Below are 106,537 nucleotides of genomic sequence, written 5' to 3'. Positions count from 1 at the left end.
TCAGACTAGAGCGGGTTGTCAACGCATGCAGTTCATCAAATGTAATCATGCTCTCCTCCACTGTGTTTGATGTTCAGGTTGGTGGTTCTGTCAGTCTGATGTGATATTATGGGACACATATGAATGCCTAGGACAGGTTGAGGGCTTTAGTGAGACAGGGGTTAGATGCAGCTGGAGGGTGTTTAAAGGTTTGGCAGCTGGCACTACTGAATTCCTTCATTACGTTAAGCTTCCAGCCATGTAGAAAGAAGTGGGAAGCGTGATGACAAAGAGAGAGCATGAGACTGATGTCAAAAGTGAGAGCCTAAAAGGCCAAAAGTGATTCTATTAAAAAAAACTATGGAAAAACTGACAGTGAAAGACGACATGATGGTGGTATTTTTCCTAACTTTTCTTGTTCCACCGCCATTTATTATTCATGTTACACATATATACTATAATTCAGTCATTTTGGAGTCAATAAGATTTTTTAATTTTGAAAGCCAAGCAAAAAAAAAAGTATTTAGCAAAGAATCATTATTTTTAGCAAAAGTGACTGGAATAAATTAAATATCAAAATATATTAAAATAGAAAACAGTTATGTTTAACATAATAATATACCAATATGTTAATTGATTGTTTTCTTTTATTTCAAATAATTGCAGCCTTTATAAAAAAAAAAAAAAAAAAAAAAAAAACTCTCCAATATCTCCAAAATAGAAAGATGGGGAATATAAGACCATGCCATGAAAAAGTCAACACAAAGGCACAAAAAATAAATGTTCCACTACAGAAAGGTACAATACGTAATTCCCCACCAGTGGACGGTGAATAGAGAAATCTCCCATTAAATGAACATACACCTGTAGTCCTGCAGACTGTTTAATGATCCATTTTTTGCATTCCAGTTTAAATCTAGCAATGTGTTTTCACTCGTTATTAATGAACTTGCGTCTCAGACAGCCTCCTCCAACCATAAATGGCAGTACAGAGCAAGGACAATCTATGGTTCATCACTCACACACACATTCCTCTAATAATATACAGTGCATACACATCGTCTCTCATTAATCTGCAATTCAGCCTCTTTTTAAGTCATCATTTCTATTTATATATTTATAATTGGTTATTTTTGTGTTATATTTTATATATTTGTCACATCATATTTTTTAGGGTTTAGCGCTGATTTTTAGGCTTTAGCTACTAAATGATAAGCACACTACTATATGATCTTTTGAAAATATATTTATAAATGTTATGGTCTTTATGTATTTAAAAAAAAAAAAACACCGTGTAAAAAAACACAACACCAAGAATAACTAAATACACACATTGACGGCAAGTTAAATCTTACTGACAGAGATAAATGGACATTTCTCAGAATAGAAACTAACTGTATTATTATTGATCAAACTACTAGAACAACATGAGATGTGGAAACATGGTATTTATGGCAGGCCTGTGCTTTGGAAACCACTTATATCCACGGCCAATGCACAGAAAATCATTACCTTGTGTTAAGAACATAAAACCCAGGCCTGTGAGCAACAAATGACAATAATGCAGTCTAATAAGCTATTTTATGCCTTTTCCTATATCCAAACAGGTTTGCATTTGAAGAAAGTTGACATCTTCCCTAAGAGCAGGGAGTAGATTTCTTTTCTTCACCTTGCCGACAACTAGAGGCTTTTCATCTTGATAAAATGGTACAATATCCAGTAAAACAGTCCAGGACTAACACGACAGTATGACCAACACATTCTCAGTTCTTTTAGATAAATACACATAAGAAAGACTAAAAACAAAATTTTTAACAAAATCAGGGTATACATTAGGATTCAAGGACAAGAACGAGATTTGGCATCGGCTAAGCCATCAAAAATGAAGCATTTAGCCATCGAGTCCACCAAACGTCCAGATGTATTATGCCACATCATAGATCTGACAATCTCCAGACAACAGACTGCTATAATTTAATAATTCACTGCAGAGTCTTGAGAAATTCTGGTCCTTCCCACTGTGGTTTCATAGTCCTACATAAGAATCGCAGTGCCCTGTGCAGATAAATAAAATCTGTGAAATAGACATTTAACCACAGACGTGGCATTATTAAAGAGAAGCCAACAATGACTTTAAGTTTTCTCACGGTTCAGACAGGACCCCTCCTCAGGCGTGTGGGACTAAGAGGGTTAATCTCTTGAGTCTAAGAGACAATAAGTCAATGCACGCCTGCATTCATCAATGTGGCTAGTGTTCCGATGTGAGCTAGACACCAGAAAAGAAACCTAATGGGGTTCCAAGCAGCCTGCCGGAAATCCTATACGAGACACCTCTGCTGAACTACAGGGGTAAAGTGTTTAGCATTTCTGATTCATGAAGGAAAAAGAGCCGATGCTCTGAACAAGAGGTCCAAGCAAGAGAAGGCTGAATAGATTAAATAGTGCCTGTGGCATGCGTTAAATTGTTAGCATGTGAAAAGACACTAGATTGTGGCACATGAAGGGCCAAGTTGATTGGTTATCCATGGCTTTGCTGATTCAATCCAAAGAATGGAATGGAGTTAATTAAGTCCAGAGAGGGTTCAGTGGACAGTGTTTAATGAGTTGTTTAATGAACATTGATAAATTATTAAGAAATGTTTCTTGAGCACTAAATCCGCATACTTCTGAAGAATTGTGTGACATTGTAAACTAAATGTTTATTTGCCATCACAGGAATAAATTACAATATATAAAAGTGTAATTAATATATAATGCTTAAAGACTATAATTTTAATGGCTTTGCAATGTCAAAACAAAGTACGTTGAATTCTTTAATAAGGTATCACATATGCATGTTTATATATTATACAGTACATGGTTCTGATCCATCAGGTCCTTGGCCAAAAGAAGACCACTTCTGTTTTTTTTTTTTTTTTTTTATCTCCTTCAAGTATGCACATAAAAAAGCTTTTTTGAAAGTACAGAGAACATGGAAAGTTATCCAATTCATCTTGAAGAAATTCATTAAACCAGCTGACAACAGCTGTCGGGCTTGAGCTCATGTCCTGTTGCCCATTTCTCAACGCACAGCAGAACACCTTTAATCAGTTTCCTTGTGAAGGCCCTATGGAGATATGCCATAGAAAACTGGCTGTTGGACGACCTCCCATAACCCACGGCCTGAGGTTGAATCTAGCAAGATTTCCATGCTGTCACTGGCAGCAACTACTGCTCGCGGAAGAGTTATGACTACTGTGGGGCGCAGGAGGACACGGCTAAAGACAGCAAACCGAAGCAGACGCAGCAAAGTCAGAGCACAGCTCCGCAGGACCTAGAAAACATCTTGTTTAGGAGTAGGACACGATCAAGACATCTCCTTCAAAAGTACAACTTGTCTCTCAGAGGATGCTCATAGCTCATACATAATTTATCTAGTGAACTATGTTCTCACGGCGTTGAAAGTGCTGTATGACAAGGTATAGCAGCTGTTATGACACGTGCACAGTGTGGCTGTGAGACTCCTTGCCAAAAACCACAGGTGAAGATTTTCATAATATGATGCTGAGTTTGAAGCAGTCTCTCTCTCTCTCTCTCTCTCTCTCTCTCTCTCTCGGTGAGATTATGGGCTAGTTGCAGTTGATTGCGCCCCTGGAGACAGGCAGAGCATTAGGGATATTCTGAGAGATGCTCAGCTCAGTATAAGTACAGGCAGGGGGATTTAGTGGTCCTGTGGGACGCCCCACAGCTGCAAACCTCCACATTTAACCATTAAGATAAGGGAACCATTGTGACCGGAGAATTAAAAACTAGCAATCATTCCAGCTGTTCTCGATGGCCACAACCTTTAACCTAATGGTTGACCACAATGCATTTATCCTTCTCCGTCCTTTATTAAAATCTAAAGCAACTGCTTCAAATTCAAAGCATATAATTTCACACAATCCTGCAGTGACAAAGCCCTCACTAATGCCGGAACTCAAAAGGCAGAACGAGAGAGGGAATCTCACTGAAGACTGAGAAAGACTAAAGAAAAGTGGGGTATCCTATTACACAGCTTTCTGGGTTTTTTTTTTTCTAGATAACTAGAACAAAGAAACTTTAAAAATGTTGTGTGAAATGATTCAAAATGACATGATGTGTTACAAGATCTTTATAGCATCCTGTGAGCAACCAAATTGGTTCCTTGCTAAGAATCTAAATCATTTTGGCCATTTTTGAATGAACTGTGTACAGTTTACTATTCATCAGATGACATAAAAAAGTTAGCTGTGGTATTAAAGATGCAAATATGCACCTCATACACTCGATCTTTATAATTAATGGCTAGTACTGCTTCACAACAAGTCGAAGCAGTATTATGCAGCCATAATCAGTGTTTGTCAGTCCTACAGGCATATGTTCAAGATGTTTTGAAGAAATTGGACCTCTTTGTAGTTACAGTACTATGAAAGTCACTGACACACTTCTTCAAAATATATTATTTTGATATCTGCAGAAGAAAGACAAACCGGTTTGGATCATGAGGGTGAGTACATTTTGACAGAAATGTCATTTTTGGGTGAACTATCTCTTCATATGATCTATGAAGATATCACAGCTGAAGACATGCAGTGCAGCTGCACAGGGAAACAGAATGTGCTACCATGGGAGAACTGACTGACCCTAATATGTTTTCAGAGCTCCAGAACTAAAATTCTTAGTGTATTATTTCAAGAATATGTTTAGAAAGATCCATTCAGTATGGTGTGCGTTCATTACATTCATACATACAAAAAAAAAAAAAAACCTTTCATGAAAAATTCTTTATCTGTCCAACATCAAAAATCAAGCTCTCGTTGCAGAAATACAAAAGAGTTATACACAAAGGAATTCTTGTGCTGGCTAACGGAAAATAAATGAACTATTGACACAGACCATGACAGAAGATGCATTTATCTTAGTTTATAAAAGTGATTTGGATTAACTGTGGAAAAATGGAACTCAACAACATGCTTTGCCATACACACTGCATTGACGTTTTGATTTATATAGATTTCTTTGACGGAAAACAGAGTGTGATAAACGATGGCCAAGAAAAATGAAAGGCCATGATGAAGGATTTCCATTTATGGCATGAAGATGACAGTCTTTGAAGTGCCTTCAGTCCAAAGCACATAAGAAAATGATGCAAGACAAAGCAATCCAGCATGAAGAAAACCTCCAGTCATTTCAATGGAATGAAGATACATACGGACTCACCAAACAAATACACTAATGGTTTTGTAGATGGTGGAGTTTCGCAAAGAGATGAATGCAGAAAGGCTCTGTGGTTAATGAAAGGCAGATCTTAACGGCTCATCCTAATAAGCACTGAAAACAAAAGGATGACACACCCATTCTTAATGAAATAACAAATATAGAGAGCATGTGAATAAGTCTGTGTTGATGGTGTTCACACTGACAGTGACTGCACCCACAAAGCAATTGAAGAAATTCACTTCAATTCAGTTGGTGGGTGGACCACAAGTCATAAATAAATTATATAGCAGTATTCATATGCATGCAAATGAGTATTAACGTGGTGCGGTGACTACCAATGGGAGTGCAAAATTCTGATTCACGACTATTCAATTATGAACTATAAATAAATAATAATAAATAAATAAAAACATTACTTGTGTGTCATACAAAAGTCATACAAAAAAGTGAAGCCAAAACATTTTGATAATAAGGTAGCTATGACATCTACATTGTAGAGACCAGCGGGATTTAAAACAAACAAACAAAAATTATTGAAAATTATTGAAAATAATTAAACTGTCAGTAATAAAAAGCAAAGGAAACATACAATACAATAAAAAGATACAAATCAAACAGTGCTTTAATGTTTATTGTATGCAAGTCTCAAGCAGTTTACAGCCTACTACAAAAATTAATAATCAAATGTAAAATAAAACAAAACAATAAAAAATAAATAATAAAGAATTAAACATTTTTTGGTTTCTTAAAGCTACAAAAGTTCTTCAATCAAAGAGCAGTGTGTGATTATAGATTTGTCTTTTGTTGTTTGATTAATAAACACACAGTCACAGAAGGAAAATAGCCCGCTGTTACTTTAAGAGCCGCATGGATCCAAATTACCGTAACACACGTATTTTCATTCTTAATGCTTTACGTTCATTTATTACATGACCGACGAAGGTATACATGAATAATCACTAAGCACAACATTTTGACACATTTTTGCATGTATTTGAGCATTTAGGTGCGCACCTTGAGCTAAATGATGACTTTACATATCTGTGTTCTGTTCCGTCTCTTCTTGAGGAGCAGTGAAAGTACTCTTTCAAATGAATAAATATACTTTTATAAGTGAAGCATGTCCCATTATGCAAATGTCATGTAACATGACTTTACTGATTTGCACGGGATATTGGGCTTTTATAGATAGAATTAAGGGATTTAAAATATGGTCATGCAGACTAAGGGGTTAGTATGTGCTTTATAAGAATTCAATTCAATTCAATTCAAGTTTATTTGTATAGCGCTTTTTACAAAACAAATCGTTACAAAGCAACTTTACAGAAAATTATGTTTCTACAATATTTAGTAGTAGCTAGTGGTTTGTGCACATTTGACAGGATTTTAGAAAAAATAAAAATAATAATAATAATACAAGACGTAGTCAGCTAGACGATGAACTATCAATATTATTAATTAAGTTATTATATGATTCAGTCACACATTTAGCAATAATTGTTAGTTCTGTTTGTTGATTCAGGGTGAGCATCATCTGAGGTCCTCTGAGGGTCAGCATCATCTCTTAGGTGTTCTGGATCCAGACTGGAGCTTGTGTAAATCCTAGTTACCACGGGATATAAGAACTAATAAACAGCCAATATGCTAGTAATACGCAAGCTAATAAGTAACCGTAGTTAATAGTAAGAATTGGTCCTTAAAATAAAGTTTTACCAGCATAGCGGACTGTGTGGTTTTAAATCATGAGAAGCTTGCAGTTTGTTTCAAATCAGTTTCACCAACAGTTAAATTGATTGTCTAAGTGTGTACAAGCTGTAACTGTAACCTTGTGCTCTGGGAGCATTGGAAGCCGAAGGGTGCGGTGACAGATCATTCCACTTAGAGGTAAAGTGATTTCTGTTCTACAGTAGCTCTATTCACTGTTTATTTCACATGGGTCAATAAGGAGATCACTCTGATTTCATTAAAGGGTACATAACATACACAGTTTCACCTAATCTCATGTTAAATCTTGAGTACCTATAGAGTAGTACTGCATCCTTCATATATCCAAAAAGTCTTTAGTTTTATCATATTTATAAAAGAAAAATACAGCTTTCCGATTCTTTCAGGAAAAAGCCGAGCTCCTGGAGGCGTGCGTGAGCGGAGCTATAATACTGATGTTTCGTGTTGTTTCCATTAATATATATTCACTTATGTGCTGATTTCCAACAAAATACAGAAATATGATGCAATTGTACTTACATGAATGGGGTCTTTTATCACAGGGACGGATCCATGTTTTAATAGCAAACCATGTGCAAATCCAGCGTCGACTTGGGCCTTGTTTATAAAACATTCGTCACTAAAATGAGCAGAACACACAAATGCACTTGATACACTCCGTTGCTGCTCCGGAAAAACGATCTGCATCTACTGTTCATGTAACGCTGGGTTCTTGGGGAAGCTGAACACTGTAAACATTCCCTCACATCCAAAAATGCACTTATTTGGAGGCATTCTCGAATAAATCCTATGCAGCTCTGCTGATGATTTTGAAGCGCATTGATGTGCGCGGTCTCACTCTCCTCTGATCCATGTGTGTGCACGGGCGTGCTCTTCTGGGAGAAATGCTCATATAAGGACTTCCGTTCTCGTTTACGTCATTAGCTCCACGATCAAAAAAAAACAGCCGAAACTTGGACCAACCCGCAAGTAAGATTTTCGGCACAGAAATTCTCTGTCAATCTTCTAAAAAATTTTTTTTAAAGTTTTAGCATAAGAATCCATCTCTTTAACACTGTGAACAACTCTGAATACACGAAACACCATTGTACCCCCCCCCCACCCTTTTAAACTATGAGTCTATGAGAAAAACATTTTGAGTAAAAAACATATGATCCCCATTATCAATCACAACACAGTCTGATATCTGAGTATGAGGAGCTGCTGGGGTTTACCTGCTAGTGAGAGGTGGTCTAACATTCTGGGAGCTGCAATTATTACAACAATGTAAGCCTTTGCAGCGGGTCAAACAAGCCATAAAGTGTGATCGATTGGATAAAAAGCAGGAGACCAATTTCTTAGCCAACACATTATCATTGAACTGAACGAAAATGATTTATCTGAGTTAACAGATTTTGGGGCGAAAAATGCATTCCCTGCTGTGCTCGGTGCAGCTTGTATCTGACAAGATGGAGGTTCTAGGACCCAGAATATCTCATTTTGTGGGAACATAAAAATATTTATTTTATAAAAGTGAAGCAAAAAAAGGCCATGGCTTTTATCTGGCCCTCTGAATAAGGGTCACAATGGTTGAATAGTTTATCTAGATTTATTTTCTTGCTCTAACACGACAATTGTGTCTTGATAGAAAATAAATGTGAAATGGTTTCATCTAATAAAAATAAAAACTGACTATTTTAGCCATTGTGTGTGTGTGTGTGTGTGTGTGTTTTAATGCTCAGAGTATCACATTGTTAGCTTAGCAGCATTCTCAAATGTCAAATGCTGCATTAACAAATGACTAAATGACAACCAAGGTATTCTATTCAGAGCTATTTATGTCCTTGGAATAATGGATTTCTATGGCAACAGTAACTTCAAAATAGATATGTAATCTGAGTAATCAATATACAAAATCATAAGGTAGATAAATATCTCATTTTGCAAATGCCTTATTAATATGCTTACTAAATTATTTATTTGCCTTTCAGGTGGAAGAGAGCACTAGTCATTTACTCCCCCACCTACAATCCCTGCCGGTACCAAGACTTGAACCCATGACATTTGGGTTACCAAAGGACTGCCCTCTTTTTAATTTTAATTAAAAAGTTTACAAAAAGTCATTCCTACATAATGTGAAGTGAACACAGCTAAACTTCCAGGTGCTTTTGATAAAAATGTATACTTGAAGAAACACATGCAATCAAGGTCAGGTGACTATTCAACTAGTCATTCATGCAACCCACAGGCTAATCTATTTTGAACATACACCGCGTTCACATCCCTAACCTATATGAAGTATTGTGGAGAAAAATAAGTCTAAGAGCCACAGGAATGAGTACAGGTAGAAAAATGAAAATCCCCAAAAATCTACAGTTTTCCCAGCAAATAATGCCTGCTTTCAAGTGGACTCTTTCATGTCAGAGAGAATAGTTGTTACGGGATGATGAAATGAAAGGACAAAGGCAAATACAAGAGCAAAAGACAGCAGGAGAGAGTTAGAAGAAAAAGCACAGCACATTTTCCATTTTCCTCTGTAAGTAAAAAAAAAACACATAAATTATGGATGCAAGCAAGCCAACAGTGCGAGAATTTGATCCCTGACCAGACAGCTCTTGGCTCCCCCGTTGAGCAGCCCATCACCATCCCCCCCACCAGGTTTTTCAACATTGCATCCATTCCGAACTTCTTTCTCAGAGAGAGAGAGAGCGGCAACTCTCGGCTTGCGAGACTTGGAGACTACTTCCTGGGGACAGGACGCACTAGTTTAGGAGAATTGAAGACACGACACTACCTTTGCCTTTCTTCATGCATTCTTCATGCATTCTATTGTTAGCAAATTGATACTAGTTTTAACTGAGCAGACATCTTCACCTTTTGGTTTAAATGTGAATGTTCCCACATAGATGATCATGATGACTCCACCATGAGTGGTTTTGCAGCTCTGATAAGAAAACAAAAGGATTTTTTACAACCAGAAGTACCCTCAGCCATTTACAAAAAAAAATTCACTTTGCACATAACCAAGAGATCCAACTTTAATTTAAATCCTCCACAGTTAAAAAATACAAAACTAAAATACAGATTTGACCTTCTGGGTGATTTTCCCCATTGTCATTTTACTAAACACATCATGCTGAAACACAAAATATCAGGGTGTTTATTCATATTTTTAGAGGCTTATAGCCCTAAGATATAGACAGAGGCTTTTTCCAGTTAATGAGCTGCCTTGCTGTCTACTGCCTCCTAGGGCATCAGTTATCACCAGTAAAATATAGAGTGCCACAAGGATCTGTCCTTGGCCCTCTGCTAATTTCAATATACATGTTGCCCCTTAGTAATATTATTAGAAAATACAGGATTAGTTTCCACTGTATTCCACTGATGATACTCAACTATATATCTCTACAAGACTAGATGAAACGTCTAAATTATCGAAGCTAACAGAGTGTTAAAAAGAGTGTTCTCCTATTAAATTCAGATAAGACAGAGAAATTACTCATTGGTCCAAAAAAACTGTACACAGAATCTTGTGGATTACAATTTGCAACTAGACGGATGTACTGTTACTTCCTCAGTCAAAAATCTTATATTAAAAAGCAACTTTTATTTTGAAAATCATATTTCTTATGTTACAAAAACAGCATTTTGCCATCTTCTAAACATTGCCAAGCTATGAAACATGTTACCTGTTTCTGATGCAAAAAAAAATAGTTCATGCATTCATGACCTCTAGACTGGACTATTGTAATGCACTTCTAGGTGGTTGTCCTGCATCTTCAATAAACAAGCTACAGGTAGTCCAAAACACAGCAGCTAGGGTTCTTACCAGGTCAAGAAAATTACTCCAATTTCACAGTCTCTGCACTGGCTACCTATTAAATTCCGTATCAGTTACAAAATACTATTACTTACCTAGAAGGCCTTCTACAATCCATCATGCTCCCTAAGGTCACGAAACTCTGGACTTTTGGTAGTACCTAGGATAGCAAAGTCCACTAAAGGAGGAAGAGCTTTTTTGAATTTGGCTTTTTTTATTTTTAAAAATAGATTTTTCCATACATTTCTGCCATACATAAACTGAGTCACCACTGATAAGCTACTACTGAATATTATAGAAACAATTGTCTGTAAAGTTGCTTTGCAATGATTTGTATCGTAAAAAGCGCTATACAAATAAAACTGAATTGGATTGAAAAAAAATAAAAATAAATGTATATATAACGTCTATATATTAAATAATATTATCTAACTTAAATCAGATGCTGCCTTCAAGCTCATGTGGGAAGCATGTTCCTCTAAGTCGCAAATTCGTTACTAAGAGTTAAAAACATAACTATAACATAAATAGTTTAAACTAAATTATATTTTGAACAGAAAAAGACATCTGAATTCAAAATGAGAATTCTGAATTCAATTTCACTTATGTCACTTAGGACTGTCACGATATTAGATTTTTCATATCTCGGTTATTGTGGTCATAAGAATTCACGATGTCGATATATCGTGATATCTATAGAAACCTTGGGGTGGGGAAGATATCAGTCAAATTATTTTTTACTTTGTTTATTGAGTTTTTCTTTTTCACCCAACATAATTCATAATTCATTTCACCCAATTCATAATATTGATACTGATAAACGCAGGGCACAAGACTCTGGCTTTCTCCGTCTTCTTTGATGCTCTTATGAAATAACAAGAGACAAAATACTGTCAAGTTCATCAGTATGATGAAAAAATATTAATGGTAACACTTTACAATAAGATGCCATTTCATTTATTAACATTAATGTATTAACGAACATGAATAAACAATATATTTATTACACAATTTATTAATCTTTGTTAATGTTAATAAAAATTGAGTTATTCAATGTTCATAGTACATTAATGTTTACAAACACAACTTGTGATTTTAACAATGCATTAGTAAATGCTGAAATTAACATGAACTAAGATTAATAAATGCTGTGGAAATATTGTTCATTATTATTTATGTTATTTATATATGTTAACTAATGTAATTAACTAATGTTAACTAATGAACCTTATTGAAGAATGACCACAGATGAGGCATTAAGTGCATGGCACTGTGACCAACATTTTACAGAGTTTAATGTAGCAATGTGGTCGCTCAGTTTTTCAAGATCCGTTTTAATCGTGTAACTGTTCATAGATTTGAACAAAGAAAGAAATAAAGTGTTACTATGCACAGGCCGTATTGATTGCAAATACAAAAATAAGACGAGTAAAGAAAACGCGGTACTTATTAAAATAATCAACCTTTACTTAAGTATATGAACACAGAAAACCGCTGTTAAAGGTGCTGTAGGGAACTTTTGTAAAAAAAAATATTTTTTACATATTTATTAAACCTGTCATTATGTCCTGACAGTAGAATATGAGACAGATAATCTGTGAAAAAATCAAGCTCCTCTGGCTCCTCCCAGTGGTCCTATTGCCATTTGCAGTTACAGACCGCTCCCGGTAAGAAATCAACCAATCAGAGCTGCGGTCCGTAACTTTGTTTGTGTTCAAAATGTAGAAAAATTTATATAATAAGCGAGTACACCATGAATCCATTTTCCAAACCGTGTTTTTGGCTTGTCCTGAATCACTAGGGTGCACCTATAATAAGGGTTTATATGCTGACTATTTTAGATTGCTTTGGGGATACCACGGCGGAGTAACACAGTACTTTTGTGATTCTTCATAGACATAAACAGAGAGAAGTAGTTCCGGATATGATGTTCTTCCGCAAGACGCAAGCAGTTCTGTTTTATTAACCGCTAGAGCGTCAAAAGTTCCCTACCGCAGCTTTAATAGGTTATATAATATTTCCCAGTCTATGACTAGTAAAATAATAACAACTTACTCTGATGAACACAGCTCTCCTCAGAGTAGCTGGGAGTGCTGCGTCTTCTTCTTGTGTGACAGGTGTCAGAGTTAAGGCACGATACTGCCCCCTGGGCACTCAACCAGGTACTGTTACCAAGTATTTACATGTGGTGTCATCATCATACACTAAATTAACACGATATCGATAATTGTGTATTTGAATATCACGGTTATCGTCAATACCGGTATATCGCGACAGCCCTAATGTCACTGTATCAAAACTAAATGCGTTACATAAAGCAAACTGTGAAAGCTGCATAATTAACTTACACCATTCACTACAGACTTGTATTTTGCTAACTTTTGTATCAAAAATTACATATACAACTATACTTATGATAAACATTTGTCTTGCTTTGTCTGCAATCACTGATTTGTATGCTGAGCATGTGCATTGTGGGATAGCCTTATATGTGCATATGATGCTAATTTAGTGAATTCAACTGCTTTTTAGGCCTTTAAGAACAGAGAGACAGAATCCAACATAACATCTTATAGTTAATAAATTCAAATGAAATCAGTACTCTGAGAATTCAGTGACTCAGAGCAACTCAGTCTTTGGGAACTGAAGAAGGAATGTTTTATAGATATTGGTTAAGACTGCAACCAGGCATTGCAGCATTCAACACCACAAACACCACCACGCAAGCCCCCTTATAAAACAAACTCTGGAGCAATAATGAAAAAGCATTACATAAAGTCTAAACTATGGAAGAGCCAAATGTCAATGACAATAGCTAATACTAAAATTATTAGCAGACAATGGGTGACCTGTAGGATTTACACTACTGAATATGAATTAATCAAACAAGAACTCACTTGATGTCAACTGGACACAAGTAAGCTGATGACCAGCACTCAGTATTATATAGGTGCATGAAAGTGCTTTAAAAATAAGGTAGTCTAATTAATTCTAATTTATAAGAGAGTGTATGTGCATGTGAGACTGTGTTTAATGTGCATCCAGGGTATATGACAGATTAAAGGAGGTGGTTGTAGTGAGAAGATACGGTAGGTCTATTTACACAGTAAGCACGTAAACAGGTTTGGCTCCACTTTTATCGAGTGCTGATTAAGCTCTTCATGAAGCAAATTACAGCCTAGAGAATGAAGCCTTCGAGCAACAATGTTTAATTATATCTGACTCATCAAAGGACATCAATGAGGCACTCAATGACTAGTATTCATCTTCAGCTCTCTGACCAGCACTCATCGGGTTCCTCGGTCGAATGAGAGGCATTAATAGGTTCATTTCAAAGGAGGCGGAAGCATTTTTATTATACTTTTCTCCTACTTCAGTAGTTTCCAAATGTAATTACTTTTGAGTTGAAGATAAAAGGTCTAAAAAAACGACTTCCATAATTTCATTTCAAATGTGCCATCACTCCACCAGCAACAGTGGTCATTGCTTTCAAATCTTCAATCCAGCCTTCTGTGTCTCTCCACTCCAAGTTCACCCATGTCTAATTTTATATAGAACCACAAACATCTTATCAACAGCACATTAAATGAGACTTAATTTTTATTTGACTTCTAATTCATAGTGTAAACTGAACAGAAACAGAAACTGATGTGCTTGGATGCAGAGCCAATGAAACGATCTTGCGGTGATGCTTCACAGGGAAGAAAACAGATGCTTTCCTAATCTTATAGTCCAGCAATTCCCTGAAAACATAGAACTTTAACAAGCATCTTAAAAGCAAACAGGCCCTTGTGCTTTGAAATATGTCACTTAACTGACATGCTTATGTCAGAATGACAGCAAATGATATCAACTTCAATTGTACGCCTTCCTCCTGGCTTTTCTCTCTAAAACATTTTTGATGAGCATGACACAATCAAAATAAACACATCAAGAGAAAGCTTCCCACACACACCTAGGGAGAATATCACAGAATGCATGCTGACAATACCACAAATACCCATAGCAAAACACATATAGGCTGTAAGTCATGTTTTATCAAAAAGATACATCAACAGGTTTATTTGACATTTGAATTAAATAACTGCGACAAAATGTCCTTTGTAATAGACAGATCGATAATTGGTTTAAATTACATTTTGTACCCAATATTCACATTTACAAACTTAATTGGTTATCGGTTCTTTACGTTGGGCTACTGATAAATGGCACTATTTGGTCAATATCTAAAAAACAGCACAGAAAATGGCATTTGCAGGTAAAAAAACATAACGTAATGTAGCCTATATTATTGTGGGAAAAATTAAGCAATTTTAACAGACATTCATTCTCATGTAATTTGTAGCTTATTAAGTAGCAAAATTAGTACAAACAATAATCAATTTTAGTGAACATTTGGAGATTAGATCACAAAACTATAATAATTATTAGGGTATTATTATTTATCAAACATTCATAATAAATATATCCATGTTTTGTGTTTATTAAAAATCAGTTATATATAAAATTAATCTAACACTTAAATATAAAAAAAAAAATATCTGTCAAATAAAAGCAACATCTGTCAGTCTCTGCTACGAATAAATAAATAATCCAATTCCACCACAAAAATGTGCAACAGTCCCTTGAGTTATAAAACCCGAACAAAAAAAATAATAACAAAAAAATCGTTATTCATCAAGAATAAAGAAAATTAAGAAGCCTTTAAACATTTCGACAGGTCTCTACCCTGCTATTGTATTTTACTGAGCTGACTGTAGAGAATTTGAGGTTCTCAAGGAAACTGTAAACATTACAACTTTGCAAACAATAGCACTGATTTGTCTTCAATCTAAAAGCAATCTCCTAGTGCATACCTAGTTCTTCAAACATGTCACGCAGCACCCCAGTCCTCATGCATTACATTGCCTTGCTTAAGGCTGAAGGCGAGATGTTCCTGCATTTGTCGGACTGCCACATTGCAACTGAAGTCAACGTCAAACCAGTGCGCTCGTGTGTTTCCAGAGAAGGCAAACACTCCGCGCATGTAACACAGCACTCATCACGCATACACTCATGCCCTTACCGTTTGACATGTCCACTTTCAGAGCGGTCGCGAAAATCCGAATCAACTGAACGCCACAGAAAGAACTTTGATGTTTTGTGAGCGCATCCTCCGCCGCTCGCGCTGCTCCGCCATCTTCAGCGCGCGAGATCGAATGAGCGAGAGCAGCTGACGGGCGCGCGGCGCGGCGCGGCCGGGGAGGGATCTTAACCAACAGCCCGAAGTTCTGAGCTCCTGCATCCATGCACTACAACCCTGTCGTGGTCTGCTACCTTCCCTTTGTTTTTGAAGACTGATAAGGTGATTTTTTTTAAATATATTATATATATATATTATATTATATAAATATTTAGTTAATAAATTATGCACTCTTAATAAAAAATATATAGCCTATGTTGAATCAGATGCTGACAATGAGCAATACCACCAGAGTACAAAATCATGGTTCATAGTTGTGATAACTAAATCAAAATGTGCAAAATAAATACATGTTAAAAAGTAGGTTTTTTTCTTTTTTTAAAATGTATAGAAAAATAACTATATTAACCTGGCATCAGCTATTCACTGTTGACGCCATTTTAAGTAACTGTTTTTACGAAAGACATAGGTACAGTTTATAAATAAAACATATTATTATTAATAAATATATACACCAAAGTTTTTATGTGTAACAAACAAAAAAGAGAGTAAAAATTAGGGCTATATAACCCTTACAATGGTAGTTTTCTGCCTAACTATTTGCAGTCATTTAAATTTTGGTGAAATTTTCTACTGTAGAAACCTAGCAAAAGTTAAAACTCATATCGATTTAAGATTATTACATCATTTATTTTAACAACAAATTTCTTACCATGTTTTTTTTTTTTTTGCATTACAGAACAGTTCAGTGGTTGAATATCTTATTATAATTAAATTCTAACTATAATCCATTTCAAATTTAGGCTATCAAATAATTTTCAAAAAGGATTTCTAATAAATATAAATAATAAAACCATGTGAATGCCACAAGAAGAGGTCACTTTATTTTGGCACTTGTCACACATTGAAATATTCAAAGCAGATTTTTTTTTACAGAAAATCAAAGACTTGGTAATGACTGAGAACATCAACATACAAACAGATGCTTGCATGACATGCAACAGACATCAGCCTTCTCCAGTGTGTCGGGGGGAGATGAGCTCTTTATCACGGCCCTTGATGAAGAGTCCCAAAGCTCTGATGCAGTGATTGGCCGCTTTAAACAGTCTTCTGTGTAGTTTACTTTTAGAATGGCTTTTGAAGATCTAAGCAGGCACCATCCAATACACAGAAAGACGTCAGTCTTTAGAGAGGGGGAGCATTCAGTTCAGTCCGGTTTGCATTTAATGCATTTCCAAAATAAACCTACAAGTAAAATAAATAAATAAACAAATAAATTGTGAATTGAGATCCAAACCAAACCGCTCTTTTTTTCTTTTCTTTTGCGAATCCATGATGAATGTGTAGGCCTAATGGTTTTAATAGCAATATAATGCTGTAGAAATATGAAGGCCCATCGGAAGGTATAGCTACATTTACATGAAGAATACATTAATAATATATGCCTGTTAACTAATTTAACAGGCAATACCAGATTATTAGAGTAATCTGTAAGACAATATGCACTGATTGTAAAGCAGGCTGAATATATGTTAAGAACAATGTTATAAATATGTTAAGAACTAGCTTTCATTTCAGATCTTGCAAGCAAATTGAGTCAGTTTTTAGGGAGTGATCCGTATTTGTTGCACCCATAAAAATGGACATCCATGCCCATACGAAAATATCAGCCAATGAGATATAACTGACAAGATAAGCATTTAGACTTTTAAAATGGCATATTACTTTCGCCCCAGCCATTTATATTTTACACAATTCGTTCAAGTTCAAATGTGCAATCAATAAAATTGGCCTTACAAATTTAAGTGTATTTGATACTTTTGGCTCTTACATTATCAGCCATGCATCATCATCTTAGATGCCTATTGCCTTTTTTAATTACCAATTTAAAAGAGCCCTTGATTTTTAAAGTTTTTCTTTCTTATACAAAAATCTAACTTTTTTTATGAATATCACTGAAATTCTGTTCTGCAATGAAGAAACAGTCAAAAGGGGTTTAACATATGAAAATTAGATGGCACTGTATCGCCACCCACTGGCTGGATGAAAATATAAAGTTCATAGAACAAATAGGAAAAGTCTTAACCAAACTGACTGTTAACCAAAATATTCTCACACTTCCAAACGTGTTCTTTCACTACATCAGAAGTGATGTAGTCAAATGTAGTTGCACGGATAAAATCCATTATCAATTGCCATACTGCATTTACAGAATAACACACATTGTATTCTAAATCACCATGACAAATAAGAGAAAAGTCACATTAGGTGTTTCACAATTAGGAATTTTAAATGCCATTTATGTAATAAAACGTCTACTATGACTGAGACAAAACAAAACATACTGAGTCATTTATCTTTAAGAGCTGTATGTTAATGCATCAAAAGTGATTCAGAGCATACTTGGTAAATCAATGTGTTAAATACCATGATTTACTGTACATGATTAAAATCAAAACGTCTAGCTGCATTAGATGTATGATACATCTAGAAGACACATGGCTTTAAAGATCACTTCGACTGCCGCTATCTAAAACAAGCCTACGTGATTCATTTTACTTGTCTAATCCACAACACTGAAAATGTTTCCTTGAAGATTAGAGGAGCAGTTCAAGCCTTCTGTTAAACAAGGACAGTAGAGGAATCCATTCAGTTTTCTTCCAACCTGCAGAAGGAGAAATAAACCTGCTTTTGCAGAGTTTATGCTATCATTCTCTACCATGGAGAAGGCCTGGGTAGCTGCATCGAATGGCTTTTAAATACAATACATACATTGACATGCACTGCAGCCTCTGGACGGCACTACAAACATTTGAAATGCACGGTAGAATCACGCTCTTTAAAGGGCCAGTTCACCCAAAAATGTCAATTCTGTCATCGTTTATATGGGTTTGGAACTAGTGTGTGGGTAAATGATGACAGAACTTTAATTTTGAGGTAAACTGTCCATTTACCATCACACTGGGCATTCTACAGTGTCAACCTTCACAGACTCTGCGAGTAAGGAAAGATCCTAATCTCTAAATGCTAAAGACATAAAACTGAACTGTACAGAATACAGAGAAATTAAGATCCAGGGTGTTCAAAGCTTATAGCAGGTGTCAAACACTCTCAGGATCTTGTTTTTCCTTTCACAGAGTCCTGGTTCTCTGAAGTGTGACGGGCCGGTGGTTTTCGGAAAGAGTTGTGCTTCAGTGCTGGAGAGGGGCGGTGCTGTGCGTCACCTGTTCGATCCAGGGCAGATAACGGCTGACCCGTGAATACACACCTGGGTACGAGGGGTCACCACAGCCGTGACCCCAGGAAATGACCCCTGTCAGTACCCAGCGCCCTGCCTCTCCCTGACACACTAACGGACCCCCGCTGTCGCCCTGGCAGCTGTCAGCGTGCTTTTTGAGGTCAGACGTCATACTGCCAGCACACAGCATGTCGTGGCTAGTGAAACGCTCGCCGTAACGCTTTTTACATTGCCACGAGGGCAGAAGAGGTACCCAGGTCTGAAGAAGAGTGCTGGGATGCTCAGTGTCTGAAAAATAAGGGGAAAACATAAGGTTGCAATCCATTTAAAGAGACAGCTGCTCAAAAATGGCTTTATGTCCCAATATTTTTTCAAAGCAATATGACTTTATTTTGTTGAACACATATGTACATATTTAGAAAAAATGTTTTTGTCCATACAGTGAAAGTTAATTTTCATTTTTTGGAAGAACTATCTCTTTAACGTAATAACTGATAAAAGATTAAAAACTCATAAGTCCAGTAAAAACTGTTATATCATGAAATACTATTACAAATATTATATTATTTGTAATTTTATTTAGCATTTTTTCAAGTTGTCAATAAAGATAAAGATTACCAAATTCAAAATGTTATTATATATACTTACTTACTTAGCATTAACCTTCAAACAGTACTTTAGCACAGTTTCTACAAAAATATAATGCAGCATCAACTGTTTTAAAAATGTACAATAATAAGAAATGTTTCTTGAGATCCAAATCAGTATATTAGAATGATTTCTGAAGGATCATGTGACACTGAAGAATGAAGTAATGGCTGCTGAAAATTCAGCTTTGCATCACAGGAACAAAAATAATACATTAAAAAATATATTTAAATATAAAATATTGCTGTTTTTATAGTATTTTTAACTCCATCAAATAAAATACAGCCTTGGTGAGCATGCAAGTTTCTTTCAAAAACCGTAGAAAAAAAAAATCTTAAAGATTCCAAATCTTTCTACGGATTTTTTATATAAAATAATACATATATGTGTGTGACCCTGGACCACAGAACCACTCTTAAGTGTCAATTTTTCGAAATCTATATTATACCTATACCTATATTTATATACATCTGAAAACTGAATAAATAAGCTTTCCATTGATGTATGGTTTATTAGGTTCAGACAATATTTGGCCGAGATACAACTATTTGAAAATCTGGAATCTGAGTGTCCAAAAATATCTAAACACTGAGAAAATGCCTTTGAAGTTGTCCTAAGGAATTCTTAGCAATGCATATTACTATTCAACAATTAAGTCTTGATATATTTACAGTAGGAAATTTACAAAATATCTTCATGGAACATGATCTTTACTTAATATCCTAATGATTTTTGGCTTAAAAGAAAAATCTATAATTTTGACCCATGCAATGTTTTTTTTTTTTTTTTTTTTGGCTATTGCTAGAAATATACTCCAGTGACTTAAGACTTATAAATATATATATATATATATATATATATATATATATATATAATATATATATATATACACACACACACACACACACACACACACACACACACACACACACACACACATACATTTCATATTGTGTCCTTGTAAGAAAAGAACAGCCAAATATTACCTGTCATTCCCCAGCTAGTGATGACACATGTTGCAGGTCTCTTGCCCCACATGCTGCCAGGTGCAGGCAGGCAGGCGGCGTTAGTATGAGGGTTAAAGGACACGCACTTCCCCTCAGCGCCCTTCAGCCGGATCAAAGCCATGTCATGCTCCCAGCTCTCTGTTCGGTACTTCTTGTGCACTTCTATGCGCTCTGGAGAGAGGACACGTTCAAAATCATCCTGCTCCTGTGTGTTATAATCCCCCAGCTTCACCATGTACCGTGAAGCATCACTTCCAAACCTGTAGAATCAAGACATTCATTCATATTACAGATGATAAACTACCATTTCAATGATTCCACTGCTAATCTCATTTTAATTCAGTGTTACTTTAGTGCTGATTTACAGGAGCTGTCTTATGTTTATCATTCTGAAACCAAGCCCGACTTCTGCTTCATTACAGAACAATGATTTGTACACATTAATATGTGCATTAATGTTCAATGATAAGATTTTTATAATGTTTCCTTATGATGGCAAAGCTGCATTTTCTCCAGTCATTTATTACTCCAGTCTTCCGTGTCACTTGATTTTTCATAAATCACTCTAATATGCTCTAATATTCTAATTTGGTGCCCAACAAACATTTATTATTATTAATGCTGAAACCAGTTGTGCTGCTTAATATGTTAACCCATGACATCTGGAAGATATGTTCACAGTTCACAATGCTTCTAAACTGGCCACTTATTGTTGTGCTCTCAGTGATTTCATTTCAATCAAAATCAGTTAAAATGATTATGGAATTGGCATAGCAATGAGCCTAGGCATCGCAGCTAATAGCACTGATGTCCAGCAGGTGTCTCTCTTACCGTGTGAAGCAGTGAGCTGCAGTGAGCAGCCAGCAGGAGTTGATGAGAGTGGCTCCGCACAGAGGCCGATTCCCTTTAGATTGGGATCTGAGCCACAGGGACGCCTGCCAGGGCCAGTCACCCCTGTGGGGTATACATATGTGCACAAACACCCACACAAACAAACAAACACATACAGACACAAAAAGTGTCAGCACTGAATTTTAACAATCAAAGCACTTCTAAACACAATTCATGTTTAAAGCACATACATTTTTAGCTTTTAAAATTTATTATATATTGTTTATATATATTTATTTATATATTTAGTTTTTATATATGTATATGTATATTTCTATTTAGTTTTATTTTGATTACAGATTATTTTGATTTTCTTTTTCATTTGATTTGACCTCAGATTTTTCTTTTTCTTTTAATATTTATATTTCATTTTATTTAAACTTTACTACAATTACCAAAAACAATTTTTATAGTTTTAGATTTGGTTAACAATAACAACACTGCAATGGCATGACTTTGAGGTAAAATCTGTTTAATTGCATATGCACTGCAGTATATATATATATATATATATATATATATATATATATATATATATATATATATATATATATATATATACACATACATACATACACACACACACACACACACTTTTTATTTATTTATTTTTAAATAAATAATTATTTATTTTTATTTAGCATTTTTTTACGTTTTTTAAAGATTACTGGAGCATGTTTAACAAGAGAATACTATTTGAGTTTTTCTACTTCACAAAGTTGTGTTACTTTCTGTTTCATTGTAATTATTTGGGAAATTTACTAGCAATTTCTGTGTGAAAAAAGTACTTTTTGACAAGTGTGGGAGTATCTGGAAAGTTGTTAGAAACTATTTTAGTTATAATTTCAAACATTTTAATGCATTCATTTTCTGACAATAGTATACATCTTCAATTAAGCATGATCTTTATATGTAGTAAAAGGTCCAATCCAATCTGAACAAATGTCCACAACATGTGTTCTAGAACTGATTCAACAGCAGTAAAATTTTGATGACTGCTTACTTGAGAGATTTATATCCTCCAGCAATCCTCTTGCTGCGTCTCTCAGCACCGGCCCTCAAACCGCAGGTGTGTGTGCCCACCACTGCTATGTCAGCCTCCGGCTCAGGAAAATAATCACACACCACACCTGCATCCTGTCCATGCTTACAAGCGTGGCTGTCTTGTCCTTTAGAAGGGCACTCTCCAAGGAGCGACTCCTTCCCAGTGCACCTCACGTTGGTCAGATGCATAGTCCCCTTCCCTGCTCCGAAATAACCCATCGGTCGTGCTTTTGACACCCCACTGCCATAGAGAGCAAAAAAAAACAAAAAAACATTACAAGACTTTACTTCTACTCAGCTATCTCTGCATTCATTGTCCCTGAGAAATAATAAATCATATTCCATTTTACTGATTATGAGATGCTTTTGAGCTATTTTGTGTGCAAATGATGCAAATGTATCTGTACATGAATCCGAGCTGTCTGCAGACGATGGCAGCATTGACATCATTCCAGCCATGATCACAGACGCTGCCCCACTCCCCATTAAGAAACACCTCCACTCTTCCCTCTTTTCTCTCGTCGCCACCTGCCAATCGTACCAGAGGTCCTGAAACCATACAAAAGCAAGCAAAATAGAGAACAGAGCTTAGATATTGTCACTTTAGAGTACTGTGCATGTTCAGAAAGTAGTTTTTCAGTAGTAGTTTTCTGTTAAAGCTTATTATAATACAGGCAGTTACACGGAATGAACCGAAAGACATTATTTTGTTTCTAAAAAAAAAAAAGAAGAAGCACATCCACCTCAGTCTTGTGTAATGTATTACGTCTGTTTCACACGCACACTCTGTCTGCAGTGTGTATGCGTTGTGTTTTTTTTTTTTTTACACACTCATGTTGATGGATTAAAGCGTTCTGCACGCAGTATGTTCCAGGAAAAGTGCACTTTTAGATAAACAATGCAACATAATAGATGCACTTGTGGTGGTAGAAAAACAAAGTTCTTTAAGACCCAAAGGACTGCTAGCAATAAAGATTTAAATGCAAAAGAAAAGGCACTAAAGTCGACTGTTTCTGTCAATGGTGAGTTTTAATTTAAAATGTTTGTGATAGCCTACTTGTAACGTAAGAAAAGTTTAAATGTGTTTCCACTTGCTGGAGCAACTTAATATACAAACCTAGAAGTCAAATGCATCAATAATACAATGTTTATATGGTAACAATACCTCCCCTTTTCCCCTTACAAGTCCTATTTTTGGACCTAAAAATGAAAAGAGATTCAGCTGTTTTCTTAATCCCGCAAAATTTCTCACCATTGCTTCCATGTGTTTCGCTCCCGCAATTTTTGTGTCCCTCTTTGAAACATTCAAATATTGTGAATAATTTTGGCACATCAGGGAGGCGCTCTTGAGCGTTGCGCTGTACACTCTCACTTTCGATTTCATGAACTCTTTTTGTAAAGGAAGCACATCTTGCATCTCGGGAATTCTTTTTTTTTTTTTTTTTTTTTTACACAATTGGGCTACTTTTAAACTGTTGCCAGGGTTGATTTTCCCAAGTGGGTTAAAGGTTTGCAATTTTCCATAAATTACATTTGACTGAAATGCTTTTACTGAAAGTTTTGCATTCAACCTATAAAACTTTAATGGACTTTTCATTAACTGTTCCCTCCTGATGGAATGACCTCAATCCAAGTAGCTGAGTCCTTAATCATTTTCAAGAAACACCTGAAAATACAGCTCTTTCATCTTCATTTGACCCTCTAACTCTAGCACTCTCTATTCTATTTCTATTCTAACTGATTATTTATTTAAAAAGAAAAGAGCCTTAAACACTAATATTCTCTATTCTATCTACTTATTTTCTTTGTATTTATTATAAGTAATGACCTTTTAACACAAGCATTATCTATTCTTTTTCTATTCTATTTACTTGTTTTATTTTTATTTACAAATGAGCCTCTAACACTAACATTCCCTATTCTTTTCTATTCTATCTACATGTTTTCATTTGATTAATTCTAAAAACAAAACAAGCAAAAAAAAAAAAAAAAAAAAAAAAAAACCTTGCTAGGTACACGTTATGTATGCTATGTTAGGTGAAACCCTGCCTTCTGCCCACACCCTGCCCCTCACTGTCCTCTTTTTGGAAAACTAAAATATGGTCACCCTAGTTTACATTTATTGAGTTTAAAATAATATAAAATTGTTAATGCACTGTGATAAAAGAAGACCATGATGCTGAAAAAGACTTTTCAGTAACAACTTTGGATTTAAAATCAAAACAATGTATAAATGTAGTGTTTGTGGTATACAGCCATGGATCGGACTGCAAACGCATCCTGTGTGTAAGCACAATGAGTCTTTGCTTCTTTTGCACCGCAAACGCACTGCTGACAGAGTATGTCTGAAACAGGCAGGGTAAGTGAAACAGAGGCTCTGTAACTGAAAGCGTAGCCCAAACCACAACATGACACGTATCACATCAATTTAACCCTCAGTGAAAAGGAAGATACATATACATACACTTTCAAAGCTTCAGTACAGATTTAATTTTGTGTAACTTGTTCAGCGGGAGTATTTTAACCTTTTAACCATATTACAGTGACAATATATGAATCAATAGTAACCTGAAAGCTTGGTTGAGATGAAAAAGTCAAAGATGCTGAAAGGTAAAGATGCTGAAAGTCAAATGAACAAAATACATCATTCAACAGGCAGAACTGCCGTATAAATAACATATTGTAGTTGTGTAAGCCTTCATGCTGACAACCACACTAACCAGAGATTGACCACTTGTTCAAAATACCGCTTTTGTGACAGATGGCTCTGTAAAACTTCTGCTCTCCTAAAAAAGGCAATGAATTCATCATTATTATTCATTTAAACATTCTATTTATTATTGTTAAGTGTATGTATGTGTCTATATTAGGTATGTATATCGTTTTAAACGTTTCTTCTTTCTGTTTAACATGGTGTTACTGGGTTAGACGCGACAACAAACCACACAACACAACAAGGAAGAAGCACAATTCATAACCGATCCGTACAGGTGAGTAAAACACTACAAAATGACTAAAACAGGAAATTGTGGAAATCTAAAATGATACAACATACTGTATTTTCACAGACTTCCATTACTAAAATGACGAATAGTTCCTGCAAAAATGTCTACGCAGTGCTAAACAGCACAGAGAAGGTGGCCATCGGCACCATCTGTGTGTTGATCGCACTTCTCAGCCTCCTGGTCAATGTGTTCATTCTGGCTGTCATAGGCTGCTCTAGGAACCTACGAAAACATCCGTCATACCTGTTTATGGGCAACTTGGCATTGGCAGACACTATTGCATGCAGCTGTTTCACCATCAACTTCCTGGAATTCCACCTTTCTAAACCGGGCAACTCGTTTGAGAAAACACAGTATCTGCTTAAGCTGGGTGCCGTGACCATGGCGTTTACAGGATCAGTTGGAAGTCTGCTTGTGATGGCAGCTGACCGCTATCATGCCATCTACAAGGTTTCAACCTACAAGGTGCTGGTGACACGTAAAAGAGCCTTGATGGCTATTGTGACTTTATGGGTTACGGCTGCCCTCATTTCCTTCCTTCCTCTGATGGGCTGGAATTGTCCAACTTGTCAGTCATGCTCCGATCTCTTTCCATATGTGAATCATAACTACCTGGCATTCTTTGCCAGTCTCGTGTTGGTGGTGATCGTCCTCATACTGGTGGCCTATGCTCTGATAGTGTGGATGGCCCACAAACATGAAGCCAATCTGTCCGCTGAACATCCAGAACTAGCACGCATGCGTGTGGACATCCATTTGGCAAAGACTTTTAGCTGTGTTCTGCTAATTCTGTTAGTGTGTTGGCTGCCGGTCCTTTTCTTCATGATGACAGATGTAGTTACGAAAGGTCTTTCAAGAGCACAACAAAAGGCATTTGCCTTCTGCAGTACACTATGCCTGCTGAACTCAGGCATCAACCCATTGCTATACACCCTGCGCTGTCGTGAACTACGTGCAGCGCTTAAATCATTAGTAGCTGGTTTAAGAAGATGCAATGGTTGTAGTTCACAGCTAGTGACTAATACCAGTGTATGAGACATTTAACAGCATCTGGCTACTGAACAGAAGTGTTTGCTCCCCCTAGTGTTGGTTCCTAAACAACAGCAGCTTTACTTCTGTTTTCAGTTATCATTTCTTAAATTTGGATTAAATATTGCATAAAATGAAATATAATGTCTACTATGTATTGAGTTTTATTTACATTTAATTTCTATCTGTAAAAAGAAAAAAGAAGGTAGAAAGGAAAAGATATAAGAATACACAATCTGCTTTTATAATAGTAATTTTCACAGTTTTTTGTTTGTTGTGAGACTTTACAGGTGATTACTGTGAGATATATAATCATATTTTTTTCTTTTTCTTTTTTTAATTACTCTTTTAAAATATTTTCATTTATTCCTGTGATAAAAAAAAGGTAATTATTAAGCAGGCATTGTGTCACAAGATCCTCAGAAATCATTCTAATATGCTGATTTGATGCTCAAGAAATATTTCTTATTTTTATCAGTGTTGAAAAAACATCATAAATACCTTTAATATAATTGTTGATCAATTTATTGTATCCTTGTTGAATAAAAGGGTATGTTTCATTTGACAGTAATTATACTAGTGTAAAAAGTTGCAATTATACTCTTATACTAATTGTGATATATAAAGTCTGTTAGAATAAAGTCACAATTGTTTTCATTTTTTTTATTTTAATTTTTTTCTTGTAACATGGAAACTTTGATTCGTACTGAACGTGCAAAATCCAATGCTACATCAAAGGCTATAATGTTCTTTACCATACAAAGAAACATTTAAAAAGGGCTAACTTTTTTAGATCAATAAAATCATGAATTTCGACTTACTTTGTAATCTTTCATCTCTTAAATAACAATGCTAGCAGAACATTATAAGCAACACACAGCCACAATATTTTGATGAATCTTCCCGTTCAAACCTAAGATTTCAAACATACCTATTCAAACCTACTCAAAATGTCACTGACTGGGAGCAGAAAGACTATTGGTGTTATATGATAATAGAGTATAGATTGAAATTTTGTTTGTTTGGGGAAAATAAATCATGTTTCTCTAATGTTACACTGTCAAATGTCAAAGGTAGCATTGTGGATGCCAAGGGCTACACAATACTTTATTGAAATTCAAATGGAAGTTTTTTTATCAATAAAAGCAAGCACTTGGGAAACTAGAATGGCTGTGTTTATTCCTGGCCTCTGTCAACAAGTGACATTTAGATCCCCTCTGAATTTCAGAAAGGGTCAAAGCGGTGCACATACAGAGAAGTCTATCAGCAAAATGTATCTGCACCTCACACAAAGCCTTACTCACACACTGAAGCTTATGTTGGTGTGTGTTCAAGATAACTTACCGGTACTTTCTGGAGCCAGTGGTACCTCGTTGTTTTCTAGCCTGTGGCAGCGTATTCCAACATCTTCGCTATGAGAGCAATCGTGTCGACCCCACACACTATGTTTACACTCCAGCAAAGAGCTCTCACTGCCCTCACACTCCACATCGTCAAGCAGAATCAGCCCTGCTCCTTCTCCGAAAGCGCCAGCAGGAGCCACCTCTGCACCACCCCTACATGGACACACACACTCATGATAAATTCCCAATAACATAAAGCCACTTTAAATTCTCCACCCAAAATACTTCATTTATACATATAGATCCTGTAGAGACATCCATACACCCACATTGGGCACTTACTACTATTGTGTAGGACACTTCTAAGTGGATTTAATCACTAAATCCCTGCAGCCAGTTGCAAAACAAACCCTTATTGATAATATTCCCAACTTAAGGCATTTGATACTGGGCACGAACTGACTGAAGATTTACTGGAAAAAGTTGATGAGTTGATCTACAATATTAATTTTTTATATATATTTCTCTATACCTATATATTTAAATTAATGCTATGATATGAAATTATTTATTGTGAGCTTTTGGCAATTGTTTTATTCAAAATTACCATTCAAAAATTTGGGGTCAGTAAGATTCTTTTTTTTTTACTAAATTTTATCCAGTAAGGATGCATTCAATTGATCAAAAGTGTTAAAAAAAATATTTCTGAAGGTTCATGTGACATTGAAGACTGGAGTAATGGGTGCTGAAAATCCTGCTATGCAATCAAAAGAATAAATTACATTTTAAAATATTACAATTATTCTAATTTATTTTAAATTCAAATAATATTTCACAATAATGTGGTTTTTACTGTATTTTTGATCAAATAAATGCAACAGAGACTTCTTTCAAAAACACCCAAAAAAATTTAATTACCCAAATATTTTAACATTAGTGTAGATTAAAAATAAATTACCAAATGTCTTTTATATAAAATCTAAATTAATCAAGGCCCAACTGTTTGAATTATTCTGACAGTACATCATTCCTCAGTTTTAAGTAATACAGCTACTGTATACACACAGCTAGTGGCAGAATTAAAGAATAGCACCTGAATCCCAGCTGTCTGCAGACCACCTGTGCATGCTGCTCCGTCCAGCTGTCATCACACACCGTGCCCCAGTCCCCAGAGTGATATACTTCCAGACGACCTTCCCATGGGTTATCACCGTCTACCAGTCTCACTACGCCATCTGAATGAATATGCAAACACATACTATATACACACATTGCCTCTCTGGACAGTTTCTGTATTGCCAATGGATGTGATAATGTACAGTCAACTAACTAAGTCTTATGTCATTTTAACTAGTTTATTTTAACCTGATAATTAGGATAACTGCACAGGATTGTGAATGACCAATCAGAATCAGATATTCCAGAGAGCCAAGGCTATAAGTGTTTGTATGTGTGTGTCTATGTGTAGGATAATACCTGTATAGGGATTGCATGACACCCCAGCATCTTCCATATGGTCACAGTTGTGTTGTTCCCATCCACTGTGACGGCACTCGTCCAGAGAGAGCTCATTGCCTGTGCACTGTACTGCATCCAATTGGATCGGCCCACGGCCCTGCCCGAAATGAGCCCATGACCAGGCTTTAGGGATCCCCCTAGACACACACAAAGATACATATATATATGTAGTCAAAGAAGATCTTTGATCAAAGTGCCATAAAAAGGACTTTTGTCATCTTTAGAAAGACTCAAATCCAAAGAGAGCAAACATGTTCTGTTCGAAGGGAATAGTGAATAGAGAATAAGGGAACATTGATAATTCACAAGAAATGGAAAGGGAAACTTGCCCACCAGTAACTGTGCATCACTGTGCAGGTTTAACTAAAATGAAATGAGATTCCAGGATTTATATTGATTGAGTCCAATTTAATGAGTTTAATTATTTATTTATATGAAGTGAATTTCAACAGCTATCCTGTGCACAAGGGAGTAGGGAACAGTGTGCCATGACCATGCCCCTCAGAACCCAGCTTTATTGTTTGAGTCTGGCTTGTAACATTTCCTGATCCTATTCTAAACCATTTATCTGCTGTCTGTATTGTGAGATTACTTTTTAAGTAACACTTTACCTTAAGGTCCCATTAATTCATGTTATTTAATGTATAAACTATTATTAGCTAGCAATTACAGTTGTTACTGTATTTATGTTAAGAAATACAACTGTTCATTGTTAGTTCATGTTAGCTCCAGTCAATGTATTAGTAAATGTTAAAATGCTTTAGGAGTGTTCATGTTAACTTACAGTATGTAGCTAACTAATGTTAACAAAGGGAACCTAATTGTAACGTGTTTTTTATTTTCGTAATTTTATATTAAATTTCAGTTTGATGTTGACAATTTAAATCTCACTTTGATGTTTTCATAATTGCTTCAATTAGATTTTAAATACATTAGAATATTAAATGTAATTTGTTACAACTGCTGTATATACGAAAATGAAAATTATTTGTTAATGTTTTTACTTTATTTCTGCTCATTTTGTAATAATACAGTACATATATAAATTAATAGAATAATCTAAAGTACTAAAATTATTTGGTTGGGCCTATAGTATTTAATGGCAATCAAAAGCTTGAATTTACTTTGAAGAAGAAAATTGGATTATCTTTTATTATTATTATTATTCAGCTTCCCTCAATCAATCAATCAATCAATCAGTCAATCAATCAATCAGTCAAAAATATACTTTATGGGGTTGTATTTTAGGAGGCCATGATGGAAAAATGGCCAAGATTCCAGTATTACATCCCTGCTCTTTTTTCAAGAAACGCCACTGGGATTTTTAAAGACCCTAGATAGTCAGGACCTCAATTTAACATCTTATCTGAAAAACAGTGCCTTTTTGCTGAACACTGTCCCCATCAATGTTCTGGGAGCTCAGGGCTAGCTGCCTCTACCTGGCCTCACTAACACTTCTTCAACAGCAGCCTTAATCTTAAACGTCCCAGGTGGTCTCCCATCTAGGTGCTGACCAGCTTCAACCCTGCTTAGTTTCAGTGGGAATCCAAGAGGCCCTGTGAAGCACTGAGTACAGTATCACACAAAAAGGTACACACAGACTGTTAAAATGCTTCTTACTACAGATTCGGATTGAACGCTAACATGTTCTAACTATAACCAACAAACACTGCATTCAGTATCTTTAATGCTGCAATAATTGAAGTCATGCATATCATCACTGCAGCGGCGGTGTGAGTCTGCGCTCATGTGACATCTCACAGTCTTTATTCTCTACAACTTTTACAGCAACATGATGGAGATGGTGTATGAGAGCAAAAAATACAACAGCGCAAAATAAATAATTCAATCTTCCTCTCAGCGAGATAAGAGCACTCAAGGATGACAATACCTCACAAGAGACAACATGTGCTACTGCTTCTTTAAAACCTTGCCAAGATGTTTGCAAAAGGCAATTTAGAAAAGGTAGGAGTTAAACGTATGATGTATTACTCTGAAACCATCCACTGTATATTATGACATGGTGTGAAAGATTAGTATTTGATGTATTAGTTCTACACTTGACTCACCCCAATCCAAGCTGCCTGCAGACCACCTCAGCATCCATGTCATCCCACTGATCATCGCAAATGGTCCCCCAGTGCCCATCATGGAAGACCTCAACTCGTCCCTCAAAGTCCTCCTCCCCGCCAACCAACCGCAGTGGCGGTCCATTACCTGAGCAGTCAAGCAGTCAGTAAGATTTTCCTATTTAAAGAAATTAACACTAAGCACAGACACATTAAATTAATCAAAGGTGACATTAAAGACATTTATAAAATTAGCAAAGATTTCTATCACAAATAAATGTTGTTCTTTTGAATTTCCGGTAGCACTTTATTTTACAGTCCTGTTCCTCATGTACATACTATGTACTTATTATAGTAATTACAATAACTATGTAATAACTAGTACTAAACCTAAACCTAACCCTACCCCATGTAGTTACCTTGTATTACCAGAACTTTCTTAGATAAATACATTGTAAGTACATGTAAGTACACTTACTATAAAATAAAGTGCAACCGAATTTCCTATCCATCAAACACACACACACACACACACACACACATACATATATATATATATATACATTCAAAGCAGCAAAATAATTTTTAACATTGATAATTAGTTTTTTAAAGTTTCTTAAAGCAGCAAATCCATATTTTAGAATGATTTCTGAAAGATCATTTGACACTAAAGACTGGAGTAATGGCTGCTGAAAATGTACTGTAGCTTTGCTATCACAGGAATAAATTGGCATTTTAAAGTATATTCATATAGAAAGCGGTCATTTTAAAGTGTAAAAATATTTTTTTTTAAGTATATTCATATAGAAAGCGGTCATTTTAAAGTGTAAAAATATTTTTTTTTTGTGTCACCTGTCCTGACATGTAAACATATTTGGAATGTGGTGTCCCATACTCAGAATCTGTGCTCTGCATTTAACCCATCCAAGTGCACACACACACACACACACACACAGAGCAATGGTGCAGCCATTTTTGTTCCATGCTGGTACTGAGACTCAACCCCGCAACCTTTGGGTTGCAAGTCCGACCCTCTAACCATTAGGCCACAACTCCCCCCTATATTTCACAGTATTACTGTTTTTCCTGTATTTTTAATCAAATATATTAAGCCTTGATGTGTATAGGTACTTTTTTTGAATAACATTTTAAAATCTTACCGACCCCCAAAAATGTTATTTTGTATAAATATATTGTATTTATAAATGTTACAAAGTATATTCGCATATTGTTGGGTTCTGTGCAATTTTATAATTTTAGCATAGTAATTATGTACAATAGACAATTGGTAATGTGTTGGGTCATCAATTAATGTCTCCTATAAAAACAAGGTCCTGAAGCAAAACCAAATAATAGAAAACACACTGTTATTCTCTCTTTATACAAAAAAGATAAAAATAACGTTTCGGGCAAAGACCTTCATTAGGCAAACACATACATGCAAGTAAAACCAACCATTACGATCATATATATGCACAGTTGCTGGTAATATTTAATATTTAATAATAATTATTCATATCAGGAACACATTATATGTAAAATTTTCAATTCAAGGGCTAAAATACATAATTTACTGTCCTGGTAACGCAGCACAGTGCACATCTGTCCGTATGTCCTCAAATTGTGTCTTCAATAAAGCTCTCAGTAGGCAATCATGAGTTCAGACGCCAATGATTTGCTTTCCAACCTCTTTTCTCGTTTCTTCCCCCTTTGTACCTTTCTACAAAAGAAAGTATGGCTCTTTTGATTCCACCAAAGAAAGTATAAGCCCCCACTGAAATGTTTCATTAAAATTTCTAATCTCAGTAAGCGCCAATTTAATAAGTCAATATGAATGGACAAAGAAGCAGCAATAATGGCAATTCAAAGATAACATAATCATCCTCGTGATGTTCCATCATACACCCCGCGGTTTTCTGTCTTAGTATTCAGGTAGATCAGACATACTCAAAAGGCATCACTCGAGGGCCACTTTTAGAAAATGCAGGGTGTACAGGGAAGATATAACAAGAGTAAAATGTGCAGAAACTGACAATTACAGCAATGTCTAATTAGATTTTTCATATTTACATCACAACATTCAAGAAAAATCATATTGTCACAAGTTATTATCCAGACACTGTTATTATCCAGATCTTCAATGCAGTTTTTAAGGGCAAAATCTGAGGTTTTGATTTCAAATTTAACAGAGCTGAGAATACTCCCCTCTTATTGATAACTGAAAGCATAATAAAGGATAAAAGTGGATTTGTTTATAGAGTTTTATCAATCGACGATGAGATTATTTTGATATTGTAATGATTTACATCAAGATTATAAAAACAAGAGTAAATTAACACCTTAACACTGCAACTGAATGCAATTTAATTAGCAGGTTTTACAGCCGGTCTGCACTGCAAGCAATGAGGTGCAGCATGACAAAAAAACAAGACGCTCACATTATAAGCACTTGTAGACAAATAACCCCAACGATCGTTGTATCCAATTTAAAAGCCCTTTTACTGTTTTATGGCAGCTTTGTGGTTTTGCGAGGGCATCTAGATGCAGGAGTGTTTATTTCACTTAAAAGGTCATTAGCTTCACTGTCACAGAAAGCACACTGACCTTCAGGTGGTGCGCACACCACTCCCGCCTCGTTTCCATGGTTACAGTCACTCGTAACAAACTTCCTGCTTCTGCAATCCAGCAGGGATTTCTCATCACCGCGGCAGCCAAGACGGGCGTAGTGAAAAAGCCCGGAGCCGGGGCCAAAATATGAGTGTTGGAGAGCCGTGCCAATCTCACTGCAACACACAGAAAGAAATATGAAGAAGCTATCTCCTCCACTGTTCAGCGACGTGAGGCTTTCCACCCACTTTTAGATGATTTAACAAAGGCTAAATCAAAAATAGACATAGTAAAAAAATAAAGACACTGTGAATTTTTATTAATAATTGTAAATATACAAATGAGTACTGAGAGGCTCAGAGCCATAAATATGTGAAAAAATCAGATCTGTTGCTCAAAGATAAAATAAAGGAGTACTGAATTTTTTTAAATTTAATTACATTAGTAATTTTTCAAATGAATTGCAAATAATCACGTTTGTCGAGAAAAAAAAACAATTAGTATAAATCACACACATAACATTACTGTTTCAATCGAAGCATCATTTTTCACATCATATTTAATTAATTGTTCTAAATGAATCTGTTAATTTGATAGCCCTGATTAGAAATAAGCATAAAATTCCCATACCCTATTCCAAGCTGTCGGCAAACCACACTAGCGTCACGGTCTGTCCAGTGTGTGTCACAAACCGACCCCCACTGGCCATTCAGATAGACCTCCAGTCGGCCACTCTTTGGGGAAGAACCTCCTGCTAACCTGACTGCTCCTGAACAAATGATGATGATATATATAAAGAGTAATGTGTGATTGGATGATAACAGGAACATAATGTTGGTCCAGGAGAATGGCCTCCTTAGCAAAGTCACAGTGACCCTTTGTCTCAACTGCACACAGAATGCAAAGGTGCTTTTTACACAAGCTTCTTCTTTGTTTAAGAATAACCCTTTTTTTAATTTTCCTGAGATATATACAGAATATTCTTCCCTTTTATGGCAACCGTTGATTTCTAAATATGAAGTTGATGAAGTTGTCTTCAAAGAGACTGAGGAAAAGGAAAGTAAGGCAACAGTACACATAGAGAAACCAAAATGCTTATTTATCATCTGAAGAATGTTAAAATATTCTAACATCTAAGGCGTCCCACTAGCTGATTTTCAGTCAGAAGCGCCTGTGTTTCTCTCTGTGTGAAGCGTTAACAGCCCCAGAGACTCAACTCCCTGATGAGTTAATGGATGTGACCCAAACTTTTTCTCAGCAGAGGCAAAGCCACATATTGCAGACTGATTGTGTTTTTCTGTATTTCTCAGACACTAAAATGTATAAAATAAAACGGCAAGGGTTGTTTATAGAAAGCATATCTTTTTCTCATTGAAACTGTGCATGAATATCAGTGGCAAAATCTGAAGGGATTCATGGACGTGACGTAGACGTGAAATGCTCTTTTTTCTGTTGTTATTTTGGTGAGTTTCAAATTGATTTGCAAAAATGAAGTATTGCAGTCTATGACAGGAAACTGTAGATTGCGCTTTACATCAGATTTCAACATGACAGATCTGTTTTGACTAGTGGGACACTGCCTTGAGGAATATTATTTTTAAAAAATCATATTACAAAAGATCTTTAATACTTTTTGAATTCACCTTTAATGAAACGCTGTGGTACTCACCTTGATGACAGTCGCAGTAGGCCCAACCAATGGCCCCCGTGCTCTGCCTGAAAAAACACCATGGGTTGGACTCACGGTCAGGATTTCGACAAAAATTGTGCTCTCCAAGTCCCCTGCCCGGATACTGCTGCACGTAATCTGGGAATTCGGCCCACTTTAGACAGGGTGAACCCGAGTCGGTCTGAGAAACTGTGCCATTGTAATAGCCCAGCTCAGTGAAGCCCTCAGAGCAGGACAGAGGAACTGAGGGGAAAAGAGAAAAAGGTTTTTATGCTGTGTAATCCCATCTTCAAGGGGTGACCGTTCACACTGACATTTTGCAAGTGATGTTCAAACAGAAGTCAATATTGAGTCTGTCTACATGTTTAACACCCGAAAGTAGCTGTCAGTATCTATCTATCTATCTATCTAGCTATCTATCTTGAAACATTTAAAGAAGCAACTGTTATTCTACATGCACAAAAAAAAAGTTCCAAGAGCACTCATTATCTACCAAAATCCTCCCTAAATTCCCTTCTAGAGTCCAAAATAATAATCCCTGCTGTATAAATTGGCAATCTGTATGGCTGCAGAGGCAGATTTTCAATAAGGCTTTTTAGCCAGCATCTTGTACCCTTTTGTTTATCTCTCCGGAACACCCAACTTGGCCTCCACATCTCCTCCAAGCCATGAGCACTGATTCCTCAAGCCCTGGGCAGGAGAGTTAAAAGAGAGAGAACGTGGACATCTGGATCCCTCTTTCAGCCTCCTTTTCCAGCATAAAGGATGAGGGATTAGACAAGGCTGCGCTCTAAGCAGGTGAGATGAGCAGCCAATAAAGCGGCAGGGAGCCGAAATCTCACTGACCTGCCCTACTTGAGACTCACCCACAAGAGATACAGGATTTAAAAGCACAATTATTTCAAATTTGCACCTTTTATTAAGGAAAAGTTATGGTTTCTACACAGATATGAGGGAATTTTCTCAAAACTTCGTATAATGTTCTGTTAAGATTCTCTCAAAGTAAAAGTTCTTCCAGTCGCATTAATAGTAAAGTTGTCTGGTAACTGTCACGCCGTCCCGAATACAGGACACCTACATTTACTTCACTATATTACAATCAAATCTAATCTAATCTTGACAAACTATTTATCATTGGAAAGGTCTAAGACTCCCAAATATATTTTTTACCAATGTTTTTTGTTAAAAAAATTATGTAGGAAAAGTAATAGATCAAATTATGACAAGAGTGCACCCTAAATAAATCTAAATTATAACAGGAGTTTTGACCTTTGTTTTAAATAAAGACTTCTTCGTTGCCTTTTTCTCTATCACATTTTAGAAATCATCCGAAATTAAATATCAACTGAAAAGTTAAAATCTCAAAATGTGTCCTTTCAAATTCAGACATTGCATTACCATGTAAATGGTACATCAATATCATGTTACAAAATGTTTTCAGTCATGAATTATAAAAATTTAGGTTTGTATCATGCACATTCAAGTCTATCTTCAAAAAACATGAGTGACAGTTAAGGGGTTAATATTGTTTGCAAAACAACAGCACAAAAACGTTTATACATTGCTCATGTAACCTTTTGTTTTAAAGCAGCATTTGATTGACAAGTAGGCAGTAGGCAGTTCTTTTATGTCACAAGGGATGCATCAGAATTAAATTGCATTTACACTATGACACATGCATTTTCAACAAACTCTGGACGTGTAGTGATTCTTCACACTATATGCCTTAAATGTGATATTTCTGGCTTAAATTCAAGCTACAAGACCCATTTGCAATGCAGAAGTCAATAAAACTAAAATTATCACAAGGCTTTATTCATGGATAGACATCTGCTCTGACTAGCAATTATACTGTCACTTACAACGAGTCCCAGCAGGTATGAACTGACAAGCTTCCAGTGAGAAAAGAAATCTGCATGACGTGGCACAATCACAGCTAAATTGAGTATGTTAGATTTTGTATATAGACCAGGCTTTTAAACCAATGAGATTTCACTGTGGGCAGGGCTACTCAACAAAACAAACTTAAATTAAATGAAATACAATTCATTTCATACAGCTATTATATATGCATATTGTTCCAAGGCAGCATTAAAAAGAAGAGTAACAGTGAGCAGGTAAACATGACAGTGAAAAAGAAAAATCACTAAGATGACGTTTAAGCAAAAAAGAAGAAGAAATAAAAAAAGAAGAAATGATTAGGAAAATGACTGAAGGAAACAGAAGTCCTCAAACGATTATGCCTTCTTCCAGAACTCAAATTCGATTATATTAACATCATTTTGGAGTTGTAGGGCTGTGAAAACCAGGATCAAATTGCATTTCTCATGTAACATCATACACACTTTGAATGGCTAGATAAAGTGTCGGAAAGACATTGGAGTAGCTGTTCTAAACTTCTGAACAGTTTGAACACAACTTTACTTTGCTAAGGGGGGTTGAGTGTTTGAGTTTAGTACTGTGCTGATGCATCTCTTGCCGGATGACTGAACACATGGAGAGAACAGAACTATGGGAAGCACTCATGGAGAGTTTAGATGGTGAGGTCCATATGGAGTGTGAAATGCTGCAGACATGGCACAAAAAAGCCACCGAGAGATGCCAGCTAATTTTCCACGTCTGTCTGCAATTTTTGAGGAACTTTGTTGTAAGTTGTCCCACAATCCAGCACTACGTGCCATTCCCAGCCTGTCACCAAAAAGTTCTGTAGATATGAAGGGTCCTTCACCTTCCATTTGCCTTCCACTTCCACTTCTACTTGCCACATCACAGACAGTAGAAAGAACAGGCTGTTAATCACAGTCACGACTAGCACATCTGCAGTCTTCATTGTCTGCATTTTCATACGACTGCATTTATTTTGAGCCAGACTGTCTGCGTTCGAGTGATATCAGAAAAACATTTATTACCAAGGAACAGTGTGTGTGCGTGTGTGAGTGTGTGTAAGAGCAGCAGTAGATTAATGTCTCCATCTGCAAGCTCAGACAGACTCAGTGCAATCAGGGCAGAGCTGAATTAGACATACTAAAACAGGATGACGGAGAGCACTTTCAGAAAGAGTTGTGCCAACCTCGGGGAAATCGTTCTCTGCGTTTCTGCTTAATTGGATGCATAAAGATGTGTGGGCAGGAAACGGCATAATGCTGTCGATAAAGTGTCTGGAACAAACGAAAAAATATTTCATCCGTAGAGGGTGACAGAGAATAAAAAGCATTTGATTTCATTTTAATTAGTATCTTGTCTTGTTTTACAGTAAAGTATCTAAACGTTCTTTTAAACCAGATCAATTTACTTGAAAAGCAAAATTGTGTTAAGATAATTGTTTTTTTTAAGTAAGGCTTCTTTTCTTACCCCACTAGCAATCTTGTTTTAAGAATAATTCTTATAAAGAGTAAAAAAAAACACTTAAAATATTTTTTTAAAGATTGGGGTTGGTACAATTCTTTAAGTTATTTGAAAGTAGTCTCTTATTCTATACTTATGTACATTAAAAATACACTAAAATAGTAATATGTGAATCTATTTTAAATTTATTATTTAAATGAATTCCCGTGATGGCAAAGCTGAACATTTAGCAGCCATTACACCAGTCTTCAGTGTCACATGATTCTTCAGAAATCATTGCAATATGCTGAAATGGTGTTCAAGAAACAATTCTAATTATTATAAATGCTGAAAACAATATTTGCTGCTTAATATTTTTGTAGAAATTGTAAGAAACTTTTCCAAGATGTTTTGATGAATAGAAAGTTCAAAGGAACAGCATTTATTTGAAACTGAAATCTTCATTAAAGTAATAAAAGTCTTTACTGTAACTTTCGATCAAAGTAATGCACCCTTGCTGAATAAAATATTAATTTCTTCTGCAAAAAAATAACATAAATAAATACTGTATCAACATGTTTGAATGGTGTAGAATATCATAGAATCTTGGTGTGGATTGTTTGACTTGGCCCACTAAGTAACAACTTTACAACAGAACACATTAAGCAACAGCCAAACAACCACCACCAACAAAATAGCAACACCCTAGGAACACAAAAACAAACTTTTGCACATGATGTCATGACATTAAGAAACATTCGGTAATCACTGACATCTGACCTTATTGACATCCAACCTGCACAATAAGTGCCACATTTGATACTGTTGTTAGAATTTATGGTGCATTTATATGCCTTTTTGTTCTATCTAGAATTTTACAGCCCCTGGGCATGATAAACAGTTGTGCCACACAGAGAAAAAAAAACAACAACATTATGGGTTTGGAATGTTATAAGGATGAGTAAATAATGATAGAATTAACTCTCCATCTAGGACTGACAGATTCAGCTTATATTTGAATCCTTAAAAGAGAACAGAGATAGACATCTTCTGCATGATGGAATAGTACATTCGGTGATAAAAAAGAAGCAGAGAGAATTTTAACAAGAATGACGGGGAAGTTCAAGTAGTAAAAGAGTGTAAAACAGAGCAGTCAGAGCATCAGGTCCAGTACCGGGGGGCAACAATGATAACTCAGCAAAGGCTCAGATATTTCGATCACATTCCATTACGATGCAAAAAAAAATGGCTGATCCCCAGGTGTTAATGACTTCTACGACACAGAAAAGGTTGGGGGAAGAGACACAATGCGGAATCAGAGAGAGATGTAGGATCCATGCTCTTCCATGGATTTGATAATGCAACGCATCCAACTCATTAAAAAAAAAAAGCTATCCTTTGCAAGATCATCTTATATTGACATTCTTTTCCATTCTAAACCAAACACACAGATCTGATGAATAAAGCCGGGGATGAAACATCAAAGCTTTTTGAGAAAGCAAAGACTGGCACAGATGCACGGAAGAAGTAGACAGGCTGAGAGAGTCTTTTCTGTGATGTTTTGATGTGGTACTCCAAAAAGAATTATTAAAAATGACCTTATGAGTCAACTATCAAAACTGAAGGACATAAGTGATTCACTCAAAGCTTGGGCAACACAAAGAGAGCCATCCAACGTGTCCTCCATCTGTGGAGAATTTTTACATTGTGTTGCACAAAAAACTATTTTAAAAGCAAATCAAAGGCAACTAAGGCTACAGGCAATCAAATCTGAACAATCAGATAAAATAGCTTAGATAAATCATATAACTTCTATACGATATGCAGCTAATAGTGGGGACAAAAATAAGCACCAAAAAAGTCATAAACAAATAAGAAGAAAAATAAATAATGCAGTATATGGTATTAGAGCTCTTTGGCTGGGATTCATTCCCCTTCAGCCACTGACACCCTCTGTGCCGCTCTGAGCTAATGGAAGCACACTGGCAGAACGAATGGCAGCAGAAATCAAGTCATTTACGCAAAGCATCCGTATGGCGTACTTGGACACACACACTCTCAGCTCTGCACCATAGGAGAGCTCATTCTTCCTCCCCATATAATCCATTTCTTCACCACAATGAATATTTGATACGGTTCACATAACATGCTTTGGCGTGTTTAGCGAATGTGAGAGCAGATGCATGGTGGGGCACCAATGGGTGCCAGGAAGCTACATGAGTGCATTAATGTATTCACATTAGCATTGGCTAAAATAAAGAGAAATTAGGTCTCTTATTGCAAATGTTTCATGTACAAAGCTCAGGCATTCTGTGCGGCACAACAAAGACTTTGCATCCAACAGTTGCACATTGTGTCGAAGGATACAACTCATATCAAAATAATTTTTTATTATTATTTGGTCCAAGCATCTCCATCCACCACTTAGGCATGTTTCATATTAGATCTAGGTAGAAATCTAACCACGCAACTTTCAAGGGAACTATAAAATCATAAGCTGACCTATTTCTTTTGATGTATGAGGGATGCTTCTGGCACCGTTTATGTTTTCATTGAGAAACGAAAACCAAATCGCTCAATCTAAGCCCTTTCCGTTCCCGGCATCATAAAGCCGTCTGATTGGTTGGTCTGGGCCAGGCTGTTTATCTGTCTTGATGCAGTGACATCAAAGCGCTGACAGTCATTAGCACTCTGGGATTGGTACTGGGGAATTTCACGCTGTCGAAGTATATGAGAATGAGATGAGGGAGAAAATCTAACAGAGTTCAGAATGATGGGAGACCAACATAGTGCCAATGCCCTTATTAACCAGCCACACTGGCGATATCCAGCGACCAGCACACATTGATGTGGTGTAAATGTCATATTTTGGAGCTCAAGGAGAATTTATGAATTATTTATGTAAGACAACACATCGCAAATCCATCTTCATCAGCTCATTACAAACACAGGCAGAATTTAATGTAACTCTAAACAAGCATTTGTATTTATTCTTTCATGCATCTCTGTAAATGCATGACAGATGAAAGTCTATGTCATCTATATAGAGCATGAAATTAACATTTTGTTGCTTTTAGTACTTTGAAACCATCTACAGTATTTGCTAGTGTAGGCCTACCCTTAAAAAATGATAAAAGTGACCTTCAGTAGATATACTTACTTTTAAAATGGATGTCGTTTTTATACAATTATTCGTTTTTAAGTCAGAAACACATTTTAAAACGTATTTTAGCACAGTGATTGACAGATGAGAATCCAGTTCTTTAATGTTTAAGAGTCATCAGGACTGAGTTCTTGAGTTCAGAAAGATGGGAGACCAACATCGGGCGAATGCCCTTATTAACTAGCCAGACCTGCGATATCCAGCGATCCAGGGTCTAAAACAGAGAAGACTCGTATCGACTCACCTGTATTCTGCACTGCATTCAGGTAGCTGTCATCACCATACACCTGCAGAGAGGGAAAAGGGAAATGAGTTCAAATGCAGAAAGCTGACAGAATTATGAAATGATCTGTTCAGAACGCTAAAGTGTCTGTTTTTCCCGGAATAGTGATGTTTTATCTTCTAAGACGTGACACACATTTGAACAGCGGTACGTTCCGTTTCTGCCTACCCTTCTGCGTGCCTCAGGGGAAGCTGTGAGAGTCACTTCTGACAGGGAACCAAGATAATATCTGTTAATATTTTACCTGACATTTTATTTCTGTGTTTCCTTGTTCTGCGCTGCGACTGAAGTGCAATTAGCAGATGAGTTAATATTGTAATATTTAAAAGTAACTACCGTCTTACGAAATAACATGTGACTGGGATGCGAATAATATGAAATGAATGGGGATTTAAGTTCAATCACATATTTAAACACACACACACACACACACACACACACACACACACACACACACATAAATATTATTTTAAAAACAGAGGAAGCATTAGTCATTTTCTTTAGGAGACCTAATCACTTAGACAGGTTTCCATAGGAGACATAATAAATTGCTCAAATAAAATGCAGATTATAATCTTCACATTGTACATTTAATATCACACATTTAGCACTTATTAATATATGGCGACTGTTCAATAATCGCTTTCCCCTGTATACCACAAACAGTTCCACTAACACTTTCAGTGCAAACAATGCTAAAAAAAAATGCTTTAATTGCAGAGGTTCTCATTTCTGATTCTAAAATTTTAATATTTAGCTGAAAAATCTATATACTAATACACATCAATAAAATCTAGCACTGGGTTTTCAAACCATTCAGCTAAAATTCGGGCAGCTGTCAAGGCTGAGTACCCCCTAGAAATCTGAGGATTGCTGATAGAGCGTCATTATGGCAGAAGTAAGGAACTAAAGCTGGATATGTGACTTGAAATGCAATGAGCGATTGCAGGCAGGAAAATGGCTGTAAAGGGTTTGCAGTCCAAATTTTCCAGAACCGATTGGACTCTGTACTCACAACTGATTTTTCGCTGAGCATAAGCTTTTGGATTATAGTTTTGTTTTTATCAGATGTCTGGACTATCATTCTGACGGCACCCATTCACTGCACAGGATCCACTAGTGAGCAAATGATGCAAATGTCTGCAAATGTCTCTGTTTTGATAAAGAAACTAACAGATCAACATGTTGGATGGCCTGAAGGTGAGAAACTTTACAGCAAATGTACATTTTTAAATGAACTATTCTATCAAAACCCCTTTGTTTCTATTCTGCACTACACAGTAATTGTTCATACACCTCTTTAGATGAAAACATGCTATTGACTTACTTCCTTAATTTATTATCAATAAACTGAACTAGGGATTTAGCATCTCCAGCAAGGCTAATTGCATTATAGATAACAAGCTCCAGTTATGCGCCCTGATATTTGTCCTCATATCAACACACTCAGGTCAGTTACAGCCATAATTGCATCTGTCATTCTCATTCCACAGCAGCAACTGGGGACAGTCATTGATTATCCTTTGCCCAAAATAGCAAAATAAACATTAAACAAAACCCTTGATTTAAAGAGCATTTTTGTTTTTGACTCCCATTTGGCTGTCCATTTCAAATGACACCTTGTACAAGAAACAGCTTGTGGTAATGGAATATATAGCACAGATGAGTGAACATATGACCAGGTGTGTCTTACTGATAGCTGCAAACACAAGAAAGTACACATCAACCTTGATGTCTAACCTATAGCACACATCCAGTGTGCTGCTGAGTTTTTGTTTTGTTTTTTGCATCCCAGGAGTCTAATTGTTAATGCACATTCCGGTGCATCAATGCATCAATCCAGTGAATGACACCATGTCTGGAACATAGCCCTTCAACAGATTTGTTGGTGCTGTAAAATTTACATAATCAAGAGGAGCATAAAGTCTCTAATGGGGCACGGCAGGCATATTACTCATTAATTCCTTCCCATAGTGCTGTTGTTTCACCACCCAAACAGATGTTAAGATACTCCAGCTCTGTAGTGGATGTGAACTGAGATGAAGATAATATAGTCTGCTAAATTACACTGCCATTCTCTGTACATTTCTTTATGATATGCTAAATAAAGTAGGTAGTACCACAGGTTTAGTAGGTAGTACCACAATAAAACTGAAAATCTTGTTCAAAGCATTTCAGTTGAATTTTTCACAACTGGGTGTTTCTTTGTCTTCTGTGCTGAACTGAATTTGGAGACTCCTGAGTGTATGTGAGATATGCTCAGCCATTCTTTTCAAACTATTGTAATACAGAATTCTTCTCCACGTCCCCTGAAATACCATTATGTGTGTGGGTCAATCATTTTATTCTTGCACGCTAATCAAACTCATTAGCCTTACAGCAGAATATAGGTCAGTGTGTTGTATTTTTGAATCCTTGTGGTTTGCAAGCTCTGAGCTTTGTGCATTCATGGTAGAAAAGAAAAAAATTAAGGATATTAAATGATAACTGAATTTAAACATCTAATAATACTACCCGTACAAATCCCATGTTTAACGCGACATTTCCTCCCTACAGCATGTCAGATCCTCTGTTAGAGGGAGGTGGCTTTGCTTGAATCTATTAAACAACATGTCAGAGTTTTATTGCACAATTACAGATATAAGATGCTGAATTAGATTTGAAATCTAGTAAATTGACTTTGAAATCATGCTGCATTAATGTCAGTGGCTCAAAGAAATTCAAATAATAGCACGCAAAAGCACACATTGTGTTAGCAAATGTAATAAAGCCATTTAGGTGTATTTATTCCGCGCTATTACAGAACAGCCCTAAAGGCGTATCTTACCTCCAGCAGGACTGCAATCACACCGAGCAGGGCGAGCATCCTCCACACTCTTGGATCCATCCCTATCTCCGGCTATGGGTCACTGTCATTGTCCGGTATTAGAAGCCACCTCTGGAGCAGGGTGTATTCGCGAGTGAGCGCTGTTCAAACGGACTGAATGAAAGATTTACGTGGATGCCGTTTAAGAGCTTTGGTTTTCAGGGTGAGTGATGCGTTGCTCCGTGACCCGCCGTAGGTTGATATATGATGTCTAATCGCTGTTGTGGAGTAGTGTCACGGACGCACACGCCTCTCGTAGCGACCCACGCGCAGCGCTACGTCTCCAAGCGCTCACGCACCCAGCGCGCGCCGCACTGATGAACCAGCAGCCAACAAACTGGGCGTCACTGCTGCCTCAGTGCAGTCTTGCCAATAAAAATAATAACATGTAAGATTTTTTTTTTTATATGTGTCTAAATGAACAATTAAAGTACTGTTCTATATTTTTGGTATTATTATTATTATTATTATTACTAAGTGCAATAATAAGCTAAATATTATTATTTATGCCCAACGATACTAGCCTATAAATTTTCCCCCCGAATATAGACCTATATAAATCATTAAACACTGTAATATATATTTATGTATGTGTGTATAATGTAAGATGGTCCCTTACAATGTCCAAGGCATGGTTACGGGCTTGCCTTCCAACAATGGAGTCATATATTAGTGTTCTGACTCTGAGTAACTAAAATAAGTAATTATTCACTGATTATTCAGTGTTGAGTAAGTGAGTTGACTTTTATAACCGAATAAGTCTGAGTGAATCATTCCGATCACTTTTGTGAATCGGATATTCTGATTCATTGAAAAGATCCAACTCAGTGTTACTTCTCTAAACTAGGCTACTCTAATAAATGTTCCGTGGAGAGCAAACCTAGATGCAAAGATTAAAAAACAACTTAGAATACAACATTTATGTCATTTAAAATGACATTTTTTTTTTGTTGTTATTCACAGATAAGGATGTCACAGAGACAGGGGTGATATCTCAGAACACATATTTTAGTGACATATAGGGCCTATCAGGTAGGGTAATTTTATACTTACATTTAACACTTCGGGTAAGCATGATGAAATTTAGATCTTTCAGGGTTTTAAGCATGGAATTTTCACATTAGGGATTCAGTCCTAAAACTTCTCTTACCACTTTGAGACGATCTCTATTGTTAAAAAAAACTCTATAATTTATAATCTGCTTTGGTATTTAAAAGATTATTTCAAAAGCCCCTTTCACAATTTTTCTTTAATTATAGCACATTTAACCTCTAAATGTGCATAAATATAAGAAAAGGATTTTTCTCAACAAATGTTTGTTTTACATGCAACAGTAGAGAGGTGAATCCAATGTTTGAATCATCACAAAAGAAAAACACCTGGAGGGATTTTGAAAAAAAAAAAAAAAACAGCAGAGGGAACATTTGAAACAGCAGAAGAGACCTAGAGGGGAAAAAATAAGAAAATGAACTCTTTGTGTGGGTGTTAGACAGGAAGAACAGAATATTTTCCTCCCAAATTATCATGATTAACACACCCAGTAGTCAAAAAAGTACACCTAAAAATATTTTTTAAATGGATATTTCCAGAGAACGTGGCAATTTAAAAAGTTACATCTGATTAAGGTTATATATATATATATATATATATATATATATATATATATATATATATATATATATTATACCATATATCCATCCGTTCTATAGCCACAGCTATTCATTCTAAAGCATTTATGGGATGCATGAGTTCAATTACTTTCAATAAAAACAAATAGAGCAGAGCATAATAAGTTTTGTAGCTTCATATTTGCTCATAATAATAATAAAGCTACAGCTGGGACGCCCAGTATGAGTGACCTTGTGCTGGTGGCATACAAAGTCACCCGCAGAGTCTTCGCACCCACACAAGCATGCATACATTACCCTCTAAATCCTCCCTATCTTCCAGTACACTCATGACCTGATCATTGGCACTGACCTGCTTTACAGTCGTGTTATATCTCTGTGCCACAGAAGACACCTGCTCCATGATGATCTGTGGTTGTAATAGGAGAAACAAGAATTTTACTGGTGCACCACTTTGATGGATGCAGTGTTGTCATGGCAACACAATAGTTAAACTGCCAGCAGTACCTCCAACTCTAACAGCACACTTAAAGATTTTTAAGAGACAATTGTCTTTGTGCTCTCTGTAAAATTGGGTCATGAAAGGGGTGGGGGGGTGTAAAAAGAGAGTGTAAGAACCTGAAAGTGGTATTGACTAGAAATTACATTAAAAAGGACGATTTTAAAAGAGATACATGTTTTATCTTGGCAACAAATACATCGGTGAGTCATAGTGCTTCGCAAAGTCTTTCTTTTTTATTCAGAAATGTAAAAATCCACACACACACACACACACACACACACACACCGATTTAGGGGTTCTGTTTGACTATCATAACTGTCTTTACAGCTCTCGGTTCTATTAACCCCCTCTCAAACAGCCAATCCCAACCCAGTTGGTATGGAAACAGATAAGTAAGAAAGTAACCAGACTTTCTTTTTCTTCTCCACATACTTTTAACAGATATTATAGTAATAGTTCTCAAAAATATTAACATTTCTTGTTTTATTCTATTTAAATGTTCCTAACAATGAAAGTGAATGTTGACTAGTAACTGTCATGCTCCAAAACATTTCCAGGTCATACACATATGTTCCACAGTAAAAAAAAAAAAAAAAAAAGGTTTGGAACAAGGTTGAATGGTAACACTTTATGGTTGTTGACAATGAACAATGATAAACTGTAATTTTATTACATAATGTTATCAAAGATTAAATACTGTAATTGCTCATCGTCAGTTAAGGTTAAATAAATTTGCTTTTATTTTCTTGATGAAGTATTCCTAGACTTGCAGTCACAGGAAATAAATAAAAGTGACAAATTACAGACAGAGGACAGCATGAAGGTGAGATAGTAGTGTTAGATATTTACAGTATATCAAATATCAGGCTTATTCAGACAGGTCTGAACTAATGCACCAGTCCTACTGCATCATGTTTTGGAGATTTTGGGTTTGTTTTTTTTGTACTTAATTAAACCCTGTTATGTTTATTGTCGCATTTAGCATTCAGGATATACATAAAAAAGAATGCAAACCTAGTGTGTTCTACATTTATACATTTAATTTCAAATTTCCAGCATGATACAGGCTTCCTTACTGGTTTAAATATTTAGAGCTATACTCAGACTTCCTCGCTTCCTCTATCCCTGCCCAGAGTTTGGCAGTAGGACAACAGCAGAACGCTAAGTGCTGGCTGCCGCAGGCACTCTGGATGCTGTTGTGAGTTAGTGTTTGAAGTGGTGCATGCTGTCGAAGATGCAAGCAGCCTTTTTGAGGCTTCTATTAATGGAGGATCTCAGCAACGTTGCTAATGTACCAAACATCAATCTCGCTTCACATTAAATAAGTTTAGAATGAGAAGTAAACTGATTTGCTCCATTAAATCTTTGAAATAACCAGGTAAATATGGTTGAGATATATAGATAAGACACATACACAAATAGATGGATGGATGGATGGATGGACTAACAGAGAGCCTTTGTCTGACTCTGCAGATCAAAGAAAAATAATAAACAAACCTCACCTTTAAAATTAGCCAAAACATCAGTATTAAAAAAAAAATGCATACTATGTCTTTAATTTGATGCATGTAAAAGATTTTTAGCTTGGGCTGTATCATATATATAAGTAAAAAAAAGTAATGAGTCCTGGCAGACCTTTGATTTATATGTCATTCTGGCGTGACACTGCTGAAGAAGGAGATATTTTTGCTTTTCCTACACACATCCTATCCCTCTCTCAATCTCTGGTCCCCTTATGCCTTCTGTGCTGACACTTGTGACCAGTAGATAATGTGCAGATATATGAATTATTTGTGTCAAGAGACAACAACGTAAAATGGTGAGACACCACCTCTCTTACCATGGAAACATCTCTAAACAATTGCTCTCATAAACAGCTCCCTGGTCTCCTATTTCTGCCTGCCACTAGCAAGATTATCAAGATTATCAAGATAATAGGTTTGGCTTTAATAATAAGCAGCACTTAAGACTAATTGTCCAAGTAGCTGAATACGCAAATAAACATTACAGCTTTGTGATGGGCAGCATCTAATGAGATCATTAGTGTGGGTGAAAGAAAGCCATTTAAGAAGAAATACCGACATCTAGTGCAGAAAATAAGTAGTGAACTGTAAAAATAACACCATGTGTCCAAGAATGGAGATTTTTTATAAAGTTTTCATAACTGACAGGTAAACAATAAGTTGTTATCAGTATGGAGTAGTGCAAAGAGGTTACCTAATATCTGAACATGAAAACGTATTTATTTTCATGGCAAATTTGACAAGGAAACAAATTATAAATCCACAGTGTGTTTGACTTGAAAACTTCAATATAATAAATCCAAACCAAGTAGATTCCATTGCTTGTTTTTGTCAGTATCATTACGTAACAAACAGAAAGACATCTGGAAGCTTTGTTCACGTCCTACCATTTTAAGCATTAAGTATTAAAGCCGGATATTCCGCCTTTTTACTCTGACGTAACCTAACTGACACAGTCCTCCCCGAATAAGCGCTTCCATTGAACATGATTGACAGCGATATTGGCCAATGAGCGTTCGAGCTCCGGCAGCTATGGCGTCTGTGCCCCGTCTGCTGATTTGCAACCCGCCGAAACAGGATCGGTGAAGAAGGAGACCTTCGATCGGTTCGCCATGGACTGTTCTAGGATCAGTACGGTTTAAATACGACTCTAACCATAGAGCGGTAAGTAGGAATATGGTCAGTAACTTGTGTCTGATTCAAGGTTAGCGTTCGTAACCAGAACAGTCCAAATGAAACGGATGCTTGGATGCTTTTAAGCACATAATCATGGTGGAATATCACGTTTCAAAAATAATGGTGGCTTTGGCATGTCCTACTATTCATCAAAACAAGTAGATTATCTTTCCTCTAAAAGTCGGCTCAGACTTTGTACTCGGCTCTTTGTGATTATACATTCTCTGTATATGAAATAAACGAAACGTTACATCACATACACTTTTTTTTTATCAAACGCAGGTGCTGCAACCCAATTTTATTTACTGGATGGTTTAACGCACAGAGTGTGTAAGATACACACAGTCGCGCGCTCACATGCACGCGCTCCAAACTTCAGCCGTCTCGCGCAGCGGTGACGCTGTCAAAAACGTCGTATCGGCTCTGGCTCGCGTTCACACCTGTATCTTTGAACAAATGTGTGTTAATAGCAAAAAGGTTACGAAATGCTGTTTGTTCTGTCTCCTTTCCTACAGCAAAATGTTGTGCTCTTCTTTATTTGGAATAAATTATGGAAATGCAAAACAAATTTTACATAAACAACAAAATTAAAGAAGCATCCTATGAAAAACTACATAGGATTTATTAAGTTTAGCATGTTTGGAAACATAAAAAAGCATTTCATAGATATATACCAGATCTTGTCTGGAAAAGAAACAATTCTGCATGTTTTATCATTGTGTATACTCAAAATTGTTTCATAAAGATAAAGATAAAAAAACAAAAATTATAGAAATGTGTCTTTTAAAGTGCTGTTTTATTTTCAGAAACAAAAGTAACATTAGCATATCAATATGTTAAATAAATTGTTTTTTAATAAATAAAATCATAAATATGTATGTATATAAATATATATATATATATATATATATATATATATATATATATATATATATATATATATATATATATTTGTGTGTGTGTGTGTTTATATAACTATACTTTTTTTTTTTTAGATACAAATTTGCATTAAAAAAGCTGTTCGTCATTGTGCTTGTGAGAAAAAGATGGATCCATCTGCTGGTATGCACATGTCTGCTGTTCCCCAGAACACTGATATCGTCCACGTCTCTGTCGGGAACCCCATTATAACCATGTATCAGCCACAACCGCAGCCTCCAAACATCGCACAAATCATCGCACAGCACGTGGTACCTCAAGAAGTCTCCTGTCACGCTGTACCGCACACGATCCCATCGCACGTCCAGATGCAAACTCACATCCAGACTCAGTCACACATCCAGCCAGCTCCACATCTGCAGACTCCACTGCAAGGCCACGTGGAAGCACAGGTGCATATTCAGACCCAAGACCACTTATCAACACAAGGTCCATCAGAAGGCCAGAGTGCCGCGCCGTCTCAAGATGGTGCAGTGAACTCACTGCAGGTTCCTTTTGCAGAGGTAGCCTCCCTCCTGGACCCTAACATGAAGAGCTCAAAAGCCCGCAAGTATCAGATCCATTACGAAGAGGTGAAGAGGAGACTGGAGTCGCCTGAGAAGATGTCTCTCCGATCTCTAGCTGCTTATACAAGAGTGAGTCGAGGTCCAGCTAGTAAGAAAACACTCTTAGAGTCCCTAAATGTCTTTGGACTGTCACCAAGCACCAATACAGCAGTGTCCAGTTCCTTTTCTAAACTAACTGAAGGTACGTCTGGACAATATAATTAATGGGCAAAATCAGTTGAAATATACTTTAACAGATCTTGTTTTGTAGAAGAAATGAAGTCTTGAGAGTTAGTAAATGATGACAGAGTTGTAACTCTTCTTTGAAGCAAATTAATTCTACATGGATTTGTATTATTTTCAGGGGACACAGCTGCCCTGTGCAAAGACATGAAGGATTTTGCAATGCAATATGTTGATTATGAGAATATGGCGAAACAATTGCTACCAGAAACAAACCAAGTACAGCACTGGTCAAAAATCATTGAAACGAGGTAAAGTATTATTAGTCCTGTAAAAAGAATGATAAATGGTGTGATTCAACTGGTGATTTTGGTTGTTTCTTGTTGTTAAACAGGAACTATCTAGGGGAGATGCGGAAGACTTTTAATGACCCTGTGAATACACGTTTGTTCTCCAATGTTACACATGGTCTTGGTAACGGCATGATGGACGTGGCTCTCGATATCATAGATAACGTCATCGACCGACAAATCCGAATCCTCTCAGGAAACACTGACCCCAAACCCGAACCTCCAGTGAGAAGAATAAGGAAACGTAACCGCAAACCCAAAGCCACCACGGAAGATGGCAAACCTAAAGAAAAGGGCAAAAGGGGACAGAAGAAAGGCAAACAGATGCGGCTGGATTCTGTTGTTCCTGAAGTTCAGCAGTCCTCAGAGATGGAGAGCAGCGTGTTAACACTAGTCTCTGTAGGATACGAAACCATTTCCAGTGGACTCACCACCACCAATCCAGGTCTTGTGTAACATCACGTGCCTGAAAGGTGCTGAGAGACACTGAATTCAGAGTGCAGACATTTTTCATAGAAAGTTTTAGTTTTATAAACATTAGACTTCTCCTTCTCTCTGAATATATTTTGGGGGTTTTTTCTCACAAACTGGTTGATCAAGAAAATAATGTGGGTCTGAGAAGATGTTTTGATTTATACTTTACCAATCGTGTGTCGCTCTCAATCTTTTGCTTTGTCATTTGTGATAAAGAAAAATGTACACAGACAGTGTATTGTTTTTTTTAAAGCACTATGTTATATCATATATACCAATTATACCAATATCAGTTTCTCTTAGTCTCATTTTAGGATTTAATCTCTGAAGTGTTATTTGATTCTGTTTTACTTAATCCTACAAACCCCAAGCAATTTAGTTTGAGTAAGAACATATCTTCTCTTAATTTTTCAGACTATTTATTTCCTTTTTTCTGTTTGTGTCTGATATGTGGTGTCTGTGAATGACTGTAGCCTGTACTCTGTAAGTTTTGAAGATTGTTCGTCATGTGCTTGAATTAAAAGCATTACCTTTTTTTAAACAGTTTGTATACTTATTATTTTTTTTATTGCTTGCAGAGCGTGAAAGGATCCAATCGAATAAAAGCCTGAAATGTATTAAATGGATTTAATGCAATTGCTATTGTACATATTTATGGTTAGGGATTTAAATAAGCCCTTAACCCTAAGTATCAACATTTTATAAGTGTTAAAATTTGTTGCACCTTGCTTATTTTCACATTATTTGAGACATTTTTTATATGATCCAGTAAGTAACATGTAACAATATGTTTACAACTATTCATAACAGCTTTGCAACCACATAGCATCATACTAGCATTGTGGTGGCACAATTATTTCAGAACATGTTAAATTGTTTCATTTAATAACATGTAGTTATTGTAGTAATTTTTCTGACTTATGCGTTAGATAACAATAATTGCTAATTGGTTTGTTTTCAATTATGTTCACTTTGTAATCTTTTGTATTTTCACAAAAGATTTCCCCACAAATCCGCTTTTCTGAATCCCTCGCGAAAAAGCAGAGAAAATCCTCACCATGGAGTCAGATTTGTAGCCAATGATATTGTTTGTCTGTTTGTTGTTCCTCTCTCTCTTCTGGCCTCTAGGAGATATTTGAGGTGAGCCTTCTGCAGTTCAAAGTGTTTCCTACAGGTATCCTGTCCACCGTGAGGCTTTTCATCAGACTGAGGATTGGGAGTGCATTAGTGAAGGTCTGAATCAGAGCAGGTGGTGGAGAGACAGGGATTGAGGGGAAGAAAATAAATGTGATGAGTGTGGGAGCGAGGAGTTTGTTTCGCAAACATACACAGCCTGGATAAGAGTGGAAAGAATCTATTGCACAGATGTTGTATTATACAGATACAAAGCAAGAGATGGAGCAGTGTGAGATTTTAGGTCAGAAACACAGTTTAGACTGCAGTGGTGATCTGGGACACAGGCAGTGCTGAGAACTAACCAGGTCGTCACAATCTCACATAGACATATGGACAAGATGGGAGCCAGTCGTCCACTACCCAATGCGCCCAAAGGTAAGTAACAACAGGCACAATGTGAATACTGTCTGAAGGATGTGCATTTTTATGTATGTTATCTTTTCTCAGATTCACTAAGTACTGCAATAGAGGCCATCAGTGTGAGCACAGAACTCATAGAGGAGGAACTAAAGCCATATTTAGACACAGTATTGAATGTTGCCATAGAAAGAAGTGAGTATTTAAAATGTAAATGATTTGTTTAAGACAGGATAAGCAAGATAAAGAATGTACATGTAGTTGTATTGGTGTGTCAAAGTGTAAATGTCTAAATGAACTTGAGAAAGAAGCGAGTCAATACAGACATGCATAGTACTAGTTGAGCACTTATGTAACAAAAATCATGCCTTTTGATCATTATAATACTACAATGTTATGTTATAATAATTGTTTTAATATTGTTATGACAATATTATGTTTTAATATTTATAATATTTTGTGACCGTTCATTATAAATTATGCCTTTTTAAAGTAAATTGTAAGTGTTGTCAAATGGTATGAGCTAGTTAAATGCATGAGTGAGTTCTAAAAGCTGCTTAGTGTGTATTGCATTTACACTTTGGCTAGACATGACTGAGGCTGCTATCTTAAGTTATGTATCTCTCTGGAAAATGTGATTTTGCTTGGTCAATCGCATTACTCTTAGTTTAAAAATGTATGCATAATGACTTCCAAACAGTTCTTTCATAGCTATGCTAGTTTTATGTCTTTGGGACCACTTTGCATTAACTTTATTCTCACATAGTTAAATAAAACAGACTTAAGTCAATGTTTGATGTATAAAAAGCAGGAAAATGTACTGTCAGGTTCATTTTGTGATAATGACCTTACATATCAAAAGGTCAATCAAAAAAAAAAAAGAAAAAAAAAAAAGTTTGTGCCATTACAGAAATTATTTGCATTTTAAAATATATTCAAATAGAGAACTGTTATTAATTGTAATCATATTTCACAATATTACTGTTTTATTGTATTTTTGAACATAAAATGCAGACATTAGACACTTCTTTCATAAAAATGAATACATATTCCTGAACCCAAACTTTGTGTAATGTGTTTTTCCTGACCTAGAGAAAGGCGCATCAGAGCAGGTGGTGGAAAGCGGCATTCTGCCTGTTCTGGCTCAGATTTTAAGAAGAAAGAGCACGCTCACTGCTCACTACTCACACAGCCAAACTGGTAGCTGAACTGGCCAGAGACGGTAAGAACAAATTGTGCAATGTTTTATGCACAAATATAATGCATGTGTTTGTTGGTGTAGCCTTGTGGTTAAAATATGGGCTGAGCTGTAACCGAAAAGGTTGAACAAGACCTTAGCTACAACAACATCAAGTTGCTGGTGGGATTGTCCCTTTAATAAGCTGTATAAACTGCAAATAATGCAAGCTTGACATCTAACTTAACGCTCATAATCAAAGAGTACTGGCTGACTACTAATTATTTTATAAATCCATCTTTCTTTAGCACCTGTGAGAGAGCAATGCTTTGAGACAGGCTTTGTGTCTGCCCTTGTGACCTTACTGCTAAGCCAAGACCAGGACCTTCTCCTTCACGTTAGCGAGGCCATCGCAAGAATTTGCTCTGAAAGTAGTGAGTGAACCTGAACTTTTGCCCTGTTCTTCTAACCACAGGTCTTAAAGGGATACTCCACCCCAAAATGAAAATTTTGTAATTAATCACTTACCCCCATGTCAATTCCAAATCCATAAAAGCATTTGTCTTCAGAACAAATATTTTGGATGAAAACTGGGAGGCTTGTGACTGTCCCATAGACTACAAAGAAAGTTACAGTGTCAAAGTCCAGAAATGTATGAAAAGCATCGTCAGAATAGTCCATCTGCCATCAGTGGTTCAACCATAACGTTATGAAGCGACGACAATACTTTTTGTGCACGAAGAAATCCAAAATAATGACTTCATTCAACAATTCCTCTCCTCTGTCTCTCCCCAAATCGCCGTAGTGCCATTTTGGAGACTCTGAGCAGTACGCTTTATGCTGCACTGATGCACTGTTTTCTTTCAAACCAAAGTGTAAATATACATAGAAAACGTATCCTTGTGACACGGCTGACACAGTATAGTGTAGGCGGCCTGCGTACTACTCAGATTCTCCAGAATGTTGCTACTGTGATGTGAGGAGAGACAGAGTTGAACGGTTGAACCACTGATGGCAGATGGACCATTCTGACAATGCTTTTCATACTTTTCTGGACCTTGACAGTGTATTTTACTTGGCAGTCAATGGGACAGTCACAAGCCTCCCGGTTTTCATCCAAAATATTTTAAATTGTGTTTCAAAAATGAACAAAGCTTTTACAGGTTTGGAATGATATGGGGGTAAGTAATTAATGACAAAATTTTCATTTTGGGATGGAGTATCCCTTTAAAAGCATTACTGATGTGAGATGCATTAGTCATACTTTAGAATGCCATTATGTGAGACAGATTTTAGCAACATTTGTAGCACCCTATTTGCCATAATAAAGGTTGGTCTGAATTTATTTGTATCAGAGGTTATTTGGGGATTTTAGCTACAACGATATATGTAATGAAAAAAGTTTGAAAATGCACCAGTTTGTCATTGGAAACAATAGTGTATTTGAATGCCTTTTATATTGTGATTTCATTGGAACAGGTGACATTCACATGAGAGATAGAAAAGTAGAGAGCGCAAGAGCTGTGTGTGAATAATGCCAGATATAGGCAAGGCAAGGCAAGTCTATTTATATAGCACATGTCGTACACAATGGTAATCCAAAGTGCTTAACATAAAAGAAAGTAAAATAGTCATGAAGAAAAATATAATTTAACTGTAAAACATTAATGGTAGGTTTGGAATCAGATAACCTCAAATAGCTCAGAAGCGTCAAGAGAGATAACATAAACATATATTTTTAAAGTCACACTTTACCCTAAACTGAAAATTATGTCATCAGTTACACACTTTCATGTCATATATTTTTTATTCTGTTGAGCACAAAATAACACATTTTAAGAATTACTTCTATTGTGTTTTGCAGAAAAACTAAATGAATCCAGGTTTGAAACCATATGAGGGATGATGACATTTAAATTTTTTGGTGGAGTGTCCCTCTGTTAACTTACTGCAGATTTTCAGGGAAAACAGGGACCTAGGTAGAGTCTAGCAATCTGTATCTTGATGCTGACTCTTGAGTTTGGGATGTAAGCTTGTGTGGCAATGGAAAACTTCGGCCACCGTACCTTTTAGTTTACTTTCGTTTTCATCCCGTTTGGGATGTTATTTTCTTGCCAGCCTTGCAGCAAGAGCGATTCCTGAGTCTTGGAGCTGTCCCACGACTGGTGTCGGTTCTCCTTCGGTACAGTGAAAACGAGGCACTGCTGAGCTCTTGCCTTCTGGCTGTCTGTCACCTGGCCGACATGGGTGAAGAAGACGGCTCCATGCTCTCCTGGGAAGAAGGGGCATATTTCGGCGAGGCGGAGCGGGTTTTCTGTGGCACTTCACGGTACTCTTTCGACTTCTCTACGGCTGTGACAGTGGTCAGGCTCAAACAATGGACTAACGGCCAGTACTCTGTGGCAGTAGATGTGCTTCAAAGGTGCTCCACATTGCTGTGGGGCGCAAAAAGCTGCCACCAGACTGGACACCGCTTACCGAACTTTGCCCACCTAGGCAGCTGCCCAAAATTGTATAAAGTTATCAGATGCTCAGTGAAGAACATACCGGGAAAGAGGAATCTGAGGGCAGCAGTGCTTCATACCCTTTTGTGAGGCTTCATCGTAGTGCATTTGGACTCATAATAATAATGAACATCTGAGGAGGCCTAAACTGGTGATCTGGTGTGAACCATGTCCCAACATTTAAGGAGTTCATTTCAGCCATTCGTAAACAAGAATGGATCTCAAGACACAAACATAGAATATAATTGCTCACATTTTCCAATAGCTCAGATGTCACGTCTGAATGAAGTTTCACCTGAACCCGAGGGTACCAAACAAGAGCCAAAATCACAAGCCAGATCACAAGACATGTTGTGTCCAGGAGTTTAAGTCCTATAGATCTACGCTGACTGTACATGAAGAACATGAGAACAGGTGGATGCCGAGCTGCAATCTGCTAGCCTTTCTGAACTCTGTGATTAGTCTATAAGAGGCCTTACAGTAGTGGATTATCCAGACCCAGCATCTACACACCAAGGGAAACAGATTAACAGATGAAAATTGTGTCTTATGTTTAAAGTCTTTGGGTCCAAACACAGTCCAGGTTAAAGGAGACATACCTAATGTACCAAATTTGAGCAGTGTTACACATAATTGGGTTTTAAATTTCATTATGGATTAAAAACTGCAAAAATAACCATGCACAAAACCCCTGTCAAACTGACCTAAATCCATATTACATGCATGTAGGCTTAGTTGGGGAAAGGGGATTTCACACTGTCTGCCGGGTTTCATGGACATGGAAAATTAGGAAATATTAAGCGATTATTAGGATTATTAATATTGTATGACTAGATTTAGCTATTGTGTAGTTTGCTACACTACTATTCAAAAGTTTGGGGTTGTTAAAATTTTTAAAAATATAGTAAAAACAGTCATATCATAAAACAGTTTTTACATTTTAAAATAATGGTTTCTAATTTAGTTTTTTAAAAGTAGTTTATTCCGTTGATAGCAAAGCTGAATTTTCAGCATTATTACTCCAGTCTTCAATGTCACATGATCCTTCAGATATCATTCTAATATGCTGATTTGCTGCTCAAGAAACATTTCTCATTATTATCATTATTTAAAACAGTTGTGCTGGTTAATGTTGTGTAAAATGTGTTTTTGTAAAATTCTAAATATTTTTACCGTCTCTTTTGATCAAGTTAGTAATTTACAAATCCCATCTTTTGAATAGTAGTATATGTCCATTTAGTGAGTGAATAATTATTTTCAATGAATCAATCAAACCAGTCCACAAATTGGTCTGAACAATTCAGTAACAATCACTGCGACCCTACATAAGAAAAATAGGATTGAAGTATGGGTGGATAGATGCAAATCTAATGAATCCAAATGAAAAAAAAACTTTATCCATTAATCCATAAAAATAAATTGAATTTAATTGAAATTCATGGGTTCAAAAATGTGAAAACCCTGTGGTACAACTGGACTGTATTTTTACTTCATGCATCAAATCACAGTTGTTCTGATGGGACTTTGAAGAGCAAACTGTTTAAAATTATATAATTAAATGCAAACAAGAAAAAAGGCTATTATTGTTTTACAAAGAGAGGAAGGCGCTGGCATTGAGTTTGTTGCATGTTGTTCACTGAAGTTCCTGTAGTGTGTCAGCGGATCCCAGCGGGTGCCATTGCCTGACCAGCTCCTGTGGTTTGCTGACCATGTCGTTCCAGTGTTCCAGTTCTCTGCCCCTCGCATACATGAACGGCCCAATGACCACAATGCCCAACAACACTGCCAGTACAGACAATATACAGTGACTTAGTAAAGATGCAAAGGTAACAAAGTGTTTTAATGGTGCATTAAAAAAAAAACTGTAATATCTGAAACCACTGGTGAATGAGCTTGTATGTTTAAATAATTTATATTTACATATTATTTTATCAGTATAACTGTTTGAGTGAGTTTAATTCCCATCAGTGTAAAAATGTAATTATTGACCTAGAAATAGTGCAGGATCTTAAATATGTGTTATTCATTTTACATCAACATTTGTTTGTTTTTAAAGAAATGATTGACTGCCAGTTACCAGGTTCCTCTGTGCTGGGCTGCTGGAGCTGTAGGGTCAGACAGGCTGTGTCCAGCTGCATGGGGAGGAGTCTGAAGGTAAGCCTCTCATTAAAGGACGGATTATTTCCTTTCGCCACAGTGGTCCACTTGTTCCTCACTACATGAGTATGTATCTTCAGAGAGACCTGGGCGCACACACCTGTACCATCATTTTACATGTAAATTAAAGATGCACAAAGACGTCTTGTCACTGTACAGTATTTTTTATTACACTGTTTCTCACCTGAATCACTGCAACACTGTAACCCTCGGGCTCGTAGAACAACCACAGTGAGGCGGTGTAGGGACTGATTGTAGTTCAAAGACACCTGGATGTCACCATTTTTTGAAAGGGGCTACAACAGCGGTAATAAACACACATTAGTACAGTATTCTTTCCCCCCAAATCTCATTATAGGGATAGTTCACTGTAAAATGAAAACTGATTTTCACCCTCACTGATAAATCTGAATGGCTTTCTTTCTTTTGCGGAAATTCTTATTTTGTGTTCCACAGAAGAAATTCATGCAGGTTTGGAAAGACATGAAAGAGCATAAAGGATGACAGACTTTTCATGTCTGAGTAAACTATTCCTTTAATATTTAAATGTCATACTTGATCACTTTCACTGTCCAGATCCCTCCACTGTACTTTTCCTGCCGTCTCCTTTAGTTCAGAAAGTCTGAGGGGGATCATGGCTTGACCTATAAGATGGTGCTTCTTCTGATGGACCACAGTGTACATGTTCATTTTCAGAGAGCACTGGTCAATGCAGCTATTAGACACCTGATTGAAGACAGAGGAATCAGGTAACAGACCTTATTCTGACTGTACTGTTCAAATGTTTGGGCTCATTTATTTATTTACTTGGAAAGAAATTAATACTTTAGCAAGGATGCATTAACGTGATCAACTATTTATAATGTCAAAACTATTCTATTTAAAATATATGCACTTTTATTTGATATTTTGATTTTGATATTTGAACTTACTATTCAGCAAATAGTCCTGATATAAATGTATCAGTTTCCCTAAAAATATTAAGATTAAGTATTGATAATAATGGGAAATAATTGAATTGAATTTGATTTTATTATTATTATTATTATTAGTTCTTATATTATATTATATTATATTATATTATATTATATTATATTATATTATATTATATTATATTATATTATATTATATTATATTATATAACATATTTTATTTTATTTTATTTTATAGTTAAAATAAATAATAATTAAATGTTTCCTTGGGAACTAGTTGAATTAAAATATTCAAATTATAATAGTTCTAATTATAATTTATAATATAATAGTTATATAATTTTATTTTATTTCAGTTAACAATTATTTTATTCCACATGAAAAAAAATCATGGTTTGAGTTCTTGTCAGCTATAATAACTTTGTTGAGCACCAAATCAGCATATCAGAATGATTTCTGAAGAATCATGTGACATTGAAGCCTGTAGTAATGGCTACTGAAATCAGCTTTGCCATTGGAGGAATAAATTACATTTTAAAATATATACAAATAGAAAACATTAATTTTAAATTGTAACAATATTTCAACAATTATTGCTGTTTTACTGTATCTTGTTTTGAATAAGATGCATTAAATAACATTTCACAAACATAAAAAAAAAAAATGTTCTTAGTAACCCCAACAATGTGGTAATGTTCAACAGTTCTGAACCCAGAACATTCCTCTAATCTAAGTGCTTAGAGGAATAAAACAGAAAACCTGCTAGCAATGGCCAGTAGATGGAGATATCAACTATGAAATGTCTTCTCTAATTTCAAGAAGTTTCTCCATTAATTCGAATAAAATGTTTTTTGAAAATTAATTCACAAACAAATAATGAAGAAAAAAATTCAGAGCACTTGAATTTTCACATAATGAGGAAGACTGATAATGTACCCACATACAGTGATTAGATTGCTGATGTTTATCAGGAGAGACTCTCTACCTGAAACACAAAGGTGTCATTGAACTGTGGATGACAACCTTTCCGCCGTGCTTTGGCTTGACGGTGTCGTCGATCATCAGATGGCAACAGCTGCAATTTTACTAGTGTGACATTACCCTGGCACAGACCGGGCAGGTTCGCGGCACGGAGCAGAGACACCACCAGCTGCTCTCTCTCCTGCTGGTACCGCAGAGCGAACCACAGACGAACAGCTGAGCCATCGGGAAGGGCCCATTCACTGGGTTCCTCTGGGAGCTGGTACAGGTCTGGTCTTATGCTGCCAAGGGGGAACCAACCTCGAGAACCACATTGAGCAGAATGAGAAACAAACAGTCAAAACACTCTCTTTATACTTTCTCTGTATCATCGTTTCTGATGTCTAACGCTGACATACTCCCTACTGTTACAGAGCCTCGCTGGGTGTGTAGATCTGGATGGAGTTCCCATTCCTCAGCATACTCTCTTTCCTCTTTCTCCTCGTTTGGTTGGGGTGTTCTCTTGAATCGAGGAGGCACAAAGAAGGGAACATCACCTGAGCTGTGAAAATTCAAAGATAAGAATGTGCAGATGCACTTCAATCCACATTCCAATGGAAATGTCATAAGAGACGTGCCAGATATCACATTTTACTTTATTAAAATGTGATATTTAAAAATATGTATTTATTATATTTTATATTATTTACTTATTATGCTTATTTACAGATGTCACACATTTCACATTATTATTGTATTTATATTTATTTATTTTGTTATATTTTATATTATTTCTTTACTTGTGTTTATTTAAAAAAAATTTGTTTTTACAAATAAATGTTTATATCTGCATATATAAATAAACAAAATAAGTAAATAATAAATCTATAATAAATAACATTTTATTATATTTTATCATTTTATTATTTATTCACTTATGTCTATTTATTTACTTATTGTTTTTTATGTTTATTTTCTTTTCATATCTGCATATAATGTGTATTAGAATAAATAATAATGAATAAATATATAATGCTAGAATAATAATATTTAAGAAATTAATATAAATTCATAATAATAATTAATCATAAATTTGCTTGGGATATACAAACAAATATGATCATTGAATAAAGAAGTAAATAAATAAGTATAATAAACAGATATAAAAATTGACATTTTAAAATGTTTGAGGTCTAGCACCAGTCTCTTATGACATGATGAATTTGTTACAAAAACCTGTTGAAGGATGAAGACATGAAGAACATGAAGGATTGGCTACGAAAGCCTGTACTGCTGAGGAAATGTATTCATGCTCACAAAACATTATTATAGTACAATAAAAATATTGTAGAAACCTTATTTTCTGTAAAGTTCCTTTGCAATCATTTGTATCGTAAAAAGCGCTATACAAATAAACTTGAATTGAACTGAATTTAATTGTAATCCCTGTGACATCTAGTCTCCCTTACATTACTGCAAAAAAAAAAAAAATTCCCAAAAGCTTGAATGGGATGTATTTATTCAATTTGTTTCACCTTACATTGCAGTGATACTGTTTACATCTTGTATTATTGTCATTTCTAGACAAGCAACAACTGTTATTTACCCATAGCTGCTGCTCTGTGATGTCTGCAGCACTGGAGTGGTGCATCGTGGGATTGTGGGGGTGGCAGGTATCAGTCCCCAGTAGAGCGCTTGAGTTCGTCTCTTCCTCCACAGTAGATACACTGATAGGCCAAACAGCAGCAGGAAGAGAAATGCTGCTGACAATCCACAAGCCAGCGCTACAAGTGGATCTAATGGCACAGACACAAATCAAACTCAGCAGCCGGTCACCCTCCCCTCTCACTCAGTGTATCATACAACAGAGAACATGGCTTTGCATGAACTAAACCTGCTGTGTGACACCGCTGGACAGTCTCTTTCTCTCATGACTTTTAAATAGATGTGTCAAGTGTCTTGTGTCAACACACTTTAGTGGAGACCTGCATGTAAGAGGTTGCGCGCAGTGTGTTTTTGTGGCTCAAGAAACACAACATTTCTAGAGCAACAACCTGTTTTTTCCTTTACTGTAGGGGATTTACTGCAGCCACCTGGAGGAATACAGTGCGAGTGAACCAGAACTTCCTAGCAGGTATTGTAGTTCATTTAATACAGCAATAAACTCTTAAAATAAACTCTTCAAAATTATATATATAATGCTGTGCTTATGCTATTTAAATAAGGATTCAAACACTAATTACATTTAAGCGACAGACTTAACATTATCTTATTATTGTATGAAGAGAAATATAATGTGCGTGTGTGTGAATAAGAAAAACTACACGCTCACATATTCAGTTCATGTATGTACTGTGTATGTGTGTTTGGTTTTTCTGATTTTATGGGGGAAAAAAGTAATTTTAACATACATATTTAGCAAAAAATCTATAATGTTTAACTTGTTTGTTTACTTTTACATGTAATTAATAAACAGGTGCGTGTTTAAATATGAGATACTCACACCCATGTCATTCCAAATCGGTATGAATTTCTTTCTTCTGTGAAACATAATAGATGATATTTTGACAAATGTGTTTCAATTGTTTTGTCAGTAGACTCTGATGTTGTTTTGGACCCCACTCACTATCATCGTAGGACAGACCCATTCTTTCAAATATCTATTTAAAATCTATTTTTATTTTTTTTGTGCTCAAATGATGACAGAATTTTATTTTGGGGTGAAATGTCCTTTTAAATAAGCTTTTGACATGCACAATGGTTTCTCAGATGGTAACTGTAAGCTAAAAGGGAAAACGTGTATGCCTTTAAGCAGTTTTATTAGCATTCTCTCATAATTGTGCATCCTAAGGGCACTTTGCCTCACTGGTCAATAATTGTTCAATTGCACATGGAGATTTTTAGTGTACAGGGGTCACCCAACTGCTCAGCAGTGTTTAATAGCATACCACATTAGCACACATAGAAATACATGCTGCTATGGCAGCACTGGACCCTCATGTCTGATAAAGAATGCTTTAGTGCAACAAACACACATAGAACATAATAATGTGTCTGGCACAACTTATTTTAAATAGCATCAGATGATCAAATATTTGCAGCCTGGTAAAACAAACAATAGCGTCTGTTTGTCCACTATAACATAACAATATGTAAAACAGGTCTCAAGTATAGTTTGTACAACAGCTTCCGAAAATCCTCTACTCACCAGCCATGGATGGCCACAGCTCCTAACTTAATAAAGTCTCTCTTTCACTCCAGCAGAGTCAGTGTGTATCACCGATCACCAGTTTCTCATTTTGCCCAAAGACTGTCTCATGGGCGCTCTTCCTGATGTCTAACTGAGAGTAAGCAGTGTCTTCTGACAACCCTGTCACCCTACAGCGGGGTACTACAGTCCCCCTGAGGCTTCCCAGGTTAGTTAATCAACACCGTAAACTGGCTCAAGCAAGTGAGCGATATGAGCTCTGCCAGTTGCAGTATTTATTTCCAAACAAGCACAAAACCTTGATCCAGTCCAGTGAGCAAACTGTGACTATTTACAGGTAATTAGCAAGCTAAAGGGAGTTATTAATAAAAGTGGTAATTGCTGAAAGCTAATCTGAAATGTTTAATTTAACAATGGATGTTACTTCTGTAATACGATTTGAGCTCAGTGAATCAGCCACCACAGGGCTCATAGACTATGGTTTAATAACTTGAATGTTATGTTGTCCGCAGTAGCCTAGTTTGCATTCACTAAGTGTTAATGAATAACTCTTGGAGAACAGGAGAAGTTTATCAAGGCTGTAATCAGGCAACACGTCTGCTGTTCCCACAATACCTCTAAATGTGTTTTACTTGCATTGAGTTTCTAGACATTTGATTGCAGTAAGAACACCTGTTACTTACTGTAAACTCAACCTCAGATACTGTAGCAGATACCTAAGTGAACTGAGTATAGTCCAATAAAATCTGATGTGTCAAAGTAACTAATGTTGGCTCTTGTCTGACAAGAGCTGGCTAGCAACAGTGCATGTTAGCACCTTAATGAAGTGCACGCTGGGAACCCAGTCCAGTTTAAAATTTTATCAACAAAAATATGAATGTAGTTATTTATAAAATGGATTTAGTATGTAGTTATAAAATGGATTCAGCAAACTGCATTTTACAAACAAACTGCGCAACTAAGTTAGGATACAATGTTCATATTTTGCACCAATTTTCTGTAAATTGAATAAGCAGCAAACATTTGTTATACATATAAGATAATATATAGTAAGCATTTTATATATAGTATTATATTAATAATAAATAACAATTTCTCTAAGAAATAATAATATTATCATGCACTGAAAGTTGGCAATTTTGTCATAATTTTTTACTTACTTTCATGTCATTCAAGACTCTTACTTTCTCTGTGGAACAAACACACACACACACACACACACACACACACACACACACACACACACGAACACGCACACACACACACACACACACACACACAATTACATTTAAATGAAAAAAGAGAGAGTCATACAGGTTTTGGTATTATGCCAACAAAATTCGTTACAGCATCAGGCCCCAAATGTGTATGTGAACAAGGGGAAAAATGTTTCATGTTTGTACAAGGTCATTTAAAAACTTGAAAAATGTATCATGTTTAGACACTAAAAAACATTTCAGGATTCTGCCTTTGTTTAACCTCTGAACCTGAATTATTATGGAACAGGCGACCTGGGAGTTTGCAATGCCACATGAACAGGTGAATCAGAAAAATGAGTCACACACATATAACATAATGGATTCCCGGCACCACAAGCCCTTCTTTCAAAGAGACTGTTTTCATTGTTCCCATGACAACTTAAAAAAAAAAAAAAAAAAAAAAAAGATAAGATGAAAATTCATCGGGCTCCTATTTAGCATGGCTGTTTCTATAGCAACAGGAAGAGAGAGGATGAGTAAGCGGCAGGAGCTACGAGTGTGTGAGAATGAATGTGTGTGTAAGAAATAAAGACAGAGTAATTATTGTAATTAATTATTTTTGTGACATATCAGAATGATCTATCTGTTCTTCCTCTAAATCCTAACCTTCACCCCATACACACACTTTATCACAATTGTGTCCCCTCCATTGGGCATATAACTCTCCTTGACTTCCCAGCGTTTCTGTCTGTGTGTCTTTGCACCTCCTCCCCCCTCCACTGTGGATTTCCTCTCAGACAGGGAGCGTGTGGTGTGTAATCAGATGGCAACGAATGATAATCCAGCAATATACCTACTCTGTCTGTCCTGTTCACTTAGAGCTGAGCGAGAGAGCAAGAGTGGAGGAGAGGAAAGAAGTGAAGGAGGCGGGAGCCGTCTGGGCAGAGGGGAAGGAGACGAGAGGGGGAAGTGGGAGGTATGTACGTGTGCATGTGTGCGTGTGTGTGTGTGTGTGGAGGGAGGTTGTTGACTTACCTGTGGCCATGAGGGAAATCACAGCTGTCTTCATAAAGCAAGGTCTTCTCAGTGTGAAAGGAAATGGTGAAACGAGGCTTTAAGATGACAAGGAAGGAAAGACAAAGGTGACACAAGGCCTTCACTGTACCATGTATGTTTGCTAGTAAAACCCAAAGGTGAGATTTTTCTTGTTTGATTTTCTTGTAGGGGATGAGAGTTTCACTGGAGTGTTTATATTTACGTGTGTGTGTGTGTGTGTGTTACAGTCTGACGCTAGTGCAGGTGTTTGGTTGTCTATAGCGATGGAGGTTAGACTGTGGGTTGAGGTGAAAGAGGAGGGTCTACAGTGAACACATTGTCTGTTATTTTTAGATGCAATGGGAAAATAAGTATCATGTTTTCCCATGATTTCTGTGGAGAGATAACATCTGCCATTCTGCTAGAGTTTCAGTCATTTGTACAGGTTATTTTCGAGTTTTGGCCTGCTTTATTATTATTATTATTATTATTATTATTATTATTATTATTATTATTATTATTATTATTATTATTATTATTATTTTGAAACACTCAAGAAATAATGTACTTCTCAGTATTAAAGATTGTTGAATAACTGTAAAACAGTTGTAACTGTAACATAACTGTAAGTTTAATAACTGTAAAACTTTTTGGAAACTTATTGCACACTAGTGCTACACTGCAGATTCCAAAAAGTGATTATGCAAGCCTATTTATTAAAAATGTTTTAATAATTTTATGATAATATAGTCTTTGCAGATTTTTTGCAGTCGCGAGTAAGTGATGGATGATGAACACTAGCTTTGACACACATGGGCTTTCGATTTGCACCAAACACCTTTTCTTGAGAACATGAGAAGAATTATAGTCTATGACACACGTAGGTGAGGAAATCATAGTCAAATTCACTACAACACTACAACAAACACACAAGGGATCAGAAATGTGTTGAACTTTGTGAATGTTGCATGTTCCAATTCTGCAGAAATCTGCTGCGCTTTCTTCAGAGTTCTGCATATGCAGATTCTGTGTGGACAGCCTTGGAAGTTTATATAATTTATATGGTATGAATCAGCAAGTAGTCACTGGGAATAAACAGATGGTGATGGCCTAATGATTAAAAAAGTGTGCAGATAGCACTGAGTTTGCATGGTTGCAAGGTTTACTCCTGTCAGTTCTGAAATGGCAGTGTCTTTGTGGCACGTAACCTCTGGTTGCTTCACAGGTAATATTGCTTTGCTTAGTCCACTGAAAGATGTTTTAAAAAGGCACCTCAATGGCAAGTAAAAACTACTTGAAGTGTGCCTTAAATAACTGTACAGATCAGAGTGTGAGTGTGCTGTACTTTGGAGTCAGCAGTATGTGTGTGTTGACAGTAGGGAGTGACAGATCCAAAAGTGTCTCCCAAAAAATCTGCTGGAGTGGCTGAAGTGTGATGTAAACATGAACAGGCCTGACACACATTCACTCATTGCTCTTGAGAGTTCCTAAAAATGAGAAAAACACTCTTACAGTCATGATTTGCACCTTAAAGTATACATTTAAACCTACAGTCCTAATGGGACCATGTGCAGTGGAATCAGCCACCTGTGCTGGAGCACCATGTGGATTAATGTCCTTCTGAGAGGAGCTGGCATACCCATGTTGTAGCTAATGATCTTAAGACTAAAGTTGGGCTTATCCCTCTATAATCTGGTCAATCATTCAAGGGAGAGATACCTAGGGATCTCCCTGTCCTATTCAATTTAATCTTTGTGCAGTAAGGACAAAACTAATCTTAGCTTTATCTATCGTAAAAGTAAAGGTTTAAGGGTCTGTTTCAGATTCATCAAACTGAATGGATAGTAGACAAATAAGAATTGGTGTGCCTTTTTATCTAAAGAAACTTATAATTGTTTAAAATATATAGTGTGAATAATTATGTTTTAAAAAGGAATTTTGTACTTTTCATAATTAGCTTATAATTGTATGTCTTCTTTACCAGTAGATATTTCAATATGGAGGAAAGTCAACGACCTATATCTGAGATCTACCTCCCAAGCATCAGTCTTGGATCTGTGGACACTGAAACAGTGGAGGAGCATGAGCTGCCAATTATTTCTTTATCCAAAAGCTCAACAGAAATGGTGAGTGGACCTCCTCAACGAACGGAGCTGGCATGGTACAGTCAGAACTTGCGAAAGAGCATGAGCAGTGCAGCATGTACTCAAAGACCTGTCAGTCTGGGTGGACCCTCGACGGAATTCCCTGTGAATGTTTGTGACCAAGAACAGTGGAGCATGTGCAGTGGCAACAGTACCCCTGAGACTGTAATCTGGCATGGAGGAACTGCAAGATCCTGGAGCTTCATGGAGGACTCACCCAGAAGGACTCCAACGCAAGATCCACTCCTGGGGCAAAATCAGGTCCATAGTGGTGTGAAGTGTGTGCCACACTCACCATCCACAAATAGGGATTTAAGAATGAAGGGTCTGGTGTGCAGAGAGGGATGTTGTCAATGTTGCAGACCTGCAGAGAACCTGACAGGATGCAGCTGTTGCAGAGCGCCTTGTAGAATGAGTTCTTCGGGTCTTAGCAACAACTTCACAACACAAGGAGCGAATACAGAAGATCATGCTCAGAGCAACTGTGAAAGCCACCATTTAACTGCATGCCATAGATCTACCTTTTCTGGACATATGATAAGCACTGCCTGTTTGAGGAATACTTGCAGTGTTGTTCCATGCCCTGGGCATTTTATATCACGGCCACCTTGTGAAGGAAGCCCTTGTGTGGGACAAAGATCACTGTTCCATTCAGGCTTGCTTGGTTTTCCACCACTTGTGACCTCAGTCAGCGAGACCAGACTTGACAGCCGGAGTAAGGGCCATTGCTGTGGATCCGAGTTAAGAGGGCAGAACTCTTCCTGCCTTAGACTAGACAGAACAGGCCAAACTGGCTTTAACAGGACAGTCAAAGATGCCACTACTATGACATCTGAGCATGAGCTCAGAGATGTTGGTGTGCAGACTGTGTCTGATTCCCTTGCTTCCACTCTTTCTCATGTATTACCTGAAATTAGTTTGAGAGTGGATCCTGTCTTGGACACACCTTTGGCCGCGGAACACATGTGTCACAGGACCCCTGTGAAGGAGGTGGAATGGGATGCTGAGGGTATGACCTGGGAAGTGTATGGTGCAGCCGTGGACCCTGAAGAGCTTGGCCTAGCAATCCAAAGGCATCTAGAACTTCAGATCAAAGAGACTGCAGCTGCTGCAGCTCAAACGGAAGACTCCACGGACAATGTCAGCAGCCTGGCACTGCAGCCCAGGCGACGGAAGAAGAGCGAAGGCATTATAAAAACACTGCGCAGTTCAGCGTGTTGCTCTAACGTCAGTACTGTCGGAGACTAAAGTGATCAGTGAAGGGCCGGAGCTTGTCTTTTCAGTATGTGGATGTCTAGAAAACGCATGACAGAAAGGAACAGGCTTTTACTTGAAGGTAGAAATGGATTGAAAATAGCTCTTTGCATATATATTTATTTATTTATTTAGTGATTCACACTACTGAATCAGTAGAGCAGTGATGTTTGGAGTTACATTGCAAGCTAGCGTTGCATAGAGCTGCCATTCAAAGTTTACATATAATGGTGTGTTTCTACCTACCTTCACACATGGTCTTGTCCCTGTCTTGACCTCCATCTTTTAGATGCCCAATTTGGCTTGAAATACCAAGCACTGAGTATTGTATTTTTTATGCTTATTATAGGCTAAAAATGTCTGGTTGTACTTGTTGGGTTTTGTCAAGCAAACAACAGATTACTGAACATTATCTAGGGATACATTAAAATTAGTGCAACTCTTGGAAATCCTGAAGTGCTCCCTGGAGCAGATCTGAAGACTAGTTCTAGTCAGTCTATGTGCTAGCCCTCAAATTATAGTGGATTTCGATTTCTTTGTTTTCTGTTCTCACAGATCCATGATGTTAAACGCTTTATAGTCAATCATATTCCACCAACACTAAATGGCAGAAATTTCAGTAAAACTTTTTGTCAGTTATTTCTTGCCAGATTCTATGGCTATAGAAACATAATTTACAAACAACTATCAATTTACTACTATGTTATTACTGAATTCACTGATCTTGATGCAAATGGTGATTGGTCCACCTGGTGGATTAGAGTGGGCTCAAGGCCAAAATCAATCCAGAGAGCTAAAAATATGAATGCTCATGCGGTCTGTGGGTGTGTAAAGCTAGGTTCTTATCAGGGCTACTGATGATTAGCAAATATAGACACAAGGTCAATGTTCCTGCACTTATATAGTACATTATTAGCTAAAACTAAGCCCCAGTCCCGATTCTATGCACAGGGGCAGTCTCAATCAAATCAAAAAGTAAAACATGTACACTTTGATTCTGGTGCCAAAATCTGACCTGAAAAAAAAAGCAGAATCTCTCCACTATTTTCATGTCACAATATAAAAACGAAGAATATTTTGTGGTTGCATTCTGTTCAGAAACAGTGTGAGGGCAAAGACAATTATGGCCATTTTCACATGATTTTACATATTCATAAATCTTTTTTGTTATATAATTTCATTAATATTTATAGTTTGTTCATTAAATTTTAAAATATTAAAGTTCAAATGGTTCATATGACAATCAATTTTTTATATATATATCAGGATCACGTGCTATATCATGACTATATCTTATACAGAATCAGTCATGTTTTTTTAAAGTTAGGGATTGTATTTAGAGCAATCTCTGTCAATAATGTTAAGATTAAATTCATTTAAACAGCATATTATAGGTAAGTAAATGTGTATACAGAATCTCTGACCAAATCAACAAAAGCCTGTACTGTGCTGCACAAACTGCTTTTGTTTTTCTTTGCCAAAGCAATCTGATTTCTTTTCTTTTTTTTTTTTTCTTTTTTTTTGGACCACAGCATTGTGATTAAACATAATATAGATATTACTGGATCAACACCTTACAGTATGATGAAAACAAGCTTTATGTAGGCTTTACACTAATGTGTTTTGATATTGACAACACTGAATGTCTTGAAATGTATGAGCAACAATAAAGAGTTTGGTAAACAATATTCTGTGTCTGTTATTTTAAAACAGTACAGTAAGTGTTGTTTATGTTCGAATAATTTGCCCTAAGACAATGGGATTTCTCACTGGCTCACTGGCAATGACATTTCTCTTTGTTTGTGAAGAACATGTCAGAAGTTCCTGCTAAAGTTGGTGAACAGTGTTCAAGTAGATTGCCCAGTTTTGAAAGTTTGACCAATTGGTTGATCAGGCACATTCCCTGAGGCACACACCCTGGGCAGGTGCTCCCTTCTGTTTTGTTTTCCTTGCTGTACCATATTTCACAGTTTGGAGTAAAAACAACATGTGAGCAGGGACACATCATAAATCAAAATAAAACTCCATTCATTCTGAATATAGTCACATGCATTTAGTAATTAATTTCTCAGAGTCTCCTGTCTTTAAATCTGCTCCACCAGAACGAAAAACTTAAGTAGGTTTCAGAGGCCATGTTGCATCTTTGCATTCTGGTTCTTATGCCCTCTGCTGGTAACAGGAGAAACATATTCACACTTCTACCAAATCACACAAACTATAATATAAAAACCTTTCCTATCTTGTACTCAAATAAGTTTAGCTAAAGCTTTAAGTATAACTGTAAAACCTATTATGAAAATGAAGTGGTGTGTAGTGGTTTAATGTAGAGTTAAGAAGTTACATGCATACCTGTAAGGTCCAAGCAAGCTATGAACAATCACCATTGTACCCTTGATCAAGGCTCTTAACGTCACATTGCTCCAAGGGGATTGTTACTGTAATGAGTGGACTGTAAGTCACTTAATGAGTGCTTACTAAAAACAGGTTCTGCTAATCTTTAATGAAATGACTATATAAACAACACAGATCAGTCATGATCCTGTTCATTATTAGTCAGGTTTTTCCAAGGTATAACTTGGGTTCTGCAAGGTTTTGGAAAGCAACAGAAGGTCATGTGAAGGTCAGCACCTCTCCTCGGCCAAACAGCTATTAGCATGGCAATTTCTTTTCCTCTACACTGCCTCTTATTAAAATTAGAACGTTTTGTAAAAGTTGGGTCTTGAAATATGATGGCTGGATTATTTATGAAATAATCCGCTCATAGATCAAATGTAAAGAGTGTGCGGTAACCCGTACCCCACTGCAGTTTTTACAATGGAACCTGGTTTATTTTACGTCCCTGAGGCAAAAACAAAGTACTTTAACATTTTCTTAATATCATTGAATTAACAAAGGGAGGTGATCCACTTATCCAGAATATGGCTTTGGCATCTCATCTTCCTCTGTAAATCTTAGGCGGGAAAGAAAATGTGGCACTCGCTGAGGCGCTGAACCAAGCTCAGCTCCCAATCACTGGCTATAAGCAGGTCGACAGAAGAAGTTCTGGGGTGACCATGTCATCATGAGACTCCATGATTTGTGCTGGGTTCCGAGATACAGAGAGGAGCCCAGTCGCATGCCAGGTGAGAAAATTGTTTTCAGGGACAATTCATCAAAGTGCCATATCTTTAGCTCTATTTCTTCCTATAGGGTGATTCTTGTGGCCCTCTGCTGGTGGGACGTGACCACTGGAAGGTCCACGGCATTGTGAGCTTTGGTCCTATCAGATGCACAGTGGAGAACAAGCCCAGTGTCTTCACTCGCACCACAGCCTGTATCCCATGGATAGAGGCCACACGCATCAGGGACTTCTTCTTACACTATTTTCCAACCTCACAGAAATATCACAGAAGATACGCAATAGCAACAGATTATTAGTGCCATGTCCCGGGTCTGGCCCATGACAGTACTCAACCATTTGTGGGCTGTGTTCTTGGAGCTGGTGTACTGCATCAGAAACACCAGCCTCCAGTTTAGGGTAGTTTGCACCAGTTTGTGGATTGTTTCACCGCTCTGCATGTGAGATGGGCTTCGCTGTAGTACAACTGCAAAATTTAACTTTAGTTGGCTTTTTATTCTTTCTGTAAGGACTGGCACATACTGTACATTTGCCCTATCACAGGCAGTCCAACGTTCAGTTCTTAAGGTGCTTTGACGGCCAGCGTCAAGTTATTAAATTTCACCTGTTGTGGGAGACTTTCTCCCTTAAGAACAGTCTAACTGCAGTGCTTTTCGCTGAACAGTGCAGGGAATTTACACACAGGATGGACATTTATCTTTTATATTTTACACTTTTAGCCATGTGGCCATGGACATTCCTTCTGGAATTTTATAATTATAATCCATCTGCACTCAATGAAATCAAGGTTGATTTGCTTACAAATAAATAATTGATAAAAAACTTTTTTAAATGTCATAGAATCTGAACAGTGTTAAATTATTGTATTAAAGTTATTTTACGTTTTTTATTCTTTATTTAGGGCTACGCGAATATAGGATGGTGTAGTGCTTAATCATCTAACTTCCAGAAAGACCATTCATGCCCAGCAAATACAAATTTTGTATTACACACAGCTCAATTATTTTTAAATTCCTACAAAAAGCTAATTAAGAGTCTCAAACTGTGAAAACGTGTATTTTATTATTGATGGTTTTAGAGAGTTTGATGGTTTGGTTTGTCAGCACTGACAAAATGCATCAATCCACAACGAGAACAGATGAAACCTCATAATTAAAGGATACGGAGTTCCTGTAACTTACACAAACAAAGACATCTACATGAATGAAGTTACCAGTGAACACACCTGGAGGCAGTCTGCCTCTTCCATTTAAATATTTCATTTAATTAAACTCTGAAGAAGTCTGTACATGTGTGATGGTCCATGGGTTTCAAAAAGAAGAAATGGATGCAATTCCAAAAGGGGGTTATAAAAAAAAATTGTCTCCGAGTCAAAAGAAGTCCATGGTTTGAGCTCTCAGTCATCCTCAGTAATGTGAAGGTGATCTCCCCTTCAGGTGATCCCAGTTGTTGTAAAGAGCATACAGCCCTGACATGGCTAAACCAATGACACCTCCTCTGGCAGCTCCTTTGAGTCCAGCTGAAAAAAATAAAGATAAAATGTATATAAATAAATACAATACATATTATGTTGATTAAATTAAATCAGTGATAGCCATGATATTTAGCACTTAAGCCAATGTCACTTTTCCTCACCTGTGGATTTAAAAAGCATCCCTGTTAACGTTCCAGCTGCTATTGTGTTGAGATCATCCTCTGCGCCCCTGGCCTTCTCAATGGCCACACCAAACACACTATACAAAAGAGCTGTTGAGAAAGAGAAACCAGCATTTTATTATGCACGAGTCTCTTCAATTAATAACACAATCGATTGTGATATTCTTTTACACAAGCTGTTCGAATTCAATGCATTTCTTACCCACAGATCCTAGTGTGTTCGCCCATGATGCGCCATGTCTTGTGACCATGTTCAAAATTCTGACAAAACATAACAAATGTCATTATTACAGTAGAATTATGGCTGATCAACAATGGATAAACAGTTTTAGTCAATATAACTTAAAATACATACTGATGCACCAAAAAAAAAATTTTTTAATGGAAACACCAAAAGTTAAATTAAAGTTTTAAAACTAAAAAAAATATACAGAAATACATTTTTTATTCAAAATGCTCTTCAGGGTGTTGTGTTCGCAGGTAATAAACCAGTCATAATAAAGTTTCAGAAGCACTAACTAACAAAAAGTGCCTGGTCAATGATTTCAAATGTACCAGTGACCGATATTCGAAAAGATCCTAACTGAATTTTCTATATGGTAATTTAAATCATTTCTGATCAAAGTTTACAAAGGAGCAGATACTTACTGTACGTTTCTGGGTTTTGACCACGGCATGCCTCTAGTTTCTGTCAGGCCCATTCGGAGACCATTAAGTGTCCCAAAAGCAGTGCCTTTAAAGAAACAAACAACAGATAAAACGGTTGATGATGATTAAAATAAAAGTACTGATCAAAGTCAGAGACAGACTCACCTGTTATACAGCATCCCCCGATGGTGAAGAAGGCCAGCTCAAACCGACCACGGGTTTTATTTGCCCCGGTTGGCAAGATAAACTCATCTGTGTCCTTAAAGTAAAATGTAAAAGGTGTAAAGCATTTTTATGTTATTATTATTCCAATATCATTATTTATTTGTAATAACTTGTATAAACAAGTGATGATGATATAATCACACTAGCATACATTAGGGCATGGGACAGCTAAAGGCAGATTGTAATAAAAAGTTATAATTATATTCTCAGGAAAACTAATGTTTTTCACAAAAAGTCAGGTATCATACAATTAATTAATTACAGTTGGTGGCCAAAATATTTTTATTATTATTTATTATTATTATTATTTTTTTTTGCATGTTACCATGCTGTTTAATGAATTGTTTGGATATTCATAATTAATTTACCATTTAATTTGCCATTAATTAACCAATAGCAAGTTCTTATTATGACACCTTACCCTTTATTTCAGTCCATTTAGCCTCTAACACGTGTTTGATCGTCAGTTCATAAGACAGACTCAATTCTACCACGGAAACCTTTAAATAGGTCTGAAATGTAACTACTGACTTACAGAAACTCACCTGCACAAGGTAACGAGGGTCAACATTGAGGTAGGGTGAGAGAGGACTCATACCAGTCACTGGAAATGAGAGATAACTTGTCATTACACATTATCAAAAATTAATAGACACTCAAAGTAACTAACCTGACCATAGTTTGAATCAGAGTTAACATTAGCCTCACACTGTTGACTGTAGCACTTACACGGGACTCCTGCCAGATCAGTATTTGAATACTCAGGAGTTCCTCCACCAAAAAGGCTCCCGAGTCCCCCTTTAAATCCTCCTGATGCTGGTGTGTTAGTATCCATGTCTTCAGAGATAATACACAAAACCGTCTTGATTGACAGACTTCTTCTTTTCAGACCCGCGTCAAAATGATGGACGTTAACGACCCCAAACGATCTGCTTTATCGACAGTGTTGTGCTGTATACTGTCTGTTGACAATCCTACACAGATGTCACTGCGCTGAGTTGTCAACTGTTGATGTTTGATAATTAGACAGTTTTCAGTCTCTGACCGAGCGATTGCGCATCTGACCTCCACATGCCGCCTTACCGTAAAGTGAAACGACGCCGCTGACGTAACACTGCCGTAAAATTACTCGCGTGATTGCTGAAGATTTAATCAAATCAATAATGTATTCATCATGTATTACAATATAATATTAACAAATATAAAATGAAATATGTTATATCGATATGAATAGTATGCGATATCGTCCTGACGTTTTTGGCTTTTGAGGGACCTCAACGGTCCTGACAGTTGATAACGAAATTTTTTGTTGAGAAAGAAAGATTTATTTTTATTTGTTTGTTTGTTTATTTATTAATTTATTTTCAGAACAAGAAAAATATATACAAGCTTAAGTAACATTCATGAAAGAAGCACAATAAATTAAAACAGATCAAGAAAAAACATTATGGGAGTGAAATGAAAGTAAACATGTTGCTGTCAGAGGTCTGTACTTGATGTGTATCAAAAATTAATTTGAATGCTAATATGAAGTGAGTTTTTATGATTAAAAAAAGCAACAACAGAAGAGAAACAACTAACAACTTAAAACTATAATTGCAGTAAATTATACAAAGATGTATCACAGTAGAGGGCTATAAAATAATTTCTAATAATAATATAATAATAATAATAACAATTAAATTAAATTAAATTAAGTTATTCCTATTACAAATATATATATAAATATATATATATATGTGTGTGTGTATATATATATGTATGTATATAACCTAATGGTTAGAGGGTTGGACTCCCAATCGAAGGGTTGTGGGTTCTAGTCTTGGGCCGGACGGAATTGTGGGTGGGGGGAGTGCATGAACAGCTCTCTCTCCACCTTCAATATTAGACTTAGGTGCCCTTGAGCAAGGCATCGAACCCCCAACTGCTCCCCGGGCGCCGCAGCATAAATGGCTGCCCACTGCTCCGGGTGTGTGCTCACAGTGTGTGTGTTCACTGCTCTGTGTGTGTGCATTTCGGATGGCTTAAATGCAGAGCACAAATTCTGAGTATGGGTCACCATACTTGGCTGAATGTCACTTCACTCACTTAACTTCACTTAATAACCAATTCTGGTGTTATGATAGCTGTTTATTCAGCTACTTTGATGTGATGTTGATTTTATGGGTAACAGCCATAATTGTTTAAAATTACCGTTTATTTCATTTAAATGATTCAGTTTTAATTTTCTATAATGTAAGTTGGATATGGTTGGAGAAGAAAATGCTCACATAAAGTAAAAAAAAAATATTTCCCCGAATCTCTGACGCCAGTGATGACGCTTTCCCACTAGATGGCAGACGAGGACAAGTTTCAAAAGGTTTCTGGCGGACTATTTTTACTGTTTTTTAACATTTGGTTAAGATTTTTCTTCTGCTTCTTAACTGATTTGTATGTTTGGGTGGGGGAAAAGATCTACCTCACACCGAATCGTGTGCCACAATAAAGCATGTCCCGTGATGCATTCTTGAACGCACAAATGGTTGTTTAGCACCATAAAGGTTGTGTTCTGATTCTCACATGAGATTTAAGAGGAATTCGCCGTGTGGGACGATGCTGAAGCAGAATTCTATCACCATAGCTAACTTTTTTCTGTCTCTTTCTCTTCCACCCCTTGAGGTGGAGAAATAACGTTTGCCATTGTTGTCATTCTGTGAGCTCAGACTTCCTGGCATCCACACTAAATTACCCAGGGCTTTCTGTGGGAGCAGAAATGGCTCACTGTTCCCCAACAAAAAGACCATTCACAATCAGTGGAAGGCCTCCTATAGACAGCCCACAGTGCTGAAGAGACCCAGAGGCAGCCGAATAGAGACAGGCACCCCGAGGAACGCTGGGACATGACCGTGATGTCATAATGGATTCATCTCACAGAATATCTTTTAATCACACTTATGTTTTATCATCACGCTTTGTTGTCAGCCTTATATTCAGAGTTTGTGCCAAAACTCAAACACAATAACGTTGAACACGCACAATAAACTCCAAAAGGACCCCAAAGGGGGTGTGTTACCATGGAGATATGAAAGCTGTGCAGAGCCTCTGTTCCTTAAACTAGTTTTTTGGAGATGAAAGGGGAGACAAGAGGGGGTGGGAACTTCATCTGAAACCTTTCAGATGAAGACTTTAAAGTCATCATGCTTTTTTTCTCATAAAGAGTAAACAACAAGCAAAGCACATGTTGCTTGCTGAACAAAATTCATACAAATCATCCATATGTCTATGTGTGTGTGTGTATGTGTGTATGTGTGTGTGTTCATCATAAGTAAGTTCCGAATAATTCCTTTTTTATGTTTTTTGAAACATAAAAATATACTCTTCAAGGCTGCATTTATTTGATCAAAAACAGTACAGCAATAATATTATGAAATATTGTAGAAACTCATTTTTCACGATTCATTTTTTTCAGGACATTAAGAAATTGTATTCAGCAAGGACAAGAAAAAAATATTAAGCAGCAAAAACTGTGTTCAACATTAATTTAATATATATTATATATTAATATATATATAAAGTTATTTTAAAATGTAATACAATTTCACAATATCACTGTTTTTACTTTATTTTTGAGCAAATAATTGCAGCCTTGGTGAGAATAAGATTAATAAGAACAAAATCATTACAAAAATAATTATTATTGTATATACATGTATTAGTAAATATACACATAGTAACTATAAAATATATTTTATTATAACAAACTGTTGATATAGGTAAATTATTATTATAATTTTTTTTTTTCAGAAGTTACAAGAAGAAGACTTTAAAGCCATCATGTTTTTCAAGCATGTCTCACACTGTCGCTGTTTGAGATTCATGTCAAAATAAAGTCACCTATTATTGGCTGGATCAGTGGCTTATGAGCTAGTGGCATTTTGAAGTGAAGTTCTCGGCACTTAATCCTAAATTTATTTAAGGCACAAAGAGCCCTAAACAATGTTCTGCTTTGTTATGCTTTCATGTTATGGTCAAATGTAACTTGACAGGCTCCTGGAAAACACTGAAGATTCACTGTGCTAGCTTCTACACACAAACAAGAGTTAAACAAAATCACCTGGTTTAAAGTCTCTGGAAACTTGGTTTCCACCCAAACTCAACAGCTGCCCCTTAATGTGGATTTGTTTCATTAAAGCCCAGCTGACACTCGCAACAGATTTACGTATGCTTTATAATATCCAGATACAAAGTTAAATCCAAGAGCTATAGTTGTCCCTTGGCTTAGCTCTTGTCATTTCAAGCTCCCCGTTATTCTCTGGCAGCGCTTTAGGACTTTGGCTTGGCTGTGAATGTTCTCCACTGTGGCCTGCCAAGTTCTGCTGTCCTCTCCCACCAGTCTGGGCAGCGTCCAGCCTTGAGTGTGTGTGTGTGTGTGTGTGTGTGTGGTGGGGGGAGTAGGACTGAGCCAGACCCCAGGCCCCATCCTCTGAGAGCAGACAGGAAGGGCGGTGCGACCCCACAGAATGAGAGGACACCAGCAGAAGACAGAGAACCATCCTACTCCATGTGAGTCTCTGAAGTAAACTCTGTTTCTGTACATCGTTACTCTGAAAACCTGTTGGATGTAACCGAAGCGAAGCAGCACCCTACTGTGGCGTAACATCTGTTGTGTCATCCTGTTTAATTTGCTGCGTCCTTTACATGCACCCCACCATCACCACCTCTGATATTTCTCAGATCTTTAACTATGAATAGAAACAATTACACAAGCTAGGTAAACAGCGATGACTTCCTCTCTTACATAAACGTTGATGAATGTGTCTGTGGAAACGGTTCTTTAACAGAGCAGAAGGGAGTGTTCCGTGAGATTTGTTCTGTCCAAGCCTTTCTAGGAGAACATTCCCCACCCTCCCCATATCCTCATGCTGGACATGTCTTTGTGGTCATTGTTTAAGATCAAGTGTGGTTCGTTTCCTAGAAGACCCGCACTTGTGCTAACACTCCCCTTGCTTTAACAGAACTGGGGGAAACTGAAGAAACCATTGATTTCAAACGTTTAAACACAATCATGCAAAGCTCAATGGGATGAGTGTCAAAATGAATGATAAATAAAAATAATGTACAATAATTGTACAGTATATATTAAATTATATGTTTAATATAAACATATTTTATGTATTAATAGATAAAGTTTAACTGAGCAGATTAATATATGTATTACTTAACCACAAATACTGTGTTCTTCTGTAAAAACAATAGGTATTGAGGATATAAATGATTGCATTATTGTATTTATACATTTATTCTATTGTTGTATAAATGATTGAATATTCATTTTCATTTAAAATCTTTATTCTTATATGTTATATAAAAAGTATACTTAATTTATTATTATAAATAATAATAATAAGTTAATGTTTACTAATTTGAAGTAACCCTGCAGCCCCCTTGGAAGTATACAGAGGCCCCCTAGTTGGCCCCAGTCCCCTGGTTAAGAACCACTAGTCTAAGTGTTTGAAAGGGTGTAATATTAAATAAAAAAGGAAAAAAAATTGGTACACAACATCATTCTTATTGCTGTCTGATTTATTGGCATACAGCATTTAAATAAATGTAATATTGACTTCCAGGGATTGTGTAAGTGTCAATCTTGACTACGACCCTACGACTGACTAAATTTGTTTCAATAATATTAATGATTGATTATTATTAATATTTCAAATAGCTTCTAAAACTGGCAAAACTTTAAACAATAGCAACTTCTTTAGCTGAAACTGAAACTTTTCATTTTTTTAAAAATAAAATGTAGTACTGACAGATATTACTTATAAGTTTCCCGGGAAAGAGGGCAGTGTTTTAGAAAGGGTGTGTTTTTGAAGCTAGCAAAATTCTGGCTAATATCACACCACCTTTAACAGAAATCCTTACCGTTTTTCCTACAGCGACATATTGAGTAGCATTTTCATTTTTTTCTAGTTTGTTGCCTCTTCCTTAAACTGTCTGGGTTTAGCTTGCCATTGGCATCCAACAAGATCAGTAGATTGACAAGGAAAGAAGAAAGGAAGGAAGGAAGGAGGGAAGCAAAGGGGACTATTTTCAATTGGTAAGTTGGGACAGAGGGTTCTGTCTGAGTTTGTTTGCGGGCTTAAAGGTTGTAAAGGTCATTGCAGCCTCTGAGGGGGAAGTCAAGAGTGCGAGTCAACAGAGGATACTGTGTCTCTCTCTCTCTTTACAGGGACTTACCCAGTTCCTCTTTCCTCTTTGGCCCTCAGCTGAAACCGCTATCCATTCCACTCATTAAACTTGCTGCTGCATTAGACTCCATAACTTTGGATAGTGTGTATGTGCATGTGTTTTTGATAAGGTAAGCAGTAGCTACTGTAGAGTTAAAGAGGTAGGAGGGGGCATCAGAAAATTGACAAGACAGGAAATTGAGGTTTTAATTGTAGGTTAGCGATAGAGAAATGATGAGTGGGAAAAAAAGGAAAGAAAGAATGATTACCTAAAATAGCAGCTAGTAATTTGGGACAGACAGGAACCATTTAACACAAAACGCGTGGTGTTTAATGAACAGTTTGCCTTCTGTGGGAGCGAATTAATCACTCCCTCTCCTTTTCCATCCATTTCACTTTCTCCCTCTCGGTGCCTGTCAGTTTTTTCATTTTGTGTATGTGTGTGTGCTATAATAAGAACGGTATACCCTTAAATGAATCATTTAGTCATAAGGGCTATTTACTCACCGTAATGTTGTCCCAAACTTATTCAGCTTTTTCACATCTTCACATCTCAAAGAGACCACATTTTAAAGATGCAAAAAAACAATAAAAGTAGGTTTTATGACCCATGCTTTATATTAAGTATATATATACATCGCTTTGTTTGATGAACAGACCAAAATGCTATTTTTTTCTCCACTGGGTTTCTTAAAGTGTAGTCATATTAGTGAAATTTCATGCACAAAAACTGACCATTGTCTTTTTGTCAATAGTGTAATTATGTATGAAGTATGAATGATTTTGTTTACTGATTCATTCACTGACTTAAAAAGTAAATGCATTTTGGTCTGTTTATTCACACAAAAGTTATGGAATATGCTGTTGCCATAGTTGTACAAACCATTTTTATTCAGTTTTCCATATTGGCATTAATATTCTTAAAACAATTATTTTCTGAGCGAATCCATAACATTATATTCATATTGCATGAACTATTCCTTTAAAACACAAGCTTTGTTGTCACAGACTGTGACGGTCACAGATTCAGTTCTGTTGCTGTTCTTTTGGATACGACCAGATTTGTTTAATGCAGGCTATGCTTGGCGACTTTGCTATAAACTGAAAAGGAAACAAAAGTAACTAGGACTCTTGGGTGCAGTGATGAGGTCTTACGGGAACTAAAAGAGACTGATTAGCTTTATCAGCTAAACACAGACCATTACACACAACAGCAACTCATTAAAACAATGTGTGAACAGTTAGAAAACTGGAAAACCGTTTTCAGAAGGTTATTCATAGTTATCGGTTTCCTTCACGACTCCAGTTCCTCTCAACGCTGCACCACTGACAAACAGAAATTGCTATCTTGACCTCTGTGATTTCTCTGAGGATATTAAGTGCTCAAAAGAGGAAGTGATTAGAACATTACATTTTTTAAGCCTGATGTTCGCTACTAGTTAAGCAGTGCTGATGTGCAAGGCTGAGAAAAAATATTCCAGTTTGTGGGCATGATTACACTGACCTTCAGTTATTTTACAAAAGACAATGTTTACTTTTTTTCACATTTCAGAGAATCTAGGAAGTTTTACTTGCACTGGTTTCAATGGACTCCTTTGAAAGACAATTACCGGTGTAATCTGCGGTTACTCTTTCTTGTTGACTCACAGAACTTTCCAAAACAGCTCAACAGATGGCTACGATACAAAAACAAGCACATGGAGATGTTGAGCAAGAATAATAAAACTGTGTGAAACAGAGGTGGGTGTGCGTCCAACTCAAACTACCGTACCATTTATATAGAGTTTACATCTCCTCCAGCTTATTTTCTACCCCATAATCATGTTGTCCCTTTTTTGTTAAATGCAGCTTTTGTTCAGTACGTTTAATTAAAAGTACAGGAAAGTTTGGACTCAGATCTTCTCCATTATCTACAGCAGACCTGAATCAGATTAGTAGGCAGAGTGTCCTGGCACATGTAAAAAGCACAAGAGAAAGAGCCACCAAGTTAGTTTCTTTTTTTAAAACTATGATTTTAATATTTTGCTATTGCTTCTCAGTACAGAGTTTAGTCCAGCATATTTCAGTCAGTAAAACACTCTTTTGCTTAATTTCACACAAATCCTGTTCTATAGGATTCAAAGCAGACAAAAGAAATTATTGTTGGTGTTAATGAATAGAAATCATCAAATGTTAGTACAATCGGCAAGAAACGATTAATCAAATTATGTAACTAGAAATGGTTAATAGCTTACAATTTACATAAGAAGGCACAGAGGCAAAGCAACAATGACAAACCAAACATCCCAGCAAGTAGTATCCACTTTAAAACTTGCTCCGAGTGAGTCTGGAACCAAATTATATTGTTCATCGAATACGTTTTTCAATTTTCCATCACCTATGGAATTATATCAGCATGGGAAAAATATGTCTCTCATATCAATATTTTTTTTTTTGTAATAAGGCATACTGTGCATATCTGGAAATGTGATTTAATGTTATTTCTCACATACAAAATATGATAGAAAAATACATTATAAAATGTTACAATGGTTATAAATAGGACTGTATATTTTCCAATGCAGAGAGCTGCTTGGGTTTGCAAAAAAACAAACTGACAACAAAAAATAAGCTTAAATGGAGAGTTGCAGTTCATTGGCATATACATTACATAAACACTCACTCACACGATCACCCATAAAACACACACTCACACACATATTGACACAGTCTATAGTAATACTGCATGGAAAGCAAACACGAAACCAATAAAAACCAAACACACATTAACAAACATCTCCAGTTACTAGATCTGACAGGGTGAGAGATCCTTGTAAATACAATTCCCATTCATTAAATGTATTTGCAGGAGTTTTCCTTTAGCAATTTCCAGGTTAACAATAAAACATAAAATGACATGCAACTGCATCACAACCTCAAATGTCTAAAAAGTATTGCATTTGCTCGGCATGAATACAACCAATGTTATTAGAAAAGGAGATGTATCTTCTTAAAATCCAGTTATGGTAACCAAATAATAAAATGTACTTATAATCTGTTAATACAATTTTAGTTTTGTTGTTCCTCAGCACTGAAATGGTCTGACATTTTAACTGGAAGCCCAACTGAAGGAAATTTATTCAGGCATTTCAATAAAACTGAAAATCATTTGCATAGCGAGGTATGGATAAATGTGACATGTCTGCACGCTTCTTTAGCACACTTCAGTTTCTCAAAAGGAATAAAATGAGTTCTGTACTAATATACCCCAAACCTTTATAATATTCATCCTGGTGAACTGAATAAATGCTCTTTGAGATATAAGCAGAGGGAAAAATATGGGAATACTGACAAGTGTTAAGTTTTATATTGAGGAGACTTCATTGCTGTGTAACAGATGTAGTGATGGATCCCTAAACATACTAGGGAGCTCGTACACATACTGTACATTATCAAATACAAACGGATTGTGAGCATAAATGACTCAAGATGTTAACTAATGTAGTGCGATAAGTGGGTCAAAATCATTATTTGTAAGGAAAAATTCTAAAATGCACATTTCAAAAACTTAGTTTTTGAGTTTAACCTTGTTTTCATGAATAGAGAGGAATTGAACAGAAATACCTGATATGTTGGCATATAACACATTGATGGACATTCATACTTGTTCATAACTGATGATATTGTGTAAAATAAGGCACTAGTTTTTTTTTTTTTTTAAAGACACCATTTTGGTCTCTAAAATTAGTCGTAAGGAAATAAACATTGTTTGTTCATCACATTTTGACAATACTGCTTTGTTTTTTTGAATACAAAAAGCATCACCTAAAAAAAATATAAATTCATTTCCTGCGCAGCACCCTCGTATCAAAAAGGTATTAATTGACGATGAGTGTTTGTACACTTGCTCATGTGTCTGGATGCTTTTCGACAGTTCTCTGAAGAAAACGCTGGTAGGCAAGCATGGCTTTTACATCCCTTATGGACATCTGGACCTATAAATCAGTTTTAAAATAAACTGCTGTTTTGCTTTTTTGTTTGTTTTTACAAACTCTTCAGGATGGTGCTAGAATTGCAGTGCACAAACATGGAGAGTTATATAGAACATTATGCTTAATGTTTAGAAACCAATAAAGAATTGTGTTTATTTAGTGTGTGCATGTGAAAAACTAAAAGTAGGATTTTTGCGTTATTGCTTTATGACACTTCAGTGCAGGCCGGGAAGCCCAGGTCACCTGACCAAGGAGGTCCTCAGTTTGAGAAGGGGAGCGATTCTGTTCTGGAGGTGCTGGCGTGGGGCCATCACGACTTCTCGGCTGTGTTAAGCGAATTAAAGCTGCTTCTGGGCTCACCAGCAGGCCGCCAAAACATAGAAGCGAAGGACGAGAGCCAGAGAACTGGTCAGCAGGCAGGCAATGGTCAGGTCATCATTGGGTGAAGAGTTCAGAGGGTCATTGGTTAGTTGCCGGTGGCGGCTGGGTTGTTAGAGAAAAAAAAAAATGGACAGACAGGGGAAAAGAATAAAAGAAAATAAAAGGACATAAAGAGGACAAAAAAAGATAGAGAAGGAGATTAGTTTCAGCTAGTGACGGTTGGATGACAATATGACATTACTAATTACAGCTACTGTAAGAGAAAACTGCTCAACGTTAACACAGCAAAATCATGAAGGCCTCATGATTTCACTCCAGAACCCATCTCCCAGGTGAAAATGGTTAAAGAAGCAAAGAGGCAAATCAATTATAGAGGCATTATGAATCAAACTAACAGCACTTAATGGTTAGTAGCAGTCAGTAGAGTTTGGGTATTTGGAAAAACTGACGGCAAAAGGGCATCAATCCTGGATTAAAAGATACTAATATAATCAAGGAACGATCTTCTGACTGCTATTAAGCATTCGAGTGCTGCTTCGATACAAAGCCACAAAGCTGCTAGTGATAATGATATGGATTCATGAGTAGTTACAGAGATGTGACAAGAGAAGTAAAACCAGAGAGTCACAGGCTAAATCAAAAGATTTCTAGACAGTACAAAACGGTTGGTGGTTTTTTAACTCAAGTTTTATTGCCTTTAAAACTGGACTATTTACAAAAAAATACAGAACGCTAATCCAACAGAATGATACTAAAGCATATAGGCTGAAATTCTAGGGCTAAAATAACACTGGAAACACAAGAAAACAATTAGAAAGACAAATCTACTTGTTTGTCAAGACTATAACTTATGAGACAGTATATCAAGACTGTCATAGGTATGACTCCCTAAAAACATGGCATTGTTCTCTAACATGTTTACTAGTATAAATTCCCTATTCATTTACAAATACAATAGAATTTCATAAATGTTCTTGCTTTATAGTTAAACATATAGCTTTCATAAACTCATCTTAAAAAGATCAAACACAATAACTATGTTCTTTTCCATACATTTGAGAGAGAGAGAGAGAGAGAAAAAAAGAAGCTTACTGCAAAACAAGAAACAAACAAACCAAAAATGGAATATTTCTTCAGTTCATCTGTTGTTCTTGTGCTAACAGGCGCCACAGTGTGTGACCGTCCTGCGTTGATAAACATCTCATGAGGTTTTGCCGTTTCTTTGCTCTGTCTGAGTATCGCAGACTATGAGCTGGTGATTTAAAATCTTCAGTGCAAAATATTTGTGCCATATTTTTATGATGAGGAATTTCTTGAATGGGGAGTTTAAGGGATCATAAGCACTCCGAATCCTCTTTATAATGCTCTGATAATGCACCGAGCGGAAGTAACCGTTTTTTTATGTGCAGTGCATATGATGACTTACACTCTCAAACAAGTCCTAACCTTCATAACCGTCCAGTCTATCTAATGTGACACCGTCCAAGCCTGGTGCTTGGGATATTTCATTCAATGCCTTTCCTTCAAAAGCATTTTCCCTTGCTCAGGAATCTTTTACAAGTTCTCAGAAATCTTTCCGTGGCTGTGGTCAGTAAGCCAGACAAGATAGAGTCGACATTTTGTGCAATTTCACAATTGTTATGCATTAAACTGGTCAGTTGTATTGGTCTATTAAATTATGATAATTATGTTAAAGTCTTATGGGTGTGAAATTAACTTATATTGATCAGTAGATTCTCACGTTTACAGTTTTTTCAGGAGTCATAGTTATTAAATATGTACAGTTTTGGCACATTCGTGTATTTGTAATATGAGTTTAAATCAGCTTCATTATAGCAGACTTTAGAAGCTGGTGCTGTAATTCCCTTAGATCCAGTTTATTTCCATTAAAGGCATATGAAATATTTTGTCATGTATATGCTCAATGACCCTAGCCAAATCCTTACTTTTAACCTAAACGACAACTATCAACTGATCTATGGATAAAAACTGCAGTAAAAAGGTATAAATATGTAACATGAGAAAAGATTGCAGACAGTACAATCACTCAGGAATGAATTATGAAAGTAAAATCAGAATTTTGCAGAAGTTCTTCTGAAATTAGAAACAGCTTATAACAGGCCTGAAATAATATACAGTATTGCATTTTCTCAAAATGATTTAGTATACATCTGTATCATAAATTGGGGGAAACCAGCATTGCTCCCATCTTCTAAACTTTATTTATGCTGGTCTGGACAGGTTGAACCATAAATAAGTTTTTTATTATATCAGATGAGACTAATTCCTCCAAACCCTAAATCTTGTAGGTTGTTCCATTATTCAGAAAGTAAAAACTCAAAACTGTTTCTTTGAAAGCTGCCGAAACACTGTTTCAATGGATCAGAATAAGAAAGTAGATTTACATGGGACACTAATGTACTTAAGTGACATTAAATTATCTGAAAACACTCTAAAACTTAGAAAGGATATCAAAGGAATGACGAATGAAGGAATCAACAGAAGCAAACAAACAGGTGAGCTCCATTACCCTTCATTGACTATGAGCGTGAAGGCCATCATTACGTCATCAGTGTAATGGAGCACAGTGGACAGTCAATTTTGCTCCATAAAGGTTCTCCAAAGTGGTTCTAACACTTTCACACTAGCTGTTTTTCATCTACATACGTCCACTAAGCTTTAGGTCATGCTTGTCTCAAAATACAATGCATTTTAAGTGCTGAAGTTATCAGATTATATTAATAGTCTGTTCCAAAACCTGGTGAACTGCCTATAGAGGCATGTTTAAAATCTACACTTCATCCAGTGTGTTCTATGTATCTTCATGCTAATTAGTTTAGCAACATGCTAACCTCAAACTGGAATTTAAGTTGGGTCTCCTGTTCCCTCCCTCAGAGCGCCATTTACGTTCTGTGTTGTTTATATAGAGTGTACATTAAAAGTTCCATGGCAGTTTGGATGCTGTCTTAGCAACTCACTAGATGAACAACACTTAAATCTCAGAGCTTGGAATGTTGTCATCACAGGTTTTTTAAAACCTACTGTTTAATGTTAAAACCTACCGCCACCTCCTTTTTTTAACAGTATTCTATTTTTTAACCTTTGCTTTATTGACCCCGAGAACATTTTCAAAATATAAATCAAGTAAGCTGAAAACACCTACAGTTTCTAGGCTGGCAGGTTTAGTGTGTAAATGAACCCTGCACAGTATGACTGGAACGTACTATACTTTATAACAGCAACACTGAAATCTCAAATGATGCTTTTTTGTTCGGCAGGTTAGAAGTGACTAAAACATTTCCTCTCTTTGTATTGAGTGAGATGCAATGAAAAGCATACTAAAGTACACACACACACACACACACAGAGAGCAGAGTTTGAACACTAGAGCTAAACTAACCTCGTTCTGCGGTCACTACCCTTTGGTAAGGATGGACGCGCATATCCTGCCTTCGTACTTTAGTAGTCACTGCACCTGCTCAAAGCGCAACATTGCCAATAAAACAAGAATTAACAGATTATTCATCATCAAAATACATTAAAACTACATTTCACACAACATTGTTTCACAATCAAGGCTTATAAGACCAAATTACAAGGCAAAATTGACCGTTTCTCCAGGGCCCTGTTATAGTGAAATCATATCACATGCTGTAGCCATTTCTCAATTTCTGCATTTCTATTAAACTTTCACTGACTAATTTATACATTGACTATAGATTCCCTGTATTCCGCTCAACACACCAGATGCTTCAGATAATATGAATTCACTACAGGCTATTTCATGGAGGAAGATTTTCACAAGCATGTTATATTAGCAATAATACTGATCACTCTCTAAATATCTAAGATCCAGTTCCAAGTAAAAATAATAGAAATATTACAAGCTAAACAAATATAGATTACCTTTCAAACAGAGGAATGTAATAAGGCTTAATTATCAGTATTTACCTGAAAATATCAATTTTTAATCTATGTATAAGTCAACAGAACAGTTAAGACCAGTGTAAACATGAGTAGTTATGATGTTTAGTCTTTTGTTTCTTATAAAAATCAGTTTCTTCGTTTGCTGTTTTGTCTTTTTTTTTGTTCCAAGGCAGCTGTAAAGCAAAGCATTTTTAACACTCGTATGGGCTGAGGACTGTGTTAAACCCCTGAGCATTACTAGCCTTTTGTCGGGAAAGCCATACCTACAAGGACAAGACAGAATGAAGGAGTTAGTCTAATTTAAATAATAACAAAACTAATATTTTGACTAATATGAGGAGTTCAGATGCAAAAGCCTCTAAATGCCATCTGAAATTTTCATCTAAAATTAGGATTTTTATCAAGTTTCTATATTTATGTTCAGTTATTTCACTTGGATAGCCTGGAAAAGGACCTGCACATTGCCATTAACGTAAAATGACTCAACCTATGCATTAGGAGCTTAATAAAAATCCTAATTTTAGATGAAAATTTCAGATTTAGAGGCTTTTGCATCTGAACTCTTCATATATATATGTGTATGTGTGTGTGTGTTTTATAAGTATATATAACATTAAAAACAGAACACACATATACATTAATTTTAATATTATATTTTATATATTATAAAATAAGAAAGGAATATATTAACATGAATTAAAAAGAAATTATAATAATTTGTCATTATATATAATAATAATAAGTTAAATTAAATATATCATACTGCCAATCCCTAACTCCAAATCGTGTTAAATGCATAATTTGTACAAAACACCTTTAAAGACAACCAAATCATCAAAACTCTTACCTAAAACACCACTTGAGTCAATAGGATATTCAAGAATGGAGGTTGGTGCGAAGGTGTACTGGTAATCGTAGGGTGCATAGATGATGCCTGACTCGGGGGTCTGGGGTAAGAGGGTGTGGTGGGGTGTGCCTGTGGGCATGATGGCAGAGGTCTGGATCTGTCGGATGAGTGGCATGAGGGTGGGTGCGCCGGGGGCAGGGGTACGCAGTGCCGCATGAGGCATCACCGGGGAGTGGCCGGTGATCATACGGGGAGCTTGTGCTGTGGCGGCCAGGGAGAAGGCTAAGGCTGCTAAAAGAAAGACAAGATGCACAAGTGCAAATACACAAAGATGTGAGGGGAAGAGAAATTGAGGGGCTAACCAATCATTTCAAAAAGTAAACCAGCTGTCTATGCAATTATTTTCACACAAAAATAAACAATAAGTTTGCACTGTGCACATGGATAGTGCTTGCATGGCCAAAAAATAAATTATTGAAGTTTCTATTACAGTCTATTATAATCAATATTCAAGCATTCTTTTAATAAAGCTCACAAAAATGACTAAAACTGAAATGATCCACTAAGATCTACTAAGACTTTCTGTAATATATATGTTAAATTGCTTGGGTTGAACTAACTGAAGTTATAACAGGTTTAACATGCCTGGGTTTTAAACAAATCTCTAACCAGAATGTTTGACGAATATCAATATATCGCTGCAATTTTTTTCCAAGCTCTATAAACATAAAGCTAAAAATCACAAACAAGGCGAGTTGTGTGTAAAAGCCAAATAAACTTTTTTTTAAAAAAAGAGATAGAGAGTTTTATATAAAGAGATGGATATTTAAGGGGAAGAGAAAATGCACAGATAAACACAGGTCGATGTTTGAAGATGTCATTCTTACGTGACTTGACATTGGCGTCTCTGTAAGTGCCGTTGAGAATGGCCAGCTCCATCAGCTGCATCTTTTTCAAGCTGTCTTCACCTTCGGCCTGTACACACACACACACACACACACACACACACACACACATAAATATATATATATATATTTTAAGTTAAAGTTGTTAGTAATAACTTATCACTTATTAGCTTACTTAATAAAGCTCAACTTCACATTTTCTGCTAAAATGTTTGAGGAGGAGGCAGTGCAGTGGTGCAGGGAAGCTAATGTTTCACACTTGCTAACAGCTAGCAGATGATTCACTCTGCCACTGTTAAAACAAGCCTGGCCCAAAGAGCAGGAGGTTAAAGAAACAGATTGCATTACTCAACAGCGGGTGCTGAGATCAACGCCTCACAGCATTCTCCGTTTTGCAACAGCTCATTCTACAAGCGGTTTCCCCCTTATACAGTTCACTTCCCCTGAAGTGGACATAGTTTTGTCAGTTTGTGATGAAGTGGTTCATATAAACTGGTGGCTCTTAACTAAGGGGCTTAAACCCACAAGAGAGCTTCAGCAAACTTCCAGGGGACCTCAAGATGACAACTGTTTGATCCATTTAGTTTGTTCTGTTATTCCCAAAGATCCAGGATTCCCCAAGTCTTGGAAAAACAGGGATATGCAAATGAGGAAGCCTAAAGTCTTTTACAAGCATGATTTCTAGACCTCGAAAACTGTAAAAGTCTTAACATGTATGTATGTATTTTTTTTTTTTTTTTTACTTACAATTAATTTAGTTATGAAAAGCTCTTGAAATATTACCAGAAAGTAATTTTGAGTAAAAGTGTTGTTGTTGTTTTTATCCAGTAAAACAATGAACAATTGGAAAAGTAATGAAGCCTTTGGATATTATTGTGAACAGCAGGAGGCTGCATACTTTGCTGAGAGCTGCCAGCCAAATGCCTGACGCTAGTGCATATCAACCACGTAAAATACATTTAAAAATAATCAATTTAAACTTTAAATGAAGGATGAGTTGAATTTGACAACAACAGCTTAAAAATGTGAATTATTCTAGCGAAATTCTCTCCCATTAGCTTTCAAGAGGAAAAGCAGTAGAAAAAAAGTGGAAAAGCCAAACCTTTTTAAAACTATATACTATAAATTATCTTTTCATAAACTGGCAATACAAGATGATTTAGTTTAGTCACCACTCATTTTAGGAAAGAAACAATGTTAGAAAGACTACCGATGGGGAAGAATTGTTTTCTGAATATTTAGGGCATTGAGCTCAAAATCAGACACTACAAGAATGTTTTTCTACACTGGTGGTGAAACGTTCAATGTTTTTATAAAATGACTATCGAGAAGAAAGAGTCTTCAGTGGCATCACAGCACATGACATTGACTAGAACAGACCTGAATTAAAAATAAATGTCAAAACATTTTCTTCGGACAACATTCTATTACAAAAAGTTATTTCTCAGACCTTTTAATAAGTGGGCAATGACAAAGAAAAAGAGCTGAATACTCTTCCCTTGAATGGTTTGATGAAGACAAACACAATCGCAGTGGGTTTACCTTCAAGACGGGAGCTTCCTGGAGTAAACAGCGCTAAACTTTCTAAAGAGCTTATTCCCCATTCAGGACTCCATTGCAGAGAAAGAGCACAACTGTCAATCAAGGATCAGTGCATCCCAGAGGGTTACCATGGTAGCACCACAGGGAGTCCAGAAGCCCTCTCTCTTTGACAGAGCAGAAGGGATTACCATACACAATTACACAAATTTCCCAAATTCCATCCTCTACTAATTCTATTCTGCTTTTTTATGTTAAATAGCTGTTGTTCACAATATGAAATACCACAGAATCAAGAAAGTTTTTTCTTCATTGCACACAAAACGACTTTCGCAACAGTGTTATTTTAGTATATTTTTATATTCTATTACAGCATTTCTTACTATTTTTAATTCGGCTTTTTTATTTTACATTTTAATTTTAATTTACATTTAAGTAACTTTATACATTTTTTTTATATTTCTATATTTCAGCTTCAACTCAGTTGTAGTTGCCCAGGCAACATTTAAAAATTTTAGTATTTCCCTCCAATATTTATATTTTATTTCAGCTTTAATTACTGTTTTTAGTAGCAGTTTTAGCTTTAGTTAATATTAACAACACTGATCACAACAGAATTTATTATCTATAATGTCACATATAAGCAAAATCCAAAATAGAAGAAAAAAAGTAGTATGCAACCTGTTTTCCAGTTATTCAACAAAGAATGAAAAATGTTAGGGCTGTACTATATTTTATGCAACAGTAATTGACTTAATTATGTCTTTACTTGATGGAGAAAAAAAATAAAAAATAAAAAAGATAAGGAGGCTTGGTGATGTCATAGCGAAAAAGCTAAATCAGGACAAAGACCCCATATTAACAAATAGGTCCAATTTAGAATTCAGTCCTTGTTTAACTTTTAATAATTATATTTTAGTCTAAAATCCTACAAAAGTGAATTGTTCTTCTTGACATTTTACAGTATTCTCCCTAAATTAGATAACTCTGATGCAAGAATATTGCTAAATTTCTATGTCTGCCTTCATAGGTATATTATAATGAAAAACAAAAAAGAAAGAAATTGTAGAAACACTAGAGAAAAAGAAAATTTCTCTCAAACCTCACGAGGCTTCTAATGGCACTTCCTCCTAACCTGCTGTCACTTCCTTTAGACCCAAAGGTTAATTGGCATTCAGCTCCGCATCCCAGAGCAATGGTGAGACTTTTTCTTTTGAGTCTTGACCCTTCAGTCCTGTGCTCCTCATTAATTTATAAGATAATTAAGCCTATTAAAACTGCCCATGGTGCTCACCTTTGCACATCTGGGATCATGTGTGCTCAGGGGCTCCAAACTTATTCTCATGGAGGCAAACAACCCTGTTCTCTGCTTCCTGCTCACATCTACCTGTCTGTGGATGCAGAGCAACTAGCAGGGAAGCAGAAGACCTGCTGAGCGCAGCTCTTTCAGTTAAGCATGTTCTCCTTAGAGTAAATACATTCATCAGTGACTAAGCAGCATTTCCATGAGTCTTGCTTGTTGAGGAGAATCAATGTGAATTTGCCACTCAACACATTTCTTTTAAAACCTCATCTTTGTATGAAGTCAGGAGAACAGAGAAACAAATGGCTCACCGCAGGGATTAGCAGTTTCTTGACCTCCTCGGCGGCTCTCTTGAGTTTGATCTCAGCACGGTTCTGAGAGTCTTCCACAGTGATGAGGACGTGCAGTTCTTCGTTCAGGTGTTCCCAGTTGGGCTTTCCTCTGTTTTGCTCTTCCTGTTCACAGAAAACATAAGACCTATTTAAAAACCAGGGCTCTGCACCAACTCAATTCCTGAATTTGAAGCGAGGCATCAAATAAAATACAAAATCGCAATTCAAATTTGAATACAAGTAAAAAAAATTAAGTGAAATGTATAATCTTTTAGGTAAAAAAATTTTTAAAGTAGAAAAACAATTGTTAAGACAGTAAGATCAAGAACTACACTGATCAATAGATAGAACAGTAGACAGATAGATAATGATAGATGGGTAGACAGAAAAACAATGACAGGCAGATAGATAGTATGATAGACAGAAGGATATAACAATAGACTGAAGATAGACAAGGAGATCGACAGAACTGACTGATAGACCGACCAATAAAATAAATAACAGAGAAAAACAGACAGAGTGTTAGATAGAGTGAAAAACAGAATGACATAGACAGACAGACAGACAGACAGACAGATAGATAGATAGATGAAATGATAGAACGATAGATAGAATGATAGATAGATAGATAGATAGATAGATAGATAGATAGATAGATAGATAGATAGATAGATAGATAGATAGATAGATAGATAGATGAAATGATAGAACGATAGATAGATAGATAGATAGATAGATAGATAGATAGATAGATAGATAGATAGATAGATAGATAGATAGATAGATGGAACAATAGATGAAATGATAGAACGATAGAACAATAGATAGATAGATAGATAGATAGATAGATAGATAGATAGATAGATAGATAGATAGATAGATGGAACAATAGATGAAATGATAGAATGATAGATAGATAGATAGATAGATAGATAGATAGATAGATAGATAGATAGATAGATAGATAGATAGATAGATAGATAGATAGATAGATAGATAGATAGATAGATAGATAGATAGATAGATAGATAGATAGACAGAACAATAGATGAAATGATAGATAGATAGATAGATAGATAGATAGATAGATAGATAGATAGATAGATAGATAGATAGATAGATAGATAGATAGATAGATAGAACGATAGATAAAACAATAGAACGATAGATAGATAGATAGATAGATAGATAGATAGATAGATAGATAGATAGATAGATAGATAGATAGATAGATAGATAGATAGATAGATAGACAGACAGACACATAGATAGATAGATAGATAGATAGATAGATAGATAGATAGATAGATAGATAGATAGATAGATAGATAGATAGATAGATAGATAGACACATAGATAGATAGATAGATAGATAGATAGATAGATAGATAGATAGATAGATAGATAGATGAAATGATAGAACGATAGATAGAATGATAGAACGATAGAACGATAGAACGATAGATAGATAGATAGATAGATAGATAGATAGATAGATAGATAGATAGATAGATAGATAGATAGATTGATAGATAGATTGATAGATAGAACAATAGATGAAATGATAGATAGATAGATAGATAGATAGATAGATAGATAGATAGATAGATAGATAGATAGATAGATAGATAGATAGATAGAACAATAGAACGATAGATAGAATGATAGATAGATAGATAGATAGATAGATAGATAGATAGATAGATAGATAGATAGATAGATAGATAGATAGATAGATAGATAGATAGATAGAACGATAAATAGATAGATAGATAGATAGATAGATAGATAGAAAGAATGACAGAACGACAGACAGACAGACAGACAACCCCAACTGTACAATTAATAAAAACCCAGGGGTGTTTTTGAGTCTATACAGGATTTTAAAATGACGAAAAGGCTAAAAATAAAGAGAGGAGACAGGAAATGACTGGTGAATGAATAAGAGGGGTGGGTGGGTTTGGGAAATTACTCTAACTTGAGTCTCTCACATAAGCGCCACTGGAAGACATGTAAAGGTATGTGCACAACCCACCAGGCCACATTTCCAAGAAAGTGTTTCTCAAAAGTATTTTCCAGGGACATTTTTAAGACTCTGGATCGATTGCCTATGAGCATTCAGACCACTTCCTGTGACTACATAGCGCATAGTTTCCATGGAAACTTTTCTAGACTCTTGGACACATGGACACCAAACACCAACAGACACGTAGCGACAGTTAGCTTGGAGACAAGTGACTGTCAATTTATCTCAGGGTTCAGACGGCCAACAGCAGTGACAAGCCGGTTGCCATAGCAATGGCCCAAGCATTGAGCCTTATTGAATGCATTGTCTCCTGCTGGGTTTTTCATCACAGCGGGGCTTATGTTTACGACCTACAGAACAATCAATTACTGTGAACTCGTTCACTGCATTCTGAGGATCCCGCTTCAAGCAATCGCAGACATCGCCTTGGCCTCAAGGGTAAAGTCTAAATGAGAGAAACAAAGACATAGACATCCCGGCCACATCCTTGACCGAGGACACCAGTCTCAGATCACAGTTGGTGGCGTTGTATTTGCTAATGAGTGGCTGCCTCCTCCTCAGAATAGAGTAATTATATGATCAAATATGTGCATCCGATAAGGCAGCAGTCTAGTGCACAGCTGGTTATGTGATAATAATACCTATAATTTTGACTCCAAACAGTCTAAGCAACAGCACAATGCAGAGAGGTCTTCTTCTGGCCTACTTTTTATGTGGGTAGGCAAGTTTGAGCACAACACAGCAAAGTGTGAAAAAGTTGCTTGCATGATGTACATAACTATAACAGCTATAGATCAACAGTGAATGTAAAAGGGCCAATCTAACACAAGCTATAAATTACAAAAATATCACATCACCTGCATGATTTTAGCAAGCTTTCTCAGGATTTGTGCACTTAATGGCATATTTTGGTCTATATTTGAGTTTTATCTGAACTGACTTTCCCTGTTTCATCATGTGATATTATAAACATAGCAGTTTGCTATAGGAATAATTGACACAAAAAAAAAACGTCACCATTTACTTAATGTCATGGGTTTTGAGATCAGTATCACTTTCTTCCTCTGTGGAATACAAAAGGAGTTATTATTAGGAGAACATCTAACATCTTAGAATGATGACCATGATATTTTCAGTGAATAAGAACTTAAATGTCAGTATGTATCTCACATGAAGTTATTAAATGGCTTGAAACATAGTATGGCTGTAACTTTCTTATTTCTCTCTCTTCCTTGATTGTCATATATTTTACATGATTAATGCACAAGTTTCGCTCTGCTGTCACAGTAGTTTTTTCAGAAATTATGTTTGCAGAACACAGGTCTTGATGGTTTCAAAATCTATCTCTCAATTTTGCATCTTCAAAAACACTCTGCACGGATTTAATTTTGACATGCAATTATGACAAGAGTGTTTTGGAAAGCATAAGGCCTAGTGGCTGCTGTCAGAAAACAATGATGTTGAACTTGAGGAAACAGCTGAGGTTTAAAAACTTTCGATTTCAGTTGTCTATTCTGTTCTTCCTAGATGTGCAACACCTCGTCTTGCTAAGAATGCTGAGCCAACAGTCTGTTTTTCTGTCTTGACCAACGAAACAGCCTTCATAAGCATCCCGTGTGTGATAAACATAGGTTGTGCAATAAAGTGAGAGAATGGCACTTTGCTTGAGGCATGTCAGTTTAATGTGTTCCATTAATTCCCATCAATCTGAATCTCATCAAAGCCTCTTACACAATATTTTACCGTGTATGCACTTGATGTTTCATTTGCATGCTTGGGTAGGAACTGGAGGTTGTGCGGTGAGGAATTAACACAGATCCTCGAAAGTCTTAAACTGATAAAACAATAGGTTTTTGAGTGATTTCAATTATGCAAAAAGGAGACAGTCCTGATGTTTCTGTGGAAACAGGCCAGAACTCAAGACAGTAGTTCATAGTTGCTAATGTCTATATATACCATGTTAAAACCAAATAGTCTGCCATCAAATATCTTTACAAGGCATAGATGCCATTAAAGCATAACAGTTTTCAGTAGCATTATTTGCTTTGTTTTTGTTTTTGTTGGTTTAAAGTACTGGATATTTGCAACAAGCCCAAATTGAACTCTAATCTGAAAACTCAGACTAAATGGTGAAGGATGAGACAAGGAACTGAAACCTTATTCACTGAGCTTGAGAAACAGAGCATTCTCCTTTCTCTAACAGCACCCATTTTCATTTTAATTTGAGTCATTTTTCCTCTGTCTCAGGCAGAAAAATCATCTGCCTCAGTTCTACAGCCGGGAAGGCAACGCAGACTCAGTCAGGATTTCCCTTAAAATGGAACCACCTGCATTTTGCCTCTTGACTCTCTTTCCATTTGACATCTATTAGTTATGTTTTGGTGCATATAGTATATGGACTTCCTCGCTAAAAAATACATGTAGTAAAAACACGTCTACAAGCCCTTCAATCTATGGAAGAAAAGAAAGAAAGAAAGACAAGGAGAAAATACATTTTTAAAAAGCAAAGGAAACTAAAGTAAAAGAATGAAAGAGTAAAAGAAAAGAAAAAGAAACTAAACAGAAAAGAGAAACAAAAATATTAAAAAGTAGAAAATGTAGATAATGAAGGAAGAAAATAAAAGGAAAATACACAGTAAAGTATGCAAAAAAAAATTACCTTCTTCTTGTCTCTCATGGAGCCTTTGCCTCGCACCATGATCTTGCAACCGGTCTCTGCCTCCAGTTGCTTGCTGTCAGGCCCCGGGGCCCCAGGATTCTTCCCACAAAATTGAACTGTGAAGAAACATCAAAAGGTAGAGAAAACAAGAAAGTTCTTTCAGTAAAAAAAAAAACATCTGCATTTCACACATCTGGTATCAGCATCCCAGTGCTGAAAATCTAATATGGATCTGAAATCATTTGCGTTCCCCTCTCGATGTGACGGACTGTTGTGTTCCTATCAATGTGCTCACACATTCATTTATATGTGCATAGTTCTGAGATTTGTAACAATTGTTCGATTAAATTGAAAAAGACCAGCATAGAGAAGTGGAGACAGCCATAATCACATCTTCAAGGTTAAAAACACAGAGCATCATCCCCTCAGCTAATGGTTTCTCCCATATGGAAGCTTTGGCAGAGCATGATGATAACTGCAGCATGGTAACTTAATTTTATAATGCAATCAAAGGGACCCTGGCAGAATGTTTGGAATGTCAAATCCCCTTTTATTGAAAGGGGAACATCAAGAGACCAAATGTGATTTTGGAATGTACCAATTGCCACGGGGAAGCCTTAACTGTACTCCACCCTGTTCCTGTCATGACACAAGTCACATGGAACATATTAACCTAACAAAGGGGTCAAGGAGTCATCTAAAACACAAATACCAACCGTATTTAACAACCAATGGTACAGTGCTAGACTGCTTTTATTCCAACACAAATTCTTGTTCCAATTTTCAGGATTTAAGCATTAAAAGTCATATAAAACAACCATTTACTGGATACTATTTTCCAACATCCTTTCAATTCAAATGTGGACAAAAGTGATGTATGAATGGTTAATTTGTTTACTCTACCATCCATTTTCACCAGTTTCTACTCTCAATCAAATACTTTAGACATTACAAATGATGTTTTTGTGACATCTGTATATGGAAACCAGCAGTCAAGCAAACTGAATGATCGGTTAAGCTGTGACTCGACCCATGAAGTGATTTACTGTGTTGCCACATTTAAAAGGCCGAGACATTGTGCTTTTTGGCATTTGTGGGCCAGTGGTTGCGCTACTCTTTCAGCATTCAACCTTATCTGTCACAAAGGTTGAGTGATAAGCCAGGCAGCTGAATCTCTCTCAGGGTCACAATGCATTCTCTTCCTTTTAAAGCTCATGTCTTCTCAGGCCATTCACAGCTGCTGGGGGTCATTGGCCCTCAGTGATGTATATTTAGAAATGAGCTCATCAGACTACTGTGTACTGTTGATGACACTGAGCGTATGTCTGTCTGTATCCTTGTGTTATTGGAGTTTAGTGTTTGTAGGCAATGTTAGTGCAACAGTTGACTTGATGAACTTTGTTTTTGTCAGTCTAGATGTTTCTGGCAACCTTCCTGTCATTCTGATTGGTAAGCTGTGTCACAGTGAGATCACTGCTGGACTACGTAACTGCACAGACAACTGAAGGGACTGATAGTATATCATTTCCAAACCAAATTCCCACTGATTACCAGGTGATGTTGATTAAAGCTGCAAAGTCAGTAATTTTCTGTGAATCACAAACAGAATCACAAAAATCTGATCTGATCAGAACCTTGTCTGCAAGCAGACATTTCAAAAGAAATAGAATGGGATGCTTCTTAAAGGGAGAACAGAAAAATAGACAAATAATTTGCACAAAAATACATTATAAGATTATAAGTGGACCTTGGGGAAAAAAACTGAATACAAATAAAGTGTTAAATGGTAATATATAAAAATATTAATTAACTATTTTCTATCTTTATATATTTTAAAACATACTGATACTGTCACATGTATATTCAGATCAGAAATCATTCTAATATGCCGATTTGGAGCACAAAAAACATTTCTTTATTACTTTCAATGTTGATAACAGCTTTGCTTCTCAATATATTTGTGAAAACCGTGATACATTTTTTTTTTCAGGATGCTTTGATGAATTTATTTGAAATTCAAATATTTTGTAATGCCATGACTGTGACCTCTTTAAACACTTTATTGCATCTATACTAAATAAAAGTATGAATTTCTTTTTAAAAAATCCTCCTGAGCGCAAACCCTTGAATGTTAGTGTATATTACAACTTTAAAGAGATAGTTCATCCTCAAGCCATCAGAGCTGTATATGACTTTGGTTTTACAGAAGAACAATTCATATTTTTTAAAATTCATATGTATCTAAGTCAACATGACAGTGAGAAAAAAAATTTCCCCTTTAAAAACCAAAGAAAGTCATAGAATGCTAACAAAATTAAGTAAATACAATGTTTTTTCTCCTTGTGCTTTTTAACAAGTTCAAGAACTGCATCTTAAGTGTGTGGCTCTCAATGAACAACAATAAAGCACTGGAAAAACCTCATTACAAGTCGACAGCTGAGTGAAAAGAGTGGGAAGAGGCTGACAGACTGAGGCGGTGGCCTCCAAATCACTCTGAACGGTCTTTACATAAAGACGTGAGAGCATGAACAATGGAAAACTAATCATCATTTGTTTTCACAAAGACTATGAAAGAAGGGATAATGCTCTAGATTGTTCTCTCCAAAAGGCCAGTGACCTGCATGTCTCTCACCCACACTTGGCACTCATTGTGGGACGGTGGTATCCCTGACAGCTTCCTGCAGGATTATCAGAATTCTGCTTCTATTACAGGGAAGCAAAGTCACTCTCAAAACAAGCCTGATGATTGATGGATGCAAATAAGATAAGGATTAATGTGCTGAAATTGCCATTTTTGAGATACTAATCTGCTGTAAAGCAGCTTTATTGACCTTGATGTTGTGTGCGCACATGACTGAACTTGTTCTTATCAATAAATCATCTGCTTTACCCACAGAAACATGCCTGCACTGATGGATATTCTATGATGTTTCATAGAATTCCAACCCAAAACGCAGACCTGATGAATCGATGGTTACTTGCTCTGGAAATAGATCCAAAACACCTGTAAACACCTTCACGAAGTATTTCGCTTGCTCTGAACATTTTACTGTGGACGACTATGGAAAAATGCAAGTTGCCACACGGACCATGAAACGTGTGCTAAAGGATACAGCATCCCATCGATAATAAAGACAGGACAAATTGGATCACCTGTTGCTGCGGTAAGTGTACCGTTATGTTTTGAGATGACTAACATTAGCCATACTGTAACAGTGCCATGCTAATGTAATATAACCTTAGTAGTGACACTATTACGTGAATATGGGCTCCGTGTTTCCCCTTTATTGTTATTATTGTGTTGTCATGAACACACTGCTCGTGATCATTATAACAAAATCACTTACTTGGTGGACAGCTGACCATTAGGTTCACTCGGCATGGGGCGTTTCTTCCAGTTGATCTTGTCACAATGGGGAAAAAAAGTGACAACTGCCGGGTATATTAGGGCAGAGAAATCTTCCGTGGTAGTGACGCAAATATTTTGATTGTCATCAAGCCTTGACATTGATGGCAATACCCGGTCCCATTCATTACAACAAAGGCACTCGGTTCTGTCGGCATAGGTTGGCATGTTCCACATTTACAGCACCAGTCTGTGTTCGTTCTGATTCTCCCTTCTACATCTTGTCTTACAGCTTCCAAAGTTTGTTACTCATCGTCTGTGTATTCTGGCTCAAAACTATATGGTTCTGGATCTTGGTTTGATACACAGTAAAATTCCTCTGAGTCTGACAATTCCTCAAAGTCAGCCATGATCACGAGTCACGTCTAGCTAGTTAGTCACGTTTGTTTTGTTTACGGAACCATCAACAAGGCGTCTCGCGTCTCGCCTAATCACTCCGCACAAGTAGCCACTCCGCCCAAGTAACGTTAGCTGTGCTCCTACGCCTAGTGAGAATATAGTTCCCAGTATTTATACGATTAAAAATGGTCTCTGTCTCATATAGCCTTGTTATTTGTACACGCTGTGACTACACAGATCACAACACATAAATAGTAAAATGTTTGCATTATTTTGTCACTTATTGGGATTACTATGCTAACAGTATCCATTTACATCCAGTCTTTGTGCTAAGCTAGGCTAGCGGTGGGTGCGTCAAATAACACTTATAGAACGCACAGAAATGAAAAAGGTATGTATGGACTTATCTAACTCTTGGGGATACTGTGAATAAGCTAAAGTCCCAAAAAGTCGGAGTGTTCCTTTAAGATACTAATATGCACTCTTTAAAGTAATCTGTCATACAAAAGGTATACTTTTTGAGAAACAGTCTCAGTAACAATCTAATTTTCACACTTTTTCTGACTGTGCAGCTAGCTACTACTCATAAATACATCTGAATACATTTCGGAACACTTGATTGAAGTCTACACAATAATCTTAATAACTGACCAACAAAGCAGTAAACTCATGTGAATTTACTATTTTAAAAAGCGTTGAGTTAATACTTACATCTGGGTATTCTTTGACGGGCACATACAGTTTCTCTTGGAGTTGAGCAATGGGCCCCGCAGCATCGGGGAGCTCGGAAGTCCTTTTATCTGTGCTGCCGTTCATAGTGTCATTGTACATGTCCTTCCGTACCGTCCAATTTCTGTCAAACAGACACATTTAGAACTCAATTATATTAAGCCACTCTGAATTAAGCCTTGGCATGAGATTATAAGACAAACAGGCTTTAAGGGATAGATTATCTAAATATTAACATTTTGCCACTATTTACTCACCCTATTGTCATTCCAAACCTGTATGGCTTACTTTCATTTATGGATCACAAAAAGAAGATATTTTGAAAAATATCTCTTGTGTTTTAGTCCATAAACTGTTTGGTTGCACACATCCTTCAAAATATGACTGCAGGTTTGAAATGGCACAAGGGTGAGTAAATGATGACAGAATTTTTATGTTTGCGTGAACTATTGGGTTTAACATCTGATATTGGAAAACTTGTATCATGACAATTTTTTTACTTTTCAAAAACAGATCTCCACATGGATTTTTTTCCCCCATAAAAGTTGCTTCATTTATCTTTGAGAACAAAAAGAAATAGTGCTTTCTGTTATAATGGCTGGCTGAAGTATTGATGAATTCATACAACTATTTAATTCAAAAATAACTCCTAAAGGGCATGAAAGCCCGGCCAGCCATGGAGGAACTAGCACGCCATGATGTGCATTCACAAAGAGCGAATCAGACACCAGCCTTTTGAATGCTCGCCGGTCCAAACAGAGGAATTCCAAAGAGACCAGCTTAAAAGACTGAAGCAATAATTACTATTTAACAAAAGCTCTTTAGAGGATATTGGTAAGAAGCGGCAGTATATTAGAATGGATTTACACTGATGTACAATATGGTTCAAAATGACAACATCAAAGCATGGCACAGGCCTGCAGATTAAAATGACCTAAATATAACCTTAGCTGAGCTAGCCTTAGCCTGCCAGGCTCCCTTAGGATCCTCCCAGAGCACAGCAGAGAACCTCAACAAGATCTCATAAGCAATAACTCAGCAGGTCTTCTGAACTTCACTGATAACACCACTCATATTGAATCACTCAGAACACCACATGATTGTTTCCATTGTCTCTCATATGCCTTAAATTAGTGAACACAAGTATGTAAGTGCATTTACACTCAATTACATGCAATGCATGCTCTTGGCACGAATCCATCTAACCATGTGTCCTATTCCTAAAAGTGTTTATTATTTACAATGCTTTAAATGAATCCCAACTGGTTACATTAGGATTGGTTTT

At 36.4% G+C, this 106,537-nt stretch overlaps 6 protein-coding genes and 2 pseudogenes across 8 annotated transcripts; 4 read left to right on the top strand and 4 right to left on the bottom strand.

Moving 5' to 3' along the window:
- Positions 1-16,763: 16,763 nt before the first annotated feature.
- Positions 16,764-45,960, bottom strand: LOC113056003 (neurotrypsin-like). The gene is made up of 14 exons (XM_026222432.1): positions 45,571-45,960; positions 42,705-42,747; positions 35,974-36,216; positions 34,935-35,073; positions 34,302-34,480; positions 31,698-31,845; positions 29,587-29,765; positions 29,204-29,345; positions 28,112-28,323; positions 23,141-23,282; positions 22,693-22,974; positions 21,630-21,752; positions 20,778-21,058; positions 16,764-19,431 (listed from the first exon to the last, which is right to left on the bottom strand). Exons 1-14 carry the CDS (start codon positions 45,628-45,630, stop codon positions 19,097-19,099), a joined length of 2,508 nt encoding a protein of 835 aa, XP_026078217.1. The 5' UTR covers positions 45,631-45,960; the 3' UTR covers positions 16,764-19,096.
- On the top strand, positions 25,348-26,852 carry LOC113056006 (cannabinoid receptor 2-like). Its single transcript, XM_026222433.1, has 2 exons — positions 25,348-25,723; positions 25,802-26,852. The coding sequence occupies exon 2, from the start codon at positions 25,817-25,819 to the stop codon at positions 26,771-26,773; it is 957 nt and encodes a 318-aa protein (XP_026078218.1). The 5' UTR covers positions 25,348-25,723; positions 25,802-25,816; the 3' UTR covers positions 26,774-26,852.
- Positions 45,961-50,300: 4,340 nt separating the features above from the next.
- LOC113056002 (uncharacterized) lies at positions 50,301-53,470 on the top strand. Its single transcript, XM_026222431.1, has 4 exons — positions 50,301-50,426; positions 51,434-52,124; positions 52,287-52,416; positions 52,500-53,470. The coding sequence occupies exons 2-4, from the start codon at positions 51,485-51,487 to the stop codon at positions 52,909-52,911; spliced, it is 1,182 nt and encodes a 393-aa protein (XP_026078216.1). The 5' UTR covers positions 50,301-50,426; positions 51,434-51,484; the 3' UTR covers positions 52,912-53,470.
- A 700-nt stretch (positions 53,471-54,170) lies between these two features.
- Positions 54,171-59,042, top strand: LOC113056533 (uncharacterized; annotated as a pseudogene).
- A 506-nt stretch (positions 59,043-59,548) lies between these two features.
- LOC113056001 (synaptotagmin-15-like) lies at positions 59,549-65,501 on the bottom strand. The gene is made up of 8 exons (XM_026222430.1): positions 65,401-65,501; positions 63,799-63,988; positions 62,612-62,754; positions 62,218-62,513; positions 60,856-61,026; positions 60,485-60,596; positions 60,221-60,400; positions 59,549-59,925 (listed from the first exon to the last, which is right to left on the bottom strand). The coding sequence occupies exons 1-8, from the start codon at positions 65,405-65,407 to the stop codon at positions 59,777-59,779; spliced, it is 1,248 nt and encodes a 415-aa protein (XP_026078215.1). The 5' UTR covers positions 65,408-65,501; the 3' UTR covers positions 59,549-59,776.
- An 18-nt stretch (positions 65,502-65,519) lies between these two features.
- Positions 65,520-72,703, top strand: LOC113056000 (uncharacterized). 3 transcript variants are annotated; one of them, XM_026222429.1, is made up of 3 exons: positions 65,520-65,608; positions 67,479-67,575; positions 69,619-72,703. In XM_026222429.1, exon 3 carries the CDS (start codon positions 69,632-69,634, stop codon positions 71,024-71,026), a length of 1,395 nt encoding a protein of 464 aa, XP_026078214.1. In that variant the 5' UTR covers positions 65,520-65,608; positions 67,479-67,575; positions 69,619-69,631; the 3' UTR covers positions 71,027-72,703. The 3 variants fall into 3 exon arrangements, with proteins under 3 accessions (XP_026078214.1, XP_026078213.1, XP_026078212.1); XM_026222428.1 differs by lacking the exon at positions 65,520-65,608 and having other exon boundaries at positions 66,554-67,575; positions 69,622-72,703; XM_026222427.1 differs by lacking the exon at positions 65,520-65,608 and having other exon boundaries at positions 66,554-67,575.
- A 2,489-nt stretch (positions 72,704-75,192) lies between these two features.
- On the bottom strand, positions 75,193-77,794 carry LOC113055999 (mitochondrial import inner membrane translocase subunit Tim23-like). Its single transcript, XM_026222426.1, has 7 exons — positions 77,409-77,794; positions 77,225-77,283; positions 76,620-76,713; positions 76,455-76,539; positions 76,009-76,067; positions 75,786-75,896; positions 75,193-75,669 (listed from the first exon to the last, which is right to left on the bottom strand). The coding sequence occupies exons 1-7, from the start codon at positions 77,512-77,514 to the stop codon at positions 75,557-75,559; spliced, it is 627 nt and encodes a 208-aa protein (XP_026078211.1). The 5' UTR covers positions 77,515-77,794; the 3' UTR covers positions 75,193-75,556.
- Positions 77,795-84,879: 7,085 nt separating this feature from the next.
- On the bottom strand, positions 84,880-105,393 carry LOC113056484 (protein quaking-like; annotated as a pseudogene).
- Positions 105,394-106,537: the final 1,144 nt, after the last annotated feature.

The sequence above is a fragment of the Carassius auratus genome, chromosome 37 (genome assembly GCF_003368295.1).
Source record: "Carassius auratus strain Wakin chromosome 37, ASM336829v1, whole genome shotgun sequence".
Classification (NCBI taxonomy): Eukaryota; Metazoa; Chordata; class Actinopteri; order Cypriniformes; family Cyprinidae; genus Carassius; species Carassius auratus.
The sequence above is the reverse complement of the archived record's forward strand: the minus strand, read 5'-3'. Positions and strand labels throughout refer to the sequence as shown.

Coding starts and splice junctions, on each gene's coding strand:
- LOC113056006 (XM_026222433.1), top strand. CDS start 25,817: ATGACGAATAGTTCCTGCAAAAATGTCTACGCAGTGCTAAACAGCACA.
- LOC113056003 (XM_026222432.1), bottom strand. CDS start 45,630: ATGGATCCAAGAGTGTGGAGGATGCTCGCCCTGCTCGGTGTGATTGCA. Junction 23,283..28,111: donor ACTGGCTCCAGAAAGTACCG/GTAAGTTATCTT, acceptor GTATGGTTTCAG/GACCTCTGGTACGATTGGCA. Junction 19,432..20,777: donor CACTAGCTGGGGAATGACAG/GTAATATTTGGC, acceptor CTTATTTTTCAG/ACACTGAGCATCCCAGCACT.
- LOC113056002 (XM_026222431.1), top strand. CDS start 51,485: ATGGATCCATCTGCTGGTATGCACATGTCTGCTGTTCCCCAGAACACT. Junction 52,125..52,286: donor CTTTTCTAAACTAACTGAAG/GTACGTCTGGAC, acceptor TATTATTTTCAG/GGGACACAGCTGCCCTGTGC. Junction 52,417..52,499: donor TCAAAAATCATTGAAACGAG/GTAAAGTATTAT, acceptor GTTGTTAAACAG/GAACTATCTAGGGGAGATGC.
- LOC113056001 (XM_026222430.1), bottom strand. Junction 62,755..63,798: donor TCACAGAGCAGCAGCTATGG/GTAAATAACAGT, acceptor GAATTTTCACAG/CTCAGGTGATGTTCCCTTCT. Junction 61,027..62,217: donor ATGACACCTTTGTGTTTCAG/GTAGAGAGTCTC, acceptor GTCTTCAATCAG/GTGTCTAATAGCTGCATTGA.
- LOC113056000 (XM_026222427.1), top strand. CDS start 67,433: ATGATAATCCAGCAATATACCTACTCTGTCTGTCCTGTTCACTTAGAG. Junction 67,576..69,618: donor ACGAGAGGGGGAAGTGGGAG/GTATGTACGTGT, acceptor CTTCTTTACCAG/TAGATATTTCAATATGGAGG.
- LOC113055999 (XM_026222426.1), bottom strand. CDS start 77,514: ATGGATACTAACACACCAGCATCAGGAGGATTTAAAGGGGGACTCGGG. Junction 77,284..77,408: donor TGATCTGGCAGGAGTCCCGT/GTAAGTGCTACA, acceptor TCTCATTTCCAG/TGACTGGTATGAGTCCTCTC. Junction 76,068..76,454: donor TCAAAACCCAGAAACGTACA/GTAAGTATCTGC, acceptor ATGTTTTGTCAG/AATTTTGAACATGGTCACAA.